General features: G+C 40.4%; 2 protein-coding genes and 2 pseudogenes across 2 annotated transcripts; 1 reads left to right on the forward strand and 3 right to left on the reverse strand.

The window, feature by feature from the left end:
• Positions 1-1,037: 1,037 nt before the first annotated feature.
• Txlnb (taxilin beta) lies at positions 1,038-40,497 on the reverse strand. The gene is made up of 10 exons (XM_021656122.2): positions 40,405-40,497; positions 37,425-37,866; positions 30,492-30,583; positions 24,774-24,944; positions 17,224-17,418; positions 14,859-14,978; positions 13,501-13,575; positions 7,985-8,077; positions 5,843-5,938; positions 1,038-4,638 (listed from the first exon to the last, which is right to left on the reverse strand). Exons 2-10 carry the CDS (start codon positions 37,855-37,857, stop codon positions 3,859-3,861), a joined length of 2,055 nt encoding a protein of 684 aa, XP_021511797.1. The 5' UTR covers positions 37,858-37,866; positions 40,405-40,497; the 3' UTR covers positions 1,038-3,858.
• A 24,478-nt stretch (positions 40,498-64,975) lies between these two features.
• Positions 64,976-65,089, reverse strand: LOC132653366 (small nucleolar RNA SNORA17; annotated as a pseudogene).
• Positions 65,090-70,001: 4,912 nt separating this feature from the next.
• On the forward strand, positions 70,002-71,700 carry LOC110560294 (transformer-2 protein homolog alpha-like; annotated as a pseudogene).
• A 44,638-nt stretch (positions 71,701-116,338) lies between these two features.
• Cited2 (Cbp/p300 interacting transactivator with Glu/Asp rich carboxy-terminal domain 2) lies at positions 116,339-118,751 on the reverse strand. The gene is made up of 2 exons (XM_021656121.2): positions 118,489-118,751; positions 116,339-118,023 (listed from the first exon to the last, which is right to left on the reverse strand). The coding sequence occupies exon 2, from the start codon at positions 118,013-118,015 to the stop codon at positions 117,209-117,211; it is 807 nt and encodes a 268-aa protein (XP_021511796.1). The 5' UTR covers positions 118,016-118,023; positions 118,489-118,751; the 3' UTR covers positions 116,339-117,208.
• Between the last annotated feature and the right edge of the window lie 25,428 nt (positions 118,752-144,179).

Below are 144,179 nucleotides of genomic sequence, written 5' to 3' on the forward strand. Positions count from 1 at the left end.
TTGGGGTTTTGTTGTTATTGTTTCTTTGTTTGTTTGGTTTTGTTTTTCATTAAATAAGTCATTTTAAGCCTGTAACAAAATATCTGAGATGAAGTAATTTATGGAGTATAGGTTTATTCGATTTACAGTTCTTAAGGCTTAAGAAGATGGTGCCCCTACTAAAATCTTACAGCTAAAGAAACTAATCAAGAGGGAGGACTCTTGCTAAAGTGCTCAATCCCTTTCCAGAAGACTTATGGCCAACCTTTGGGCAGAGTTTCTTGGAATCTTATGAAAGAAGTGGGAAACAGTAAGATCTGGAGAGGACAGGAGCTCCATAAGAGAGCAACAGAACCAAAATATATGAGCACAGGGGTCTTTGCTGAGACTGATATTCCAACCAAGGACCATGCATGGAGATAACCTAGGACCCCTACAGAGATGTAGCCCATGGCAGTTCAGTGTACAAGTGGGTTTCATAGTAATAGGAACAGGGACTGTCTCTGACATGAACTGATTGGCCTGCTCTTTAATCACCTCTCTCTGAGGGAGGAGCAGCCTTACCAGGCCACAGAAGAAGACAATGCAGCCACTCCTGATGAGACCTAATTGACTAGGATCAGAAGGAAGGAAAAGAAGGCCTCTCCTATCAGTGGACTTGAGCAGGGACATGCGTGCAGAGCGGGGAGGAAGGGCTGTATTGGGATGGGAGGAGGAAGGGAACCACAGGGGGGATACAAAGTGAATAAAGTGTAATTAATAAAGAATTTAAAAAAAGAATTTAAATCCAAATTTACCTTTCTGGAATAAAGTCTAACTCAAACATATTTCAGAATATCTCCAATAGATTTTTTTCAAGAGTTAAAAAAAATAATAGAAAGAAGAAGAAGAAGAAGAAGAAGAAGAAGAAGAAGAAGAAGAAGAAGAAGAAGAAGATGGTGCCATTCTATGGCATGTACCTGACCCCGACATAAATAAATAAATGCAATGTAATGAAGAACAGGGTGCCATATCTGCTCAGCAATGAAGAGGTCTACTTGCTGTATGGTGGTATGACAGCATATATCAAATGATGAGAAAGCAGGGCTAGCTCATGTTTCTCTTTCCCTACAGAAGCCACTAATGTCCTAGTCACGATTTCTAATCTTCATTGTTTTCCAAAGGTCTTATCTCCAAACCCATGTGAGTTTGGAGATTAAGCTTTTAGCCCTTGTGTTTGCAGGGAATGAGGTCAAGCTATTCGTGTGGACATCCTGTTTGCAGCTCTTCTTTCACAGATCTCAGTGTTTTTCACTATAGCCTTATTTATTGCTGTGATTTCTCCCTCTCCCTCTATTCCTTAGCTCCTCTCTCCTTTATGTTCCCAAAAGATTTACTACATATGCATTTTACTTAGAAAGCCCAAACTCAACTAAAAATAGAATAAAGCCATATTTTAGCTAGGTATTATTGAATTATGCAAGAATAAAACACACAAAAAATTAAAAATTAAAAGAAACCTACTAGAGAACTTGGAAGAAATGCCTTTTTAATTGGTATAAACATTATGTTATTACATTTGGAAAGCAATAATTCCAGTTTTTCTAGAAGGACTTGGCATCTCTAAAAATAGTTACATGAACTTGATAAAGAAGATACATATTTTCTCCTTTCAGATCTTATGAGTTGTTATGATTAGTAAGGCCAAGTTTGAACAGAAATAACTATAATAAAACGTTCTTTGGCTATTAAAATAATTCTCCCAAAGCCTTCATTAAAGCTTTACAGATTTCAGGGAGGTTATAGCCTCTGAAACTGTGCCAAAGACACACATAGTTGTGACTGTTGTGTTCCTGTGAAACACTTTTAGATGAAAATAATAAACTTTGGGTGTTAGAATCCTTAATCCATTGGATGTCAGTGTCTTCTGCCTGTTTGTCTTCCTAAGCTTTTGGTTTGAGACCTAACTGTGATGATCCTACTCCATTCTTTGAAGCTCAACTCCTGTAAACAGAAAGAAGGAATTATTACAGAGAATATCTGGCTTTGAATTAATTGAATGTCTAATTTCCAGTAGCGCTGAACTTGGCTGGATACCCATGTGGTTATAATATGCAAAGCCTCTGAAAACACATGGGCTCTCAAACAATGGCATGCTTTTCCCCCTGATTCTTTTTTCAAATGGTATTATTGTTCTTTCCCTTACTGTCTACTTCAAACAAATTTTCTACAGTTTCATAATTCTTTTAACATATGGCTACTGCCTACCAGCTCCTTGTGTGCCTTGGCAAACAGCCACATGCACAACTGAAGAATGATTTCCTGGATGAGTTTTCAAGAATCTTCCTGTATCCATTTTACTACCTGAGTTCAACTTCTTAACATAGAGTTAGATTAGACAGTCCTCTCTAGTACCTCCTTCTGTCTCCCTCCTTCCCACCTTTTCCTGCTTTGTTAGTATAGTCTTTTTTTTTTTTTTTAACCCAAGAAGAGCAATTTATGCTGTCAATGTTATTAGAGGCTGTTGTCAACATTGAGAATGTAAAACTTCTGTAACAATCCCAAGCTCTTCTAACATTTGACATCTATGGAGTCCTTATGTGTTATTTTTGAAATATGAGTAGGGACCCTGCCTTTAAAATTTTGTACTTCTGCTTGTACAAAAATCCTTAGAGCAGAAAATGTGTTGGCTTTGTAAGCCTTATCCCTCCTATTGAGAGCTTGTGTGGATTTCGGCTTTGGAAAAATACATTGTACTTAACATTGAGATGTGGGCCAGGCATAGTTACTTGATACAGAGAAGAAAATTTGGAAGGAACAGATGCTTTGAAACAAAGACAAGGTTAGAGACAGCAAGAAGTATTTTCTTAAGATATCAGCAGCCAAAGAGGCAGGTACCAGGGCCAGCCTCCTCTAGGCTGAGGACCCTAACCTTTCACATCCTAGATTCTTTCCCTATTTCCAATCATTTGCTCACAGATAGCCAGGAAGAGGTTGCTTCATCTCAGGGAAGTGATGCTGGGAAGTCGGGAGGAAGCTGGCTCAGAATATCAAGAGAAGCATTAAAAGAATAGAACCACCTCCTTGTGATTGATTATTCCTTTTGCTGCTCAGAGGTCTTTTGTGGTTCTCTTTGTGTACTTGGCATCTGCACAGGGATTTTTAACACACCTGCTGTTTCTGTCATTTGATCAGTTGGTTGAGTTTATTTATCTCAGGTTGGGATTCTTTTTTATTGCCACTCTAGTGATGGTCTACTTATTTGTGTTCTGAACCTATTTCCAATCCATAGAGCATTAGTCTACTGTAGTCCAGAGTGCAGGAAAGAGAGAACTTTTGATTAGCATATAAATATCTTGCAATAGAAAAAATTTGTAAGGAATCAAATATACTTTTAATGTATGATGATTTTACATACATGTATGAAAATAGATGTGTATATGTAGGCATAAATGTATTTGCCCACAAGTGTCCACACATATGTGTAGCGTATACACACATAAGCACAATGTATATTGTGTTATTTAAATGGAACCTGGATGTCCGTTACAGATCTTATTATTTGTGGAAATAAATGTAACATCTCGGTGTATTTGTGTTGTAGTGGGAGTCTTCAAATACCAAATCTTACTGCTAAGTAACTGGAGTAAAGCGCCAGCTTAATGGAAAAAGAAATATATATTTGCTATTTGTGTGTTGGGCTGTCAATGGGAAAAGTATGCAACTACAGAGAACTTCCACACTAGTTATAAATTGTGAACAGCAGCAAAGGCTCAGTGTTCTTTCTGTACAATGTTAAAAATGTCTTGACCCAAACTCTCTTCCTAGGCCTGGAAATTTCTTTCACAGACATTCAGCTCTGAGGAAGATGCAGTGAACAGCCAGAGGACTCAATGAGGCTTAATCTACTCCATGCAGACAGGCTTCAGCCTCTATGGGGAGCTCGGTGGGACTTAGGGGGATGGCTTTGACTGCTGGTGCAGGCTGGTCCCTAGGCTCACAGCCAGGCTCCACAGCGGGATTTCCCTCACTCTCTGGTGATGGTGGAGGAGCATATTTTGCCTCCGCTATGGCTAGGGAGCCCTGGGCTGGGCACAGTGGAGCCACACCAGAAGCTTTTGACTCTGGCTCCTGGGGCTTCAAGTCAGGGGGGTTCCCATCAGAGAGGCCCTGGCTCTGGAGCTCTGCCCCTGCAGGGGTACCGCCGCCTGTGGGGGCAGGGGCGGCCTCACAGACCCCTTCGGCCCCAGCCTGAGAACCCAGAGGAGGCTGAGGACTCCCTGAAGCAGTAGGAGGGTTCAGATGGGTCACATGGGCTAGTTCGGACTGCTGGGCGGTGATGTTTCTTATGCTCTGAGGACAATTCACTGCCTTTAGTCTTTCCTCTGATTGGTCTGGGGTGGACTCTGGGTGATGACGAATGGTAAAAGCTGTGGCCAGGTTTTCCACAGCGTTTTGAACACTATTAACTTCCTCTGTATCCATTTCTTTATCTTCAGAGACATTTGACTCTGGCTCTTCATCAGAGGTGTGCCGATCCTGCTCTTCCTTTTCGGACATTTTTGCTTCTCTGATTTTTTTGTAGAGTTCCTTTCTCTCTTCTTGTAAAGCGCGACACAGGTTCTCCAGCCTTTGAATTTTCATCACAAAACACTCGTATTCCTTAGCTCTCAGGGCTTTCTGTGACATAAAAACACACACAAACAACATGAGCAGTGACTTTTCCAGTATGCTGTCCAAAGAAAAAAAATCATCCCAGAATTTGTCTCCTACTTTTGAACAAACATTGGGGGACATCACTTTTTCCATTGTTTTGGGTTTTTTGAATTTTGTTTTGTTTTGTTTTTGCGCTGATTGTTAGGCTGACAGAATTTTAATCACTATTGCCTGTTCTTTGGGAAAGAAACCCGAGAAGCCTTCTTTCCACTTCAGTGAAGAGCCTCTCAAATCCTAACCTACATGAATCCTCTGTTTCTAAGAAATGGAGAGGATAAACAAGAGCTTCGGTGAAGACGGACGGAGACTTCACCCTCGGCGGTCCTTCATGTATTCTAGGAAATATATCTTCTTGATAAAACTGCTATATGCTAAGCTCAGAGCCGTTTGGTTCGTGTTGATGAGTCTTGAACACGTCTTGGAAATTGGTTGCAACTTGGGATGAATAGTTAAAGTGGTAATTATAACCAAAGAACTCACCACATGCTAATTCACGAAGCTGGCTACTTAAACTGTTCAATTCTTCTTTTCTCTGGTAATAGTGGTGCGAGTCTGAGTATGGACCTGCTCCTAATTGTCTCTCTTCTTCCTTCTACCCTAGCTACTTCGTACCTATAAGATCCTTTTTACTTGTTAACATGAAGGGCCATGACCTGCCACTCAAGTCAGAGCTTATGTGCCTCTGCTTTTAGAGTTGCAAAACTTGCAGTCCTGGCCTATCATCAGCAATGCAGTACCCGCTGGGAACGTTTAAGATTTCTTCATATCTGTCTAGAAAATAGTCTATATGTGGGCTGCCGGGGCTGGTGTCTCCTGTCACCACGGTCACACCCATGTATTAATTGTACTTGCTGGGTGCTAAGCAGTAGAAATTCCAGGTCAAGTGAGACCTTTATCAAAACCTTTACAGTGGGCATAGCGCCACTCTGGGGACAGCGTTCTACTCAATAATCCTACCACTAAGCTTTACAAGGATCTGTGACTTTTCCTTAGATTTTTATATGACTTTTGATCTTATTACTTTTACTAGATTTTGATATGTCACATCTCCCTTGAAATTCAGCCTGTTTTCAAACATAATCATATTGATTAATTTCAAACATAAAATTTGATTATTTTGACAGGATTGGGAAAAAGGAGATAAAAGCTAAGCAAAGAACTTCCTCACCTCTTCTATCATGTCCAACAGAGCTTTGTTGCAATTCTCAAATCGTGCTTTCCATGTGGCTGTATCCTTCTCCAGCTTCTTCATTTTCTTAGTCGTCTACAGAAATTAGAATGTTTTAGTGTTAATCCTGAAGCATTAATGTATCAAGGAAGCAATTAGTTCAACATGTGACACCAAGGGCAATCCTTTTGCTACCAGCTGTTGAAGCAAACAAATGCTCAATGTCAGCAATGAAGACTGCAGAAGAGGAATGATTTATTTCTGAGTCCTGTAGATCAGTAATGAACAAACTTATTTGCATCAGAGCCGATTCAGGAGGGAGGAAACTACTTAGGAGTGGATTGTGTTGTTGTTGACTTTTCTTTTATTTAAAATAAAAAATTTTTTTTACTGAGACCCACAAAAAAGCTTGCAATTTAGATCATTTCCTTTATTGAGTAGAAGGCTATCACGGTGAGAAATCTAGCATTGCTTTTAGGCATTAAACTGTAGATAATAATTTTTGTACATACAAAAGCTACTTGTTACTTTCTTTTTATGTATGTTTATATGGTGAAGGTAAGTTCAGAGAATTTCTTTGTGAGTTTTAGCCTGGCTTGGAACGCACAGAGGCCTGCCTACCTCGGCCTCCCGAGTGCTGGGATTAAAGGTACGTACTTTTCTGCTTGGCTATGTGCTTTCTTCTCCAGCAGAGCCCAGCCTATCAGCTCTTGCTCAGAAAGAAGCTAGATGGGCCTTGAATGGATGTTTTTGGGCGGGATTGCATGTTAGCCAAATTAGACATTTGTAGAGTTTAAGAGGTTAACTTTAAAGACTTGATATATTCAAATCAGTAACTCTGGGTATATTCAAAGTTAATAGAAACATGCATGCCAGGTTTTTGTTGTTGTTTATTATCAGGAAATTCTTGAGTTAGCTAATATCCATGAATGAATTTCACATTAAGAATACTTGATTTAATATCCCAGTCTCAAAATATGCAATTTTGAAATAAAATTTAAATCTTTTAACTCTATAGCCATTCACTTATGCCTCTTCAGAACCAAGAAAACTAACTTAACAAATACTGTGTAAAAGTTACATTATCTCACCAAAACATATTTTGAAAAATGCTTCCTACACTTATAACTAATACCAGTGCCTGTTCAGAAACATGATTTGTGTGTGTGTGTGTGCATGTGTGTGTCTGTGCGTGAATGTCCATACGTGAACACGCCCATGCTGTGCTGTACTCGTGAAAGTCAGAGGACAACCTTTAGGGATCAGTTATCTTTAGCCATCTTGTTTTGAGGCAGCATCTCTCTTAGCCTGTCACTGTCCTTCCTGTGCTAGGCCAGCTGGCCCATGAGCTTCCAGACTATTGTGCTTTCCATGTTGCCAGAACAGTACTAAAATCTCAGACATTCCCCACCTCATCCAGCTTTTCACATGGTTCCAGGGATCTAAACTTGGGTCCTCAGGCTTGCATGGCGAATGCGTTCACACTCTACCCACAGAGACAGAATGTTGGTACTGAGTTTCTATTAGGAAGATACTGGATAAAATATTAATGCTATGTCCATTGGTAATATTTTACCTTTTATTTGTAAAAGTCTCACAAAACCTTTAATGCATTAATTTATTTGAGCTTTACAGTTTTGTAAGTTATGCAAATAAATCAGTTTATAGATTAAAAAAACTCAAGAGAGGTAAATAAATGGTCCAGCAGTACTTGGAGGATAGTTGCAAATGGAGAATTTGAACTTACTCTTTCATCTTTTTACTCAGGGCTCCATCAATTATATTACAATTATGAGAAGGAGTCTATCAACTTTAATGTTGTATTTTTAGGTATTTAAACTTTTTAACCATTAGAAGGCCAGAGTTTTAAAATTAATGCTAGCTTCTTTTAAAGGTAGCTATCAAGAAGGAAAATATCATTTGTCCTAGTGAAAATGTATCCTAGTATTTTATGACTATTGATCAGATTCATTTATTAAATTTTTTAAAAAAACATAAAGACCCTACTGAAAGTCTCATTCCTGCCTATAAAAATTGCGTTGCATCATTAAATACACTGAAGTTTCTTAGCCAGAGAAAAATGAATTCAAAGAATGACTTGCCAAAACAAAAAGTCAATATTCATGGGTATGTGATACTCACTTTATCCATTTCCTGCTTGAAAGTGGCAAACACTTCATTGCTTTTTGTCAGTGTACTCTGGAACTCCTCAAACCTTCCCGAGTAGAGAGTGAGCTGTAAACAGAGGAAAAAGTCCATCTAGTTTAGGGCTGCTTTCAGAGTGCCTCCAGAAAAAAAGCCAGCATGTCATTGTTCATTATTTGAGGAGAAAAATTATTTAGAGATATTTTGAGTCCAGGGCTAGTCATATGTTTTGTCAGTTTATGTACTGCAAGGTCAACCTAGGTTGGTGAACATGATTAAAATTCTTCATGTACAAATTGTGTCTGTCTGTCTGTCTGTCTGTCATCTGTGTGTCTTTAGACTTCTTCTATAGCTCTCCACCTTACCATTCGAAAGAAGGTCTCTCCTCAGTGAACGTAGAGCTTGACTTTTCAGCCGCACTGGCTGGCAAGTAAGGCCCAGGGACCTTCTTGTCTCCTCTAGCCCAGGGATCTTCCTGTCCCCTTCTAGCCCTTAGTGCTGTAGCTACCGGCACCATACTTGTCTTTTACAATGGATGCTAGGGATTCAAATTCAGGTCGTTATACTTTTATGGCATGTTTGCAGCCCTGATGTGTCTCTTTTCTTTCTTTCTTTCTTTCTTTCTTTCTTTCTTTCTTTCTTTCTTTCTTTTTCTTTGAGAATTTTATACACGTATATAATGTATTCTGATCAAATCCGCTGCCATCCCCTCCACACCAGTTTCTCCCTTATCCCCCTCCACAACTTTTTTCTTTCAACTTCTTGTTCTCTATCATCCTTTAAAAACCTACTGAGTTCCAGGCATGGTGACACACACCTATAGTCCTAGCTACGAGGAGGCTGAAACAGTCTGATCACTTGAGTCCAGGAGTTCTGGGCTGTAGTACGCTCTGCAGATTGGATGTCTGCACCAAAAATCTATTGAGTTCACTTAGTGTTTCCTAAAATGTTTTTAAAGAAAAATAAAATGATAAAATATATTACAGCTTTATTGTATCGTAAGTTTTACAAATGTTTATTGGTCTCTGAACATATGCATGCACCACATATGTAAATATATTTATTTAACACATGGGTCCTACTTTTGAGGGACTTGCACTCCTAATGGAAAGACAGATGCAATGACAACCTGACTACGGGATGACCAACACAAATTAACAAGTCAGCACCCTGTTTGCCTTGGCATTACCCTGTACTCAACTTAAGCTAATAGCTGTAATCTTAAGTTCTGTTGATCACCACATATTAAATATTTGTTTTACTATTGTGTCTAAGTGCTTTGGTTTGAATACAATACTAATAAACTGAGTCATTAGTGTCCCAGGAAGTAAAGAAATCAAAGTACTTCCCCTGCTATTGTTTAACCAAGAGTGATCACGGGTTTTAAGTCTCTGCTTCACTTTCCCTGTGTCTTCTGTCATGGTCTGTCTGTTGATGAGCCTGAACCTGTTGCCTGCCTGAAGACTGTCTTATGGCTCTACCCTGTGCCTGTTTCTGCCCCTAATGAAGGACTTTTCTCTGTCTTTATTGAACAGCACAGAAAGCATCACATGGGGAAGAGTCTTACAAGTCACTGTCTCCAGATGACCCCAATTTACCCCTGACATACAAACAAACACTATCAAGCAAGATACAAATGCCCCTTTCAACATTTATGGGAGATATTCATTTATAAGGTTAGTTTTGATCTCTATTTGCTGCTTTCAACAAATGGATATCATAACATGTACAAACACACGTGCATTACTCTTGGGTCAGAGCCATGGAAGTGCATGTGCTTGTGCCACGGCCTGCTTGAGCCATAGAGCACATGTGGTGGGCACAACAACCCTCTCAGGAGCTGGTTCTCTCCTGCCACCTTGTGGAAGAGTGTTCTGGATCAAACTGGTTGTCACACGTGTGCCAAGAATTGGGTTTTGCTTCATCATCTCTTATTTTTACTAGGTTATTACAATTGACCATTTTGATTTGCTATGTTCAAAATTAAATTGTGTTAAAATACCCATAAAACTAAGCCCCCTAACCATTTGAAGTATACAGATCAGTACTGCTGTGCTCAGAGTATTGTACAGCCAATCTCCAGAATATTTTCATGTTGTCAGATGGAAACATCATACACAGAAAACAACCCCACAGACAGGAAAACAACCCCTCAGGCCCTCCTTCAAGTGCTCAGGCTTTGGTATTCTCCTTTTTTTCCTATTGGTCATAGGTGGTACAATTTGAGTGGCTTATCCCTCATGTTGTTGCACCAACATCATCCATTCTAGCTAAAATTTTATGGTCTTATTTTATTAGTGGATATTTGTGCTGCAGCATTGGCCTCTGGTTGGCATTTTGATATAATGAGTGTTTGATTTGACAGGAGCTGTTTCCACTTTCACTTTGGGATTTCAGAGAAGCATGGAAAGGCCATCCAGAAGTCAAGGACAGAGACAAAAATTGAAACAAACTATCCTATGGTTAAAAGTAACAAAAATTGCTACAATACATCCCCTTAAAGTGGGCCTAAAGGCTCCCTTTTCTTAGTTTTACATTTAATAATGTGTGTTTGGGGTTACATGCATGCCAGATGGATGTGTGGAGGACAGAGCATAGCTTCCCAGAGTTATGCTGGTCAGTTCTACCTTCCATACGGGACCTGGGAGGCATTAGGCCTGGCAACAAGTGCCTGGACTCATAAAGCCATATCAAGCCGGTGCTCAAGTATTTCTTTAACCGAACACAGAGTCCTAATTAGAGTAGGAAATGGAAGGAACTGTGTCTAGATATGGTCTGTGAGTTGATGTGGAAGCAAGCCCTGTTTCCAGAGTCCCTGGAGAGGGCCCTCCCCTAGACTATGGATAAGGAGAGGATATCTGAGTCTAAAGACTGTGATTATCCTTTTTCAACAATTTACTCCGTGATCTTTCCCCTTAAGTGGTATTTTGTGTCTGTGCTGTCAGATATTGCTGACATTCCACGTTTGCTACTGTCTTCATTCTTACTGATCTGATGGCACTTCATTAGTCATGACAGTTGAATCCCACTGATCATCATGACAGCTGTTCTATTGCCTTGGTTTAGGTAACTGAAAGCCAGACACTGCTTTCCTAAGCGAGAAACACGTTCCCAACTCACCAGGGTTGACTTATGACTGAAATTGACTTCAGTCTAGGATAGTGGTTCTTAACCTACGGTTGTGACTTTTGAGGGCTGCATATCAGATATTTACATTATGATTCATAACAGGAGCAAAAGTACAGTTATGAAGTAGTAGTGAAATAATTTTATGGGGAGGTCCAACCATAGCACCACAGGTCCACGGCGTGAGAAACTGCAGTAAAGGAAGATTAAGAACCGCTGCTCTTGAAAAACATGCAAACGGCCCTTGGTATTTTTCTTGCTCAGATCTTAGAAATGACCATCAAGTAAGTCCTTGACTTCATGCTATTCCTATTTCTTTAAGGATGATTAGAAACAAGGGAACTCTCTGAGTAGAATTCAGTTTTCAAGTTTATGTAAAGTGGAGAGGGTCACACAGCATCTCTGTGTAAGGAGCCAGAACTCTGATCTTAATGTCTGGACTCATTCCAGAAGAGTGGGTGAGTGGGGAATCAGGGCCACCTGGTAGATACTTCTCCAGTTTTAATGGGTATAACTGAGAAATTGGATCACATCTTTATATTTCCCATACCACAAAGCTCCTAGAATCTTGGTTCCATGAGGTGGTTCAGTCAGTAAAGTGCTTGCTATGCCAGCATGAGGATCTGATTTAGATCCACAGCACTCAAATTAACAGAGCCAGGCATAGTCGTGTGCTTCTGTGGTCTAAGCACTAAAGGAGTGGACACAGGAGGATCACGATTGGGGCTTGCTGGCCAGCTAGTCTGGCCAGATTGAAGATCTCCAATTTTGTTTGGAGATGTGTCTCAAAAAGAAGGTGGATGAGGAGCGAGGAATAGACTTCATGTTGACTGTTGACCTCCACGTGCACATGAGCAACTATGCACACTTGAACAGAGGTGGACAGGAGCGTACCACGTAGACACCCTGGACTCTGATGGAAGCTGACTAAGTCTTTCTCTAGGCTAGCATCTAATATTAACCTACTCTTTTCAGTGTCACTCCCCTCTTTTAGCTAAGTCATTTCCTGTAGTAGACACCAAGAACAAGGCCTAGGGTCAAGCAGTGTCCCCTGTGTCTGTTAAGCTCTATGCTGTTAGCAAACAGAGAAGGACCAGAGCTCTGGCTTGATTCCCGGGACTTTCTCTATCCTAGACAGTGGCGTCACAGCTCTTTCCCACTGTCCGCAGGTTAGAGACCCACCACCACATGCTGCCTCTGATACTACAATACAATAGGTGCTACAGCTGACTCAAAGCGTGCTCCTGAGTTTGTAGCTCTGAACCCTGTGATTTTGTGAAAATCTAGAGACATTATATTTCAAACCTCTATATAATTAATTTGAAAACTTTTCTTGAATGTTATCAAATCGATTATACTGGGAAAAACAATTTTCCACTGCATTGTGTGTATACATTGCATAAATATGCTTTAGGAAGGCTGTCTGTGACAATGTCACCTGTATGTGTGTTTGCTGTAATTGATATTTTAATTTAGTCTTGATGAATTCTATAGTGAAAAGAGTACTTATTGGAATGCTCTTTCACACAGTAAGAATGTACCCTTTAAAAATAATAAATAGGATTTTTTTTTAGTCAGCACATAAGCATTTCCAGTCTTAATTCTGCCCCATGTGGAAGGCTTCTGATGTCCTCACCTTCTATCAATCACCTCTGTGAACTCATAATCCCTTTAGAGTTTAGAGTAGGCCCAGAGTTCCTCTCTGGCCTGTGACAAGGCATGTTTCCCAAGAAGGCCATAGCCTAATAGCTATAGAGAAGATAGATAGGCCTGGCTTTTGCAAGAAGCCAGCTGTGGCAGGAGGCTACTTTTTTGAGCCTGAAGTGGGACCTCTAGTAGTCTGATTTAAAAAACAAAAAATGCCAATGACACATGAAGCCAAATCAGAAAGACTCCTGATTTTCCCAGCACTCCTAACCATTCATTATTGACCAGGTAACTCTTGGTCAATATTTTGGTCTCCATTTTTTCTCACTATCTTTATATTGTAGACAGTATCAAAATGTAAAGACTGTTTAGGATTGACAGTTATACATGGTGCTTCTGAGCAGTTTTACATTCCTTCTCACCTTAGTTGGGCAATGGATCAGGTGACACAGAAGAAACATGATAGAGAAGTGGGAAGCCAGAAATCAGCTTGCTGTGGCCGACCACTTTAATGGCATCGTTTGTCTGCAGACCTCTTGGCTACATAATGTTGCTACACATCATTTATTTTGCATAGACATAATACTCTCTACATTCTTAAATATAACAAACATGCTGTTCACTTCTCGTTCTCCATCCCCTAACACCTGTTAAGCTTTGTGCAGAGAATTTGGGGTCCCAGACCTTGGTACCGGAAGGAGGCTACCCCAACCCTCCATGTGTGGGTCTTCTCCCTTCACCTGAGCCTGCAGCACTGTCTCCTGTTCCTTCAGCACTTTGGCCTGAAGTTTCCATTCTGCTGCCTGGTTCAGCAACTAAGAGAAAAGAGAATGCATTTTTTAAATTGCCATTTGTATACCATATATATAGCACTAACTTTCTTTTTATACCCCTCTCCCTTAAATATATTTTTGAGAGGAGGGATTTTGCAAAACATAAGTTGATGAAGTTAAAGTAAGAAAAAATTAGTTTAATACATTTACTTTCAAGGAAACTAGTAGATTTAATTTAAAAATTAAGTGTCTGAATCTAGTATAAATCACACTAAATCTAACCTCTCACCAGTCCTGTTGTTTAGAAGATTCCCAAGCAATCCTCTCCCACCACTGTCATCGACCCTACTTGAACATGTCCAGACTTTTCCAACCTGAGTGTGACTGCCCACAACTATATTAGCATGTAGTTATCCTCTACCACAGACACATGATGCCTTAAGAATACATTCCTTCTTTCTTTCCAGTTCTTGACACAGCACTTCTAAACCACATCATCATCACATTTCATGTGGATTGTTTTGGAATCCTCCTGTCTTCTCTCTTTCTGTCATCCAGGAGCCATACTAATTTCTTTTACATATGGGAAGCCAATCATGTCACCTCTTTTTCTAAACCTACTCAGTTATTTCCCATTGTATTTGGAATAAAATCCAACCACCTCTCCTATAAGGCCTATAAGATGCACATTTGGCTCATGTTTTCCCCATATCTTGAACATTTCTCCACCTGCTCCACCTTGACTTCCTTGCCTGGCCTTTCCCAGAGTGCAGAGCATGCCATGCGAGGTTTACCACTGAGCCTTGTTTCTGACAAGACACCATCTGCTAGAGAAGACTCCCACAGCACAGTTCCTTAAGAGGCGAGTATGGTTCTTCCGTCCTCCCGCCTGTCTTGATGACTCAGTCTAAGTAAGTAGCCTCCTTCACTCCCATCTCAGTTCTTCCTTGTTTGCCTAATAACCTGCTATTATCTAGACGCCCTCCCTTCTTGCTTGCAAATGCTCATCTCTTGAGACTCAGCCTTTAATCTGTCTGGTAGGAGATGGTCCGTCTGCCTTATTCACAGCTATAATCTAGCACATAAAATGCTCTCAGCAGATAATAGACACTTGAAAAACACTTGTTGAGTATGTTGAATGACTGTTTTGTGTGAATAATGGTACAAGCCCAGTGTTTCCTACTGGGCTAGCTCGTTTACTTCTCCAGAGATGCACGGGCTTTTATGTGAGTAAAACGATCATTTGCCATTGTCAGACAGCTTTCCTAGAGAGCCTTTGACAAAGAGATGAATTTCACATGAACACCGACTAAAAGGATAAATACATATTCCTTTTCCCGTCTGTGCCGCTCCTCTGCTTCCTGCATCATTTCTTGAGCCTGTTCAAGTTTCGCATCCACCAGCTTCTGCTGCAGTTCTCTGTGTTTAAATATTTTGTCCAGATGCTAAGGAAAAAGAAGGCATAAAATCCAGGCCTGTGATCAGTGACTAGAAATGTAAAATTGAAAAACAATTCACACAGATACAAATTTCCTAGTCTTCAAAATTCTAAGGAATAAACACCATGGTCTCTGAAGGCTTTATATTAAAGCCATAAATTGGTGAAAGCCCCCAACTTTGTACTATTTAGAGATAGATTAAAAAAGTAGAGGTTCCACAGGTCAGCAATATTATTGCCTAAAAGTACCAACATGATTTTTCTCAATTTGGAAGCCAGTTGATAATAATGCTATTCATCGTGTTAGACCTCCCAGACACTGTACTCTGGCTTGGTATTATGGCCCTTTGAATGACTGTAGAACTTCTTTTAACCATAAAATGAATATAACCTATCACAGTGAATCCTCAGCCCTGGAGTGCCAGCATGTCGATGTGTGGAACTGTGCCCAGACCCATGAATGCTTACTCGGTTGTTCTGATGCGCTGCTGTAGTTTGGGTCTGACTGTTTCCCTCGAAGGCCCAGTTGTTAATTGTTTGATATCTGCTTGATGCTATCGGAATGTGGGAGAAACTCCAATGGGTGGAGTTTGCCAGGAGACCGTCTCGCCTTTGGCAGTTAGTACCCTCCCTTCCCAATCGCCATCAAGTGAGCATCTCAGCTCCACCACACCTTTCTCACCATGATGCCTTGCCAAAGGCCCGAAAGTAATGAGGTCCCTTGCTTCCGGACAGAAACCTTCAAGTCTGTGAGCCAGAACAAACCTTTTCTCTCAATAAGCTGAGTGTCCTTCTAAGTATTTCTTATAGTAAAGGAAAGCTGACTAACACAGAGAGATAGCATGACCCAACCTCATCCACGAACTAAGAAGCAGTTGTCTGTCGTCCACATCTTGACCTCTGGTCTACCTCTGTTTGAAGGATGTCTTGACTGTTAGGATGACCCATCAGAACGGGAATGTATGAAATGTAATATTGGGCTTTCCACAGGACGAGTGCTGGGGATATGCAACTAGCATTCAAGGCCATTCCTGTCTGGGCTCTCTCTGAGGAGAGCAGACACTTTCCCTTTCGTTCTTTCTCTCTTTACTCTTCTATCCTGGATGGGATTGAACTTTGTGACAAGAGAAGATGGTAGCTAGGTGTTATGGCTTGTGGGGAGTTTCCTGATTTACCTAACTCACATGACCATGTGCTACTGACTCAAATATTCTCTTGATAAAAATCTTAGCGTGTTACCAACCCAGCTGCTTGCTGTCTCATTAGTGTGAAATGCTGAAAATGAAGATCTCTGTGACTGTAAGTGGTATTATCTGTAGGCTGCGGCTTCCATACATAAAACATGGAAAAGATAGCGCACTGGCTAATTATTTGATGCGATCCCGAATCCCTAGGGAGAAGTCTCGGGCATGGCGATGAGGGGCTGTCTACATTAAGTTAAACTCTGGGCTTGCTGGTGAGGGATTATCTGGCTAGACTAGGTTAACTGAAGTGGGGAGAGCACCTTAATTGTGGGTGATGCCATTTCATGGCCTGGGACCCTGAACTGAATAAAAATAAGAAAGTGAGCCGAGCATGGGATTCCTCCGTTCTGTTTTCTGTCTGTGAGTCACCAACTGGCTGCCTGTTCTTGTCACCACTGCTTCCCCTCCTGCTCCCATGCTTTCCATACCACAATGGAATAATCCTCCAAAACTATAAGCCAGAATTGACCCTTCCTTCCTTATATTGCTTCTTGTGCTGTCACAGAAACACATAAAATAACTTACATAGATTGCTTTTTTGTTTGACAATAAGGTTGAGACAAATGACATATTGTGTGCAAAGTATATTACCTAATACACTGCTTGACATGAACTAAGCACTAAATAAGTGATATTATAATTACTACATTATTAATGCTAGTATCATTATTAATGCTTGTTAACTGAGATGACACGGTAAACCTAATAAAGAGAGCGGAGTTATCTCTTGTCTACATAGAAAGGATTTCTAAAGGACCAAGATACTGTGTAGACAAACCGTTCCCACAGCCTGCCACTTTCTGTTTACTGCTTTTATTTTGAAGTGGGTTCAGCCACGTGTTTTGTAGGACCGTCTGTTTTTATTTTGGTTAGTAAAAGAAATCCAATCTTAGCTATCCATCGGTTGAAAGGTCTGGTCATGAATTTCTTCTTACCCAAGCCCCTCACTTTCGCAGCCCAGATCTGGGCCTGAGGACAGTTCTGCAAGCTCTTTGATGTGGCTCTCACCTCCTCTCTGAGCTCATACTGGTCGATGATGCTTTTCAGTTTTTCTGCAAGCTCTGTGTTTTCCTGGCAGAGCTTCATATTTCTCTCACTCTGTTGCTCTATCTGAGTCTGGATATCTGTCAGGGTAGTCTGAAAATGACTTGTGATCTCTTTTCTCTTCTCCTCTTCCTCACGTGCCCGTTGGAGGGTTTCCTCCTGTGGATGAACAGCAAGACATTTTGTGATGCTGTAGATGTGCCCGTGGTTTAGGGAACTCAGGATAAGGTCACTGAAAGGAGCAGTGTGCCGAGTATGTGAGGTGTTTCAGTTCTCTAGAGATAACATTGCCAAATCCCCCCACTCATCCCTTATTGCAGTCACTAGGGGCAGGGGCTGTGTTCCCTGAGGAGCAGGGTTTCTTTAAAGATGACAAGCCTCCCGCTGAGTGAATGACCTGTAATCAGTTCCGGCAGTCACACAGTTACACAACTTTGATCTCTAAGTTGTGGCCTGGAAAAAAGGCCACTGGGATTCACTGAGGAATGGGACACAGGACAGAAGTTGTTGTGTGTTTGGAGGAGGGGTCTTGGGTTTGGTATGTGGTGGAGACCAATAGGTATAATATTACTCTGTAAAACCATGGAGTATTATCACATAATTGTAATACCCAGATTTCATAAGTGATCACAATATAAGCCTTCTTTCTTTCTTTAAAGTTTTATTTTTGTTTGTGTTTATGTTTTATGTGTGTCACATTTTTAGGCACCCAGAGAAGACAGAGGCCAGATTCAGATCGTCTGGAACTGAAGTTACAGTTGATTGTGAGTACCTCATGTGGGTGCTGAGAACTGAGCTTGGGCAGTCTGCAAGAGCAGCAAGTGGCCTTAGTAAGAAAATATCTGATCAGGAAGCTTTAAGACAAGCTATTCAAAAATATAAAAGGAAATGTTTCCAAATACACTGGTTATTTTATTTTTGGGCAGAGCAATCATTTTATGTGTCACCTGTGATAACTAAAATATTTGCAATGTAAATTTTGAATTAGAAGTTAAGTTTGAAATCTCTTTAACTATAAAATAAAACAATGAAACATTTATCACCACCCCCTTATAATTTCTTACCATCGAGGAATTGAAAGCTTGCTTTTATATTATTTTTGTTCTCTTTCTCTTTTACATCAAAACTCCACATTCATCACCAACCACTAATAATGTACCCAGATTCCTCTATCTATACCAAGAATTATCTGTGTGGTAATTGTTCCTTTCATTCTTTTAGAATAAAGAGCTTGCTCTCCCTATATTATCCCAAAGATAGATACGTTTACACTGCTGACAGATGATACACACATTTTCGGATTCCTTTCAGTCCTAGTTAATTATTAATAGGAACACTTGCTTCAATGTTGGCAAGTAAAATTACACTGCATTTAGTTGTTACCAATTTCAAATTATGTAACAGGATTTCAAAGGAGAGAATTATTTTAGCAGAAGTAATTGCACAAGTCTTTATTAGGATAGAACAATGTGATCAAAACAAAAACTGATCTGAAAAATATATGATCTGGAAGTATTTTAATTTATTACTCATTTTTATTTTTCTTATACAATTATTAACACATTATCTAACTTATTGGCCATCAAAATTACAATTTCATCATCCTGTAGCTTCTCAGAGACGTTATAAGAAACTTTCTCATTAAAGACTATTTGAGATTATAGTTATCTTTGTATACCGACACTTACTACATGTATCACTAAAAAGGATTCCAACTATCAGCTAAAGAATAACTAGACATCTGTGTGATAGTGATTATCACCTCATTGCTCCTGATATACTTAGAAGTTCCCAAATTATGAGTTATATCTTTATAGAGAATGATCTTCATTTCATTTTAATTTCTAAAGATTCTATGTGTGAGTAAAAAACTATGCCATGCTTCTGAGAAAGTCTGAGCTTTTCTAGATTTTAGCAACTTATTAAATATATTTTGAGCCACTCAATTCTGGCTTATTAAATGGCAGCTTGAGTTCTGTATTGTATTACCCCTGTTTTAGTAAGAGAAAGAATACAGGTCTTGTGAAGTACCCCAGACCGTCTTTGAACTTGTCATCCTCCTCCTTCATCCTGCCAAATACTAACATTAGTATGTTGCTTTTCAACTCGACAAAAATAAGTCTTGCCAAATGTTATTACATTGAATTCATCGATAAAGAATTTTCTATGTCTTGGACAATGTCTGAGGCAACTTTTTAAACTAATCAAGTATATTATGCAAAGTGGAAATTACTAATGCAAAGAAGACTGAGAAACAAACGCTGAAAACAACTTTGCAAGCATCATCATATACCTTGGAACTGATGCCCTGCCTGGCACATAATCCATAGGTATTCAGGAAATGTTTATTTAATGATTAATACATTATTAACTTGTGTACAGACACATGAGAAGCTTTGGCTGGATGATTTCTATAGTCTTTTCCACATTAAAATTCTGTGATATTTTGATAACAAGTACTACTTATTTCCTTACCAAAACCATGTTCCTTAAGTCAGCTGCCCACATTGTACTAGAGAGTTGTTTGTCAATATAGTTTCAGGCTCAAATTTACTCCTTTAAGTATCTGCAGAAGTTGCTGGGACAAGCACATGCCTCAAACCTTCACTGGCCTTTATCTAAATTATCCCAGATTGTCAGGGTTGGTATTTGTGTTTAACTCACTGAAGAAAAAACTTTATAAGGAATGTGAAAGTTAAAATGCATGGTGTTGGAGACACCTGATTATGTACTTTCTGTATCTGCTCAAGTTATCCAGTAAGGATAAGTTATCATGGACAAAGAAGGTCATGCCAAGTTTAATTTTCTACAGCTAACATCTGTAAACTCTGAAGGCCAATTGGCACTTGATATAATGTAATGTAAGTTTCTCACCCTTTCCCCTTTTAAACATATTTTAGTTTGTAGGAAGACTTTGAAATAAAATGAGATGTGTTAAATTTCTCTAGGAAATCTTCCATTTTTCAGATAAAAAGAAGAGTGAAAATTTGGGAAACTGTAACCACTGAAAGATGAGAGGAAGTTTCAAAAAAAGAGTCAGAGAGAAAGAAAATCTGAACTCTGAAGAAAATACTTCAAAATCTGAGTGACACTGATCTACACTATCAGTCCAGCTAAGGAAAAATAAATTGAATGGACATTTGGACTGCTGTCCAAGAGACAAAAGGTTATTGTTTGAAGCTAACCATAGTAATTGAATTAAAAAGAGTCAGTGTTTTAGAAGGGTATAGTTATGGTTTAGATAGGTAGTGCATACTCCAGAAAGCTTGTTTGCATCTGAGGTTGTGTTTTTGAAAGGAGAGTTTACCATGATGGTGCTAATTGCATCAATAGACTGATCTGCTGATGGCTCATAGCTGAATCAGTTGTTCAGAAGCGGAGCTTATTTGGAGGAAGTAGACTCCCAGCGTATGGTCTGAATGCTCTATCTTGTCTCTGGAACCATTTTTTAGTCTTTCTGTGCCTCCTTAAGGTGGCAACTTTCTTTATTGTATGCTCCTGACAATGATATTCTTCTTCATGATGGCCCAGAAACAAGAGTCAAGTTACTGTGGACTGAAGTCCCTGAAACTGTGAGCCAAAATAACCTTTTCTTCCTTTAAGGTGATTTCTGTAAGATATTTTATTACAACATTGGAAGGTCAACTACAATAATAATAGAATTTAGAGCTCTACACTGCCATAACATCTATGATATAATTGGCAATGAAAACCCAACAAAAACAACACATTATAAAAACGAACAAACAAACAAAATACAGTTAATAAATAAACAACTTATTCTACAATGACCCAAATGTGACAAAAGCAGGAAAGAATTACAAAACATGTATTATAATTCTATTCAATGATGTAAAGGAAAATATTATCTTAATGAACTAAAACCAGGAAGTCTCAGAAAAGAAAAACAACTTGTTAAACAAGTCAAATCCTGGAATTTAAAACTGTGTAACTATAAATTAAAAAAAAAATCACTTGGATTTTTTAAGAGCATAGCAGAGATAGGACTATGAAATGACTTGATCAGAAAATTGAGGAAGATTGAGCTATGGGACATTGTCACAGGTTAATATGCATGCAACTAGAATTTCAGGAGAGGGAAAGAAGAAGAACATGAATTAATAAATATATTTGAAAAAATAACACTTGAAAAATTCTGTTTGGTGAATACCTAGAGATATATAAGCTTAGCAAATACCAAGTGGAATATATAGAAAGAAAATGTTTAGGAATTGGAAAGATGGCTTAGTGGTTAAGAGCACAGGCTGTTCTCTCATAGATAGTTTCTGAGTTTGGTTCCCAGTACCTACATGGCAGTTCACAACCATCTGTAATTGCAGCTTCAGGGATCCATGACCCTTTTCTGGCCTCCATGGGTACTGCACACATGTGATGCACTTAAATAGGTGCAGGAAAAACACTCACACACATGATACTTTTTAAAAGTAAAAAATAAAGGAAATCACTAGTAATTAAAAAGGTTCTAAAAGTAAAAACTAAAAAATCACTAGAAATACCTTGAAAATCACCATCAAAGAATCAAATGTCAGATGAGGAGGAGTAATAGTCCAAGTTATTGCCACTATTGTCATCAGAATTATGGAGGTCAAAATAAATGGAAGATTCATGAAGTTCCATCAGTGAACAATTTCAACATCCAATAATTACAGTTCTCAATAGGATGAGCAAGTGAATCAGCACATAAAAAACACTTTACCGATAGAGGACAACTAAGAGGACTGAAGGCCAGCACAACTAGAGTTCAGCAGATCCTCGTGGGGACCTCTAGGCTGAGAGGAAGTGGTGCCAGACAGGTCACTGAAGCCGTAGACCATATTAAAGAAGTACGGGGAAGCTGGGCATGGTGGCACACACCTGTAATCCCAGCACTCGGGGAGGCAGAAGCACATGGATCCTTGTGAGTTCGAGGCCAGCTTAGCCTACAAAGTGACAGGACAGCCAAAGCTACACAGAGAAACCTTGTCTCAGGAAGGGAAAAAAAAAAAGCATCAGGAAATTCAAGTATCTGTGAAATGAGAAAAATGCAGTTTCTCTTTACATTTTTCAAGAAATGCAGATGATAGTAAAAACAAAAAGATAACATTGTCATCTCATGGGCTTTATAAATGTATATAACTTTATACATGGAAAATTCTAGCTTAAAGATAGAAATAAAGATAGGAGAACTTACTTAGCTTCAGTGTTTCTACATATGAAGTGTGGATAACATTAACTCTACATAGACTAGGAACAGTTAAAAATGATGACTGTAACCATAGATTAACCACTGTAAATAATACAAAGAGGCATCACTTAAAAATCCAATTTAAAATATGATTTAAAGACTCTTCAACTTGAGAGGCAGGAAAAAGAATAGAGGAACAGAAGAGAGAGAGGTGAAAAGCATGTTGTCAACCAGCAAACATGGTGTCTACTGTTTAATACTGTCCTACCAGTCATTACTTTACGTGTTGATGGACTGGCTCCCCAGTTAAAGGCAGATACTATGCATATAAAACGAATCAATGTGTAGCTTTATCCTGTCCTTGTGGGTTGTATTCTGTAGACCCAGGTAGAAAATGAACAGAGGAAAAGAGATATACTGAGCAGACTCACAAACAAAAGGTAAGAAAACTTAAGGGGCTGTGTTGGCGTCAGATAATGCAAATATCAAGATAAGCATTGCCAGGAGATGTTCACGATGATGAAAATCATCACGTATTCCAAAAGACAGAAGGTGAATATGAATAAAACTAACATCCGCGCTTTCAAGAGCAAAAATTGATGTTTTTGAAATAAAGCAGATTGTTCTACAGGTAATACTGGGATTGTACGAAGGTCAATCCCAAAGCTGTTGCTTATGGAATGTTGTGTGATCATCTGAGCAGCACGCCCGCCACGCACACACTGGGTGTGCATCAAGAGAGAACACACATGATGGGCTAGACAGAGTAAACATGCCCTAGCCCATGGGTGAATAATCAAAGATAAATTAGTATTTTGGATTTGAATCCTTATCTTGACATGTCAAATATTTGTGGCTTTAAAATGCCTGATTAATACTGATGAGTTTCCTCTTTGGTAGATGTATGATCTTGAAGGTCATTTGTGCAGAGCACATGACCTAGCATGCAAAGTCCTAAAGGGTCAAGCCACACTCTCCTCTGTTTGGGTCTTTTCAGTGATACATTTCCCACCTGTCTGATTTAATTTTCATTTATTTACCATTTGATGTTGTAGAAAGACAAGAATCTTTTGTAAACGCAGAACATTACCCCTTGAGTTGAAGGTGCTACACCCTTCTCCAGGTCTCCTTCTAACCTGGACAACTGAGGTTCCTAGAACAGTCACTGAGAAAAAGCCCCAGATTCTGAGCCTCTCCAGTTTGCGATGTGACGGTCACAGTTCAGCATACTGGCTTCCCATTTTCCAAGCAGGACAGGATAATTTAGTTAATGATGTTAGCGTCTGTTTTGTTTTGTTTTGTTTTGTTTTTTTAAGTATCTTCTTGCAAACACATATAGTAATAACTTCCTTATAGGAGTATTGTCTGATTCGTTGCTGTGTCTGAAGCTTCAGGATCTACCACTGGAAAAGTGACCATGGATTCCGACTGACTTAAAAGAACCCTACATCTTACTTTTGAATGGAGTTGGTAATCAAAGTAGATACTCTGCAAGGGACCCAAGCTGGGATTATTGGAACCCATAGACATAATGAAGTGATCAGTCTATTATCTTCAGACTAAATAATTAAGTCTTAAAGAGCTCTTCAGTGTTTTTAAAGTTGCTCTTTTCTCAGAAAACTACTGATATTTTGACTCTCTACCTCACTTTATCATATTAATTAGCTTAACTTGTATGTCATGTCACATAAAATTCATTTTAAATATAAAATGTTAAATTTTAACAAAAAGTTTAAGAGAAAACTAAGGTATGGGGTGATGGCTCAAGGGTTACGAGCATTGGCTGCTCTTCCAGATGGCGTGCGTTCAATTCCCAGCATCCACATAGCAGGCCATCTGTAATGCTACTTCCTGTGCCTTCTTCTGGCTTCCTTGGGTACCAAGAATGCATGAAATGCACAGATGTGTATGCTGGCAAAACACCCAAACACATAAAGTAAAAAAAAAAAAAAAAAAAAATTACATGGTAACTAAGGACTATGAAAAACAATCAACCCACCAAACCAAACCGAAAACGAAACAAAAAAATAAAACTCAATTTAGCAAGAAAGGAAGGGACATACTTTTATTTTTACTCTGGGCCTGCACTGTTGTCACTGTGTATGAACTTCCACGTGGAATCTCGTTTAGTTTTCTCCCTTATGACCACATAGTCAGATGATGGGGGAGTCATTCAGGGAGACAAAAATAACTTGCAGATCACAAATGAACACATGGCAGAACCAGTATTTGACTTCACTGCTCTCTGGTTGTAGCTGGTGTTTCCTCCAGACAGCGGAGGCGCATGTCTATGAGGCCTGCTAAGATTCTAAGCAAGGGTGCCACATACCTTCAGTGTCTTGTTATGCCTCTGCAGCTCACGACACAGACTCTCAAGTTTGCTCCGGGCAAGGATGGCTCTGTTGTGCTCACTCTGCAATTGGTCCTTCTCTCTCTGGGTTTGTGCCTGCTGCTTCAGTAGGAGCTTTAGTTTCTTTTGCTCAGTGCGATGTTCATCCAGCTAGACACAGGGGGTGCAAGCAGCAAAGAAATTGTCAGAAATGTCTTTGCAGTTCACAGAAAAGAAGCAAAGCCTAAGGACTCTCTGCGTGGTTGTTTGGAGCTATTATTCATCATTAGCTGCCTCTCTGGCAGCTCATGAACTTCATAAATGCCACCCCATAATGCAAAGTTTATAGATCATAATATATATATATATGGTTTTTACTTAACTATTGTGTCTATAGTCTCCTCTTTTTTTGATTTTTTTTTGGATGTCTAGAAACATTTTTCTTGTTTTTGTTTAATGATATCATCTAGTGCTATCCAAAAAAAAGAGAGATGAGCCTGAGAATCTGGAAACTGCTGGAATCCATGGCAATATCTTGTGTTCAGATCATGGCCAACAATTTGTTTGCTTGGCTTACATCACTCTCATAATTCTTTCTGAAAATAAGTGACATTTTTAAAAATAGGAAAGAGAAAAAACAGCTTCCTGGTAAAAAATAAAATGAAGTTATCTTCTTTATAATTTGAGTTTTAGATATGGATTCTTTGGGTAAAGGAAAGTAAGAGAAAGTATCCCTCCAAACACCCAAGCCTTAATGATTTTTTTCCTAAATTATTAAAAACAGCCATAGTACAATAGAGTGGCATGACAGGCAAATATTTTTAACGTTCCCTGCTGCTCATCAATTCTATCCCTAACCTCGCTGTGCCCACAGCAAAGACATCATGGTCCTTGTTTCTGGCAATCTAGATGCATGAAACTACTTTACTCCCATACTCTGCATGTTGGGATGCTAAAATTTGAGTGTAAGATTGCCAGATATCATACAGAACACCTAGATAAACATAAATTTCAGATTTTAAAGAATAATTTTAGTTTGTGTATAGTCCAAATATTTGAATGTGCCATATTCTTTTTACCAAAACTTTTTCATTATTTAAAATGTAAAGTTGACCTGATCTCTTGTGTTTTTATTTGCTAAATCTGGTAATGTTATCATGAGATCTTAGTTCTAATGGAGGAATCATGAGAAACAGCCTCCAGAAGCCACCAGAGAGAGACCGGTAAATTCTAGCAGTGCCAATGTCAGTCTGAACACTTGAGGGGCCACATGCACAGAGCAGAGTCTGGGTCTATTGTTCACCCCACTGGACTTGGTCTCTTTAGTGCCTGGGTGTTGTTAAGCCAGGAAGGGATTGGTTCTATTAATAGCCATCTTAACTAAGAGCAAAGAAATTCTCTGGGGAGCCACTGGGTGCCTCTAGAGGCCAAGTGTTCCAGTGCCTCACAGGAAATGGATGTACATTCCTCATGAATCTTGACCACATCTTAGTTTCCCTGTTTTAAAAGCCCATTGGGTTTTTTTTTTTTTCTGAACTATTTAAAGACTGTCATACTTTCTTCAATTAATATCTTGCTTTATTATTTTTCTTCTACCATGTTGAATAACCATTATAAGTCCTTTTCAGATTAAGCCAAGATTATGCACATTTGATATTCTAAGTTTATACCCATGTGCAGTTTCTACTTTTTAGCAGTTAAGATTGGAAAAAGAGGGCCATCTTACTAGAAATATGGGTTGGCATTAACAACCTTCTTGAAAGGCCAGTCACCCTCCATTATTTCTCATGCTAAACTCGTGCTCAGAAGATAGTTGTGCTCTTTTCATTTTGTACCATCGTGATTAGACAAGGTAAAATTTCCCATGATTATAGCAGGATTTTTCTTCCTGGAAATTATTATATTGTTGTTGCCTTTATAGATTCAGTTTTACTTTTGAGAATTAAGCCATATGTCAAAACTTATCAGGTTCATCACAGTTGATACAATGGGACATATTTTTGAATTGTGCAAAATCCTCTGTATTATGGCCTATTTGACACCAACCCGGACCCGTCTATCTCTTGTATAGCGGTAACATCATCTAATTGTGACATGCAGAAATAGATCCAGGCAAGGACAACTATTGCTCCTTGGTGAACCAGACCGCCTCTGTCTGTGCAGCTGTCTTTGTGTGTCAGAAAGAAAATATACTTTATGAGCTTTATATGTTGGAAGACAGATGATTTATGCGTTTCCATATTTAATGTTTGGCTGTGTTATAAGATCATGCACATTTATATTTTAGCCAGATCTAACTTCCTTAGCTTTACAATACAAGACTCTGAACTTTCAAAGTTTTTAGTGTCTGGATGATTTTTCTCAAACAGTTCAGACTTTTGTGCTTTTGTATGAATGTATGGGTTTCTTTAATGAATGAAGGTGAACACATTGCAACTGAGTCATCCTCAGCCTAGTGTTGGCCTTTGAGGTTTAACAATTCACATAGGCATAGTTCTGGAAATTTGCAATAAGTATGTAGAATTGTATTTGAAATTTCTTATTATTTCTTCTTCATTAAGTTAAAAAAACAAAAGCACAATTTGTGTCAATGGCTAAATGAGAATTGTATTTGTGATTCTTTTTAAGTATTTAGTCATTGAGGAAATTTCTGGAAAATATTTTTCTAAGGCCATTTCTCAATGTAGTCATGAAGTATCTTTACTTATTAATGAACATAGCCTTATTTATTGATGAACACAAAGGCAGATAATATTACATGCTTCAGGCTCTGTAAGCATGACTGGAACTATAGTGGCAGTTTGACTTACAGTATTGGAGTTGACAAAACACTCCATATTTTCCGTTATATTTCAGACATTTCCATACTGATATTCTAATCACTGAGCAAGGAAATAGATTTTTATCTCCATGTGACTTATTAAATTTCTTAATAATTTTTCTTCCCTGATAAAGAAATGTAATTGGTCTTTTGTGTCACTCTTAGAGTTTGTTAGAGGGGAGAAGACAAATGGTGAGTGTAGGAAAGCTTGTACTGGCTCATCTCCGATGGGGTGGAATGGTAAGAAGGCACAGGGAACTTCCTGGCACCAGAGGAAGTAGCCCTGGCTCTTACTGGAGAAGAAATTCTTCCTCAGTGTACTGCTGTAGCAATCGTGTCGGGTGCCAGTCAAGAATACTTCCTAGTCCTGCCAAGTGTAGCAGATGTTTCTAGAAAATGAACAAGAATGGCCTTGGTAAGTAGGAGCTAAACTGAAGGAATGATGGACAGAAAGTACAGAAAATGCTGAGGAAAGAACAAAGGTGAGTGAGTGAGAGTGATGTGACGTACATGAGAGAAAGAGGCTCAGATTTGAGAAAAATATCTTTGACTTACAACTTAACGTTATGCTAATTTAAATTGCTAATAGTCAATGTTAAATTGCTTTGTAAATTTCTACCCTTATTTTGGCCATAAAACTCAAAAACAAAGAAGCATTCATTTTGTTTGATCCAGTAATCCTATTTATAGATTTTTTTTCTTAAAATCATAATGGAAAAGGACCAAATCTAAGAAATAATGGTTTTAACAACAGCATTATTTTCTGCAATGGAAGGACATGGTCTCCAGAATTAGTGAATCAGTAAAAATAGAGCCACTTAACGGAATATGGCACAACTTTAACAAAATATGCGTACATAGACTGAAGTACATGAGAAAATGCCACATGAGCCAAGAGAAGAAAATATCAACTCATATGCCGTATGGTAGCAGCTTCTCTGCTTCTGGCTTCAGAGAGCTGGAAAGGAACATGCATAAAACAGAGTTTGTGTTTTAGATGATGGATTAGAAATACCATTTTGTGTATTTGGAACTCTTATGTCATCATGATGTGGTCTGTGTGATTAAAAATTACTGAAAGTTAAGCAATCAGCCTGGCACTCAGGGTTTCAGAATTGTATTGTGTGCATGGCCTCACAGTTCAGCATAACAAAGTGTGTCAAGGCAGAAGGAAGAAAAGAACACATAGGGATTACAGGACTATAGTCGGTGAAAAACAAGCTGTCAGCAGGAATTGAGGTGTTTTTGTTTGTTTGTTTGTTTTGTTTTTTTGGCATTGAGTTTTGTAGGGCTGAAGCTCTGCTAAATATATAATTAAGAAAATGAAGTTAGACTTTATAGCCAGTCCTGAACATACCTGATAAACCAGGGTCAGATGAAAGGGAAGGAGATCCTCCCCTATCAGTGGACTTGGAAAGGGGCAGGGAGCAGATGAGGGAGGGAGGGTGGGATTGGGAGGGAATGAGGGAGCAGGATACAGCTGGGATACAAAGTTAATAAACTATAATTAATATTAAAAAAGAAAGAAAGAAAACGAAGTTAGGCCCAGGGCCTCCTGGTGGATTCTGTGTAGGACTGGGGGAGGGGAGAGCTGCTAGTGGGAGGCTCCCAACTGGAGTGTCCTCAGTTGTAAATGCATCCACCTCTGGAGGGGAGGTGGCTCAACTCCTGCCTGGAGGAAGTTCTGTGCTCCTCACCTTTCATTTGCCTGTTGCTGCTTCTCCTGGAGAAATAAGTCAGTGGCTTTCTTAAAGTAAAGAGCACACACACACACACACACACACACGCACACAGTAAAACACAGCTCATTATATCTCATTTCTGGGGGTGAAAGAGGGGAGTGCTATATAGACTTCAGATATTTCCCACTTATCGAAGCAGGTTTTCTTGAGGCTTGATACCTCGTACTGGCCTCTCACCAAGCCCTTCCCTTTTCTCCACTGGCCAGTTTGGAAGACAATGGCCTCCTGGAATTTAGATGGTTTGCAGTGGCTTCCCTAGTTCCCAGGATATGAGAATGGGGGTGAGGCTGTCTGTGGAGGACTTAGAGTCAGGGACCAAATAAGCCATAAGGACTTTATCATATCAAAGAAGAAATCTGAAGAAATGAGGCAGGCATGACAAGAATGTGCCATCACCTGTGGGGTGGCAATAAGTCCACGCTGAATTTTCCCTCATAGCCCTTGAGAAAAGTGAGTTAGAAGCTGAATGAAAATCTAATATTTGTTCAACTTTATAGAGAGGATAGTTTTGTTTTTAAAGTTAACAGGGACTTTATAAAGTTCCCACAAATTTCAGTTATCTGTACTCTCTCTTGCCCCCAAAATTTATACACATAATTGAACACAGAACCCATTACTTATTTGCCCTGTCTATTGTTACACATCAGCTTTCCTGTTACCTTGAAAATACTTTATGGCAGTTCAGTATACAAGTGGGTTCCTAGTAATGGGAACAGAGACTGCCTCTGACATGAACTGATTGGCCTGCTCTCTGATCATCTCCCCCTGAGGGGGAGCAGCCTGAGGGCCACAGAAGAAGACAATGCAGCCATTCCTGATGAGACCTGATAGACCAGGATCAGAAGGAAGGAGAGGAAGACCTCCCCTATCAGTGGACTTGGGGAGGGGCATGCGTGGAGAAAGAGAAGGAAGGGTGGGATTGGGAGGGGAGGAGGGTGGGGGTCCCAGGGGGATACAAAGTGAATAAAGTGTAATTAATAAAAATTAAAATAAAAATGGAAAAATACTTCTAGCATTCTGTGAATCTAGCATTGGCTTGTTTGTAGTGACTAGCTATGTTCTATAATGATATCCACAAGAATCCACATTCTCCTCTTCTCAGCACTGACTAGAGCTGTGCGCTTTCTGACAGAAAGAGCTGATCAAAGAGCTTACCAATTCAGCATACTTCTTGAGTAAAAAATCAAGCTTTTCTTCCGGTGTTTGCAGCTTGTTCAGATTTTGCATTAGCAAGTTAGCTTCTTTCCCTTAAAAAAAAATCATTTAAAAATGAGTGTTGAGTGTGTAGTCAGGTGGTAGGGGCTGGTAGTTCAGATTGATCGCTTGCAAATTAGAATCAAAGCCTTGCAAATTAGAACAAACTTCAGCCAAACCACTAACGTCCCTGAGCCTCAGATACAATTTTCTCTTTCTATACGAAAAGATGGCCTCTGCCTTTTACAGTGAGGATTCGCCAATGTGGTGCAGGGTCAAATTCACAGTAAAATGTCAGTAAGTGCTTGCTAAAACAAAAGTCCCCAAATTTTCTTCTCTATTCTCATTATTTCCCTTTGTGTATCCTTAATATTTGAAAGGTAAGTATGTCACAACACTGACTTTATGAAATGATAAATTCTCTTATTTCCTATGTTAACTTGTAAACAAAAAAAAAAAAAAAAGGAAGGAAAGAAGGAAGACAGAAGGGAACAGATAATCAGAATTACTGGTGGGCAAGAAACAGCCATTTAGTACATGATCCTGCCTGAACTTCAGCCCAAGGCAGAGCCTTGACAGCCTGGCGGCCTGTTTTCCCCATAGTTTTGGTACCTCCTTTTGAACCAGTCTTCTTATCTTTGTTTAAGCCTATTCTTCAGGTTTGGATGGGAATAACTCTAATCATATTGCCTACCAGAAAATTAAAGGGAAAAGATTCAAACCTGGGAGATGTTTCAAAGGTGCGCGTGTGCGCGCGAGTGTGTTTCATGAACTTGGAATCAGCTTTCTCAGGTAGTTGTTTTTTCTACCCAAGCCTTAATCTCCACTGGCAGAAGAGAGTTTTTTTCCCTTCCCATCTAGATATCAAGCTATATTTTAAAACTCATATGTCCCTTCATCAGAACAAAATGATCCACAGACTGGAAAAGGATCTTCCCCAATCTTATATCTGACAGAGGGCTAATATCTAGAATCTATAAAGAACTTAAGAAGTTAAACACCAACATATCAGTAATCCAATTTAAAAAATGGTGTACAGAGCTAAACAGGGAATTCTCAATAGAGGAATATTGAAAGGCAGAGAAACACTTAAAGAAATGCTCAGCGTCCTTAGTCATCCGGAAAATGACAATCAAAAGGACACTGAGATTTTACCTTACACCCATCAGAATGGCTAAGATGAATAATTCAAGAGAAAACACATGCTGGAGAGGATGTGGAGAAAGGGGAACCCTCCTCCATTGCTGGTGGGAATGTAAACTTGGACAACTACTTTGGAAATCAATCTGGTACTTTCTCAGACAATTAGGAATAGTGCTACGTCAAGATCCAGCTATATCATCCTAGGCATATATCCAAAATATGCTCAAGTATATAACAAGCATATTTGCTCAACCATGCTCATAGCAATTTTGTTCTTAATAACCAGAATCTGGAAACAACCCAGAAATCCCTCAACTGAGGAATGGAGACAGAAATTGTGGTACATTTACACAATGGAATACTACTCAGCAATTAAAAACCAGAAAATCATGAAAGGATTTAAGCAATTAAAAATCAGGAAATCATCCTGAGTTATCATTCTGGGCTATCCCAGAAGTAGAAAGACACACATAGTATATACTCACTTAAAAGTAGATATTAGACATATAATATAGGATAAACATACTAAAATCCGTACATCTAAAGAAGTTAAGCAAGAAGGAGGACCCTGGGTAAGATGCTCAATCCTCATTCAGAAAGGCAAATGGGATAGATATCGGAAGAGGGAGAAAACAGGGAACAAGATAGGAGCCTACCACAGAGCGCTCTGAAAGATTCTACCCAGCAATATATCAAAGCAGATGCTGAGACTCATAGCCAAACTTTGAGCAGAATGCAGGGAATCTTATGAAAGAAAGGGGAGATAAGAAGACCTTGAGGGGACTGGAGCTCCACAAGGAGAGCAACAGAACCAAAAAACCTGGGCCCAGGGGTCTTTTCTAAAACTGATACTCCAAACAAGGACCATTCATGGAGATAACCTAGAACCCTTTCACAGATGTAGCCCATGGCAGCTCAGTCTCCAAGTGGGTTCCCTAGTGATGGGAACAGGGACTGTCTCTGACATGAACTCAGTGTCTGGCTCTATGATCACCTCCCCCTGAGGGCGGAGGCAGCCTTATCAGGCCACAGAGGAAGACAATGCAGCCAGTCCTGATGAGACCAGGGTCTCATGAGGCTAGGGTCAGATAGAAAGGGAGGAGGACCTCCCCTATAAGTGGACTGGGGAAGGGCATGGGAGGAGAAGAGGGAGGAAGGGAGGACTTGGGAGGGCATGAGGGAGGGGGCTACAGCTGGAGTACAAAGTGAATAAGTTGTAATAAATAAATAAAAGGGAAAAAAAGAAAGATAGAGATAACTTGAACACAGAGAAATTACAAAATAATAAACCAAGACTATCTATCTATCTATCTATCTATCTATCTATCTATATTAATATTTTGAGGATTTATCAGACAACCTTGGTGTTATTTATCTCTCATTCCTATATCAATATTTATTGCTTCTTTATTAAGATTGCAATCAGGTTCATTTCTTTTCATGTTGTCTTGTTTTATTATTTTTTCAATTTAATTGTTTTGTCACGTTAACCCTCCATTTTAGCTCTTATGGAGTATATCCTAAATAATTAAACTATTCTTGTCAATAAATAAACAAGTTCCATTTATAGAAAAACAACCCTCATAGGTTCCTGAGTATTTAACAGAGAGATTTAGGTTCTCCCCTGCCTTCTTCCGTCTGTGTCTTTACCTTTGCTTCTCTGTGGTGCTACTTCACCATCTGGTCAGTGTCTGGGGGAATATCTGGGATGCTTAGGCCCATACTTACTGATGACATCCTTGCAAGCCATCCTGCCGAGGTGGAGGATTTTTCCCATTCTCACCTATCTGTGGCAACCACTCTGTCTACTCACAATAAGTTCAAACCACTGAGAAGAGCCCGTGTTTTCTGACATGTATAAACTTGCTGGAAAATGTGAGAAACTTTGCAACATTTTTACTAAGAACCAATATTTCCCCTGGGCTAGAATACTTGCTTTCATCCTGAAGAGGCAGTTCTGTCAGGAATTACGGTCGCTTTTGAAAGACAGCATGGAGCATACTTGTATACAGTTATATTCATTGTTTGCTTGAGATTCAAAGTGGACATCTGTTATTCTTATTTATTTAATATAGCAAGCTTACATGGGATTACAAAATTTTAGATATAGCAGGATCGTCAAAGACATCCAGGTTAGCCAATTTAATTTTCCAGATGAAATACCCAAAGCCCAGAAAAAAACAGCATTACATAATTACTGCTGGCATTGCAAAGACTTTAATCCAAGGTGACTTGCTCTAAGCTCTCTTGTGGAATTTTGGTAGCAGAACGATCTAGCAAAACAAAGGAGGATGTCTTTAGATGAAAATGACCTCATTCCTGACGTCTGGTCTGTCTTGGCTCAGTGAGTCAGTTCAGATCTGAGGCTGGCCCAAGATAGAGAGAAGGTAGCCATGAGTGAGCTCCACCCAGTCCTTAGCTCTCCTCCAAAGCCCTTGCTCTTTGTACTGCCCTTTGTGGCTGATATATTACATTTATGTAAGCAATAGAGCATCTAGGAGAAGCAAACATGACTGCTAATTGCTCAAGAAAAAGCTTGGTTCACATTTCTACAGCTATTTCAATTGTATACAATTTAAAGTCCCACCAATTCTTCTTTTCCTTGAGTTCCTTTGGTCTCTAATTCTTCTTCAGGAACATTCAGAGTTTACATCAGACCTGCTTGTTGTTGCCCTCTCTGAATATGTACACCTCATCCAGAAATGGATCAGACCATCTGCTGTGTGTGTGTGTGTGTGTGTCTGTGTCTGTGTCTGTGTGTGTAACTGTTCTAGGGAAGATGAGGAGTGGTAGAGGATGTCTGAAGATGTTACACAATTCACAGTCCTGGTCATGCATTTCTCGGTGTATATATTGAAACTTACCTGTAGTCTGTGAAGGTTATAAAATATCCCACAACAAACCTACATTTCTGGCATATTTAGAATTATTATTCAGAAAATGACAGAGCCGCACCAGTGACAGGGATGCCTCTGACAAGCTTTCTTTTGTAAAAACACAATTACAAGTACCTGCTTTAGCAAACAGCAGATGCAGGCCGAGCCTTATCTCTTCTGGTAACCTCTTTCTCCCAAGAAAGTTCTTCCCCAGGAAGAAGCCCACAGACTGAACTTTATTATTCTAAGGTTGGAAGAAACGGTTTCTGAAGCCACAGCACCCTTTTCTTCCACAGCTAGCTCTCTGCCAAGTTCCCAGAGTGGCTTGGCCTGACATGTGCACACCAGTTCTGAATTCTGTGCATTTCAGAGTTGGACAAGTTCCGGATTTGATTTAAACACGCAGCTAAGTTTGTAGACAATATTGCAGCACCATTTAGTTAACAAGTGACCAAGCAGGTTCCTAAAGCCACTGTGGGCAACAGCGTTGGAGTGGGGTCTTACGTGTAGACTTGCCTGAAAATGTTAAAACAGAGTGTAGCTGAATGTACTGTGTGTAGAAGAATGTGTTAGAGATAGAGTGGGACAGCACAGAAAGGCTACCAGTCCACACATGCTGACAGCCGGCCTCTGGTGCACAATCCGAAATTCTAGCCAAACACATACAGCTGGAGCTTGGTAATTTGTAGGGAATGGCAGACAAAAAAAGTATCATTTTTTCTCATTCTGAAAAACTGCCCTAATTATTTGGTAATTATAAGCATTATACAAATTCATAAAACAACTCGTAGGAGAGAATGTAGAAGTTCCAACTGGTTGTCTTTAATTTTCTTTTTTTTCTTTTTCATGACTTGTCCCTCACTAGAGCAGATACACAGAGATTCCTACATGACTGGTTTAGGATGATGTACTCAAGGATTCGAAGCATTCTGGAGCTTTACTCTGACAGTGCTGAGGAACACATCCATAATATTTGGTTGGAAAAGAAATGCTCTTTAACCCCAAGGAACATTGTTATGACTCCCAGTGTTCCTGCATGACTCAGACTTGAGGTTTTGGAATGTGAAAGTATAGTAGATGTTATCTTTATGTTGTGGGGCCAGGCGTATGGCTAGCCTGTGTCATTTAACCCTGCCGGGAAGCCTTTCACAGCGAGTTTTACGCACACGGTGGTACCCTACTCTAGTGTAGATTACTTGGGTTTACAGACAGAAATCTGTTACTGGAATGCAGTTCTGATTCAATGTCCTTAGTATTTCATTCTGTCAAACTGCACAAATGAACAAGATGTGGTTACTGCCCTTGAGAACTTAGCCATCTAGCTTGTCCATTAAGAAAACTTAATGGAGGCGTGAGAAAGGCAAGGCTAACAAAGTCTCACATGGGAGACTCTTTGAAGTGAGGGCTCTAGTGTTAGTCACTAGTGGGGACCAACAGAGAGGCTTTCCTGTGGGCAGTAATATGGTTTCAGCCACTGATACAAAATTATCATTCTTTCCCTCATCCACAGTTATTGTTGGTACTACCAGTCCCTGTGCTCTTTCACAACGTTTCCTCCTCTGCCTGTTTCTGCTGAAAAGCGGTTCATGTTTGCCTTTCTCTGCACCAAGAACCCCTTAACCAAAGGGTCATCTCTTTGTGTGTGTGTGTGTGTGTGTGTGTGTGTGTGGTGCCCAGGAGCTTCATGACCAGTCATAACAAATAGTCATGAAACTAATGAATAGATGAGCACAGTTCTTCTGCAGTTCTTGACAGATGTAACCACATTTTTTTGTGATCTGAGATTAATAAAAAATATTTTATGAGTGATCTAATGACAATTATTTTATCAGCAAATGTATTCCTATTTTTTATATTTTGCTCATTTACTGAGTTTGCTTTAAATTTGTCATTCCTTTGTTGATTCTTACAGCAAATATCAATTGAACTTTTATTGTATCATCTCCTATTTTATACCACAGGCATCCAATGATGTCACACACACACACACACACACACACACACACGCACACACACACACCGTTCTAAAGATTGAAAAGCAAATCCATTTTTGAATTAGATACATTAACCAAATACTGTCCCCAAAATATCTAATTCAAAAATGCTGGTTAGTACTACAACACATGTGACAACACAGATCAAGGAAGTTACATTAGGATTGGGCTAAGAAAATGCCATTTGGTTATGAGCTAAATGGTAAGTAGGAGTTTTATGCTCAAAGGCTGAAAGGGCGGCAGTAGGAAATGGGCAGAGGTTTCTAGGTGGAATGTTCACAGGCCATTGGAGAATGGAACAATGAAATTCAAAGAACGAAAATAAAAGATGAGAATGGCGGCGGTAATGGTGGCGTCAGGGATCGAACGGAAAAGAAAGGTGCTGGGAGACGGAGTGAAATGAGATCAACTGGTTAGAGTTAGACCACAGGGACTAAAAAATGCCTTAAGAATTTTGGTTTTCTGGGTTTGGAGAGATGGCTCAGAGGCTGTTCTTCCAGAGGTCCCTAGTTCAATTCCCGACAACCACATGGTGGCTTGTAACCATCTATGAGATCTGGTGCCCTCGTCTGGCCTGCAGGCACACATGCAGGCAGTGTACTATATAAATAATAAATGAAATCTTTAATAATAATAATAATTTTGGTTTTCTTTCTAAGAGCAATGGGTAGCTATGTGGGTAGAGTAGATGGGCATCGTGTTAAAACTTTCATTTTCATTCTATTAAAAGCAATGGGCTGGAGTAAAATATATCAATAGAAAATTTAGGGAAGCCCAAGAGGAAGCTACGATGCTAATCCAATTATATTAGATACGGCTTTTAGTAATGTTAAAGCAAATGGAATAAAGAGAAAAGTCACATATTAGAGCATAATACTTGCCTAATCCTTTCAGGATTTTCTTTTCCAGCTTTTGCTCTTTATTGCTGACAGGCTCTTTGGCTGCGGCTGGCTCTTCAGCAGCAGTGAGTTCTCTGTCTGTCTCTTCGGTGGTTTCTTCACAGTCCGCATCCTCGTTGTCCGCTGCCTCCGTGTTTGGGAGCTGCTCCCTAGTTTCAGGGGCGCCTGCTTTCCCTGGGGGACTAGCTGCAGACCCGTACATGCTAATGATGTCTTCCAGTTGCCGGCTCAGCTCTTCAGAGACATCCTGGGCTCCCTTCTCAGGATGCACACTTGTCTCTGGCTCTGGTGCTTGGACTGAGGTGGAGGACTGCTGGCCGTCTTGCTTTCCCGGGCCATTTTGATTGAGGGACACACTGTCGTCTAGGGGGTTTGACTGCTCTGCCGAGAGCTGTTCAGGGCAATTTGTGTCCATAGGGAGTGTCTGGGGGGTGGGGGGAAGCACAGTTACTTTTGTGTAAAGGATTCGCTTACATATTAATGATAAGGATAGCTCTCAAACAGGTACCAGCACATACCACTGACACTAAAATTCACATCATATTACTATTTTATTTTGAGTGTAATCTTCACATTTTAGTATCCTTTTTTTTCCTGAAGTTGAGTTAATTCATAGCATTGTTTTTTATGAATATATTTGTAAATTCGTTTTAAGATTTTCATATGGAGACTTCATTGTCCTTAGAAGTATATGCACAAAGATGTTTTCTTTCAAAGTTAAAATATTATATTTAATATAAGAACCACTGTGCTAACTAAAACTTATTCATAATAGTTACATCTCTAAACTATTTTTAAATCTTTAAGTAAAATTTTAATTTGTGTAATTTAATATAAACACATTATCAGGTAAAATCCCTTTTCTAGTATTTTCTCCCTTATAATGAACAACATGCAATTATCATTCAGCAAAAACACTTTTTTGAGCTTCATTTTTTAAATTAAAACAGGTAATGAGGGAACATATAAATAATCCAATAAAGGATGAATGATGCTCTTCGTAACGGTGTTTTCGTGTGTGTGTGTATGAGTGTAGCGTGTTCATACATGTGTGGGTGCACGAGTGGAGGCCGGAAGAGGACGTCTGCTCTATCACAGCCGCCTTACTCCTCTGGGACAGAGTCTGTCACTGAGCCTGCCCTAGCCTGGCAGCCAGGAAGCCCCGGCTGTCCTCCTGTCTCTTTCCCTGGGAGTACTGCGATTACAGGCTCATTCAGCTACCCCTGAGGTTTTACATGGTTGTTAGGATCGGAACTCAAAGCCTTGTGCTTGTACACAAAGCACGCTTACCCACCGAGCCATCTCTCTAACCTGCTCATAATGCTAATTCTTTAAATGTTTATACTATTCTTCTACTCTAAGAACTGACTTTATCTCAGAAGAAAAGAGATTACAATTCTCTAAGTCATAAAGTTCTAGGAAAGCATAAGAATTTTAAGAAGTAGCAACGTATAATAAATAGGGATATCAACTAGAGAAATAATTCAAATACAATATGGACTCAAACGAGGCGTGGCGGGACATACTCTTCATAGAGGCAGGAGGGTCAGAAGTTCAGGCTTGTCCTCAGCGACGCAGTGAGTCCCAGGTCTGTCTCCCCTAGTCAGTCCTGTTCCTCAGCGGCAAAGGCAACAACACAGGGGAACCATACAACAAACTGCATTAAAGACTTTGCTCTTCCTTTGAGGGGCAGATAGATTTTGCTTAGGTTTTTAAGTTCTGGTACATTTTGTTTGCAAACAGAACTTAATAATTACGCTGCTAATTAACAGCATAAAAATCTGGCTAAATGCTGAAGCTTCACAGGTTCTGCTGTTGTGTTGGCATGAAAGCGAAAACAAAAACATACTGTTCTCCAAACTGCACAGCTTCCTTGTCCCATTTTTAGGGCACGTGTCGAGCACGTGAATGTCCTGGATGTTGAACGCTTGAATGCCAGCACGAGAGTGGGAAAATGTAGCCACCTGTGGTGCTCACCCAGCCTTCGCTGACTTAGAAGGAAGTCCACCAAGTAGTTCATCAACTTGGAGATCACGTAATGTGGCAATGTCTCCATCACTGCAGTCTCTAGCCTGACCCCCACTTACTATGTTCTCATCTAAATATAACTCTTCCTCTCCCAAGCAGAGAAGGACATGTGTCACCTGCTGTCCAGCCAGAAGTTATTTTAAGTTCTTCTAAAATGAGTTCTGACATTTAGCTTTCCATCCCTGAAGTCAAGAGAATAGATTCTAAGTCAGACTGACAATAGTGAGCATTTGCTGGTCTGAATCCACATGTGAACTTTTAAGTGTAGATTATCGTTGGGCGAAATCTAGAGTCAATCAAGCTTCAAAGCAGTTATTTCAAACAGTCTACAGGCATTTCACTGTGGTTAGACTGCATGAAAGGGCTCTTATGATCTATGCAGCCATTGGACGCTACAGTTGTTGCTTTTTTATACTTAGGTCTATGGATATTCTTTAAATTTCTGTTTCACATTAATTGACGTGTGTGTGTGGCACTGGGGATCAATCCCAGGGCTTATAACGTTCCACTATTGTACTATATCCCCAAACCCTAACTTTCTTTAAAACAGAGAATTCTGTTTTTGTTCACAGGACAATTTACTTCAAAAAAAAAAAAAAAAGCCTCAGAACAAATTAACAAGAAGGAAAAACAAACAAATATAAACAAAGCCAAAGAACTTTAAATTATCCCTTTTATAGAAATTTATTTTCTAGCAAGGAAACTAAAATCTGTCTTCTACAAACTTTGCTGGCTCTGTGCCCTCCAGTGAGGAGGAATGCTTCCCTGCTCCCCGCAGCTGCTCAGGCACACGGCCCTTCCTGACAGACGCGTCCTTAGAAGTTGAACAATGGAAAGAAAGCCCTTCTACCATTCACTGGTATCTGCAAATTTTGAACACTACAGACTACAGGCTGCACCCCACCGGGCTTGGGGGCCAGTTTGTCACACTTACCAGAAGAAAAGGAGGTTAGCAGGAAGAGAAAAGAGAGGAAAGAGGTGGCAGAGAGTCAGAGCAGCAGCAGCAGGAACAGGCGGCAGGGCTGTGTTCTTACAGAGAGCAAGAAACTGCACACACACACACACACACACACACACACACATGCCCACAAAAGGAGGAGGTGGGGCAGGGAACATCACAAGAGAGAAGTCCGCCCATGCTTCAGTAGGTGTCGCCAGGGGAGTATCCTTTGAAAGAAAAGCATCTGGTAGGTTGTGAGGCTCTCTATATTTACTCCTTTTCAAAATTCAAACCCAGGTGAACAGCCTCCTGGTGCAGTTTTCCACCACTGTTGTATTTTGGACACATTAGGTTTTTGCTTTTGTTTTTGTATTTGTTTTAATTTATTGGTTGTGACTCTGTCCCTGTGCCTTGGACTGGGACTAGCGTCAGGTTTCTTTTAAGGATCACTGAAGATGAAATGCTGCAAAGAGGCAGAGACCTTGCATCAGAGGCCACCGCTTTCTTCTTGGTGTTACTACTGGAAAGTTTGAAATGCACATTTAGGTGGCTGTTTTAGAAATGTGGTTTACGTTGTCTTCGCAAGTGTGGTGACAAGTGTGGTGTGTCCACAGCTGACACCTCCACGAGCCCACTCATCCTAAAAATGCTTTTGTCTGGCCTGGAGCCAGAGGCAGGTAGCTCTTTGTGAGTTCGAGGCCAGCCTGGTCAACGTGGGGAGTTTCAGAACAGCCAGAGGAAAGTGGTAATATCCTGTCTAACAGAAGCTCACAGCCAGCTCCAGGTTTCTTGATTCTTCTGGAGGATGTACTCCCATGCTTTACCAAAGCAGATTTTTTTTCTGTCAATGTTTCTGCCCTGGGTATAGTCTGGGCACAGCATCTCTAAGAATAAGTCACCCCAAAGATGCCCATGTTCTCATGGGGGCTGCTCTTCAATCTGTTACTTCACACGAGCAAGGGACGTACAGATGCGATTAAGAACTGTAAGATGGAGAGTCATCTACAATGGTCTGAGTGGGCTCACTAAGCAGAGTCCTTACAAAAGAGCCAGGCATGCTGAGGATCAGAACAGCAGATCTGTTTATCTGAGCGGAACGTGTGATGGGGTATGGTCCTGCACCAGGCAACAGATGAAGCCAGGGAAGGCAGCCCCACTAGTCCCTGGAGCCTCCTGGGAGACGCAGTCCTGCTGACAGCTTCATGTCAGACCCCATGCAACTCTGGACTTTCAAGCTCCGGCACTGCAAAGTAGTAAGTTCATGCTGTTTTAAAGCTCTATCTTGGTGGCAGATTGATAAAGAGAACAGGAAGAAGCTAATGTATCCTACCCCAAGTGCTTCCCTGCTTGCCTCCGAGCTCAGGGTGAGGTAAATCACAAATAAAGGGCGAAGGAAGGACGCAAAGAGAAGAGCCAACCTAACAAAAAGAAGTGACGAAGACGTTGCAGTAATGAACACAACAAAGCTCATGAAGGAAAACAATATTCTCCCCTAAATTAATGGATACTTGGTAAACACCAGAAGTCATAAGACAGCACATCTTGGATTGGCACAACCAACCCAATCAGATCTCCAAGTAAACACAAATGACAAATCAGTAGTAATCAAATTTAAATGAGGCACAGATTTGTTTAACAAAATAAATTGACACTAATTGAAATAGGAAATGTAATGATTGAACTGTATTTTGTTGTTGTGTGTATCAGTAGGTTCTAATACAATAGGCATAGCTTTCTTATATGTTTTTTTTTTTTTTGGACAAGGTTTTTTTGTGTAGCCTTGGATGTCCTGGAAACTCACTTTGCAGACCATGGTAGCCTCGAACTCACAGAGATCTACTGGCTCCTTTGCCTCCAGAGTGCCAGATAATGTTTGCTAAATCCAAATTGCAATGAAGAGCATGAATAATAGTGTCAACTGCTAGTCATTTTGAGCTCCTCATATTTTTCTCCAGGGCACTGTGGGAAATGGTTCAATTTCCTCAACACTTGATCCATTCAAATTATTGCATAAGTTTTCTTCACATAACTTGTCGTCATTTCTTTGGACAGATATGTGTCTCTGCTCACTGTCCTTCCAGTGTTTCTATTTCCTCCAGGGTGGCAGTGGAAGATTAGGCCTCTGGGAAGTCATTAGGCAATTTGGATGGAGATCATACAGTTTCGGTTAGAAACGCCCTTCTATAGGGGATTGAGAAAAACACCTCCTCTCATGAGATTCTATTAGCAAGATGGCCATCTTTGAGTCCTTATCACAGATGGAATCTGCCTACACTTGGAAGTCTTGGACTTCCAAGACTACTAAATTGTAGAACGTGCGGTATCTTAATGGTGTTAGGTAAGTAGATGAGGGGAAACAAAAACAGCCATAGCTATCCACAACATTCAGGATGTGTTCATATCCATAAAGGTGTGACACTAAGAACCCACCTGTGGCCCAGAGTGTTGGCTCGGTTAACAGATGAAGGAAGTAACTTAGTATGACCCCGTTTACTATGAAATCAACCTCAAGAGTACTCAAATTATAAGTCTAGCCTTTGAAAGATTGTAGAAGTAAATTTAAGTTTCAGAAAGAGCATTTTAATTTTATGCAAATATTTTAGGTAAATAGGTTATATGGTCAAATAAAGTTACAAAGTTTGTCATAAGAAACAATGTTTTTATGTTCTCATACCGTTCCTCCAGCCTGACCATTACACTCCAGAGGCACAGATTCTAAACTGTGGTAGATATTTCCTGTGGGACACACTTTTTCATTTGTAAGTGAAATGCTCACACGCTCACCTGTTAATGTCCTTTTGTGCGTGATTTCTGAACACTTCCTCCCATGCCAACCTCTGCAGATGTTTCAAGACCCTCATATGAAATGGTGCAGTGTTTACATATTTTATAGATACAGTCTCGTATGTGTTTTAATGCATTTCTGGATTATTATCATGCCTAGTAGAATATACATGGCACACAAATGGCTGTTACAGCATATTGTTTAGGAGTAAAGACAAGGGGGAAAATCAAGCTGTACATATTCAGTACAGGTAGTTTCTTCTTCTTCTTCTTCTTCTTCTTCTTCTTCTTCTTCTTCTTCTTCTTCTTCTTCTTCTTCTTCTTTCTCTGAGGTGTTAGGGATCAAACCCGCCTTGTGTAAGTACACTGCCGTAATTTATACTTTCAGCCTTCTGCATATTTAAATGTCTTTGATCTGTAATAGATTGACTGACTCTGTGGATCTGGAATGGGAAGGCAGAACCCTAACGTTATTGTGGCCAGCTGTCTATTTTGGACTTTATCTTTTGTGTTTCCATAACAATAAAGGTGTTTGTTATTTGCACTCCCTTCTTGTTCATTTTCCCAATAAAATTGAATCTCAGTTCTTGATTTACAGTTTATTTTTCCAGTGCTGAGAGGAGGAAGCAGACACAGGCTTCTGACTCTAAGCAAGAAGCTATCTGTAATTGGCACTGCTTGCAAAGAAAAAATTAGTTTTCTCCAATCGAGTCCCGCTGGGCATGCAAACCACACGTAAGGGTAGGTCCATGCTCACTAGTAGGTGACCACACAAAATGAACTCAATGGTATTTTTGTAGACATTTTTCTCTTATTGCTTTGTTTGGTCTTTGTTGCTGTTGTTGTTTGTTTTATCTTACTGTCCTTTTGCTTATATTATTACATATTATATTCCAGTTTTGTGTTTTTATGAATTTGTATGCATGTCTGTGTATTTGATGGTTTGTTTGGGATTCTTTTAATTGCCTGCTCCTTTTCTTTTTTTTTTATCTTGCAAACTCATTTATTTTCTTAATGTTTATTTTTTTAATATTAATCACAGGTTATTTACTTTGTATCCCAGCCTTAGCCCCTTCCCTCTTTCCCTCCCAATCCCATCCTCCCTCCCTCATCTCCACCCTGTCCCTTTCCAAGTCCACTACTAGTGGAGGTCATCCTCCCTTTCCATCTGACCCTAGCTTATCTTCAGGACTGACTGCAATGTCCTCTTCTGTGGCCTAGCAAGGCTGTTCCTCCCTTGGGGGGAGGAAGGGAAGGTAAAGGAGCCAGTCATTGAGTTCATGTCAGAAATAGTTCCTGTTCCCCTTACTAGGGAACCCACTTGGATACTGAACTACCATGGGCTATATCTGAGCAGGGGTTCTAGGTTATATCCATACATGGTCCTTGGTTGGAGGAACAGTCTCATAGAGGACCCCTATGCTCTGATATATTTTGTCCTTGTGGAGCTCCTATCCTCTCCCAGTCATACTAACTCCCTATCATGTGATTCCCTGCATTCTACAGAAGGTTTGGTTATGAGTCTCAGCATATGCTTTGATAAGCTGCTAGGTAGAGTCCTTCAGAGGCCCTCTGCGGTATGCTCCTGTCCTGTTTCTTGTCTTCTCCTACTTCCTATGTTCATCCCACTTGTCTTTCTAAGTGAGGATTGATCATCTTACCCCAGGTCCTCTTTCTTGTTTATCTTCTTTAGCTGTACAGATTTTAGTATGTTTATCCTATCTTATAGGTCTATATAAGTGAGTATATACTGTGTGTGTCTTTCTGCTCCTGGGATACCTCAGTCAGGATGATCTTTTCTAGATCCCACCATTTGCCTGCAAATGTCATGATTTCCCTTGTTTTTAATTGCTGAGTAGTATTCCATTGTATATATATATATATATATATATATATATATATATATATACCACAATTTCTGTATCCATTCCTCCGTTGAGGGACATCTGGGTTGTTTCCAGCTTCTGGCTATTACAAATAAAGCTGCTACAAACATGGTTGAGCAAATGTCCTTGTTGTGTACTTGAGCCTCTTTTGGATATATGCCTAGGAGCGGTATAGCTGGATCCCGAGGAAGTGCTATTCCTAATTGTCTGAGAAAGCAACAGATTGATTTCCAAACTGGTTGTACAAGTTTACATTCCCACCAGCAATGGAGGAGGGTTCCCCTTTCTCCACAACCTCTCCAGCATGTGTTGTCCCTTGAGTTTTTAACCTTTGTCATTCTGACAGGTGTAAGGTGAAATCTCAGGGTCGTTTTGATTTGCATCTCTCTGGTGGCTAAGGACGTTGAGCATCTCTTTAGGTGTTTCTCTGCCATTCTATATTCCTCTACAGAGAATTCTCTGTTTAGCTCTGTACCCCATTTTTTAATTGGATTGCTTGGTTTATTGCTTTTAAATTTCTTTAGTTCTTTATATATACTGGATATTAGCCCCCTGTCATATGTAGGATTTGTGAAGACCCTTTCCCAGTCTGTAGGCTGTCATTTTGTTCTGATGACAATGTCTTTTGCTTTACAGAAGCTTTTCAGTTTCATGAGGTCCCATTTATCAATTGTTGTTTTAGAGCCTGTGCTGTTGGTTCAGGAAGTTGTCTCCTGTGCCAATGAATTCCAAGGTCTTGCCCACTTTTTCTTCTAACCGATTTAGTGTATCTGATTTTATGTTGAGGTCTTTGATCCACTTGGACTTTAGTTTTGTGCAGGGTGATATGTATGGATCTGTTTTCATTTTTCTGCATGTAGACAACCAGTTGGATCAGCACCATTTGTTGAAGATGCTGTCTTTTTTTCCATTGAATAGTTTTGGCTTCTTTGTCGAAAATCAAGTATTCATAGGTGTTTGGATTTATTTCTGGGTCTTCTATTTGCTTCCATTGATCTACTTTTCTGCTTCTATGCCAATACCATGCCGTTTTTATCACTATTGCTCTGTAGTACAGCTTGAGATCAGAGATGGAGATACCTCCAGATGATCTGTCGTTGTACAGGATCGTTTTGAAAATTCTGGGTTTTTTGTTTCTCCATATGAAGTTGAGAATTTTTCTTTCAAGGTCTGTAAAGAATTGTATTGGTATTTTGATGGGAATTGCATTGAACCTGTAGATTGCTTTTGGCAGGATGGCCATTTTCACTATGTTAATCCTAGCAATCCATGAGCACGGGAAATCTTTCCATCTTCTGATGTCTTCTTCAATTTCTTTCTTCAGAGACTTGAAGTTTTTTTCAAACAGGTCTTTTACATGCTTGGTTAGAAAGGTCACCCCAAGGTACTTTATGTTATTAGTGGCTATTGTGAAGGGTGTTGTTTCCCTGATTTCTTTCTTGGCCCTTTTGTCTTGGGTATACAGGAGAGCTTCTCGGTTTTTTTGAATTAATTTTGTATTCAGCCACTTTGCTGAAGGTGTTTATCAGCTGAAGAAAATAATTTCTCAAATTATTCTATGGTTGAATTTTTGGGGTCACTCATGTATACTATCATGTCATCTGCGAATAGAGAAACTTTGACCTCTTCTTTTCCGATTTGTATCCCCTTGATCTCTTTTACTTGTCTTATTGCTCTAGCTAGGACTTCCAGTACTATGTTGAATTGATATGGAGAGAGTGGGCAGCCTTGCCTTGTCCCTGATTTCAGTGGTATTCATTTAAGTTTCTCTCCATTGAGTTTGATGTTAGGGATAGGCTTGCTGTATATTGCCTTTACTATATTTAGGTATGTGTCTTATATCCCTGATTTCTCTAAGACTTTAAACATGAATGTATGTTGGACTTTGTCAAATGCTTTTTGGCATCTAAGGAGATGATCATGTGGTTTTTCTCCTTCAGTTTGTTTATATGGTGGATTACATTGATGGATTTCTGTGTATTGGCCTGCTTCTTTTTTAAAGAGAGAGAAAAAGTGTGGATCATACTTTAATCCCAGCACTCAGGATGCAGAAGCAGGCAGATCAGCTCTCCGAGTTTAAGGCCAGCCTGGTCTACAGAGTGAGTTCCAGGACAATCAGAGCTATACAGAGTGATCCTGACTCAAAAAAAACAACAACAAAAACAAAACAAAACAAACAAACAAAAAAACAAATCCAAAAGAGAGAGGGGAGGAGTGAGGGTATGAGTTGGGTGGGTGGGATCTGGGCGGAGTTGGGGGAGGGGAAACTGTGGTCAAAATACAGTGTATGAAAATTCTTTTCAATAAAAAGAAAGAAATGAAAAAAGGAAATAAATGTCACTTTCTACTTACTGGGGTAGAGCGTTGTGCACCACCACGCCTGACTGTGTTCATTGATAACTTCGGGACTTCTCTATCTTCCCAAACTTCCTGAGAGCCCTGTGAATTACACCTCCATACAATGTCCCCTGAGATCAAAAGTGTTAGATAATTTACACATCCTGGTATTTCTGCGGCAAGTCCATCTCCACACCCGGCTAGCCTCTGAGCTTTGATCTTTGCCTGCTGGTCAGGTAGCTCTCGGTCCTGCTCACAGCTGGGCTGGCTTTCCCCTGCTGCCATTCTTGGAATTTTCTTTGCATCTCTCGTTTATGGGTCTCCCCTTCTTCCTCTTTCTCGGCTTTGCTTCCTCATTTGGTGGAGCACAGCTTCTAGAGCAGACTTTCTCAGCAGATCTAAAATGACCCTTTCGGCGGAGTTGCCTAAGACCATGATTGGAAAGCACGGATCTTTACATCATGATTTGTAACAGCAGAAAAATTACAGTGATGAAGTAATACCGAAAGGAATTTTATGGTTGAGGATCACCATGTCATGAGGAACCATTAAAGGGTTAGGAAGGCTGAGAACCACTGCTCAACTTGCTTTTTGAGATGGCATTTATGCAAGACTGAAAGGCCACTTTCTAGCCTTACACTTGATTGATTTCTTGGCTAAATAATAACTTTTAGATTGAAAATAATTTCTCAAATTTTTAAAAAAGTGAAAACGCCAGTTTCTTAGTTTTCTTTCTTTCTTCTTTTTTTCTCTTGGAAGTATGAGGACATTTTTATCCTTGTTTCTTTGCATGTGGTCTATTTCTTTCCCCCTTTCTGAACCTTTTAGTACCTTTTTTTCTGTCTGAGTTTCTGGAGTTAAACAATAATAGGATTTGATGTGAACTTTCTTTGATTCATTTGTTTTAGATGCAGTTTTGTTTTGTTTGTGTGTGTGTGTGTTTTCTATCTAGATTCTCATCTTTTAATTTTCCCCCTTTGTCATTGTTGTTTATGTGTGTCATCTTCTGGGCCCCTCTGCCTACATTTCTATAGAGAACTATCCTTACGTTCCCTGAAAGATACTTCTTTTTGTGATATGAGATTGTGGGCCTTTGACTCCTAATTTCTAATATTTCTTTTTTTAATTAAAAATATTTTATACAATATATTTTTATAATTTTTCTTTCTCCCAACTTCTCCCAGACTCCATCTGCCTCTTTTCCCACCCAATTTTACTCTCTCAAAAGAATTAAAAGCTAAAAAGATAAACACAGAAACATAAAACAAAAGAACAATACAACAACAACAACAAAAAAAGGCCAAACAAAAAGTACACACAAAAAACAATTGAGTTCATTTATGTTGGCCAACTTCTTCACATAAATCTTACTGTCTTCCTCAAGAAGTTTCTCTGATGATGGGTGAGCAGGGCCCTGAATTATGAATATAAAAGAGTATCATTAGGGGTCATTTTATTGCTGTGTTCCTTTAACAGGATAATTGTATTAGGTTTCTCATAGGCCCATGACCTATCCAGTTTCAGTTTCTTGGCTACTTTAGCAGTATAACATTCTTCTTTTTATTAAAGTAGATAAAAAACAAACTGACAGACATCAAACAGTACTCTTACATCTTATCATTTTCTGTATCTTTTTGTGTTAATTTCAGTCATTAACCTTTCAGTTTATCACCATGTCCAATGTCCTTTCATATGTAGCCTCTCTGCTGCGGCCAGTTCATTACTGTGAGCTTGCCCTTTTCTTTTCTTTTCTTTTCTTTTCTTTTCTTTTCTTTTCTTTTCTTTTCTTTTCTTTTCTTTTCTTTTCTTTTCTTTTCTTTTCTTTTCTTTTCTTCTCTTTTTCCTGTTGAATCATTTACCACTCAGTCTTCTAGTTCTTGCCCACTGTGGCTTGGGGTTTCCAGATTCAAATTCAAATTTCTCTCTTTTTCCTGATGTTATAGTTTTTTTTTTTTTTTTCTGCTTCTTGCTGGTTTGTGGTAAATTTTAGTGGAGAAAGAGGTTGCAAACATCATTACCTTGCCATTTTGGGGTCAGAATGTTCTGTTTAACCATTTTAGTAGCTCAGTAATAAAATGAACTGTCCTACAAAATAGTAAACTTCAGCGGTGAATGCTCCAGGGCTACAGAGGGCAAGGTTTCTACATGGAGCCTGCTGGAAAGAGGGGCAGGTAGATAAATGATCCATTTAAAGATGGCTATAAACTATGTATTTTTTATGACTATATTATATTGATAGGATTGACAATTAAGATTATAAGCCTGGGCGGGCTGAGATGACTTGGTGTATAAAGTGAGTCCCACCCACGGGACCTAAGCGGTGGAAGAAGAGAACTGATCTCCGAAAGCCATCCATTGACTTCGACATGCACACCCTTCCATCTCCCCCCCACACACACAAATAATAAACAAATAAATGTAATAAAAAATAATGAAAAAGACAAAAGATAAATGCTGGCAAGGATTTAGAAGAAGAAACACTTTTATACAATGTTTGCGGGAACATAAATTAGTAAAACCAAATACAGTGACTTTAAAAGAATAAAACCTGGAGCTGATATGGTGGCCCCACAGCTGAGAACATGTACTGTTCTTGCAAGAGGCCCTGAATTCAGCGCCTAACGTCCATGTTGGATGGCTCACAACTCCCTGTCACTCCAACTCCAGGGCATCCACCGCCTCTGGCCTCCATGGGCACATACCATACATACCCATGATTACAGAATAAAATTAAACGTAACACTCTTAACATAACCAGCACTTAACCTTGAAATTCACTACTAGGTCTATATTGGAAGGAGACTAGATCCTTATGTTAAAAAGACATTTGTGGGTGATAGGACACAGGAATACAGTCTGTGCTCAATGTGATATCATTTGCTCATAGAAATGAACAAAATTCTGTCATTCGCAGCAGTGTGGAGTGGAACTGGAGTTTGTTATGCTAAGTGAAATAAACCAGACATTTGTATGGTTCATTTATTTATTCACTCATTTGTGGAAACTAATGGAATCTCATGGAGGAGTAGAATGGAATCATCATCAGTAAAGACTGGAAGGTCAAGATAGGAAGGAACTCAGCAAGGGTCACCAAAACCCAGTGAAGGAGTTTCTTTCGGCTGCTTAATTAAAAATAAATAAATTAGGGGCCTGAGAGATGGTTCAGTGGTTAAAAGCACTGGCTGCTCTTCCAGAGGACCAGAGTTCAATTCCCAGCAACCACATGGCAACTCACAAATGTCTGTAACTCTAGTTCCTCACACAGAAACATGCAGACAAAACACCAATACATATAAAATAAATATAAATAATTTTACACAGGCATGCACGAGCACACATGTGCCATAGTATCTGTGTGTAGAGGTCATAAGACAACTTGTGGAAATCGGTAGATTCTCTTTCCACCGTGTGGGGCTTGGAGCTCAGACTCTGACTGTCTGGCCTGTGAGCAAGTACCTCTAACAGGCTGTGTCGTCTTGTTGGCCCAGGAGTGCAAATCTTTGAATACTTTATACCTGCTTGGCAAACAGCATCTCTGCTTTTTCTGAAATGAGGCTAACAGTGCTCTTGTGACCAAGCATAGATTTTTTTTATTAGTTTAAATACAAACCATGCTCTGAATTACAATATTTATTTCCTATGATTATAACTGTTTAATTGGTACTAGTTGTGTGCAACCAATCTCCAGATGTGAAAACAATTTGGTTTTATTACTTTTAAGCTGCAATTTTGCAAGCAAAGATTATTTCCAATAAAGAGTAAAGTGGACTAGCTTTCATGAGTGAAATAAACTGTTTGAAATTTGCATCAATTTGCTGTGTAATTGCATGTACCTGGACAGATCTCCACTTCTTAAGCAGCCTTATTAAATTACATTTAAACTTTTTCATGGTAACAAATTGATCATAGGCATCTGATAAATAATGCAGGTAAGCTTTGGCTTAAGCTTTTTCATTGATTCTTTGTTTAATCAGAGTTAAGAAGATTTTGCTGCTAACAGCCTCCACAGGAGGGTAGGCACATGTTCATATTTTCTTGCAAGAGCAGAATGAAAGCATACACAGTGCAGCAATGCTGGGTTTCCAGTTTGGAGCACCCTCACTGCTGCGGGATGCTATGGAGATTCAGGAGCACTGCACTGTGGTCAGCGGTGTCTATAAGCCACGGCCTTTGACAGGTGCTGTGCGCTGCAGTGTTCGGCGTCCCCTATTCAACCCCTGTATACAGAGGGCTCCAAGGTCACATCATGGAAGGACGAAGCAATTTCTTCTCTTAGTCTCTTTAGAAACATGTCAGTGGCTTGTTCAGGAATTCTCTGGCTACTTCACTGGGCGTGGATCTACTTGTTTATACAGATGGTAGGAAAGACCTACTGGCATTTGTACATTCTTAACATAATCTAGGGTTCTGTCCACAGACACCTGATGCATTCTGGGCAGATGATACTTGGTGGGAAGAACCCACCCCTACCCAGTGAAACAGTACTCTTTGGGTAGTAAGGTAACAAAGTAAAGTCCCCCAAACTGAATGAGCCACAGTGTGTGCCATAGGAGATCTGGGGCTCTTTTCCAAGGATTCAAACAGGAATTCTGAGGATGTCCAACTGCATGACAGATTTATCTATGTGGTATCATAGTTCTTTTGGTTTTCTTCCACAATGATCCCAAATCCTTCCATCCCCTCCTTGAGTATCTCGTGAGTCCCTTTCTCTCCTAGTAATCACAAGGCAATTCTCCAAAGGAGTCTGTTGAACTTATTGTTTAAAGGAAGGCCTATCACTGAGGTGTCTTGAAAATCAGGAGTGTGGTGGCTACCTACTTGTGAGCTGATGAGATTCTTTTCCTTATTGCAATGAGTTATACTAAAAAGCATTCATCTATTTTAAAAATCCCAGGGTATTGTTTTTACTATTCAATAATTTTGGTATAGTTTTGATAGGCTCAAACAAGATAGGCCCTGACAATATAACAGGTGGTCACCAGAATGTGGACTATGTAAGCAAATATTTATGCCCTCGTGTCTTAGTTCATTATACCTTTTATTTGCCTTTCCTCTGTCATGAGGGCATGCTGAGGCCAATGCTGTCCGTTAGTAGTTTCTGTTGTCTTGGAAGCAGATCATTAGCATTCTATCTGCCTGTCTATTTTAAAACCTTTTCTGTCCCTACTATTTCTTCTGTGATGGGTTCATCATTAAATTAGATTAACTTATCATGTTGCTCCTTGTTCCAGTTCACAGCCTCAGAAGGAAATATCATCAAACCATTCTATGGTCGTGTATGTGTGTGTGTGTGTGTGTGTGTGTGTGTGTGTGTGTGTGTAATTGCTCCAATTACAGTTTGTGGTTTCAAACTGTAGGTGAAGTATGGCTGAGTTAGTTATTGCCTAATGCCATGGGTTACTATTTAAGAAGAATAGATGTGGCTCATCCTGAATTTGGGTAACATGGCAGTTCTAGACTCAACCTGAAACCTTATTCTATGAACAGTAGCCAGACAGAAACACAAACTCCTAATTGCTTTCCTTATTGAGACCCCAATCACATCACAAACAATAAAACCATGAAGAAAAACAAAGCTATTATTTAAAGTAATGATACCTATTACTGGAAATGCGAGTATTTGAGTGCTCACTCTTACGCTCACTGTTAAATAGAACTCACCACTCCACATCCAGCTTTTGGCAGGGTTAATCTAATTTTCCATATTTATTGGTGTGTAATAAGACACTGAGTTTTATAAAGTATGGTGTGTGTGTGTGTGTGTGTGTGTGTGTGTGTAAGTCATTAAGGATTGGACACAAGTCTTTATGTATGCTGTACAAACACTTTACCAACTAAGCTATTGCCACAGTCACAATCTTAAAAAAACAAAACAAAACTAAGTATGCTATAAAAGAATGGGGTAACAACAAACAACAGGGTAGAGAAAGCCCCGGCTAGACATTTTATGCCACCAAATGAAACCTCCAGTTCCAGAAATGTGTTACATCTGATTGAGTTGTTGACCAAAGGGTCACCATGGATACCCTAAAACATCTCAGGCTGTTCCTAAGAGTATTGGTTGTCTTCGACAAATTGATGGTAAGGCCCTATTGCTAAAGACAATATTTACATATCTCATGAAACATAAAGAAGTGGAGCTGATGCCTAAATAGTCTTTCCCCCTACCAACTAAAGAGTTCTTGGTATTAGAAGGAAATCTGCATATACCAGAGGGAAAAGAATCATCAACCCAGCTACAAATCCTGTGACCTACAATGATGACCTGCTGCGAGATACAATGGTGCAATAGTAGCACAAACATTGCGGGAGCCACCAATCACTTTCTAATTAACTTTAAGATCCACTCTGTGACAGGAACTCAATGACCTCCCCACCCCCAAGGGAGGAGCAGTCCTGCTAGGCCACAGAGGAGGACTTTGCAGCCAGTCCTGAAGATACCTGATAAAACAGGGCCAGACGAAAGGGGAAGAGGTCCTCCCCAATCAGTGGACTTGGAAAGGGGCAGAGAGGAGCTGAGGGAGGAAGAGTGGGATTCGGAGCGAATGAGGGAGCAGGATACAGAGCTAATAAAATGTAAATAATAATAATAATAATAATAATAATAATAATAGTAAAGATCCACTCTGTGAGATGGAATAAGGCCTGACAAGATCCACTCTGTGAGATGGAATAAGGCCTGACAAGATCCACTCTGTGAGATGGAATAAGGCCTGACATTGCAAGAACAGCCAAGAACCTGAGAATGGATGGGCCACGGGTCTATGGGAAAACCAAATATTGCTGTTCTGTTGATGGAACAGAGCAACAAAAATACCCTAGTGACATACTGCTGTCCCCATAGATCACTGCCTCCCTCAGCCAGCTTCAAAGAAGCTTCTTCTTGTAGTAGATGGTAACTAACACAGAAACCCACAGTTGGACAATGTGCAGAAGATTAGAGACATAGGCATACTAAGCTCTAAATGGGATGTCTTTATCAAAACTCTCCCCTTAGGACTCAGGAAACTAAGCAGAAGAAGAGGTAGAAAGATTGTAAAAGCCAAAGGTGATAGAAGACTCCAAGCAATATTCTGCAGACAGACTAATACTGGTGCACATATGAACTCACACAGACTGTAGAAGCATCTACCAGGTCTTCCCAGATTGAAGCCATGCAGGGTCCCAGAACTGAGAGGAGGAAGTGACCATGGGGTCCACCCCTAACTGAGAAGCTATGTGCAATTGGTATCCACTTGCAGTGGAGAAATTAAATCTTCTCCAGTGAAATCTTACTGGTATATTAACCACATGTCAGCGCAGGCCCCATGTTCAAGCAGGAGATGTCCAACATAAAGCAAGGTCCCTGGTATTTTTGTAGACCTTTTGTCTCATATTACTTTATTTGGGATTTTTTTTGTCTTACTGGTCTTTTGCTTGTATATTTTGATTTTAGATTTTGTGTTTTTTTGAAGCTGAGTTTTTTTGTTTGTTTGTTTGTTTTCTAAAGAAAGAAAGGATATGGAGTTGGGTAGGTAGGGAGGTGTTGAGGACCTGAGGAGTGTTGAGAGAAAAAAAAGATGTGATTAGAATATATTATATGTAAAATTTTTCAGTAAAAATTTAATATGTGATATATATCTGTATTGTATAATAAATTGGAGAGATATTATGAATAATATTAATATTTTAAATATTTATATTTACAGAACATGGTTAATGACAATTTTCTGACAAATAGTAAGGGAAAGTCAGTAGAAATTTTACAGTGGATTGTATATATGTGTATTCATTATTACTACATACATTTAAATTTTTAAGGTATTCTATTAGGAATGTTTATAGGTTGAGTAACATGGACTGAACATTGGAAAATCTCAAGTATAAAAAATAACAGTTAAGTTGAAAGTCATCTGTATATTTCATTATGTCATTAATGCTTAGAGTGGAAAACATTTCATATATGTAAATCTCAGTCACACTGAATGGTTAATCCTGGGAAGGAGGTATGGATTTCTCTAAGAAGTTGGAATAATTAAGTGTTGTGTATAATGCAAACTTATGGAAGTGGGTTGTGGGGTAATTTCTACCAGAGTTGTAGATTGTTAACATAGTAACTGTAAGTAGAGCTTTGCATGTGTCATCAGTGCTGGGAAAGAATCCAGATCCTCCATCTGCCTCTAATAGTAAATAATCCCAATTAATTAGGAAGGCATTCGTCTTCTTAATAAGTATGCATCTTTTAAACCCCAGAAGATTTGGAATTAAGTATAGATAAAGGTTCAAGAATCAAAAACAATCTATTGATGTTGTGTCGAGTAGGGGAGGATACAATGTGCTTAAGCAAATACCCCAACTAGCATTCCACCAAGTTTCGGTTACATGATCTATTGCTTCTATCTCCCTTTGAGACTAAGTGCTTTGAAAACAATAATGATATTTTTCAACTCAGCTTTCTTATTACAGTCCCTGGCCCCAAGTCAGTGTTCTGTAAATAATAACAAATGATTGGGAGAGGTTCTTAAAGTTGTAGTGAGATTTGGTTCTCATCAGTTGCTCCTTCTGGGGAGATCAGAGAAAATTTGTCTCTTCCCCGTACCACTGAGTGGCTCTCTGAACTTTCTTTCTGTAGCCATCTCAGCACATCTTAGAGCATCCCTCTGATTTTTTTTTTTTTAATGTGTGGTCTAGGTCATGCTTACAGATGGAAAGGGCCAAATTTTTGGAATGCTCCAGAGACACAGCCCTCAACATTTTCTGTGAAAGAATGTGCTGTACAAAATGTGCCTGACAGCAACAGCGCTTGAGCTGAAGACAATTTTCCTTTAAGACTCTGGCTAACTCCCAATGAGATCTGATAGACTAAGATCAGAAGGAAGGAGAGGGGGACCTCCCCTATCAGTGGACTTGGGGAGGGGCATGCGTGAAGAAGGGGGAAAGAAGGTGAGATTAGGAGGGGAGGAAGGAGGAGTTTATGGGGGATACAAAGTGAATAAAGTGTAACTAATAAAAGTTAAAAAAAAAAAGACTCTGGCTAACCATTACTTAGTAGCAGCCACAGATAAGAAGCCCTCAGCTGTTTCTTTGTACTGGGCTTTCTGGTGTTTGAAAGCCATGTGGGCTTCTGTCCAATCATTCATTCAATTCATTTGTTCCTGTGTGATGTGATGGGTTCATCTCCAATGTCAACTTGACTAGATTCAGAATCATCTAGAAGATCAAGACATACTTCTGGGCATACACAAGAGGGACTAGGTAGCTGGCCTTCTCTCTTTATTTCCAGGTCCTCTTTGATGTAAATAGTCTGTGCCACACCCTCTTGCTGCTCTGATGAACTGCAACTGTAAGACAAAATAAGTCACTCCTTGTTTAAATGGTTTTTTTGTGAGGGCTTTGATCACAATGGACAAAGGCAGTTCAGAAATATCCTACCGTCTCCACACCTTGTTCCAATCTGTCTTTCTTCCTCTAGGTTGTATTTGTTTGTCTACAATAATATTGTTGTAGATACAAGATGTGAGTACAGAATGTGTCTGTAACCTGAACAAAGCAGAGAACATTGCTGTAGATCCTCAGGGAAAGGCATTTCCACTGCAGCTGAGGTGGCATCATTGGGCCGGCACCTCCATCACACTCTTGTCTCTCTACTTGCAGCTACCTCAGGTTTTTGTGCTTTGTTTTACGCTGTCTTTGTGTAGAGCTTTTTCATTTATTTTTAAATTTTTATGTAGTGGGTATTTGTGTCTCGGCTTTCTAGATTTTTCCGACACAATGTTACTCCATTCTTAAAATACTCTATTTATTTTTTAGTTAGTTTGTTTTGTAGACCCACTATGTAGCCTTGGTTGACCTAGAGCTTGCTATGGCTAGCCTCAAACTCATAGAGATCTGTCTGTCTCAGCCTCCCAGTGTTTTTTTTTTTTTTTAACCCAGTACTAATACCACACAATGTCTTTATAAAACATCTGATGTTTTGTAACCCCCAAAAACACATGTGCATGTACCTGGGGCCAGAATTGTCTATCTTTATTGTTCTTTACCTCATTTGTGGATACAGAACCATGCACTGAACCTGGAGGCCACTGATTGGCCATACTTGCTAGCCACAAGCCCTAGGGAGCTTTCTGTTTCTTATTTACTCTAACACTAGAATTACAGGCATGAACTGCCATGCCTAGTTTTTTTGTTTGTTTGTTTTTTTGTTTTTTAGTGTTGGGGTTGCGTATACAAACTCATTTTCTCTTGGTTACATGGCAAGCACATTATCAACCGAGCCATTTCCCTGGCACAAAACTTAGGAGTCTTACAACACTGACAACTTATTTGTGACAGTTAAGTCAGTAGTCCTCTTGGAATTGCCTGGGCTCACTCATGTGGCTGTACTTGAGAGGGTTCATTTAAGTGTTTGGCTCACTTAAGACAAGTAAAATGGCTGAGTTTCTTCCTCTACTCAGTTTCATCTTTCAGATGGCTATTCAGACTTCAGCACATGTCAACAGAAGCAAGAAAGCCTCTTTCATGCAAAGTCTATGTATTAGGCTTCTTACATCACTTAGTGATGTTCCATTTCTGAAAACCTGGTCACATAGTCAGAGAGAGCAATTCAAAAGTGGATACAAGTAAATGAGATTTATTTGGCAACATCAACAATAACAAACACAAGTTCAGGATTTAAGGTTGACACACCTTGTAATCTGTAGAGAAAATCTCTATTGTTCTAAAAATTTCACTCAGTATAAAATTGGAGGATTTTTATTTTGTAATTTTAATGTTTTATATTAATTACAGTTTATTCACTTTATATCCTAGCTGTAGCCCCCTCTCTCATTCCCTCCCCACCCCACCCCACCCTCCCTCTCTCCTCTCCTCCCTGCCCCTCTCCAAGTCTACTGATAGGGGAGGTCCTCCTCCCTTTCCATCTGACCCTAGCCTATCAGGTCTCATCAGGACTGCTTGCATTGTCTTCCTCTGTGGCCTGGTAAGGATGCTCCCTCCTCAGGGGGAGGTGCTCAAAGAGCCAGCCACTGAGTTCATGTCAGAGACAGCCCCTGTTCCTATTACCAGGGAACCCACTTGGACACTGAGCTCCATGGGCTACATCTGTGCAGGGATTCTAGGTTGTCTCCATGCATGGTCCTTGGTTGGAGTATCAGTCTCAAGAAGACTCCTGGGCCCAGATTTCTTGGTTCTGTTGTTCTCCTTGTGGAGCTCCTGTCCCCTCCAGGTCTTTCTATCTCCTCCTTCTTTCATAAAATACCCCTGCACTCTGCCCAAAGTTTGGTTATGAGCCTCAGCAACTGCTTTGATACAGTGCTGGGTAGAGTCTTTCAGAGGCCCTCTGTGATAGGCTCCTGTCCTGTTTCCTGTTTTCTGAGGATTTTTATAAAAGAAGTGAATATTTGATACATATAAAAACTGAAATTATAAATTTACAGCCTAAATAGGACTTTTTACAGTTTGTTGTCCCTTGCATCCCCTAACTAGGAGGACCTCCAGGGTCAAACTGACTGGCTTTGGAAATCTTGAAGCCATCTGGGATGGTGCCATCTGCAGAGTGGTCAGGCAGAAGAAAGGCAGATGCATCCTTGGCATTTCTGTTCTCGGCTCCAGGCCTTCTACTTTCCCTGACCTGAGTAGTCCTAGAGAATTGACAACTCCCTTAGAATAAGAACATCCTTCATCAGAGATGTACTACTTTTCACAGAGCAATCTTTAACATTACACAACTTGCTTAGGGCTCTCAGGCTGAAGCATTTGAATTCAGTTGCTTCTGTCATGCCCAGGGCTGTCTGGAGGGAAATAATTAGATTTTTGACTTTGTTACCTATTAAGACAGACACTATCTGCCCCAATTTCAAATTCCTTCTCCCATGATTCATTTCATCTGGAGTAAGTTCTGGCCTTGCGAGCATAGACAGTCCACTCTAGGCATAAGGTTATTGTGTAATCAAATGATGGTTTCTGTGTCCCTCATATCTGGTTGCTCTCCTTGTTCTGAGAATCTACTGTCTCAATGTTGTGTGAACACTGCTCCCCCCATTGTCCCCTGATAGGTCAATACAGCATCTAACAGCCAGTTGCTGCACAGGGTGGAGAATAGGGCTAGACTTCCAGCCAGCCAGGGAAGGAGGAGTTAGGGGAAGAAGTAAAGCATTCAGCCACAGGCAGATGTCCAGGAGAGACCAGGAAAGAGCTCAGCAACGAAAGCTATAAAGTGCAAGTATTTTTGTGATGTGCACTGAGAGAAAACCAAATTAGCCTAGATGGTTAAGAACAGACTAATAACTGCTCAGTTATTGCACTGTGAACCTTATTCAAAAATAATATAATAGAGTCTCACTTATTTGTTGATAGATTAAGAGAGAAACTGAGACACAAACACAGTTTTATAAAAATAACCTTAACATTCTGATGTACCAAATGGGGCCAGACTTAACATAGCAAGTAAAACTACAGAGCAGTTCCCTAGTTCTGCTCATTAGGAGCGCAGTTGTAGTTTCTAGGGCAAGGGTCACAGCTTCTTGATGAGACAGACCCTCCCCAGAGGAAAAACAAAAACTGACACAAACACCAGAGAGGCAGTGCCTTCGGCAAGCTAAGAAAGAAAAAGGCTCTTTAACTAAAAAAAAAAGCAAGCTTGTAAAAGCCAGACTTTCCTAACTAAAGCAAGGAGTTAAAATCCCTTGGAGAAGGGGCCCTTGCTAGCCTGGCTCATGCAGACCAGAGGAACAAATACTTGTGGACCCAGTAACTTCCCAGAGTGGGGGAGAAGTCAGGATCCAGTGAGGGAGGCAGGGAAAAAAAAGCCTCTCCCTGGAAGCAGGAGCCAGAGACAGATTGAGAAGCCCTGAGTGTCTGAACTGGTAAGGTCTAGAGGAGAAGCTGGGTCTAAGCAAGTAAAGTTCTTAGGGATGAAAGGGTTAGGCTAACTTTGTAACCTATATGTCTTCTAAAGCCTATAGTTTTGAGTTTTAGGTCCAGGTTAAGCTAAAGCCTCTTAGTACCTTTCCAGAGAATGGAGGAATGTGACCCTATCTGTGAGGACAGATAAAAAAAAAAAGGCAAGCAAGCAATGACCTTCACTCAGCAAAAGAAGGACCAGACCCTTGCCTTTGAGATAGCATTTCTTAGCAATGAACCTAGACTTCTTCTGAGTAGCTTTCGACCTCCAGCCAAAAGTCTGTAGCCCCTAATCTTCAAGGATGAGCTAACCACCCCCACATTAAATTGCAGCTGCATCCACACTTGGCAGGACTGGCCAAGCTTGAGCACCTAAGACTAACCAATTATCTTACTTTATAGCTTCCTCATCCAATCCTAAATTGCCAAGACTGCAACTTCAAATCTCCCGCAATTTTTCTTTTAAAAACCTAAAGGCCTTTGTCTCCCGGTGCCACTCTTTGCTGACCGGCAAGGGTGACCCCATTGTGCAATGGTTAATAAACCTCTTGCTTTGCAACAAGTCTTGGTCTGGGGGAGTTTCTGGGAAGGGCGCGATCTTGAACTCCTGAGCTGTGAGACCCCAGGTCTTACAGGGAGAGGTTTTAAGACTAAAATGGAAGATTATTTTCTATGTTGAAATGGTGGAAGACACAGTGACGCAGTGCTTTTGGATTCCACTTGAGTTTGTTTCCCTTAGCAAACCAATTTTTTTCAATGATGATTACAGTTTTGTATATTCTCTTTGGGAGAGATCAGGATAAGACAAACTTGGGGGAAAAAGATGCTAAATTAAAGAGCATAGAACAGAGGCCAGAAGAATCTTTTGTATCAAAATAAGGAATCTTCAAAGAAATCTAATCTGGAATTTACAGTAACACAAAAAGAGGTAGTTCCAGACGAGTAAAAGTCCACAAAGGCTTGAAGAAAGTATAGAATGGCAGCCCATTGAGATGCTGGAGGGAAAGTCTTCAGTTATAGGCCAACATTGTCAGACTGGACATTGTTTGTGTATTAGCAAGGTTCAATTACTAGATGAAGGTCTATATACTAATGTAGAAATGCAGATCCTGTTTTGTGTTGCTTTGGAACAAGATCATACAGTGGTTTATGTGCTTCATTTTACGAAGATTAGAGAGCTGAAATATATTCACCATGCCATAGTTCATAGTTAACATTTCAATGGGCCTTTGCCTTAAATTTTGGAGAGCATGATTTCAAGGTTAAACATTTGTTAGAGACGGTGACTGTCTTGGAGATGTCTTTGTACACTGGAGCTGATAGTACTTCAGTATGTATATCCTTTGGAATACAAGTTTTTAGATTTGTGACATGAAACCTGTGACAGATATAACTTATAATCCTGTAAGTCATACAATTTTGAAATGATCTAACAATTTTTAAAAGGTAGTCATAAAACAGAAGGGAAATATATCTCCCCAAAATAGATTAAATAATGATTTGTTGATTTTAAAATTATTAAATGAGACAAGTAGCACACCTGCTAAGAGACAGTGGGATTTAGAAAGGACTGCTATCTTAGATCAGCATATCAAGTCATAATTCCAAAATGAAAAACAGGAAGCATATAACATTGGGGAGGAGAATGTGCTTTGTCTCCACAGAAAGCAAAAAGCTCTGTGTTCCATCCAAACTTTGGAAAATAAGACTTGATAGGGGAGACCTCCCAAAGATCTTGGCTGCAGACAGAAAGAAAGAAATCAAGAAGAACCAACAGGACAGGTAACAGGATTTGCTGATCCTTCCACATGGGAACAGCTCTGAGACTTGCTGATCCTTCCACACGGGAACAGCTCTGAGACTTGCTGAAACATGAAGATGTCTCCAACCAGAACCTCAGCTATGCATGGCCAAGAAATCTTTGCCTACAGATTTCTTAGGTACTTATCATGACATTCTGTTGAAAAGCACAGATAAAATCTATTTTCAAGTTTGGTTGGGCGGTCCAAACCAACTTATATAGAAAAACAAATCCTTTACCTGCTCGGACAGAGAGAAGAGCATCATCTTTAACTGAACTGTGCTTAGTGCACAGTGCATGCACACATTAATACAAAAATGTATAATACATTTGGAAGTTTATATATTTTAATAACAAGAGAACCAAAAGAGACAAGACAAGTGGCCAAGGTGGTCCTACGTTACAGACAGCTTCAATAACTGTGGTGTGAGTGTGTGTGTGAGTGTGTGTGTGTGTGTGTGTGTGCATGTGTGTGTGTGTTTTACAGGCGTGTCACTGTGCAGGTGGTGTGCCTGTATGTAAAGAATAAAGCAAGCCATTGCTTAACTCCCTCCATTGCTACCTGACCTTGAACCATGGTCTCTCACTCATCTGGAAGCTTGAATTTTATCAGCCTGGTTGAATTGTCATTGAGCTCCAAGATCCCCCTGCTTTAGTTATTGAAAGTGGCATGTATATGTCTTTATTGCTAGTTTTCAATATTGTTGTTATTAACAATAGCATGTTATTCAACTTTAGTAGCATACAGCTGTTAAATCCAGTTATATTTGTGGTTAAGCACCCACACATCAGGACTGTAGAAGTAACGATGGATTGCTCTGGAGCTGGAGTAAAGTACTTGGTTTCTAGCTTGCGGAGGAGCTGGCCAGCCTGCTCTTCTTTTGTCTGTGCTGCACTTTATGTCACAAGGTGAGTCAAAAAAAGAAATAAAAAGGACATAACTGCTCTAGGTATAGCAGAGGAGAAGGTTTGTTGTAGATGAAATGAAGAGCACTATCAGAGTCAGGGACACTTGGGAGAGTTCAGAGTAAATAGATGATGGTGAGATGGGCCATGTGAGAGGGAGGAGGCAGAGAGGAAAATCAGAAGACCAGCAGACCAAGAGGGGAAAATGTTAAAAAACATTTTTTTTTCTTTTAAAAAGGACCATGTAATCAAAATGGATGGATTATTTAGGGAAGAATGATTGTGGGGAGGCCATCCTAGACCCTGGGCTGAAGGAGTTTAAGGTAGGGAGTAGGGGATGCTGGGAGAACCTGGTGGCCAGATCCTTTTTGATATGTTAAAAAGTCACCTCAGTTTGTCCTAGTTTTGGGACCTAACACTGGGAATGCTGACCATGGGTTTTGATATTTTTTTTTGTAACTTTTTATTGGTTCTTTGTGAATTTCACATCATTCACCATAATCCCACTCATGTCTCCTCCCCTCATACCTGCTCTCTACTCTAGCAGCTTCCCCTCCCCATACAGAGAAAATAATCTCTTGGAAGCTGTAGAGTGTCACAGCGTGTCCCCCAGTATACCTTTCGTCCATACTTCTTTGCTTGCGCACATCCGTTGCAATGACTCCTTAGTCTGGTACTAGGCCTCTGTCTTCTGTTGCTCTATCAATACTGGAACCTCTCTGGGGCTCCTCACGGATATCCTGCTCTTGCCCTGTGTCATCTTGTAGTTTAGGATCTGTAGGACTGGTGCCTTTATGTGCTCTAGAATTTCGTGGATTGGGTAGATGTTTGGGGGGTCAATTCAAAGCCCTGGAACTGGGCCTGACAAGTATCTGAGCTCATCAGTCCTCCAGCTCTTCTGCCTGCCATAAGTGGCAAAGGGCAAAGGTGGGGGGTGTCTCACACTCACCCATTGTGCTGCTCAGCAGAGAAGTTGCTGGGCCAGATCTGCCATCCTCATGCCCTTGAGGCTGGCTAACCCATTCCCCCACCCCTAGAGTCAGCTCTACTGTGCTGCCCAGTTGAGGTGCTTCAGCCTACTCTCCTGAGTCCTGCAGCTGGTGAGGAGCAAGGCCAGTTCTTATGCTCTCGTGACCCCAGGGTCAGGTTTCTTACCTGCTGCAGATGATGAGGAGCAAAGGGAGAGGAAGGTATCTCTTCCTTGTCCACACCACCACATGGGAGATGAGTGGTAGGACCAGCTGTCCTGCACTCACCCACAGCTCCCACAATGTGTGGGGTCGCTCTCCTGCAGCTGGCTAGGGGAGAGGTCAATTCTCCTGCTCTCAGGCCTCCAGGGCCAGCTTTCTAACAATGCCCAGGTCACACATCAATATGTCCCTGGGTAGCGGTCCAGACCAGGGACATCGCCTGGCCTTTGGTAGTTACAGACCCCTGCTCCTGAAGGGCCATGAACTCAGATGTAGCCCCCAGTGGCAGCACAGGCCAGGTCACCACCATGTTCCTAGGTAACATCACCGTCTACTCCCATCCGGCTGTTCCTCGCTACCCTCCAGTCTCCAGTTCTGCCTCTCTTCATTTGGCCACCCCCTTCTGTTTCTCTTTCTCTCCCATTTTCCCACCACTTACTTGCTCCTCTTAGTGGCACCTGGGATCTCTCAGTGTCTGAGGCCTTCTCTGGAATGGCCTCAGGAATGCTATGCCCTGCTCATACAGGGGTCATCTCTGGCATGCTCTGCCCCTCCAGGCCTGCTCTGTTCGATTGGTGGCCCTTACAGGCTAGCTTCTTGTCTGGGCCCATGGCACTGGTGTGGGGGTTTTCTCAGGCTTGCTCTTGGCCCCATGTGAAGGTTGCCTTTGTCAGGCTCACTCCTGCCCAGGGTCCACAGTCCCAGGCAGGGATTCTCTAATCTCCAGCTTGTTGCCCATCCTGGGCCAGACTGGTTGTCACCTCAGGCTCCATTTTTCAGGGAATGTTAGGCTACTAATCATTCAGATGTTCATAGGTCAGATCACCGAGCATAGACATAGCCTCTGTCCTCTGCCACTTACTGACAGACACACGTGCAAAGCCTCTAGGGGCAGGGGATTTTGATTTTTGATAAGTAAAAAATCTTAGTGATTTTGAAATCTTAGTCGCTGGAAGAGAAAGGAATGTCAAAAAGTGGTGAACAGCTCTGCTTGCCAAAATAGATTCTACTTATCATTTTATATTATGCATAAACCTCTAGAATGGACGATTTAGTTATACATTTGTAAATCAAGAGTTTGTGGTAGGATCTACTTGCAGGAAAAATGTAGAATATTGTATCTGGTGACATGAGTTGGAATACTGCCTTAAGCCCAGGCCATGTTACCTAGGTTTTGCTTTGTGATTCTCTGTCTCTGTCTCTCTCTTTCTGTGTGTGCAGGAATTATGAATTTTTAGTCTGTTTCTCAAAAACCTTTTCCAGATTTTTGCACAGCTGCCTATATTAGGCAATAGACTTTACTGTTGCTAGTTTTGCTTTTACATGAGGTGCACTGAACTGGAGAAGGCAGAAGGAAAGACATTCAGAAAGAAGCTTTTATTTGTATGAAGAAGAAAACACTCATGAGAGCAAGACAAGGTGTGGTGCAGACTCCCCCTGGGGGAGGAGGGGGCTGTTGTTGGGATGTCTTACTATAGCGTTAGCAGCAAAGTTCTTCTAACATTGATTTAAGCAACACACATTTATTTGTCAGACTTCTTGGGTTAGGGGTCTAAGATGATGAGGCTGTTGTCAGACTCTTGGCAAAAGCCTTCTGTGCTTTACAGATGACACTTCTATTTGGGTTCTCAATGGCAGAGGAAGGCAACTCTAGGCCTCATTGTCTTCTTATAAAGGCACAATGTTCGTCTTGTCAGATCCACCCTTGCCATCCAATTCAAGCTCAGGTTTTGGCACATGGATTTCTGAAGTATGCAACCATATAGTTCATCAGCCATGTTGTAAGTTAAGGGAGGAATGTAAGCTGGTTGAGATGGTAGGGCCAATATGCCCAATTATTCAAGAAGCTAAAGCGGCAGGAGGGTTGCTTGAAACCAGGATTTAAGGCCAGCCTACGTTACATAGTAACACCTCTTCTAAAAATATGTCTGTCTGTGTGTCTATCTACTTATCCATCTATTCTGAATAATTCAAGATGATTGGCACTACCCTATTGTGTTTGGGTGTCACTATTCTAATGGGGTCATGGTACAAAATCAAGACACACTTCTATGAGAAAAGGCATACTTACGTAGGAAAAAGACATTTCTCTATAAAGGAGCTACCACAAGAACCATTAGACCAACAAAATTCCCAGTACCAGACACGAGAAATCTCTATTTCAGTGATTGGTCAGAGTAATCCAAGTGACTTTTCTTGGTTCCTTCTGAGGGGTTGGTGGTGGGTCCCCATTACTGAAGACACCATACATGTAGGACACCTAACTCAGATGACTTGATCTGACCTGAGAGCCTCTTTTCTGTGGTCTAACATCTATTGTTCCAGAAAATGCTGTGCAAACTGCCAAGGGAAGGAAGCAATTAAACACTTCTACCAGCTTCAACACCTATGAAACATGGCAATTAACACGATGGCAAGATATGCATATAGGTGCAAAAAAAGTCACTCAACAGGAGGAAAATCATGCTTGATATTGGAAACCTTCCCAAGGCTAGTTAGGTCATGGCTCTTAGAGAAGAATCTACTATAGCCTCTTTGCTAGACCAGCACAATTCCTTACTATATTCTTAATTTTACCCTTAGGCCTACAGATGAGTGAAACTACAACCCCTCGTCAAAGAAGCTTCTCCAGGGCAAATGAAGGCCACGTCAGAAATCCAGAACAGGACGTAATGCTGAGATCAATGGCGTGTGGGAAGCCTAGCCCCAATGAGCATGTCTACATCTCAGCTCCTGTATCTATAGCACAGGGAATATTACGAAGGAGGAGTCAGGAGATTGTAGGAGGCAGAACGCTAGGAAGTCTGCTGTGAAACCATCTCTCATAGAAATGGCTGCATGAACAAGACTGGAACAGCAGCAATATGAATAGAGATGCTAATGTGGAAGGAGAGAAAAGTCACAGGACCCCATCCCTGGACAAGCAATCACAGGAAACTACTGACTGCTAGAAAATTAAGTTCCCTCTTCCAGGAATGAGCCCTCTGATTGGTTGGCCAAAGCAAGGTGGTCAGCCTTGAAGCCATCTGGATACACACAAACAACAAAATATACTCAGCAGGTTGTGCTTTTATTTACTCAGCAGGTGTGTGTATTTATACAATATATATGTGTGGATATATTGTATAGATTATTTATATAAATAAAATAATAGAACAATGGATATCTACTTGAGAGAAGGAGACATGGAGTTAGAGAGGGTAGCTGGAAGATGCTGGAGGGAGGCAAGGGAGTGGAAAGATGTGGTGCAATTCTATTTCATTTTAAAATAAAGAATTAAAATTAAAGAAAATTTAAAAGTAAAGGGAAGACCTTAGGCTAGAGAATAAGAAACAGTCCTTTCTCTTCCTTCCTTCAGGTTGGCTGAACTCTTAAGTAGTTACATTCAGTGAGTTCCTCTTGGCGAAAATTATCAAACTCTTTCATGAGGAGAGTAAATTTTGGATCCCAGCAGAGCAGCGGGATTATATTTAAGTCACCTGTGTGATGCACAGCACCACTGCTCTGTTATAAGATTTCCTTTGAAGAAATGAGATTTAGGCTTCAGAGCAGCTTCTGCATCAATGATAAATAATTTCCCCCATACTTTTTTACTGACATAAAAGATCTTCAAGTTTGAGAAAAATTCATGAACTTAGTAATTTTTTTTAAAAGATCTATACCCATGTAATTATTTGTCACAAGTCTCACTGCGAAGACTACTCATATGAGAGATGTAATAAATAACTGAATATTAATCTCATACAAATAGAATATTTATAGCAACCTAGGGGACTGTGAGATTCAGATTATCTGTAAAACTGGAATATATTATGAAATTGTGAAAGGTAAGAAGAGATATTCAGGGCTTAAATTTCTCTGAGACAATAAAATTGGTAATAGAAAAAATAACATAAATTGAATAAAATGTATGTGAGATTCTCAATGAAAAATCACAATTATTTTAGAAATAAGCCACTTAATCAAGAAAATTACAGAGGGAATTATTTTGGACATAGGATTTACAAAGGGAGTCTGGATTCTGAGCTTTGTTATAAGCTAAAAAAGAAACAGAATTAATATTATAAACTTCAGAATGATGCAATGTATGAATTAAATTATACAATCTAATAAATGTAAGATTAAATTAAGTTTAAGTAATAAGTGAAATGGTTTAAAATATTTAAAAAGACAAAAACATTTCTTATAGCTATTTCACCATAAGTTACATTAAACTAATTAAGATTCTTTGCTTGGCTTCAGAATTCTGAGCCTACTTAGATATATGTGTGTGTTTTCTTGTAAAATATAATTTTATCAAAGAACTCTGCTAAAACAGTTGGCTGATGCCCTCTACCCTTAATATCCACTATCTGGCCACCAGGATATGTGGTAGCTCCTCACCTCCCATCCCCCACCAGGTGACATCACATGACCCCAGGCTGTGTTTAGAGAGAATCCCGCTCAGTTGGTTTAACCAGAATTTTCTTAATTCTTGCTGTTTCCTCTTGGCAGTTTTCTAGTCACTGGTTCCTGCCTGGCTCCTTGACCATAAATTTCTATTTACCCATGCTAGATTTGGAGTTAAGCCCAGAGTCAGATTACAAGGCTCTCTATAGTAACGCCTGCACCTGTTGTGATAGTCCTCATCAGACACTGCTTAATAGTGCTGAAAGTAGCACTGCATACATTTTTCTTCGGAACAAAAGCAACACTAAGGAAAGCCTGATAATATACACGTAGCTCAACATTGTTTCCTGTTTATTTACTGTGTGTGTGTTTGTGTGTGGGCAAGTGGGTTCCTGAGTGCTGTGGCACACACATGGACGTTAGTAGACAGCTGGAGGGAGTTGGTTCTCTCCTTCTACCGTGTGGGTTCCAGGAATAAAACTCAGTTCATCATACTTGGAAGCTGGTGTTTTCACCCCCTGAGCCATCTTGCTGGCCCCGAGTCAGCATATTTATTAAAGAACAGCCTTGGGGGGCTTCAGAGAACAACTAAGTTTGCTACAGTCAGCGAGACAAATCCTGGAAGCAGAAGTGCACTGGTGTAAGCCAGTGTTCTTTCCTGGTAGGTCTGTCACCAGGTCCCTAACGTCACTCTGTTACTTCACAGGGTGAGAAGAAAGCAGCAGAAAAGGATTAGACCTTCCCGATGTCCCTTAACTCACAGTTGGGTAGGCAGATCTGACTTTCAATATGACTTTAACGCAGGGTTTTAGGAACAAGGATTTAATACAGAGAAGCAAGATTGGTGGTCTTCAGTGTTGTCCCTTCGGGTGATTTTTCAACTAACAGTGTAGAAATATAAACAATAAAGCAGAAAGTGGAAGCTAAGAGGTAAGAAAACAAAACCAACTTCCAATAGTTCCACAGTGTTCGAAAGATTTAAAAACTAGTTTCCACATTGTGAGACCCTCGTGGACTGCAATTATCAGGGGTTCACCCCGATTGGATCAAGATGGTGTGGAACTCTTACTTTTCAATGGCAAAAGTTGCTTTCTAAGGGTGATATCACCCAAAGCCCTTATAATTCATCATACACCATGAATGGTGTTGAATGAAAAATTACTGGGCTCCCAGGAAACAGGAAAATATAATAGAAATATAATAATCTGCATATTCACATTACCAGACAGAGCTTTAAAGTGACTGTGACTAACAGATTAAAGACATTTGAATCTTGAAATCCAAAACATATAAAACAATCCTTTGGATATATATCATTGAACATACAAAGCAAAATTCAGATTCTATCAGGTGAGTTTAACAGCAGAAAACAGTAGCTTTGCTTGTTGAACTGCTGCCCGACCGGTGTGAGCTAAAAAGATGGAAAACACAGTGAACAAGAGCTGCATGAGAAGAGATGCAAAGTTCTTGTATACATGGCAACCAGAGCCGCAAAAGAAGTGGAGCCAAGAACAGATGTAAGCAGTACTCGAAAAAGGACAGGCTGCGAAGCTTTCAAACGTGATAGAGACTGCTAAGACAAAGGTTCATCATTTCTATAAAACCCTAACACACCCACACACTGTAGCAAAACTGCTTAAAACAAAGACTAAAACACAAAAAGACACCAATTATTATCATACATTATTTCCAATTGGTGGAAAGAACAGTTTTAATATGATGTAAGAAAATGCTTGCCAACTCAGAGTTCTGTAAGCAGTCAAAAAATAGCCTTCAAAAGTCAAGAAAAATCACAGTTTTTTGCAGGTAAAGAAAATGAGTTTTTTGCAGGTATTTGTTGTTATTGAAACCACATTATACCAAATGGATGTTGATATACACAAATATTAATTTATATAAATTAATACCTAAAACAATGAATTCACTAATAGTAGTTGCCTTTTTTGAGCTTAAAAAAGTAAAACAGTTTGGGATTTATTAGGATGTCTTCCTCCCTTTTGAAAGGTCCGGCATGCAGACGAAACTTTACGAATGAGTACTTTACATTAACTGATGAGTTTGAAGCTCCTTAAGGCACTGGGCTAGCAGTGGTCCTAGGAAATGGTGGGGCAGATTTTATTGGCGAAACAAGGTTTTTGCCTGACCCTGCAAGCTAGTGGGTGTGGAGCGCACTGGCCCTTTGTAGCCGACACCTTCTTCCTCCCCACAGTCCAGGCAGCAGGGTGACAAGGCCTTGGCCCTCGAGCCTAGACTTCCCTCTTAGTTCTCGGGAGCACCTGGCCAGCAGGAGAACTGTCAAGGAGAGCAACTTCGAAGGCCGAGAGTCTCGCTCTCAGTCAAAATCTCCAACGGAAACTACTGCTCGTGGAAAATCAGAGAGCAAATGAGGATCGCGTAGGCTGTCAAGGGTTTCCAAACATTCTGAATGCCCATCTTGATCAAGATCAAAATCCAGGTCAAGGTCAAGGAGGCATTCTCATAGCTGCTACATTAGATCAGGTCCCTGCCCTCAGCAGACGATCTGTGAGTAGGTCCTACCCGCGGCAAAGGAGCCAGAGCCTCAGTCCCTGTCCGGTGTCCAACCGCAGAAGACATAGTGGCAGCAGGCCAAATCCAGATCCCAGCACTTGCCTGGGAGTATCTGGCCCCAGTTTGTACACAACAAAATTCTTCGTGAAGAATTTTCTCAATATGGACCATTGAGTCGTGTCAGTGCGGTTTATGATCGGCGAACTGGGAGGTCACGTGGATTTGCTTTTGTGTATTTTGAGAGGATGGATTACTCTAAGGAGGCCATGGAAAGAGCAAATGGTATGGAGCTGGATTGTAGAAGAATTTGTGTGGATTATTCTGTCACAAGAGAGCGCACACACCTACACCGGGCATTTACATGGGCAGTCCAACTCATAGTGGTGGTGGCAGCGGTGGAGAAGGAGGTGGCGGTCACGGTGGCCGTGGCGATGGACCACGGGATTCTTACTATGACAGAGGATGTGACTGAGGCTATGATTGATATGAAGATTATGATTACCAGCACAGAAGAAGGTCCCCTTCTCCTCACTGCAATCGCTGGAGGTCATAGTCCAGATCTCGTTCCTACAGCCCAAGACGCTATTGATAATGGAATGACTGTGCCCAAGGACTTTACTCTTTTCTGTTTTTCGTTTCTGGATATCCAATGCTTCCTAGGGGGGAAAAATCCCTGGTTTGTTTAATCCATGTATGGCCTGTTGTGTTGCTGTTTTCCGCCCTTTGTTATACTCTTAGGGTGTCGTTGTCTTTTGGGTAGTTAACACAGAAGTAAAAAGGAACACAGTGTTATACCTTGCCTTCTTCTTTGCCTTACAAAAGATTAACTCCTTACTATGAGAAAAGATGGTCGTTTAAAAGCTGTTGTGACAGAAGCACACGTTAGAAATCTACGGTATGGCAAACTGATTTTAAACCTTTGAGGGAAGATAAATAACACTTTAAGCAGACCAGTCACGTCAGATGTGTTTGGAGCGCCATGGAATGTCACTTTGAGCCTAAAAATTGTCACCTTTTAGAAATTAAAAGCTTGTAATTTCTATAAGACATGTTGTATCTGAAGTTACATGTTAAATCTTAAAAAATTAAAGTGTGGTTTTTATGTTAACTTTAAGGAAAGTTAAGTGTTCCCTTAATTGCTGAAGGACAACATTTATTTATTACCTAGAAAAATTGTATAACTTGCTGTTAGAAATTTTGGTATTGGGAAATTGGTTTTGTGGCTTATTATATAGCAAAGAATCCTAACATCACCTAGGGAAGAGTAATTTCAAATAAAAGTTGATTTGAAAATGCAAAATAAAAATAAAAAGGCTAAACAATATACAACATACTAAAATGGTTAACAAGTCAAAATTTTATCATTTAAAAATATTTTTATACTTATTTTTCCTTATGTTTACATACTTAAAGTACCTTATAATTTGTAGTAGTTGTTGAATATAGTGTTTTGTGTGTTTGGTTTTCAATTAAAATGCTATTAAATTGTTAACTCTTTACACAGTAGTGCGGAATACTAACTTCCTTTTTCTTTAAGATAAAAAATTGCCTGTACAAGTCAGACACAGTGGCTCATGCCTTTAATCACAGCAGATCTCCCTGAGTTCAAGGCCAGCTTGGTCTATGTAGTGAGTTCCAGGACAGCCAGGACTAAGTAGAAAGACTGTGTCTCAGAAACAAAACAACAGCAACAGCAGAAGTTGCCTAAGCAACACCTTGTGGCTGGTGAGTAAGTCCCTGTGTCCTCTAAAATGCTTTATTACACACGTCTTCATTTGTAAACTTTAGCATTTAAAAGTAGATCAAAGTTTTTTTAATTATCATTGGTTTTCAGCACTAACTCAGTCTTCATTTAGGTTTTTGCTTTCAATACTTTTTGGAACTACAAAGAATATTTGTATAATGAATGAAACTATTTCTTTCAAGGTAATGCAAATTTCAATTGAGTGCAACTGTAGCCCATGAACTCAGCTTTCTGAAATGTCACTGTCCTAAGATTGTATTGTTCTTATTTTCAAAAGACAAATCTGTAACAGACATTCATCAACTGGCTCACAGCCACAGGACCAGGAGTTGGGAGAGGCAGGATCCTCTGTGTTCTATACAGAATGTTACTTGCATTTTCCATGTCTTATGGGTTGAATCTTTTCTTTTTCTTTCTGTTTTTTTTTTTTTTAATTTCTTTTTGTTTTGTTATTGATACAGGTTATCACCAAGTATTCTTGACTGACCTGTAACTCTATATAAACCAGGCTGTCCTTCAAGTCACAGAGATCTGCCTGGCTCTGCCTTGTTCGTTAGTGCTGTGGTTAAAGGTAACTTTAACTAAGACCCTTTCCCAGCCTGGATTGGGTCTTAATTAAAACACAATTCTAAGTGTAGGAGTTGTTGACCCTCCTATGATTCTCTTCCCTGCCTACAAGCGCATGCCAAAGGGGGTGGCACTGGAAGTTGGCTTTTCTGTAGGCGATCAGTGACGGGAGTGGTGCCCTCTGGGAGATCAGTGCCCACATAAGAAGTCCAGAAAGCTGTCTGCTAACATTTGAGAACACTGAGAAGGTCTGGCCTAAGGGTCAGGAAGCAGGCTCTTTCCCGGTGCTGACTTAACTCTCTAGGCCAGTGAGAAGTAGAATCCATAGTTTAGAAGTCTCCTGGGCTATTGTCACACTATAGCAGAATTCAACCACTTGCCATGTGCATGAGTGTTATTCTGGTCTAATCACCATTATCTCTCCTGGAATTATTAAGATCTCTTAATGCATCAGCTCTTACTCCACCATCCACTTTCACCATATCATTCAGCACGGTCTTCTTAAAGTGTGGGTTTGATCCTGTCACTCTTTTTTTTAATTAATTTTTTTTACATTAATTACATTTTATTCGCTTTGTGTCCCAGCCGTAGCACCCTCCCCCATTCCCTCCTAATCCCACCCTCCCTCCCTCATTTCCTCCCTGCCCCTCTCTAAGTCCACGGATAGGGAAGGTTCCTCCTCCTCTTCCATCTGACCCTAACTTATCAGGTCTCATCAGGACTGGCTGCAATGTCCTCCTCTGTGGCCTGGCAAGACTGCTCCTTCCTGGGGGGGGGAGGGGTCAAAGAGCCAACCACTGAGTTCCTGTCAGAAACAGTCCCTGTTCCCCTTACTAGGGAGCCCACTTGGATATCTGAGCAGGGGTTCTAGGTTATCTCCATGAATGGTCCTTGGTCCTGTCACTCTTAATTTAAAATGTGAGTGGCTTCTTGTGGACTCAGTGTAAAGGCCAAAGACTGTAAAATGACTTATAACCTAACTTGTAGCTTGGCTCAGCTCTGTTCTCTGTGTCCCACTGCAACCTTTCAAGCATTTCCTTTCAAGCATTGTATCCTTTCAAGCATTTCCTTTCAAGCATTGTATCCTTTCAAGCATTTCTGCTAACATCACTAGTGGGTTATTCACTTTCTGTTTGCTCTGTTTTGAGAAAGTTCTTCCTCTCAAATTCCTGTAGGGACAGTGTCCTTCTCTTGGTTGCTCATGTTGAAGTTGTCTTAGCAACTGCTTCTCTGTCTAACGCCTTAACAACTCCCATGTCACTGCCTCCAGCCCAGCTGTGTATTCCAATTGTTAGATTTTGCTCTTTAGGAGAAAAACAGTACTGCACATTTTACTTAATTGTTTTGTTCATTCTGTTTTCTCTAGACGGTATATTCTGTTGAGACAGTCAGTTTTGTTAGGCTTACCTTTTATTTTTCCCTCTGTTTAATCTTCCAGAAATGTTTGTTGGTTAAGTCCCAAAATAGTGTTCCCTGATAATTACCTCTTAATGTCCATTTTCCTTTTATTCCATTCATCTATTTCTTCTGGACATTTCTGCATTTTCAGCTGCTGAATTAAGACTTCTCTGAGACACCTCAGTAAGAGTTTTGACTGTATTCTCAATCTCTAGGAGTGAGCTGTCCTCAACACACAGGAAGTCATTCTTGTGGTGTTGATGATTCGGCACAAGCTGCAAACCAGTGTGTGGTTAAGGCTAGCCTCTTTACAGGGAGTACCAAAAGATTTACTGCAGTGAACCCAAGACAAGTGTTCATCTCTTCATTTACCTAGATAGTAATAGGGACCCATGTGGATAGGAGCTGGGATGAAGAGGAAAGCCACACAGCACCAAAAGGCACAACTTGTCTCAGCATCTTTGCACATCTGCTTGTTTTCCTCTGGGAGCTCACTTACCAACTTCTGCTGCTGACTCATAATTTCTGTTTCCTGTTCAGTTTGCAAGGGCTATCGTCTGTCTCAGGGCTTCCTTTTGAGTCAGTTCCCATCCCCTAAACTTCTGAATGGTTCAGCCTCTCTCAAAAACTTGGCCAACATTGATTTCCCATGGGAAAAGAGTCCACAAAGTGATCTAGCTAGTGTATGCCATATTTATCTGGTGTGGTCAAAGTTTGTAGAATGTCTTGCAAACTGAAACATGCCCCAAAAGCTGTGAGCAGGACAGATAGATAGGGCTCATCCTTTAATTGTCATCTTCAGGTAAACTAGTTCCAGATCATTTATATTATGGCCTATTTAACCCACAGAACTCCTTTTTGACATTACAAAGAACTCCGGCACATCTTTACTAATTTAAAATTAACATCTTTGTAGTTGCACACACCTTTAATCCTAGCACTCAAGTGGCAAAGGCAAAAGGATTTCTGTGAGTTTGAGGCCAGCCTAGGTTTACAAAGCAAGCTCTGGGACAGCCAAGACTACATAGGGAGACCCTGTCTCAACAAACAAACAAACAAACAGAAATGTTAGTTAAAATGAAATAGTTTCCATCCTTGATTGCCTTATCCTAATGTCAACTGCTAAACAAGCAGCCTTAGTACTTAAGTACAACTTTGCTTTCAGAAACCAATGAGCAAAGCTTGTAGCAGGTTCCTTCAGCTTCCCTATGGTGAACAGAAGCCAATGCCCTGAGCTGTGTGTCAGTTCTTATTGTGTTGTTGTTCCAGTTTGTGACAACATTTTATAAAATACATTGCGCTGTGCGTTATCATTTCAGGAAAGAAGACTTCTATTAAATTGTTTTATTTTGAATGTGGAGTTGATTTGTTTGGTTGGTTTTTAATATTGGGCCTTACTTTCAGAAAATCCTAGGGCTGGAGAGATAGCTCAACAGGTGAGACAGTGGCTGCTCTTCCAGGAGATCTGGGTTCATTCCCAGATCTCACATGGCAACTTATAGTCATCTACAATTCCAGTTCCAGGAAACCCAATGCCCTCTTCTATCCTGTGTGATTTGCACGCAGGCAAATCACACAAACACATGAAATAAAAAAATAATAAAACTCCAAATTTAACTCAAATATATGCCAGCATTTTCTAAATTCAGGTGATATTACCTCAATCAGATGCCATAGAGAAAATTCTGGAATATCCATGACACAGATGAACCATTGCTCATATCTGGGCTCAGGAAACAATGTGTCATGATATGGGCTCTGAGCTCTAATATGCTGAGAATTGAGCTGAAGGACTTTGAAAGGCTGTAGAGGCACTTCAGATATGCTTCACTGACCTCCTGCCTTCCCATCTGTCACTCTTACTCTCTGAAGCAAATTATAGTGACAGGAATTCCAGTCCCCAAGCCAGGTGATTGAAACTGGAACCCCTTCCCCACCTCAAACACCTCCTAAAGTCTAAAATCATTACCTTAGCCTTTTTCTATTTTTGGGCATAACAGCTTATCATGAATTCTCACACCGTCTGATAAGAGATCCTTCCAAAGTGGGCAGGTGCCATCCAGAGACACCCAGGAGAATCTGAGCAGAAGGATGCTGGGATTCCCCACTGGCATCTCTCACATTAACACAGCCAATTTACCCTTTTGCCTAGTCAGTTTCTAGAGGGCTGTCTATTCATCATCAAATCTGACTATAAAAGTGATGGTTTTTACCGGGTCTTTGGAGTCCTCAGTATCAAGGCTCCTGTGCCACATAAATGTTGGTTTGGACTGGAGAGGTGGCTCAGTGGTTAAGAGCACTTGCTGTTCTTTCAGAGATTTGATTCTCAGTACCCACATGGCAGCTAACAGTTATTCTTAACTCCAGTTCCAGGGGACCCAGTGCCCTCTTCTGGGCTCTTTGGGCATCAGGCATGGACAGTGCATATCCAAGCAGGGAAGACACTCATTCATGTAAATAAAATAATAAACCTTTAAAAGATGATTCAATAACTGTTAAACTTATATTATCACTTCACCTTGAGTCATTGGCTGTGCCTCTGCTGAACAGAGTCCCATCTTCTATTGTCACATAGAAACAAACATGGAAAAAAACAAAAACAGAAACATGCTGAAAACAGGAGAGCTGTCCATACCCTTGACATCCATCAGACACATGCCATTTTGATTCTGAACAGTTTTTGAAATTTGAAGATAAATTTAATTCACTTCTATGTGCTTTTAAGACTCTGCTTGAGTCCCAATGCTCTTAAGAACACTGAATTTTTCACAATGAGAACTAAAATGTATTTCTTTACAAAAACAAAAAACAAAAAGCTGAGCCCAACTGCAAAAATAATATTTACTTTGCAAATCAAATCTGTTGTCTGTATCTGCTTCTGTGGTTAGAGAAGAAATAGTTCGCTAAGTGCAGGACTCACTTCCTCATTCTTCAAGGGATGTTTGTTTCATGCATGCTCACAACCTCGAACATCAGCATCAAAAAATTGGACTTTCCCTTGTCAAATATTCTGTCTCACACTTATAAAACATAATTGTGTTCTTAAAACATAAATTGCTTTCTTCAAACAAAGTGAAACAAAAAAAAGACTTTCCCAAACTCTAAACTGCATGATTCTTGAAATCAGTAATACTTCCATTTCGTGAGAGGAAGAAAACCAAATACTTTTGGAGGCTGAGCACGAGGATAGAACTTTCTCTGCCCAGTGCTACTGTGGTGCTCCCACAGTGGTCCCCTACTCCAGCTGATCGAGTAGGTTTACGTCTTGCGGGGGGGGGGGGGAGTATTCCTCTGCTACTAGAACCTTGTTATGTGTATGCCACATTCTCTGTTGCGTTGCCTAGCCCTTGATGGTCCTGTTGCCACTGTTTCTGCTCTGTGGAATGGCCTCTGGTGTGGAAAGGCTACCTACCTGCCCCGATTCTGATCTATCATGTTTGTATATTTTCCTTCTTTTTTCCCAGACACGTAAATTGCATGAGGGATAGAGCAGTATATATCCTGTTTGTGCTTGCTTACAAAGTCCTAACATAATGTAGTGCTCAAAAACTATTGCCAAACAATGAGAAAATAACAGCATGGGTTAGAATCAAGCAGCCATTTAAAAAAATCAGTCCTGAATACCCATATGCTAATCTTTAATTCAATAATTAACAATGAAAGCCAAAGAGCAACTTTATTCAAAACATCTACTGTTCTTTCTTCTACTCTTGGCTGTGTTTGAATTCTCTGGCAGTTTAAATGGGTGTTCATTTCTGCATCAGGCTTTAGCTGCCTTCCCCTTACTTCAAGCTGCAGCATAGCAGATTTTTCAGTTCCTCGGAGCAACAGGCTTTCTTGCCTCTAGCTCACACATTTCTCCCAGCTTGAAATGTTCTGTCCTAGCCTCCTTGATGTGGCTCACTTGCTGTTCTTTTGGAGGCCAAGATATATGTTATCTCCTCAGAACTGAACTCTCTGATACCCTTTTGTAAATGATCTCCCGTGCGTCCCACTCCCACTCTTTGTTTGAATTCCACATGGTTCTCATCCCTTTAATGATCTATTTATCTAATGTTTTTGTTCCCTCTGTTTGATACCTTGCTCTTGAATAGCAGGCAGGTACTCGGTGTGCGGCTCTTAAAAGAATGAATAAACCATTGGATGGAATATTCCGTCCCTCCCTCCCAGTTCTGAGTATGTTAAAATGTCAAACTATAAAGAAAAAACATTGTTTTCTATGGCAGTATGAATAAAATGCTAATCAAGCAATGAATGAATTACAACAAATTTTAAATGTCAGTGTAAGGAAGGGTTTGGAAATTCATTTCAGGTTACTTCCTACTTAGTTGGAAGGTTTGATTTTTTTGTCTGTTCTTAGAAAAAAGTTTCAAAACTTGTTTCATGGTTTGTGGGCCTCCTTTTTATAATTTATTTAATTTTATTTTATGTGCGTTACTGTGAAGGTGTCAGATCCCTTGGAATTGGGGTTACAGACAGTTGTGAGCTGCCATTGTGGGTGCTGGGAATTGAACCTGGGTCCTTTGGAATGGCAGACAGTGCTCTCAACCACTTAGCCATCTCTTCAGTCCCATGTGGGCTTCCTTAATACTCTCCATTTCCATAAATCTTTTGGCTTTAGTATAAAAAAAAAGATTTAACATAGTATTATTTCAATTTCAATTTAACCATATGGAGTTTGGGAAGTTAACCTTAAAATGTATTATTCTACCTTAATTTCCAAATAAAATTTGAAACCACTTTTTTCTCCTAATACATTTTTTTCAGAGAACATACAACTTAGTGGATATAAAACTTACAGGGATGGTTAGAATTAGAAAGCCAGGAAAAACTAGCACGGTATCAATAATAATTAATATATAAATATTTCTGACACACAAAGATAAATAAGCATATGTTGGGTTGGGGAATGCCATTGCTCTCTAGCCAAGAATATTGCTGTAATATGAATTATTTGTATAGGATTAAACATAAGAACAAATGATAACACAGGGAGTGATACCTTAAATACTATTTTGTAGAAAATACAAAAAAAAGTCTGTAGATGGCCACTCCTATGGTAGATTTTAAGAGAGGAATATTAAGTTATCATAAAGGCATTTCAGCAAGGAGCTAAGGAGTGTTGCTTTCTGCTGAAGCAAACCAAGAGGAACAGGGCTCTTCAAGAAAAGAGGAAAGTAGAGGCCAACATGTTCTTTTCAAGATCATCCATATGCTGGCCTCTAAAATCAGGCATATAGATTCCCTCTGTCCTCTGCAATATTTCTTATCATGTATTCCTGGTAAGTAGAATATTATTATAAATCTGAATCTTACTGTATTAGATTCTGAAAGTCATGTACAAAATTTTTTTTCATGTCAGTAAAAAATTTTATTTGCATCACCAAATAAATTATTTCCCAAAAATCAAAAGAAGGAGTACCTTAATTTAGACAGTTTTTGCATTCTTATCGATAACTCTAAGGAAGCTTCTCAGACTTGCAGAACAGATAAACTAAAATGTTAAAACGGTTTTTGCATCTTGTCCACTTTGATGTGAAACATTTTTCAGCATCCAACATATTTTGTATATATGATTGATCCTGAGCTGATTATTCTGATCCTAATTAAGCTGTAAATTCAGCTATTTCCTAGCTATACTCAGATGTTTATGCAAGGATTTAAAAACTGAAGATGACCTTTATTACCTAGAATAGAGTTTTATAGCAAGGCTCAGCTTTCTGTCATTCACTCAGTCTGTAATAAACACTTACGCACGCTCCATTCTCTAACTGCTTCGCTGATTTTCAACCAAGCTGAGTCAAGAAAGAATGGTGGCGTGTGCTGGTTTCTAGAGAAAAATGTTAACGTCCCGGTTCCTCTCGAAACCCGACGGAATGGAAGGCCCAAATTTATATCTTTTCTTGATGCCAAAAAGGTACAAAGACAATATGTTGTAAAATATAAAATTAAAGACATACTGGCCTGGAGACAATGTTTTAACTTTGAATCAGACATGTGAAAGCGATCTTTTGGTTAGCTCAATTTGAGTTTATTTTTTTTATAACCAAAAACATTTAACTAAGATATCTTCCTCCTCAGAAGGGTCAAATATGAATATAAACTTAGCCCTGAAGGCTGTCTTACACTTTCAGAGCCCCCAAACCTTACTATAGTATGTTTCCTTGCCCATGGCTTCAGGTACCCATGTCATCAGCAATCTGAAATTGCTTTTTGTCTGCAAACTGGCTCAAATCTGGAAATTGGTTCACAGGCCAAGATTGGAGGAGGGGAAGAACATTATTATAGTTGTTCTATTTTATTTTCAGTTGTTTCTGTTCACCTCTTACTGTGCCTAATTTGTAAATTAAATCTATCATTGGTCCCTGTATAGGGAAGAAACAGTGATGAAGGGGTTAGTATTATTGGCAGTTTCAAGTATCCATTGGAAGATTCAGATGTCTTTCCTGATGATGAGGTAGGATTTCTGTGTTTGCTTTACACAGTTATGTTGAAAGAGCTAATGTGTGTCCAACTTCTAAAATATATTACAAAGAAAATTGTGGAGAGCCAAGCTCTGCCGCGTCCTAAAGATGGCGCTGGCTTCTGCCTCTGGTAGGTAAAAGCTCTCGATAATCAACTCCTTAATTGTTTGTGTATGTGCATCGGGCTCGCTTCCGCAGTTGTGGACTAATCTGCAGGCGCCATGTAGCTTGTCAGGATTGGCTGGCCATAGGCTATTTAATTGGCGGGCTGGGCGTCCCGAGAGTCAGAAGATTGTTCAAGGTTCCTGAGTAAACTGTATTGAGAAGGGTCCAGTGTTGTGTCTTCCTTGCTGGTCGAGGCGGTCGCGACAGAAAATTCTGTCCAAATGCCATTCTTATCCATTTTAATTCTGTCTGAATGTTGTATACTGGCTGGAATAGAATTTAAAGGCTGGCTTCTACATCAAGGTACTAGATGGGGAAAGGAAGCCAGTAAAATCTGTTGAATGAACACCTACATGATTGACAGGTTCAGTAGTCAGGTGATTGTGTTTGGATTTTCCTTCCCTTCTGTCAAATTGAGGAACCAAATCCTTTATCTGAACTCTGTCCTATACTCTTAAAGGAGACGTGTAACCTGATATACACTAGTGTTTGCTGCTCAGGAAAAGAATTGGCTGAACACTAACCTTATCTAAAGAAACTGTTACTAAGATACCAAGGAGAGGGAATAGTTGACCACAACTGAAGCTTACCATTTGGGTTGTTCCTAAATATGCTTTTCCTCCCCCCCCCCTGCCCCTGCCCAAGACAGGGTTTCTGCGTGTAGCCTTGGCTGTCCTGAACTCACCTTATAGACCAGACTGGCCTCGAACTCTCAGAGATCCATCTGCCTCTCCCTCCCTGAGTGCTGAAATAAGGCTTGCGCCACCAAGCCCAGTTTCTAAATGCTCTTATAAACAAAGTTTATAAGTATGCTAAAGGGGAAACATTGTCTTTTGAGTCCTTGTCCCTCTGGAAGTGACTAATGGACACCATCATTAACTCTAAATATTTACCCATTTGCTGAGTTATTGAACAATAAGACTGCATGGTGATTTAGAATGGAAAAATATCTCTGTAAAGTTTAGAACAGGCTAAGCAGGCCAGATTTGGATTGTGTAATCTCACAATGTTATTTCTTTGGCAACCATGATCCAAATCTGCACACACTGATCCTGATAGCTATAGTCAAGTTCTTTCATCTTCCTTTAGAATATTTTTAATTTAATTTAATTTTTTTATTATTAGTTACATTTTATTAACTCTGTATCCCAGCTGTATCCCGCTCTCTTATTTTCTCCCAATCCCACCCTCCATCCCTCATCTCCTCCCTGCCCCTTTCCAAGTCCACTGCTTGGGGAGGACCTCCTCCCCTTTCATCTGACTCTGTTTTATCAGGTATCTCCAGGACTGGCTGCAAAGTCCTCCTCTGTGGCCTAGCAGGACTGCTCCTCCCTTGGGGGGTGGGAAGGTCAAAGAGCCTGCCATTCAGTTCTTGTCCCTGTTCCCCTTACTATGGGAAACCAATTGGTTACTGAGCTACCACGGACTACATCTGAGCAGAGGTTCCAGGTTATATCCATACATGGTCCTTGGTGGAGTGTCAGTCTCAGAAAAGACCCCTGTGCCCAGATATAGGAGATAAACAAGAAAGACACAGGATAAGATGATCAGTCCTCACTTAGAAAGACAAATGGGATGTGCATTGGACGTATGACAGGAGTCTACCGCAGAAGGCATCTGAAAGACTCTACCTAGCAGTGTATCAAAGCAGATACTAAGACTCATAACCAAACCTTCGGCAGAGTGCAGGGAATCATATAAAAGAAGGTGAGTTAGTATGACGTGGAAAAGATAGGAGCTCCACAAGGACCTTTAGAATATTAAATAGTTAAATTTAATACATTTCAGTTTAACTACAAAATTGGTAGGCACATATATACTTTATAAATTACAAATATAGTCATCAATATTTTAAGTTGTATTCTTTATTTTTCATTAGTATCTTTTGAAAACGTAGTTCAAAGAATATCAAATTGGATGAATATGTTGCATAATGAAAAAAAGGAGATGATCAATATATCATCTAGGATTTTCTTTTTTTACTGCTAACCACTCTTTGAAAATAAAACTTTGCCTTCGTATTGGATGTTCCTTTTGATTTATTGATGCCATATAGTAATAGACATAGTTGTAAGAAGGTTAATTCTGTGTTCAAACAATGTCACAAGGTCTATTCCTAGGCTTCAAACTATGGTCATATTGCTATCAGAGGTATTTCAAGCTCCGCAGAGGAAGAATCACTTTCTGTAGCTTCCTGAAATTGTTGCATTTTACATGCACTCTCTCCAGATTGGGCCAATGCGTTCATCCCAGTCCTCTAGCCAGTCACTGCAGAGTGTGAAAGATGCTGCTGAAAGAAACTTATTAGCTTAGGGCTTACTACTCAGTAAAGTGGATTCAGATTTCAGAGTATAAGAAATGGAACTGAGTTGTTTTCCAGTGTAAAATTTGGATTCTGCCGAGACATTGGCTAAAGGTATCCCATGGAATCCTTCAAACATCACAGACTACTGCCAAGACTATTGGTTGTGCTCCACAACCTGATGGCATTGCTGAAGACAACACTTGCTCACCTCACTGAACGCAGAGAAGTCAAGCTGGAGTCTGTCACTCACTAACTAGCATTCCTTGTATTGGATGATACTCTGTATACTGTCAGAGGAGAATAGTAGTCATCAGTACTGCCCAGCTGCAAATCCTGTGACCTACAACAGAGACTTGCCAGTAAGGTACATTGGAGCACTAGTGGCACAGTGGCCATAGGAGTAACCAAGGGCATTGTAAAATTGGATTGAAGTTCCACCGTGAGCTCATGCCTAGGCTAAGGAGAACAAGAACCTGAGAACTGATAGGTCATGAGCCTAGAGAAACCTAATATTATTAATAAGCTAAAGAAAGATAGCAACAAAATTATTCCTAATGACATTCTGCTATATCATAAATTAGTCCCTTGCTCAATCCTTGTCAGAAAAGCTTTTTGCAGTACACGAGAATTACCAGGGAGACCCATAATGTTTAATATGGAGAGTTGGAGACTTTGCAGCACTCAGTCTGAAATGAGATTTTTTTTTTCCCTCCGAGACAAGGTGTCTCTCTGTACCCTTGGCTGACCTAGAACTCACTCTGTAAACCAGGCTGGTCTCAAACTCACAGAGATCTGCTTGCCTTTGCCTCCCCAACTGCTGGGGTTACAGATGTGTACCACCACGCCCAGCTCTAAATGAGATTCTTATCAAGACCCTCTCCTTGGAGCTCAGGGATCTATGTAGAAGAGGAGGTGAAAATAGTGTAAGAGCCTGAGGTGGTGGATGTCACCAAGACAACAGGACTGATGTGTGTATGAAGTCATAGAGCCTTTGGCAGTATTCACAAGACTTGCACTGGTTCACGTCAGATAGGGGTGCCAGAACTAACAGGGGGAAGTAGACATGGGGTCCCAGCATTAACGGAGAATCTATCTGCAACTGATACCCACTAGTGAAGGTAAATTCAGTTTTCTCCAATGAAGTATCACTGGGTATATCAACCACTCTCCAGAGAAGGCCCTATGCTGGTGTTTTTGTAGACTTTTTGTTTTGTTTTGCCTTTGTGCGTGTTTGTGTGTGGTGTGTGTTACATATAGTCTTTTGCATGCTTGCTTTAATTTTTATTTTTGTGAGATGCTGTGTTTCTTTTATTGTTGCTGTTTTTGTTTCTAGTATTTTTTGAGAGAAAGAGAGAGCATAAAGTTGGGTAGGTAGGGAGGTTGAAAGGATCTGAGAGAAATTAGGGAGGGGAAACATGATCAAAACATAATATATAAAAACTTATTTAAAAATAATAAGAAAACATTAAAAAATTAGGTCTTATTAACATCAGAAAGCTGAGTGAAGAAGGTTCTTGGGTGGAGTCCATTAGCTGTGGTGTTTATAAAAGGATGTGGGTGCTCTGGGGAGAAAGAACATGCATTCACTCACAGGTAGAGCATAAATGTTCTCCTGGTAGAATTTGAAGCCAGTGACTTTATAGGCTTCTTTATAAAATTCTTCTTAATCTTGAACTTCAGGAAAGAAGGACATAAATATGGATTGGGATATCCGATACGGTGTCATTGGCATGGATTAAACTTTCTTTTTTAATTCCTATGTGAAATCAGAATTCCCAAAATGATAGAATTTGGAGAGGAGATTTTTAATAGGGTTAGAATTGGCCATGAGAGTAATGCTGTCACGATGAGATATGAGGGGTGGGGTGTGCCGGGAGGAGGAGGTTGACTATAAGTTAACGTGATCATAAGTAGGTCCTGATGCGCTAACTTTGTTCTTGGGCTTTTTCTAGGTTCTAGAACACTAAGAAACAAGCATCTCTAGGTTAAGCCACCCTCTTGGTGCAATATGCTGATTAAAATTATTAAGTCTTATAAAGAAATGAATGATTCAAAGAACTAATCTTAAAAGCTGAACTATTTTGAGGGAGTATAAACAAAGGTCACCTAGTGCTTCTGTGAGAAGAGCTTTCAAATATAAAGTGCCTTCAGCTTTTAGCATCCATCTGCCTAACTGTGCTTCTGGACCTGGTCTGTGTCTTTTGAGCATACGTTGACTTTGAAAATATATGCACCACATGTATGTCTTGAAAACACTGAATCATCACATTGTGCACAAGTCAGAAGTCCCACATTTCAGTCATTGTTGTCAACTTGAAAGACTTTATCTTAGGTCACTGATGAAGACAAAATTGAGAAACTTTTTTTTTTTTTTTTTTTTTTTTTTTTTTTTAGCAAGCTTGTAGCATGATGCATTTGTTTCATAGCCTGGATTTCTCTGTGTTTTTACCCCCATTTTTAGTTTCAAGACCCCAGGTAACAATGAATGAATCATGCAGTCCAATTACCAGATCCTGCATGAGCTCAAAAAGGAAAGTTCTATTTTAGAAAAATAGTTTAATTCTAAATCTTGTATGAAGAAATGCCTCATGTAGTCTTAGCTGGGAACTTGCTTTCAGGGTGCGGAGGCATTCCCCATGCTTCTTAGTGTGCTTGTCCTGAGAGTTTCAATTTAATCGTGGAAAGGTTTAACTTCTTTGAAAACAGCAAGAAAATCAATTATCAGGGTTTCAATTTTCTCTGGGCAATTTCACCACTTCAGCATGCCCAGGAGAGAAATGGTCTATAATTTTGTTATGCTGAAAAATCTGGCAAGCTAGCTAATGGTCTTACTAAGAGTAAAGAAATCCCTTCGGTGGCATCAGCAGGAAGTTATGTGGGAATCATTTGGAACCTTTGTCCCTGAGGAAGTCTATGGGGACTTTCTGGGGACGCCAAGATGTCAGAATATTCTTAAACCTTGGACAGATTCGTCAGACTCTGTTTCATTTAAACCTTTGCCAAATGTGACTCATGTTTCATCCAACAGGCCTCTCCCAAGGTATCCCCATCTTCACAGAACCAACACTAAAACCACCTTCTGTTTCTTTCCTTGCTGTGATGATGAAATCTGTCTCAAATGAAAAATATTAGTATTGATTTTATAATCTCAGACTGTAGCACATAGGGTAAGTTTGGCACTTAGAAAAATATTCTCAAAATGCCTTCCTTGGAGATGTTTTATTGTTGTTGTCACTTTGTTTTGTTAGGACAGAAGTAGAATGGTCTATGGAAATGGCTTGGAAGAACTGGTCAAGGTAAAAAAAAAATAATGTAAAATTATTGAATATTGGCAAGTATAAAAAGAAATTGAATCTGATTACGGGGAAAATGAGTAAATAATAATATCCAGAAACAGTCCATTTTGTTTATGGCTGGGATAGAACCCAAGGCCTCCTGAATAGCTCTAGCACTGTCATACAACCTCTGTCAACAAAACACACTGACAAGAAGTTTTAGGAGCTCATCTCCCAACAGAAGCAGATGAAGTAATAGTCTCTTGAAGGCGGGGCCATACCTCTACAACTTTAGAACTGGTCTGAACAGAGCCCTTCAGGCTTTCTGTAGGGAAGAACACCAAACAGAGTTGCTGAGAATGCAAGTTGAAACACCCTTTTGGCTCCCTCTGATTTCCACCTCATCGTGTCTAGGCAGTTCAAAATTCCTAGTGCTTGTCTCCTGCCAATTCAAATTCAAATTCTCTCCAGCCAGAAAACTGTTCGTTTGATATATAGATAGCTTTCTTGGTTGAACAGATTAAATGTAAGCTTCTTTGCTTGAATTTCAGTTTTTCCCAAATGTCATCTAACTTCAAGAAGGCATTGTGAACTGTGTAGGCCAAAGTTGTATGCATTTCTTCGCTTTTGGAGAATAGAAATAGTAAGTTATAAGGTGTTAGAACAATGGCTAAGGATTTGCAAAGAATTAAGTAAGACTACCACACAAGATTGGGGCAGCTTGCAAGAAATGTTGAATACTCTTTGTTAAGTGCCCAAATTACATAGTATTAGCTCCAAAAAGACCATGAAACTGAGCAGGTAGAAGAGCCATAAAGTTGGCAGTGGCTACTATGGCCTGGAGGCAAGGTAGGTCATTGCCACTGGATCAAAAGAGAGACTTTAATAAGCTATGGAAGGTTCTAGAGATTTCTTTGTAATTAAAGCTATTATAGAACTGGAAATTTGTTTAGAATCTTCTTTATACTAGCCAAAAGGCCAACAAGCACTTTGAACACTGTTATTCAGTGTTTGCTTCAAGAATACTGGAGGGTGGACAGTTTTGGAAATATCTGGTGCTAGAATTCTGAATTATCATTGATGGCACTGTAACGTTCTGTGAGAAGAGTCCACCAAAGGAGCAGATGGCTGGCCTGCCAGGACTGTACACACAGACTGAGAGAGCCCTTGGAGAAAAGATCCTGATCAGGTAAGTGGATGTGTTGATTGTCTGTTTCTTGTGCCTAAGCAATGGGTGGCCATACTTTACAACAGTTGATGATGTGGAGAAAGATTTATCACTACCAAAGAAATGCCAACGGAACAGCAGGGACTTTACTCAGGAAGCTTGTACCTATTTGTGTGGGAAGGGACTTTCAGGGCCTACGTTTCCTGACAGTGCTCGTTTCAAGTGTGCATCACTGAGCATTCACAGTTTAGTTTAAGAAGGAAAGGCAGCTACAAGGAATGCTGCTGGGCATGCTTGTCTTGTGTCACAGGGGTAGTGGGTAGCAATGCCCCTGGGGCAGGAACATTTGGTTTTCTTGACCAAAACTGTTTTAAAGAGAAGGACTCTTTTAAGGTATGTTAATAAAATAGGAAGTCTGCCTTGCTGAAATGCTAATGATTCTATCTGCATGTTATCCTTTGGTGGTATACAAACACAAAGCACACACAAAAAAGGACTTTGTGAGGTTTAGGTTGGTGGTTCAAAGGAAACTGTCTACTAGTGAACATCAGATTGGTAAACATTATAAACTTTTTTTTTTTAATTGAGGGATGACAGTTAGCTGTTAGAGACTGTAGAGACAGGCTGACCTTGAGCCTGGGCTTCATAGCAAGAACAAAAGATAACAAACAAGCAAACCAGTAAAAATGAGAGCCTGGGCTGCTTGAGGGTTAGCATGATTCCTTACTTGAGGGAGTGGCTGTTAGACTTTAAAGGAAGGAAGCCACTGCCTGGCCTAAGGTCATCAAACATTTTCCCTGTATTTTTTCTTGGAAGCTGCATAATTGTAAGGCTTACATTTAGCACTATGACCCATTTGAATTGAAAATTTTTAATATGGTGAGAAGTATAGGTTGAAGTTTATATTTTTGCCTCTGGGTGTTCATTTTATGGAAACACATTCTTTTTCTTTTGTATCTATATATCTTTGTTAAAATCAGTGTTATGTACATAGACAGTATATTCCTGGACTCTATATTATGGCCCATTAAAAATTTTGTTTATCTTTACCTATAATATACTTTTCTATCTTTATGCTAGACAGATGATCTCAGTTACTGTAAAATTATAATAAATCTAATATATGATCATAACAACCCTGCAACTTTGCAATTTTTCATATTTATTTGAGTCTTCTGGTTTCTTTGTACTTCATATGGATTTTTATATCAATTTTTCAATTTCTACAAATATGTCTACTGGGATTTTGATTGGAATGGCCTTGACAATATTGAGCCTTCCAACTCAATAACATAGTATCATCTCTATATCTTTTGTGTGTTTATAACTTCTTTAATATCCCTTAGCAGCGTTTTGTAGCACATCTTTCACGTGTTTGTTTTATTTATTTTACTATTTTAAATTTATTCTTTGACAGTTTCATATATTTATATAATGTATTTTGATTATATTCATCTTCCATTTCTCTTTTTATCCCTCTCCGACTTCCTCTGGAAGTCTTAATCTGCATGTCTTCCTCCTACTTTTATTTCTTGTTTTTTAAATTATGTGCATGCACGCATGTGTGTGTGAGTATATGATGTATGATGTGTATGTGTGGGCACAAATGTCACAGTGCATGTGTAAAAGTCAGAGGACAATAGCACAGACTTGATGCTCCGTTTCTACCGTTAGGTAGGTTCTGGAGATTGAACTGAGGTACCAGGCTTTCAAGGCAAGCATTCTTATCTGCTGAGCCACTTCACTAGCCCATTTTGTCTTTTTTTTTAATCTTTTTTATTTTTTATTTTTTATTAATTACAATTTATTCACTTTGTCTCCCCCACTAAGCCCCACCGTCCTCCCCTCCCAGCCCCACCCTCCCTTCTACTTCTTCTCGATTGCCCCTCCCAAGTCCACTGATAGGGGAGGTCCTCCCGTCCTTGTTTAAAGTACATACATAAATATGTATATGTAGCATGTAGACATGCTAATTAGGGTTAGTGTCATGTGCATGAGTGTGAAGTTACATACTAAATCATGAACAACTTTACAATGGCTGCATCCCTGACGAAAAATGACCATCAACTACCAAGAGCTCCTCAGCTAGGAGGAGGGCCTCATGCACTCTTCCCCCGTCCACACTGGGATCAGGGCAGACTGTCTCGCACAGGTCTTACATACGTAACTATGGCTGCTGTGAGCTTGAGTGCAGCAGCCATGCCATGTTTAGTAAACTCTGTTTCACAGCACTCATTCCCACCCTCTGTCTCTGACATTTTTCCTGACCCTTCTTCCATGACAGGCCCTGAGCCTTGAGAGGAAAGGATGATACAGAGAGCCCATTTAAGCCCCAGAACTTAGCAGTCAGCTACTCTCAGCACTTTGACGAGTTATAAGTTGCCATTAACCCCTAACCACTACTAAAATAAGCTTCTCTGGCCAAGATTGAAAACAGCCTATGTGTATAAACATAATTATTTAGAAGGAAGTCTGACAATGTGTCCATTTAGCAAAATGACAGTTGGCTATCCCCCTCTAAAGCCATGGACTTTTTGGCAAGGGTTTTTGTTTGTTTAGTTGGTTGGTTTTGTTGTTTGGTTGGTGTTTTTGTTTGTTTTTTATTGTACTAGAAATGAATCCCCCAGGTGGTGTGGGCCTGAAATCCAATTGGAAAGTTGTTGGTTACCCAGTAACGTTTATGTCCCTGCTGCACAGTGGGCGCTTCTTGCTTGGCATGTCAGCACTGTGCCAGGCAAGGTTAAACCATTGCTGATTTTTCTCCCTCAGTGATCTGCATAGCTTCTTCTCATACCGTGAAAGCTGGTGAGCAGAACGAAGTTTTCAGATCAGTTCCAATTTGACTTCCATATATTCTGTAACCAAAGTGTGTGGTATCATTAGCAATAATATTTTACCATCTAATTCTAGCATACAACCAGGAGCTTTGCCAATAGCCTTATGTCTTTGAAGCCCTCCAGGGCCTTCCTGATCAACATTTCATAGAGAGGTATCCATGCCTGGCATTTGGATTTTTATTTAATGATCTATAATCACTGAAAGTGTCATTATCCATAATACAGCATACTTTGCATCAAACATTTTAAGAAGTTATGTTGCTTAATTAGCCTACGAAGTAGTGGATTTCCATAAACTTTCCATACAGCATTAGTTTTGGTTAACCTTTGCTACCACCTTCTTCTCTCCTTACATCTTTGCCTCCATCTCTTTGCCTCCATCAGCATTTAGACTTTTCTCACATATTTTGCTAGCTTTATCCTTACCTCATATTGCTGATGTCCTGGAAAATCATATTATTTTGCAAAATTTCTGATTGTTTCTAGTATTTATAACATCAATTGATTTTTATGGATTGATTTTGCCTCCAGAATTTTGCCAAGTCGCTTGTCAGTGCTAGCAGAATTATTTCTTTTTCAATTTTCTCTAATCTATCGTATAAATTTTGTATTATTTCTTTCTTAGATGTTTGACAAATTTTTCTCAGTGAAAACATGGACATGGCAAAGGTACTTAACTTCAGATTTAAATTTTTATAGGTATGAAGCTATTTCAGTTATTGATTTCTCTCTTTCTCTCACCCATGGGTCTAGCTTGCCATGTTCACTGATCTAGGCAAAGAAGCAAATTTAAATTTTTATTGATTTAACTATGGGTTTTGTTTCTATTTCATTACTTCTTGATCTGATCTTCCCATTTTATCACTTATATTTTTCCTTTCTTTCTTATGTAGTTCTGAAGATTGAGTCTAGTGTTGTAGGATATTTGATCCTCTTGTGAACCTCAAAAATGTGAAATGTAAAACCTTGTTTCTTGGTTGGTGTGGTCAAGCCCTATCACACACCTTTAATCTAAAGACTTTGTTTATTCTAAACAGGTGATTATGGTGTGGTTCATCCAGCCCTAACACACCTTTAATCCAAGAGCTTTCTGTACACTGGATTTAATAAAACCTACATCAAGAGGTGGAGCAAGGAACCAGCTGACAGGGATTAGAGAGTAAGAGGGACTTTGAGTTGAGGGGTATTTAAAACCATGTGGAGAAGTAGAAAGGACTAAAGCTTTGGCTTTAGCTTCACCTTAGCTCCTTCGCTTCCTGGTTTAGGGGGCTTTGAGCTAACAAATCTTTGGCCTTGGGATTTTTGGCCTTTTCCTTCTGGGCTGTTAGTTGAGCTAGTGAGCCTTTTGGGTTTTTGTTGTTGTTGTTGTTTGTTTGTTTTTTGTTTGTTTGTTTTGCATCTCAACCAAAGCTGAGAAGGAAGGTCAGCTGGGTGTTTTCTCTGCCTCTCTGAGCTAGCAGGTTTTCATCTCAGCATCTGGATGCTGAGTCTTTATTGGTAAAATAGAATGGTTGGGATTTTCAATTTTGTTTACAACAACAGTCCAGGGCCTCACTAATGCTAGATAGAGCTCTACCAGTAAGCTATGCTGCCTGTGCATAGGTTAGCAGTTTGTAATGCTCTAAATTTCTCTAAGTGTTGATTCAGGCTATCTCACACACTTAAAATTATTCAATTTTCATTTTCTTTCCATTTCAGTGGTTTTCAGTTTCTCTTCTACTTCAGTTTTTTTTTTCCTTCATTCTTTCATTCAATCTTAATTCATTTGTTCCTTTATTTTTGAGAAAGAGTCTTTTTGTGTACTTTAGAATGACCTTAAACCCACAGTTCTCTTGCCTTGGCCTCCTAAGTGCTGGGGTTACAGGCTTGCCCCCTTTGCCATACACATGTGATTCATAGTTTTGTTTTATAAACATATTATTTGGTTTCCAAATATGTGAAGATGCTGTAGAAATATTCTGGACATTAAAATTTAATTCCAGGGTCAAAGATCATCTTGCATCTTGAATTATTTAAAATAAATTAAGTTTTACAGCCTGTCCTGCCTGGTAAGCGCTCTGTGTACACTGGGAAAACATCTTCATTGTGCTCTTGCTAGGTGCAACACTGTGTAGTTGGTTATACTGTGTTTCTGTCTTAACAAACTTCATGTGTTCTGTGTCTATCTGTTCAGTAAAGTATTGAATATTTAAATCTTTAAATATAATTTTGATTTGTCTACATTTCTTATAGTTTTATCCATTTTTGCTTCCAATATTTTCTTATTAGGGAAATAAATATTTTGATTTGCTTAAGATCCTATCAATCAATCATGTGAAATAAGGAAATATTTCCTCAAAGATATTTTTTGCTTTGAAATCTGTTGTATTTGATGTTAATACAATCATTCTTTCTTTTAACTGGGGTTATTGAAATGTGCCTTTAACCTTTTGTATACACATATTCACAAATCAACATCCATGTATAGGCTTATACAAAGAAAACATTTCTTTCACACAACATATAGTTGGATCTTGTGTTGTAGTAAATAAAAATATAAGTGAACTGTTGGGCTACATATAGTTTATTATTAGCCCGAAGATTATCACCGCAGTGTTATTTAACCCACTCTCACAAATAAGACACAGACACCTGTTAGATTTTAAAATTGCCTTATTTACCTTGTGCTGGGCAGGTATTTCACTTACACTGTCTCAATATCCTCACCATTTATCTCCCAGGCCCCATTCAATGCCATCCACCTTAATCCTCCTCATCTGGACTATCTTTCATCCATAATCCCATGGTACTTGCTTTATTCTTTTTAAATAATGTATTCTAATTTTATTTTATGTGCATTAGTGTGAAGGTGTCAGATTACTTGGAATTGTGTTTGTAATGCCAACCAGTGAGCTGCCAGGTGGGAATTTCTGGGAATTGAACCTGGGTCCTTTGGAAGAGCAGACAGTGCTCCCAACCACTGAGCCATCTCTCCAGCCCCTTGCTTTTATTCTTTATCTGAGCCTTTTCATGCCATCACTGGAGTCCTTTCTCCAGTCCTATGTGGTTCCTTCTCCATGCTCATTGTGGCCTCCTCCTTCCCTCTCTCTTCCCATCCATCTTCCTCCTGTGATTTCTAAATCCTTAAAAGCCCATAGCCATGCCTACCCCATTCTGGCCTGCCCAGGTATAGGCTATTTAATGAACTAATCAGTTATAATGCTTTAAGCAGGTTTACAAGGATGGGTGTATCCAGCAGTAACCAAATCTTGAGTGTCAGTAATTAGCATTAGACAAACCTCCAACAATCTTGTCATTCTTTATACTTGATGATTTCTATTTTTCGAGTAGTTTTGACAATTTCCATTTGAATTATCAAAATTTACACTTAATCTATTATAATACAGTTGGATATTAGTCTGCCATCTTTTCATTCATCTCCTATTTTTCCCATTGTCCTCTCTCTTTTCCTTATGCTCTTGTAAACTTCTTGTAAACGAAATCTGTAAGTAATTTTTTGTTCCACACTTTTTGTGAAAAGTCTTTATGTTATCCCAATTTGTGAATTCCGACTTTGATATAAAACTGTACATTAATTGTTCTTGCTCTTTTCTTTCTGTATATTAAAGATAATACTTTACTATCTTCTCACTTGTATCATTTTTTTCTTACAAGAAACCTACTATACTAATTATATAATGTGATATTTATCTCTGCTTTTACATTTTTTTTTGTCGTTGGCTTAGAAAAATCTGACTTGGTATATTTTTCTCATATTTCTATGCCTTGGGTTTTTGGATCTTGGATGTGTGGACTTATACTCTCATTGAATTTGGAAAACATTTGGCTATTACTTCCCCCAAAATAAATTCTGTCACCCTCTCTTTTAATTTCTCTCAGACTAGAAATTTTTAAGTTTCTGGCTGACACAATCTCTATTTTTGTTTTATTTTATTTTTATTTTTTCTATTCTTAGTTTGGATGGTTTCTATTGCTGTGGTGTCAAGTACAATGTTATATTTTTTGGCTGTAAATTTCTGATGTATTATTTAATTCCCATCATGGTAAAAACAAAACTGTATAGCATAAAATTTCCCAACTTCACCATTTTACACTGTATAGCTAAGTGTTAAGAATATTTGACAGTGTTGTGACACATCTGATTTTCTCTTAGTTCTATTCGATGTATTTTTTGTGTTATCACTAAAGTTGTTATCATTTGAAGTTTGAGTTGTCTTTTCTATGACATTCACATTTTTACTTTTGATCAGACAGAAAAAATAACAGAAAATACCTAGAAACTCCCTATTTTCAGTATTCAGTATTTTCAGCTGACTGACTTCTTCACTAAGACTCTGTTTGGGTTTTTTGTTTGTTTGTTTGTTTGTTTTGTTTTGCCTTTTTGCACACCTTGTATGCTAAGCATTGTAGGTTTTTTTTTTTTTTAATTTGGTGTGGAATATTTTAATGGTCGTAAAAATATTATTGGGAATCAAGTGTGGTGGTACACTTCTTTAATCCCAGCACATGGGAGGCAGAGGTAGACAGATAGATCTCTTACGTTCAAGGCCAGTATGGTCTGCATAGGGAGTTTCTAGGTATTATCTGGATTCAGTTAAGTTATTTGGAAACTTATCCTTCCTTTGTGTCTTTTAGGCTCAGCAGTTAAGAACATTTGCTGCTCTTGGAGAGGTCCCTGGTTCAGTTACCACACCACGTGGTGGCTCACAAGCATTTGAAACTCCAGTTCCAAGGAACCTGATGCCCTCTTTCAGCCTCTGCAAGCACCAAGCATTGACATGGTATATAGACATACATACTGTTAAGATACTGACACACAGAAAAAACAACTAAATAAATCTTAAAAATGAAAAAAATTTGCATTGGTATAATGTTCTTTTGGAATGTACACACTTTACCCTTGTTCATTCAAATGCTGATTTCTCTCTCCCACTCTCTGGTTTCAATCCGAACATTGCATTGTGATACTCATTCTAATCATCACCTGTCTCAACTTTGTGTAAACATGCCAAAATAAAACAACCAGCCACAATGTTGAACAATGGAGAGGAAGGAGTAGGAGGGAGAGGGGAGGAGCCAGAGGAGAGGAAGGAGTGGGCAGCAGAGGAGGAGGAGAGGCGGCAGGAGAGAAGCTGGGAGAGAGAAGCTGGAGGAGAGGTCTTGGAATGACGTGGAGAATGAACCGGACCTAGATATCACTAAAAGCAAGTATAATGGGCAAAATCTGAATAGTAGGAACTATGCAGGCTTAGAGGTTTAGGATGGAGTAACTATTACACAGCATTATGATCTAGGTTAACTAAATAAATCCTAGTCTCTGTGTGGTGATTTGGTTATAAAGCTGTTTAGGATTAACCACAGCTTTACTAAAAGATATATCAATAGCAAATATTAAATGCCAATACAACAGATTTGTTAAGCAATCCTAGGGCAATTGTCTAGAGTTAATGACTTCCCTCTATTGAGGCAAGACATTTTATCAAATGCTTGGTGAATTACAAGATTTTACAGTATGGTAATTGGAAACAGGCACTGTTCCTGGCCTTGTTCGTCCCTGACATGGTTAGCACCAGTCATTTGGACAGCACTTTCCAAATAGTAATCTCCAGTAGTTTGACCTATGAATCCTAGCCACAGCTGCCCACCCGTGCCTTCTCATCAGCTGTTAGTTCCATATCACCAGCCTAAGGAGTTTGCAGTAGCTTCCCGGGCTCCCTTCCTTGTGCTTTGGCCTTGAAATTCTCAAAGGTATAAGCTTTATGCCTTCATACCAAATAGAAGTTTATTTGATTCCCCTATCTTTTGATAGAATTCCTTATTGTTAGACACCAAGTAATTAAGAATCCATTATTTACTGTTTTTTTATCCACTAGTTTTGACTATCTCTCTTCCTCCATCTTGGCCATAGTTGGAAGTTCTTCAGTCTTCTAGATAGACTTACTGGCCTTTCATTGGTTGATCATTCTACATTCTCTTCCCCTTTATTGGTTGAGTTAACATAAAATCACCAAGAACTTTAGTAATATAAGTCTCATTAGAAAGTCTAAAATATGGAAAAATGGCTCAGTCATTAAAGACTAGGCTTAAAAACAAAAATATAAGAAATTCTAAGATATCAGTGACTAAAATATGATTTTTCTTAGAAAAATATCAATTTTAATGCTTAGAGATGTCATTGAAAACAATCTTAACCCGAGCATATGAGTTAAGTCTCCACCACTGGCCAGGAGTGTTGATCAGAAAAGAAAAACAAAGCTTTGAACAGCTAGTCAGGAATTGTCTGTCTCAAAGGTCCTCTACATAGTAGATGAGTAAGGGCTGAATCTTGATGTGTTTTCCAAAGTGGAAACCCTCTTCAATAAATATAACCTGTATATAAGTGGACTTTATAATCTCACAGAAACAAAAGAGACATTGCAGGTAAATGACTGTCTAGTTTTTATTGGCTGGGCTTGGGAGATGGGAAGTCAGTAGAGGCTTTGGGTTGGTCGGTTTCTTAAAGACTGATTCAGTACCGTGGCATTCCATATGAAGAAGAAAATGTCTTGTATATCCTGATATAGTCTAATTGATGTCACAAATAGTGCTGGTTCTTGGGGCTGTGTGGTTGTTGGAGGAGGTCTGTTCTGGTTCTAAGCTACGAGCATAGGGTAAGCCCTCTGTGATGCTATTATGGATGCAGACAGTGAGGAGCAGTTGAGCAGACTGTGATCTGTGCATGTGTAGTTGTGCACATTCTTGTGGAATACCCACATGTTCTCCTCTGCACTGTTCTGAATATGACTGACTGTGCTGTAACATGGTAGATTTGTTTGTTTGTTTGTTTGTTTAGTGGCTTCTTTTGATAGTGTTTATGCTTGGAAACCAGACTGATGACAGGGTTCAAGAAAAGTAAAGCAAGGAAACCTCATGCTGGACATTAAAAATGCAATTTTTACATGAATTGAGGGGGCCTTCGAAGTCGGAGATGTAGAAATAGGCAGCCAGGAACAGGTCGCAGTCTGATAGGTAGTGAAGGCCACTTATATTAGCAACCTGAGAGGAATGGCCATAAGTTAAACAAATGAGATTGAGAAAAAAACGCATGCATAAGCGTGTCATGTGGCCATTTGAGAACAGGATGGCACAAGGCAACGTATAGTGCTAAGGAGTGCATCTCTCCAGGGCCTGTGCCTTGGTGATATCAGCCATGACTGAGGTGGTTAACACTCATATATAATAAAAACCCCAAATCCTCTGTGGATGAACACAGCAGCGATTTATTCATTGCCAATGCAGTGTTTGCTGTAGGCCTAGGAAAACTGTCCAGTGCAACTGCTATCCATATGGTGACCCAGTGACCTAGCTGTGATACTCAAATCTCCCCCAGTTAGAGATTAGAGGAAGCAGCACTTTCTCAAATTGGAACTGTGTGTGCTGATCTTGCTAGCATTTTAGTGGACAGAAATAGTCATGTGTCTTTGCCCAAGTGAAAGGAGGCTGAGACTAGAGGCGTCCGTGAGTCAGCAGCAGAAGGAAAATGGCTATTGTGACACTAGATTCTGAGCTGTCTCCAGAGCCGTGGCCTGTATTGTCCTCTGCCTAACTTACCTGTTAGTTTAGTTGGCCTGATATGCACTGATCTGCTTTCAGGTTAAATAATTATTGGCTCCCTATTTAGCTCTTCCTTTTAGACTATAAACTCCATCACCAAGTCTGGGTTATTTTCCAGTCTCTAACATATAAAGTAGCCAGTATTTAATTAGAGACATATTTATTTGTAAATGATACCTACTTTACATAAGAACAAGCAGCATCTGGATTTTTTTTATTATGTTAGTTTTTGTTTGAATAAGCATGGAAAAATTCAAAGTTATAAACAGATTTCATAAATTAAAAAATAAACAGATTTCACAGGTAGCAACCACTTGGTGAAAGACATTAATTACATAGCTGAAGGGCACAGTATTGTAGACCGCCAACATCTATTTTTTGAAATTGAGTTATTAATTAATTTATTTGGAGCATATTCTTCTGCCAGAAATATTGTTAGAAAGACAGAGTCTTGCAATTAATAGGATATTTAAATTTTTCTTTAATTTTTTTTACTCTTTGAGAACTTCATAAATATAGAATGCATGTATTATTTTAATGGAAAGTATATTAACTATAACATATCCTAATGCAAGTGTTCAAAACCCATTGTTTAAAAACTCATTAATTCAATGCTCAAAATAATTGTGGAATATTTATTTTTAAGCTTCTGCCAGTACATATATCATTATATAGCTGATCTCAAGCAGTATAGCATATTTTAATTTTGAATGTTTTTTAATGTTTGTTACAGTATTTTTATTAAAGTTTTTTTTTAATATCATTTAGGGGACTGGAGAGAGGGTTCTAGAAGAAGATTCCTTGCCACACGAACGTAATGAAGTGGGTTCAGAGTCTCAGCAGCCACAGGCATGGCACTACAAACTCAGCCCCACGGAGGTGGAGACAGCAAGCACCCTGGAATCACTGTGAGCTACTGATTCATTTAGAGGCCCTGCCTCTGCTAACTGACCTTTGTCCTTCTTGCATGTGCACATGCAGGAACATGTATGTACACATCATTCTAAATGGCTGTGTAATTTTTCCTGTTATATCTAAAATCAATTTACTTAGCAACTCTTAGTTAAAAAGGAGACAAGATTTTTTTGACTGCCTAAAAATTACTGCAGTTAAATATAATGCAGAAATAATTTTTTCTATATTTTAGGCTATGTTCTTAGGATGCACTCATAGATGAAAAAAATTAAAGCTTGTAGATATTCATGCATCCATAATACCACTAGTCAGCAGATATGTTAAATCCTTAGAAATCATCCAATCTGCTTATTATTTTTCCAGTCAAAAGTATGAAGTCTGAACTCCAAAGTGTTAAAATTACTTAGTCTTTTATGTAGCAATAAAAAAATTAAAGACTAACTCTTATATGCTCAACACAACCTCAGTGGATGGGACAATAATAACATGATTAGCATTTCCACACTGCCTCATATAGCAGGTGCTTAGCATTCGAGAGAGAAGCATCTGAACCCATCTGGAACCCTGAAAGTTGCAAACTGCTTTTGTTCATGGTTTTTCCCTGCATATTTCCATATTTGTTTTGGTTAAAAAACTTGCTGAAATGATTGCTTCAATCACCTTTTTTCCCTTTCCATATTGAGTAAATATGGCAGAAGCCTGTACATAATAGAGTCTAGACACTACTCAATCCAACGTTCTACTCTTTATTCATAACTAAAATTTTCTAAGTAATAATGATCATCTTTCGCTGTTTTATTTTTGTCTTTTCCAATATTGCAAACAGCTGGCTTGCTTCGGAAATCCTAGTGAAGTAACAAAGTACTTGTCCCTTAGCATGAGTCTTCACCAGTAAGAAACTTGACCAAGGTACAAGTTGACTGGACACTACAAGAGATGAAGCTCTGACCAAGTGACTATCTCAGGTTCCACTGTCAAACATCCACCAATTCAAGGGCCTCTCGCCAGGAATGGCACATCTACACATCGTAAGGATCCACAGTGATTTTTCAAAGCACATTAAGTAGCAGAGCAATTAATTATAATTATCCCCTTTGTGCAGAGGTGGAAGATAGAGCCAGTGAGCAGATAATTGCCTTGGCCAAGGTCATACTGTCCATAAGTGAGGCTGCCGAGATGAATCTCAGATTCAGTAATAGAATACATCAGAGACAGAATCTTCATTATATACCTGAGCAGATGGAATGGAGCTGAGTAAGATGTTATTCCTGAGGATCAATAAGATGTAAATAGGTAGAAACAAGAGTAGGCAAGAGAATAGGAAATCAAATTATCCGACAGGACAATCCTGACAAATAATGACCGCGTAGCGTAGGGATAGCCCCAGTTCATTCGTGACGGGGAGAGAAAACAGACTGATATGTTTGCCATATGCTGGCAGAAGACATGTGGAGGAAAGAGCAAGCTGATCTGAGCTGAAGGCATAGTGCAGGAACTGACAGCCCAATTTCTTTTCCCATCAATTTCCACCCCACTCCCACCACCATCATACAAAGGACCTGCTGATAGAGATATCCAAAATAGCTCATCTCAGTAAAGAATAGAATGCCACACGGGACAGCAGAGCAGAAGAGGAAAGGGGTTTCCGACAGAATCTAGTTTTTAATCTGGAGAAGCGTACGATTGCACACAATACTCGAAAGGAAGGCGTTGGAGACATTTGCTATTTAGAATGCAAAGAGCATGCTTGCTCAAAAATGAGTGTAGTTGTACATCTAAGACTCGTGTAGCTTGGTCTTCACTCTGAGCAGAGTGAGTGGGGGCTGTCTCTGACTCTTTTGCCTGTTTTGGGGAAACATTTTCTCCTACTGGGTTGCCTTAATATGAGGGTAAGTGCCTAGTCTTACCGCAACTTGATACGTCCTGTTTGGTTGATATCCCTGGGAGGCCTGCCCTTTTCTGAAGGGAAATGGAGGGGGAGTGGTTTGGAGGGAGAGAGGGGAGGTATGGAGAGGAGGAAAGGGTTAACAGGAGAAGAAGGGGAAACTTTGGTCAGGATATAATAGACAAGAGAATAAATCAATAAAATTTTTAAAATGAGTGCAGTTAATTGTAGACTTCCCTGCTTTCTAAATCGATTTATAACCAAATGCACCATTTTTGAGTCATCTAGGCAAGAGGACACATTCTTTTTTTTTTCTTCTGCTTAAATTTGGCCACTATTCAATTCAAAATTAATGTGCTACTATAACTAAAAATGTAGATTCCTTTATTATTGACATAAACCATGACTTCTAATTGTCAGTATGAAAATGGATTCCACTAATCATGTATTTAGAAAATAACAGGGTTACAATGGGGGTAAGATTTTAATTTTGCTCTTATTCCCAACATACAAGACTTGGAAATATGATTCTTTCAATCTGGAAATTCAGGGTTTAGTGATATCTATTTTTTTTCCTACCACCCAGAATGACCTGAAGAGAAAGTAAGATTTATGGACAATGTATTGCTATATCAAGATAGACTTAGTGAAGGACGTGTCGGTTACATAGTTTCTGCTGCCTGTACATTAGCCTACTTCTTTGACAAGTTACCTGCAATGTGGGAGAGTGTCTGGTCCATGTCAGCCATTCTGTGAGTGCGGCACATGGAAAAAGAGCTGTTCCTGTAGAATAGCCCCAACTCTGTTTGTTTATGCTGAGCATCCTATATTTTGTTCTGTAGAGTAGGCTATGGCTAAGTGGGCATGGGGCATGTTCCCGGGTTGCCTGTGACCACTTCAGCTCATTGCATCTTGAGCTGTGTTATTATAATGGTGAGACAGATTAAGTGCATACATGAAGTGAGTTTATGATTTATACATAGGCAAAGGCTTTGGCCTCAGGATGAGGTTCCCCAGGGCTCAGGAAAATACCTGAGTAGATAGACACTTAACTGTACAGGTGCACATATGCCATGCCTGGTGATTTTTGAGAGCAGCCACATTGGGCTTCATACCCCAGGGGGATGCTGACCAGAGGTCCAAACACAGAAGAACATCCTAGGGCACAATGAGAATAGAAGTAGTTTTTTCAGTCTGTTTCCTCTTCCTTGGGATGACCCTTTAACTGCACTCTACAGCCAGTCTTGAGAGCTACTTGTGACAGTTTGGGACAAGTGGTTGGGTCCAGGGCTCCTGGAGAAATATTGGATAAAAGAAAGATGGCCATAGTAAATGTGGCTTAGCCTCAAGTAGATTTTTATTGTCTACTTCAACTCACCTATATCCACCACTAATATTTAATTGGTGTGTGCATTCATTTATTTAATGTTTATGAGCCACTGAGTACCTAACAATTTCTCTTCCTTCTGATGTTCCTTATCTGACTTATCACTGATCATTATGAAGACATGCTTAAGTTGTTTGTCTCCAGTGAATCTAAGAGCTGCTCAAGGACAGGGACCTTCTACTAATGTTGTGCCCAGATCTTAAGGTCTCCAAAGACCACCACGATCCAGACCACATATGCAAGAGCAGAGAGTTTTATTCAGGCTTAAGCTTGGTCTCTCCACTGTCACCAATACAGTGGACTGGAGAGGAGAGCCTCGAGCAGCTACATGGCAGGGTTTTTATTTGTGGTTTGAACAAGAACCCAGAATTCCCAGCTGAGCAGTTACATGATTGGATGATATTCATCAAGGGCAAGCTTGTGACAGTGATTGGCTAACTAACATAACTAACATTGAGTGAGCTATCTATAGACCTCAGGAAGTTAGGTCTGTGGGCTGCCCAGCACAGATGCCCCACTCTGAGATAAGGTACCTTCCCATTTTTGTAGTTATCCTCAGGTTGTTCTTTGGTAAGGAATTCTGGCCTGGATTCTGGTACTGATGACCTTTGGGGAGGGGCATCAGGCCTGGTCCTTTCACTAAGTCCTCTACAATGCCTGACAGAAAATAGTAAGGCTAGGAAATTTTCAAGTGTTAAATACTAGTGGATTTGTCTTGTAAGGCCATGTAATATTATCCCAGTTTGCATATTCTGGGGTTGTTTGTGGAGAAGCTTTGCTTTTGGAACAATGTCTATAAACTCCAGTGTGACCTCCATGAAGTCCTCAGCCCTCACAAAGAGAGGCCTTGGAGCCAGGTGCTCTTGCAGAGTTTTTTGTGTCCCAGTGAATGGCAGTCTTTTTTATACACTGGACAGTCACTGGGACTGCCATGGGAAAGGGTGTGGCCCTGAGCAAAACAATGGGAAAAATTCTGAGGCAAGCTTTCATTGGAAAGCCTCCTGCCACAGTGATCACAGAAACTGGGAGAATAAATGCTTCAATCCTGAAGGGAGACCAGGGCTACCCATCACAACAGCCATTTCCATCCTGCAATCCACCACAAGAGGATGCCAAGCACCTTACCTGAGGAGGGAAAGGTGGATTGCAATGTTGAGGCCCCATGTGCCTCATTTAATTTATTGAAAGGATGAGGCTTAGCTCACTTAAACTACGTAGAAAAAAGAAAAATCTCCAAGTACATATTTCAGTGAAAACTTAGAAACAGACAAGCAGAGTAATAGCAGAGATGAAGTTTGTGTTCTTACTATCTGTTCACCCCATAGGGCAACAACGGGCTAAACCGTTTAAGTGAAGTGCAGCCTTGTGAGAGGATGAGATTCAGGGCTTACTTACCTCCTCTGTGGAGAATGACTGACAGGTCACTTAGAGGAGCAAAAATGACTCAAAGTCGGCTGTATCACAAAATGCTCACTCGAGCATGAATGGCTCAGGAAAGCAGCTTCCGTGGAGCTTCTTGCAGGAATTGCAGGCTTCCCAGCTACTCTGAATCCCTTTTCCCTAGCAAGTGATTCTGCTCACGTAGCCAGGTCCATGCTGTGTTGAGGCTGTCAGTTTTAGGAGCTTTCTCACACTTGAGTTTGGTTTACTTCCTAAGCCTTGGTTAGTTTCCCGAGTCTTAGTGAACCTCTTCCCTCCGGGAAGGAATATTTCAATTTTGAGAAAATAAGTGCATACCAAATCGTTTTGATTCTAAGAAGATGAAATAAACTCCATTTTAGGACCAGGCCTGACTTTAAAAGAAAAGTCATCAGTCTCAGGGTCTAGGCCATATGTCCCAATTCCAGGAAAAAGACCATCAAACTCCCCTTCCCAAGGAAGAGCCTAGAAATAACCACAAGAATGGGAAAATATCTTATCCCAGAATGGGGCATCTGTGCTGGACAGCCTTATCTCATTCTGTAGTTAAACATTCATGGCACAGGAATGCAGCCCAACCACCACCTGGACGCAAGCCAATGAGGAATTGACCCTTGTAACTTCCCTGGCACCGGCCAATAATGTCTAAAATTACCTAACCATTGCTAGAATTCCCCTAGTTCTCCATAAAAAGGCCTGTGCACCTTTGTCTAGGATCGCCATTTTGTAAAATGGTTTGATCCTTGCATGCAGGTTTTCTGGAAATAAAACACTCTTACCAATTGCATATGTTCATGCAGTGATTTTGGACTTAACAGAGTCATCTTTCAATTTCTGAATTAGTTCAGAAACAGGAAATGTTATTATCTCTGGCAACCTCTTCAAGGAGGGTGAGGTTGCAACTAGACGTCAAGGAGTCAGAAGTCTTCCCACAATCTTTAGTTTCAGATTAGCTTCTTGTACAATATTTAACTCACAGCAGGTTCCAGGCTCACAACAAGATGTCTCTACTCTCAAGTTAAATACTTAGAGAGATAGGAACTTCTAGCATGATACAGTATCCAAGGACCAACCGTAGTGAGCGGAGGAAGTTGTGTTCATCACCTTTATTGGGCACATTGCCATAGCTGAGAAGGACCAGATATGCTTATGAAGAGACGAGTCAGGTATAGTGACTTCGGCAGCTTTATACAGCAAGGATGAGTTTATCCAGCTCTTGAGGGCCAGCGTCAGAACAAAGCCAACATATCCACTAAGCATCTACCATGTCTTAGCGTTTTTCTAGGCTGAACTGCAGTGAACAAAACGACAAAGATGCCTGTTTTCATAGAGCTTGTATTTTAAACTAAGGACGATAACCAAGAACCCATTCTAATAAGAAAATACATTTTAAGAGAAATGGTGATGAGCATGATTCAGTCGCTCCTCTTATTTACCAAACGATTCCACAAGCTATCGTTTTATCACACTCACTGATTCTGTGGAGCACAATGTCGGGGAAGCAGAGACTCGCGCTTTTCTCTGAACTGGGAAGACTCAGAGTTGGAGGGTAGCTCAGTAGCTGGGGCTGGAAGCTCCCGTTGGCATCTTTACTCACATGTGGAGGTTGGCACTGGTCACCAGCTGGGAACCTCTGTGGGTGCTGATGTCAGGAGCAACTCCATGTGGCCTTTCCGTGAGACCTGGCTTCCTTACAGCATGACAGCCTCAAGGTGGCAGGACTTCTCTCAGGACTCCAAAGATGTGTGTCCTGAGAGAAGCAAGACCTGTGTGGTCTTTTCCGAACGACCCTTAGAAGTCACATGGCAGAAAGCTCAATAAGTGAAGCCGTCAATGCCTCTGTCTGGTGAGTTGAATGCCAGATGACTTGCCAATTCTTAAAAAACAAAATACATGTGCCACTGGCAAACCGGAACAAGCTTTAAGCTCTGTGGGGGGAAAAGGTAGTATCCAGTATCCATTCACCCAGGAGGCAAAGTGTGACCAAGCTCTAGTGAGTCTCAGGGAGAGCACACAATTTAGGCAGAAGGCAACAGATGAAGATCATTTACCTGACAGAAATCTATTTGTTAGCTTGGTGAAGGCTGGGAATGAAGAAGAGAGCGCAGTCTCAGATTCTGCTAAAAAGTTTATCACAAATGTTGTGTGTAACTCAGCAGTAGGCAGGCGTGGGGTGAGGATGTGTGGTGGGTTGGATCTGTGCTGGCTGCGGATCCAGGCTGTGAAGCTCTGTGTCTTGATGCTACCGGAATCTTGAGTAAAGAAGGCATTGGCTGGTGATAAAGCAGGAATGACTACCCATATTTAAGGCTGAGTAAAGGAGGAAAGCTGACCACAGAGCTGACTGGCTTGAGGGATGAGAGAAGAAATAGGAGGAAGGATGATTTTAGGATCAGACAAAGGAAGAGAGAGGCACAAAAGCCTCCCAGTACTTATTTTTGGACTAATACAGAGTCCTGCCATTCATTTGTTCTTTGTTCCTTCAGGCTCTCTTTTAAGACACAGATGTTCCTAGTGAGGCGTCAGCTTGAGCCGCTGGCGTTTGAGTGAAAGGAAGATAGGAGAGTACTTCAAGAAGGAAGCCCATCTGAGGAAAGGAACACCTTTCGTAAATTCTAATTTTGGTAAAATAGAGCCAGAAATGATGCTGAGGAAGAGTGTGCTTAGGCATGCCTGACTTGGTTCTGCTTTGAAGTTTACGGTAGGTCATACAGAATCTATCATGGTTTAATAAAAACAAATGGGGTGGAGGGTAGTTCTTGAGGCAAGTGTCAATCTAGCAACCCAGAGGAAAGTGCAAATAAAATTTATAGGACCTTGGTGCCACCTGGTGGCCAGTTAAGAAAATGCTTTATTGTACAAGAAACATCATTTCTGCATGCAAAATCGAGTCATTTCCTGGGTAGTTACACACACAATGCACAGTTCCTCTTGTATAACTAGTTTCAACATATCAATCTGTCATCTATCCAAGTAATTGATTACCCAACTGGAGGACTATGGTGGTGAGAAGTTGGATAAGGGAAACTAGATGAACAGACATAGACTTTCCTGCTTAAAACTCTCAGTGGCCAGCTTTGTCTCTTCTACAATAGCATCAATTAAAGGATTTTCTCTCTGAGAAATTAAATTACGATAAAAATGATGGTTGTGATAATTGTGGGTGAGGAGGAATTGTTTGAAGAAATCAGAGCCCCAATACTGATTGAATACTTTTTATTTATAAGGTCTAACTGACCAAATTAATATGTAAGAAAATGGGACAGAACTTGAAATGAAGAGTTAGTTAAAATTTTCAGTACATTGGCATAGAAACAGAATGGTAGATCAATGGAATTGAAAAGAAGACCCAGAAATAAACCCACACACCTATGGATACTTGATTTTTGACAAAGAAGCCAAAACAATACAATGGAAAAAAGACAGCATCTTCAACAAATGGTGCTGGTCTAACAGGCTTTCCACATGTATAAAAATGCAAATAGATCCATATTTACCATCCTGCACAAAACTAAAGTCCAAGTGGATCAAAGACCTCAATATAAAACCAGACACACTAAATCAGTTAGAAAAAGTGGGGAAGAACCTTAAACTCATTGACACAGGAGACAACTTCCTGAACAAAACACCAACAGCACAGGCTCTAAGATTAACAATCTTATGAAACTGAAAAGCTTCTGTAAAGCAAAGGACATTGTTGTCAAAACAAAACGACCGCCTACAGACTGGAAAAGGATCTTTACCAACCCTATATCTGACAGAGGGCTGATATCCAGAATATATAAAGAGCTTAAGAAGTTAAATACCAACAAACCAAGTAATCCAATTAAAAAATGGGGTATAGAACTAAACAGAGAATATCCAATAGAGGAATATCGAATGACAGAGAAACACTTAAAGAAATGCTCAACCTCGTTAATCATCAGGGAGATGCAAATCAAAACTACCCTGAGATTTCACCTTACACACATCAGAATGGCTCAGATCAAAAACTCAAGTGACAACACATGCTGGAGAGATGTGGAGAAAGGGGAACCCTCCTCCATTACTGGTGGGAATGTAAACTTGTACAACCACTTTGGAAATCAATCTGGTGCTTTCTCAGACAATTAGGAATAGTGCTGCCTCAAGATTCAGCTATATCACTTCTAGGCATATATCCAAAATATGCTCAAGTACACAATAAGGACATTTGCTCACCCATGTTTGTAGCAGCTTTATTCGTAATAGCCAGAAGCTGGAAACAACCCAAATGTCCCTCAACTGAGGAATGGATACAGAAATTGTGTTACATTTACACAATGGAATATTACTCAGCAATTAAAAACAAGGAAATCATGAAAGTTGCAGGCAAATGAATGGAACTGGAAATGATCAACCTGAGTGAGGTAACCCAGAAGCAGAAAGACACACAAGGTATAGACTCACTTGTAAGTGGATATTAGACATATAATATAGGATAAACATAATAAAACCTGTACACCTAAAGAAGCTAAGCAAGAAGGAGGACCCTGGGTAAGATGCTCGATCCTCATTCAGAAAGGCAGACAGGATAGATATTGGAAGAGGGAGAAAACAGGGAACAGAACAGGAGCCTACTACAAAGGGTCTCTGATAGACGCTACCCAGCAGGGTATCAAAGCAGATGCTGAGACTCATAACCAAACTTTGGGCAGAGTACAGGAAATCTCGTAAAAGAAGGGGGAGATAGAAAGACCTGGAGGGGAAAGGAGCTCCAAAAGGAGATGAACAGAGCTAAAACAACAACAAAAAAACAAAAACAAAAAAACTGAGCCCTGGGGGCCCTAAAGAGAATGATACCCCAACCATGGACAACACATGGAAAGGACCTAAAACCCCAGCTCAGATGTAGCCCATAGACTCAGTCTCCAAGTGGGTTCCCTAGTAAGGGGAGCATGGGCTTTCTCTGGCATGAACTCAGTGGCAGGGTCTCTGATCACCTCCCACTGAGGGGGGGGGGGTGCAGCCTTGCCAGGCCACAGAGGAAGACAATGCAGCCACTCCTGATGAGACCTGATAGGCTAGGGTCAGATGGAAGGGGAGGAGGTCCTCTTCTATCAGTGGACTATGGGAGGGCCAGAAGAGGGAGGAAGGTGATGAAGGAGGGGGCTACAAATTGAATAAATTGTAATAAATGATAATAATAAAAAATTCAGTACACATAATTGGAAACACTGTACCAGCGACAGATGTCATGCAGTCACCTAAAGCTTTAAAAGTGCCCTGTACAAGAAGTATTTCATGGCTGGTAAATTTTCAATATTTGAAGGTCAGTAAATCTCAGCAGATAACACTAGTATAATGTCATTGTAACAATGTAGTGAATGTTTACAGAGATGACTCCAACTCTCAGAGTATCAGTCCAGCTAGAACAAGTCTGTGGCATGTCACCAGGCTTCCATTTACCTTGGGAAAACAGTAGTAAGAAACGATGTAGCAGGGTTTGAAGCAACTCACCATAGTCTGTCTTTCCACAGGAAAAAAAAAGAAAAAAAAAAAAACAAAACAAAACGACAGGAATGAGCCAATGTTTCTTTCATGAGAATTTGAATACAAGGCATATTAATTAAACATCTTCATTTCACTGATGGAGAAACTTAAGCCAGCAGTGATTAAATTACACAGCTATTTAGTTGCAGAGTAAGACCCATGTTTTTTAACCCTGGTCTACTATTCATTTCACTACAACCAATAATAGAAGAGCCCTTCATGTCCATGGCAGGCCAGAGCAGGTGAGCAGGCAGGCCTCTGGACATGTACATGAAGATCATTTAAGTATAAACAGACTGAATTCTGCATTTTCTGTATTTTTTTTTTCCAAGACAGGGTTTCTCTCTGTAGCCTTGGTGCTGTCCTGGAACTACCTCTGCAGACCAGGCTGGCCCCAAACTCGTGGAGATATGCCTGCCTCTACCACTGAATGCTGAGATTAAAGGCGTGTACCTCCATTGCCTGGCCATTTCCTGTATCTTAAGATGCTCATGTTCTTACATTATTGACATTCAAACATCAGCCTGAAACTCATGATCAACACTGAAGTATAATTGCTGCCAGCCACTGGGACAAGTTAGAAAGTGGTCATTGTTTATGTGGGAAAACTTAACCACAAAATTGTTTTTATTTATTAGCTTATAGGATTGGCAAATCCATGGTATTGGCATAATTTGGAGAAGCCATTATTCAGCAATATGGAATTCTATACATGACTTGAGGTTCTAATAAGGTCGAAATGCTAAGCATGATTTCAACTGTACAATCTGTGTCCTTTCAGGAGCCACATTTACTTTGGCAGAATATTTTGACTGGGTCTGCAAATCCTTATCTGAGACTCCTAAAAGGCCAGATGTGTAATCGAATGGGCAGACACACCTCTACGTGTGTTATAGTGTGTGCTTTGAACATGTAGTGCAGTGGTTCTCACCTTTCCTAATACTGTGACCCCTTAACACAGTGCCTCATGTTGTGGTGACCCCAAACTGTAAAACCATTTTCAATGCTACTCTATAACTGTTATTTTGCTAATGTTATGAATCATAATACAAATAACTATGCTTCTCCTCCTGTGCTGTTTTTAAATTTACCATTTTGCGGTCAGTGCCATCTGAGAATAGACATCTCTTGGCTTACCTCGAGAGCGCGGTAGTAAGAACTATGTCTAAGCCCCGTGTCAGCCTCAGCTCCTTTCTAAATGTCACCTTCTTAATTCCATTGGAATAATACAAATTGTGCAGGACTGTTGTATTAGAGAAGTGTGTATATGTGAAATATTGTCTCCAATTTCTGACGTGCAGTAGGTGCTCAACCAAGCCAGCCACAAGAAACTCAGTGTCAAGGAAGAACTTGGTTATGGTTGCTTTCTCTGATTCAGTCCCATGCAGCCTAAAGAGTGTCTCTCTTGACATCTTAAAATCCGTGCTCCATCACACGAGAAAAATTCATCTCTTTATTTTGTTTTACTAAAGTAGTATTTATTTAAGTATTTTTCATAAATCGTATGGAATTCCCTTTCATGATACTGCTTCCCCCTCTTCATAATTTCCCTCTTAGAGGGGTGGCTCTAACTCAGGTGGAATCCCTGTTTGACAGGGATCTCAGAATCTCAGGGATGCTTATTTTAGGAACTTGAGAGGCAGTGCAGTCATGTACCCATGTATCAATTCATCACATCATATGAAGAGAGAAGTGTGAAAGGGGCACCTTGCTCAGCCTTCTTCGAAGAGCTTTGCAAAATAAATATAACAGGGCAGTTCTTGACAGCCGAAGGATTTGGCTTCACAAGTTAACACTGTTGTGTTTGACAGTACGGAGATAGTCCTTATTATGAATTGTGAGTATGGGGAGGGGGTGGCAAACAAAGTCCCAAACAATAGGTTTTGAGAAATAATGACGTTAACGAATGAGGCTAATGGTAATCTTTGTGGCCAACTAACTTTTGTTTGGATTTTTCCCGACAGTTTCTCTGTGTCGTCTTGGTTGTCCTGGAACTAGTTTCGTAGTCCAGGCTGGCTTCAATCTCAGAGATCCTCCTGCCTCTGCCTCTTCAATGTTGGGATGAAAAGCTTGTGCTCCCACACCCGGACTGTGTCCAAATAACCTAAGGAAAGCTCAAGGCAGAATAGGGAGGAGCAATGGGAGGGGCCTCGGCAGCCAGGAGCCACTCTGCTGTCACTCCTTCACGCGGTTCTCTACCACTTGTAGTTAGCTTTTAAAATTATTATTATTTTATGCTAGTTTGATTTCTCCCTCAGCCTAAATTTTGTTTTCTAGGAAGCTTTCAGCAATGTGTGTGGTGGTGGTGGTGGTGGTGGGGGTCTTTCAACCCCATTAACTCTCCCTCTGTGTCCTTATCTGCAGCGGGCTCCGTAGGACACAGACTCCCTCCCAGCTTCATTCTGCTACCCCCAGTGTAATCAAGTAACTACTCTACAATACCGGGAAGAAGGGGAAGGAATTTAGGGATGAGCACCGCAGGCTGGCCCTGGGAAAATTCCTGTGAACCCAAGGGTTCAACCCTCACGCCATGTTGGGCAGCAGCCTTGATAATCCTTCAGGCTAGTTCAGCCTAAACCAACCGTACACAATGGGAAGAGCAGGACTCACCCAGCTCTGGTCTGCTGTACACTGCTCACAGCTCCTGAGTTATCCAAGCAGAGTTCTCAGGAAGCCCCAGCTTCTGACATGTCATGGTTGCTTTTAACATTTGTGCTTATCTTGGGGGCGGGGGGAGGGGATTGATAAGGATCCATGCACTAAAATGGTGTTGTTTATTTAGAGGCATGGAAGGAAGATGGCCTGTTAGCATCTCCTTCCTAAGGTCCATGCAGTTCCTCAATACAGCAGCCCCTAGTTTTCTTAGCTTTTACCATGCCTATAAATAGCTAAACATGATAGAAATTCAAACCTATGGTATTTAAATGACTTAAAGTTCATTATTTAGCATTACTTAGCATTCCCATCCTATGAAGATAAATTTCTTTTTGGTATCCTAATATTTTTCAAAATTATAGGTGGATCTTATGTGTTATAAAGCAAACTAAATTATTTACCAGACACTCACTGTTTGGTAGAAAATACCCTTATACTTCCTTTCCAAATAAGTGGCCATTAGTTAAAAAAAAAAAAAGAATTGTTTCTCTCCTTTCTGCATAAAAATAGTTCAAGTAAGTTAAACCAGTCGATTGCAATTAAAATTCAGACACTGCCATTGTTCCCTCTATTTTGGGGGAAAAGATAAACAGAACACATGCTAATAGGGTTTCACTGGCGAGGCCCTTTGATGTTCCGGTTGGTGTCCCTCAGACTGGGAGCCCAGATTTTGATGGTAGTGGTTCAATACTGAAGTGGTTAAGTATCATCTCTGAAGCTACAGGAAATGGTCTCTTTATGCAAGCAAAAAAAAAAACAAAACAAAACAAAACAAAACAGAAAAAAAAAAATGCCGGTGGCTTAGAGCCTACATTTTTCAAGTTCTAAATTTATTTTTTTGGAGACAATGTTATCTGCCAGGTTTATGTTAAAGTAAATTTTCCTGACTCAATTAGACAGCAACATTTATTCTCATTAGAGATCCTGTGGCCCTTTTCACTAGATTAGAGTCAGTGGCTAGGTCACATTCCAACATGGATAATTGCATTCTGCATTCCTGAATATTTCCCACCGCTTCTCCAACCTCACCCCATGCAATGCAGTCTTCTTCACACTCACATATAAATCAGCAGCCTATTCAAATGTTTGCCTCCCACACGTGTTTGCCAGGCTAAAACACTGGGCCAAACCTTCATTTCTTGCTCTTTCAAAAGGAAAATCCCCCAGCCAGTGTGTATTTCCAAGTAAGAAGCCAATCTGAAACTATGCACCTTTAATCATAGATTAAAGTCTTTGGTAGGTAAGATACTCTTATTTTTATAGAGAGTGCTTAATCTCCAATCCTGTTGATTAAAAACAAAAACAAAAACAAACAAACAAGTTGGTCGAACAAACATAAGGTATTTTTGCTCAAGGAAAAAAGCAAGGTCTTCAGCAACGGCAAAAAAAAAAAAAAAAAAAACAAAAAAAAAAAAAAAAAAAAAAACCAACCTCCTGAGAGGCGTTTTCCTTTAACCTTCTGAATAAATTCCACAAGGGGGCGAAAACACCTAATGGTCCAGAGCTGCAAAGTTTGTATTTGAAAGCCAGCCACCCATAATAGATTAGTGGATTAATATTTTGCTCTAAAGGATCTGGCCTTTAATGTTGACATCAATTTATAGCCATCCCAGGCGTTTACAGTAGTAAAAGTCACAGAGACCGTAAACTTCACAATAGATGTCAGCCTTCTGGAACGAGTGCTCTAGCCTAGCACCCCATAAACAGTGGTGATTAGGTAACTGTTCTTCAAAGACCTATCCATAGTTCTAACGTCTTTATCAGCTGCAAAGATGCTGCCACCGGGATTTTATCAAGCACTTGGCAGGCCCGAATGATTATATTCATGCAGACATATTTTTCTGTTGTGTATCAGTGGGGCTGTGCTTATCACTGATCTCATCTTGAAAACCAAGCATGGAGTGTCTATTTGTGAGCAAAACCTAAAGAACAGAGGCCCTCTTGTACCACATTAGAATTTTTTGACAAACAGCCAAGGTACAGAGGTCAAATTTCCCCATATGCTCTAAGCAACTTAGTAGGAAGCAAGACCACAGAAGGTTTTGCAAATGTCTGCCAGGAGCCGGGTGATCTAGGTCACTGTACAGGTTTCATTAATCAGGTTGTTTAAACAAGGGCTTATTTTTCTCTGCTTAAAGCAACCTGCAGATATCACGTAGGATCTGCTCAATTGTTGATCAAGAGAGCTTTAATGAAATAGAGATGGAGGGAGGGTAGGCATTTATATTTGTACTGAGGACAAATTGTACTTTTAGCCAACTCCTCTGTTTGAGTCCTCTGTTCTGGCAGGGATGGGTCCAAGTTCTAATAATAGTTCCTTGAGCTCTACATCTCTACATACGTGTCCAGCGTTGGAGCAGCGGGAGGAATTTAATGACAGCAGGTGCTGTGGCTTATTCCCTGGCAGAATAAATGGTGAAGGGTGGTTGCATGACAATTCTTTGCTTTCTTATTTATGCAAAAAGAAAAAAAAGAACCAGAATTTGCTGTATAATATCTATGCAAGCACTTTTTTTTTCTTTTCACTTGAGCCTGGAGGAGGGGTTAGGAAAGGAAAAGAAAAAGGGAAAGAAAAACTTACTGTGAAAATGCTTAGCTGGGAAGATTTATTGCCTGATTGCCGACACAATATTGCCATGTCGTAACTGAAGAAAAACTTCAGCTTTCTATTGGAGAAATGGTACTGTTTGAAAATTAGGGTGGAAGAGCTTTGGGTGATTTCATAGAACATGATTTTTTAATAGGACTGTGTCAGTTATAGAGATACAAACAGCCCAGAGCACTATGCATCTTCATTTCACCTGTGCTGCTTGGAAACAGAACTTGAAAGAGTAGGGACAATCTGGGTCCTATTCAATCAGCTTGTGCACCAGACTTCAGGGCAGCACTTGGGCAAAACTACCTGCCCATTCTGATTGACTGTGAGGCATGGGATCTAAGATGAATCAAAGCACACCCTATTTTTTGAAGTATGGGTTGCAAGGTTTTATCACTCTGCATTTACTTATTCTCTCCATAGGTATTTTTTTTTTTGGGGGGGAGCTAGTTTTGGCTGTGGATATGCTGCTCTTAAAGGCATGAAAATATGACAGGAAACAAAATCTAACTCCTTCTTCCACCTGGGATAATTTGACATTTTAACAGTATTTCTCCCCTGCTTGATTATGTAAGGTGATCCTTGACACTCAGTGAATACAGGTATGGTCTGCTTAAAGACTCAGCTCATCTCGGTTGTTAAAATCATTTTATACTGAGGTGCTTTGCACCTAATGCGTGGGACAGCAGCAGCTCAGAATTCTGGAAAAGGGGACGTGCTTGAGAGGGAACATGCGATGAAGGTTGTCATCTGACCTTTGAATCAACCTGAGTAAGATTTAAATATTACTGAAAGCCTTAAGGTAGGTTTCCTCTCCCTCTTCTGCTCGGAACTGTAAACCAGTCAGAAGCTATTTGAGATTAAGCTAGAAAATATGCCTATCCTTAGCACCTTTGTTCAGAAGTAAAATTCATCACTAGAAATAAAGGTAATTTATATTTAATGCCACCCCCATCAATCACTCAATATATTATTCTAATCTACCTCCTTTTTAAGGAGTTGAATAAGAAACACTTGGCCTCCCCCTTCCCAACTAGTGAGGAATATTTGATATTACGAGCCTTCCTAGCCAAGGTTCACTGGAACTGGATGCAGTTAGGAAACAAAAAAGCACTTTGACAACTTTTCAGCCTTTGGTTAAACCACACCAAGAGGCATGCTACAAACGTAACAATGCAGCATTATGCCAATTATCTTAAATCCTGCTCTCCCTTAAGCTGCTGGTGACCTGTTTCAGTGTCCTGTAACTTATCCTCTGGAAAGCTTACTCTCAACAGCAAGTCCTACTTCAAGACAACCCCTAGCCGGCCCCCTCCCCCAATGACTGACTTCTAGAAAACAGGTTATTTCTTAACTTTTTATTGACATTGGCAAATTAAAATAGAATAAATTAACAAGTATTTTCTCAAAAAAATGTTTTGTACAAAAATACTGTCAAAATTTCCTAAAAAGCTTTCAACACAGTAGTATCTTTTCATGTACTGAATATAACTATTAGCACAGTGTCAAAAATGTTGAAGACAGAAACAAAATAAAAATCTGTGAAATGTTTGCCACTGATGACATTCCACGCCCTATTACTGTCTGTACATGGGGGAGGGGAGACAGCCAACTTGAAAGTGAACGGTTTGACTTTTCCTGATCCAGAACGGTTTGGCCCACATCTGTTTAATCTTCCAGTTTAGCATATTTGGAAACTTAAGTCAGTACTCAAATGCATAGTTTAAAAAATGAAGCGAGATGGCAGTTTGTGCAGTAACGTCTGCCCTTCAAAGTTCATGCAGCCAACAAATGCAATTTTTCCTTTCACTCATAAATCTGAAAGCAGCGCAGTCATTTGAAACCATCTACAAAATCCACAAGATTAAGCAGTTTGCCAAGCTTAATATCTAACAGTTGAGCACTGGAGAAAGTGAGGAAATAAGGAGCAAAAACAAACAACAAAAAAGACCAAGTTAACTAGATATTTCAACTACATAAGGAAGGTGAATGTCAAGGCTACAAAAACGAAACAAGAACAGGAAAAAAGTGGCAGCAATCTTTTTTTTTTTAACCAATTTGTACAAGTTTATAGTTTACTTTGTTTCCAGGTTCTCAAACCTTTCAGGATCTGAAAAGCGAGATACTGCGTCTAGGGGAATGTTTAATTCACACCGAAGAAGGTGGGGTGGGGGTGGGGAGGGTGATTTCTTTCGCCCGAGAGGTTAACCGAGTCAACAGCTGACTCTGCTGGGCTGCTGTTTGCACACGAAGTCCGTCATAAAATCAAACTCGTTCTGGCCCAGCCAGAGTTCAGGCAGCTCCTTGATGCGGTCCAAACCCATTTCTATCACTAAGGACATAAGCACCTCCTCGTCGATGAAATCAGTGTCTATGACATTGGGCGGCAGCATTGCCGCGGGGACATGAGCCACCGAGGCGGGCATGGTGCTGCCGCCGCCGCTGCCGCCCGCGCCGCTGCCGGCAGCGCCGCCCGAGGTGCCGCCGGAGCCGCCGGGGGTGCCGCTGCCGCCCGCGCCGCCAGGGGTGCTGCTGCCGCCGCTGTGCTTGGGGTTGCAATCTCGGAAGTGCTGGTTTGTCCCGTTCATCTGGTGGCCTGCAGCGGAGTGCAAATCCGGCATGTAGTGGTTGTGGGGGTAGGGGTGATGGTTGAAATACTGGTTGTTGAGCTTCTGCAGCTGCATGCTGGCCGGCAGGGAGCCTCCCTGGCTGGCCACCGGGGGCCCCATGAACTGGGAGTTGTTAAACCTGGCGGCGGGGGCCAGAGCGCTCGGGGGGTGTCCCCCGTTCACAGTCCCCGGCCCCATGGCGTGCCTGATGCCGCTCGTGGCATTCATGTTGCCCGCGCCGTAGTGTATATGCTCGCCCATGAGGGCATTGAAGGCGTGCTGGGGCTGCTGCTGGTGGTGGTGCGGGCTCGGGAACTGCCCCATGCCCATGCGGTGGGCAGGGTGGTGGTGCAGCCCGTTGGTGCCGTCGGGGAAGCGCCCGTGGTTCATGGCCATCATATGGTCTGCCATTTCCAGTCCTGAAAGCGAAACGAGCAGACGGTGAGACCCGCGCCACACGTGTCGCCCACCAGAGCGCACCCCACTTCTGTAGTCTAGGTACCCGCGCGCACGTCTAGCTGCAGACCACCACCCCCGGAAGGGAGCCCACCGGCAGCCCGTGCACCCGAGCTCGCCACCTCGGAGGACCTGCTGCCCACCGGACCCGCACAGCCTGCTGCTGAGCGATCGGCCCCTTCCCCTACGATCCGGGAGGGGGGGGCAAGAGCCCACACCTCCCCCTGGGTTCCCCGAAGTGGCCTAATAAAGGAAGTGCCCCGGAGCCCGGCCGCGAACTTCAGGCATTCAACCAGCCCTCCTCAGCCTGTGGTTGCACATCCTGTTGTTATTCCCCAGCTCCGCCTCACGCTCATCCCCCGGGCCAGCCCTGCCCTCGGAGGACGAGGCTGGCAGCAGCCCTGGCCAGCGTCGCCCGCCGCGCTCACCTTCCGTCTTTGCGATTTCTGCTTGGAACGCCGAAGGCGGGCTCGTCGGGTCCAGGACCGGCTCAGCAGCACATAGAGGGTGAGCCGAGGGGCTGTGGGGCGCTCGCTTGTGCGAGGTTGGCGCCGAGATCTTGCAGCAGCCGCTGGAGCAGATTCGGAGCCGTTCCCTTTTCTTTTCCCTCCGCTGCCCTCACCGCTCCGCAGGACCGCCCGGCAGCTGCCAACAATGAGCTGTGTTTCTTAGGGCTTTGGCCACAGTTAATATAAAGATCTCAGGAAGGGCGGAGCGAGAGCTCCCCGGCGGCAAGCTGGAAGACGCGGACTGCGGAAATTCAGCGCCCTGGATTGGGTTCCCCGAGCCCTCCGCGAGTCGGCGCTGCACGTGCGCAGAGAATGCGCGCCCCGGCGCCGCCCTGTAGTTCCCGGGTCTGTAGTGTCTTTCTGGCCTCCAAATATGAGGTTTGTGCCCACCACCTCCGGGGAAGGAGGTAATACTCCCGGCCACCCAGTGGAAAGAAGTACCTACAGGCGAGGAGCAAGGACCACTCCCCGCCTACCTCTGGCCAGACCTCCCCACCCCCAGCTCGCTCACCGGCTCACCTAGTGATTTGTTCTGCCCTCTGCAGGAAAAGAGGATTCGCCCAGCATTTCCCCCCACCCCCACAGCAGAGTTTTTTGGGTGCAAAAGCCTCCCCACCCTGCAAGAATGGCTGTTTTCCCAAGTTAGGGTTTTTAAAGCCCTGGACCGATCCTGCCCTGTGCTCAGAGCGCGCTTTCCTGAGCCGCGCCTTTGTGTTTTTACACAGGCAACATGTAACCTAACCGAGGTCTTTTCTGCGTGTGGATGCGTCCTCACACCCCCCCCACACACCCTGCCCAGCACCTCCACTCTTTTCAAGGACGGGGGCTGGGGGCGGGGAGCGGCAGCGGCTGCAGGTGGACCGAGCGCGCTCGCAGGCCGGATCGGCTCCACTCCCGGGTTCGGGGATCCGCTCCGCGCTTTCCGGCCTGCTCGACGCTCCGGGAGTACGTGTGCTTCTGCTAAGTTTGCGTTTGCAGCTCTTGGTAGCTTTGGCATCCGAGCTGAGGCGTCCCTGCTCTGTAAACAAACTCAGCGATCCTCGTCCCCAGATCCACCTTTTTGCACATACACAGTTACTTGCTTCTGCTGTTGCCCTTGATCCAGGAGGTGGGGGTGTGTGCAAACTTGCACAGCCTCCCTCCGGGCTCTGCCTGACGGTTTGGGGTTGATTTAGAAGCAAACGGGTTTGTAATTAAGAAATTCGAGGGCTGAGTAAGGCTGCTGCTGCAAAAGGAAAACAGATAGATAGCTTGGTAATCGCTCTGTAAATAAAGTCGTTTTGGAGGTGGGCACGTAGCAGCACGTCCTGTTCGGCACAGTGCGCGCATACACGGCTAGGACTCTTCCTTTTCAGTAAAATTGTTCAGTGGAGCAATAGGCGGTGATAATAATAACAACCTTGCTTGCAGAACGAAGCACAAGGAGCCGGGTCGCCCATTTGGCTCATTGACTTGCAAATAAAACCCCTAACACTGGTCTGGGCCAGTATCCAGTCCGAGCTCTCTTGTTTTGCGAGTTCTTTCCCCTTCACCAGGATGAGGCTGCTTGGAGCGTGTATCTCTCTCTTTAAGTGGTGAATTCGAGTTTAGCGCTCCGAATAAGGACTTCTGTGTACGGTGTTTTTTTTTTTTTTTCATAACGTGATGTCCATGGAAGACTTCCTGCTGTAACTAGCCAGCACCCCTCCCCCTCCCACTTCTTTTTCTTCCTTCTAGCTCACAGACTTTTTTTTTTAAAGGCTGTATTTCTTGAGAACTGGAAATTCTGTTACATTGCCTGCCCCATTCAGTACAATTTTTTTTTTTTTTTTTTTTTGCTTTACTCCTATGTCTTCCTCAAGTTAGTCTTACTCAAACGCCCCAAACAACAAAACCTTCTGTCTTCTTCTCCACCCCTTTTCCAGGCTGTCCAACATTTATAACCCTGTATGCAAAGATTTTGAAACCTCAAACATGTTTACTTTTTGGAGAAGTGAGCAAGAGATACATGGCTTTGAGTTAAAACAATTCTCTATTTTGTCCACCTCCTAATTTCGCCTGTAGGTCATGAACATGAAGTTGAAAAACCAAGAGGTTTGGAAGAGACCCAGAGGGACACTTTCTTTTTAAAAATTCATTTATTTATTTACTTACTTATTTACTTACTTACTTACTTATTTTTACTTAATAAAATTTATTCACTTTGTGTCTGGGCTCCCCTTCCCTCATCTCCTCCCAGTCCCACCCGCCCTCTTCCTATGCCCCTTCCCTAGTCCACTGATAGGGGAGGAAGCTTCCTCCCTTCTATCTGACCCTAGCCTGTCAGGCTTCATCAGGTCTGGCTGCACCATCTTCCTCTGTAGTCTGGCAAGTGGCAAGGCTGCCCACCCTCCCACCCCCACCTCAAGGAGGTGGTGATCAAAGAACCAGCCACTGAGTTCATGTCAGAGACAGCCCCTGATCCCCTTAGTAGGGAACTCATTTGGAAACTGAGCAGCCATGGGCTACATCTGAGCAGGGGGTCTAGGTCCTCTCCATGCATGGTCCTTGGTTGGAGTATCAGTCTCTTGCAGAGGGCCCTGGGCCCAGGTTTGTTGGCTCTGTTGCTCTTCTTGTGAAGTTCCTGTCCCCTCCAGGTCTTTCTATCTCCCCCTTCTTCCATAAGATTTCCTGTGCTCTGCCCAAAGTTTGGCTATGAGTCTCAGCATCTGCTTTGATACTCTGAGAGGCAGAGCCTTTCAGAAGCCCCCTGTGGTAGGCTCCTGTCCTGTTCCTTGTCTTCTATTTCTGGTGTCTATCCTGTTTGCCCCAGAAGGGACACTTTCTATCAAAAACAAACAAACAAAAAACAAAACAAAACTGCATTCAAAAATATTGGCCAAGCCAAGATAATTTTTTGAATAGATTATTTACTCCCTTCCTTATTGTGCAGTGTCTTGCAACACAAGGAACAGCTTTTGAATGTCTAATCTACATTCCTCTTGCAGTCATTAAGGGAAGGTACCCCACTGTGGAGCTCTAGTGTTTCTACAGACGGTTGGGCAATACCTGAAAAGGTCACTTGCCCGTCCCCCACCACTAAAAGGAAAGATAAATACTTCTGGGTCCAGCTGGATGAGATGCAGGATGTATTGCTCATTTATTCTCCCAATGCACGGTCTTCAGGTGCCAGGTACTTCTGCCCTAAGATATAAACAAGACAGGAATTTATGGTTAGAAGGAGACCTCAGATAATCAGGTTTTGGATACATCCACCCTCATCATCCCAGAGCATACAGGAGGGATACCGTAGGCTGTCTCACAAGCATTGGGAGGTTTCCGGTGGACATGGTAGACTAGTTAAGGCCAGAAGATGAGTAGATTTGGCCACACAGCCCAATGAGTTCCAGCAGTCATGAGAGAAGCACACTGGAGAGATATATTGGATCCTAAGGGCCTGTGTCTCCAGGTTGAGAATTCAAGCTGAGTCCCAGAGACACAGAGGAGTGGGTTAAAGGTTGTGGCCCTATGAGGTAGTATTGTGGATCATGTTTGAGAAAGGAAGACTGGAAACAGGGAGTCCAGGTTGTGGGCAGTTATAGTTATCCAGGAATACAGGAAGTTCCCTGAGGTACTTCTGACAACCTAGGGATTTATGGCCTGCCTCTGATTCTGTCAGCACGAGACGGTTGTATGTTTTTTTTTTTTTTTTCTAGAGCTGACATAATAGAACACCATCTTAAGCAAAAACAAGTTATTGTCTGATATATATTAGGGAACTAGAAGTCCAAAATCAGAGTTGGCAGGATTGGTGCTGTCTGTCTTGTATCTTCTGGCAGGTTGCTGGCAGCACTGGGTATATAGATCGCTGTAGTTTCCAACCTCGCCTTCACGTAGTAGTTCTCTGCATAGGTGTGTCTCTGTGCCCCTCACCCTTTATAAGGCCATCAGTTGCACTGGATTAAAGCCTATCCTAACAACCTCATTGGGGCTGGATGACCTCAGTATGTCCTGTATTCAAATCAGATTGCATTCTGCGGTACAGGAGGTGAACACTATACCATAGCTTTTTAGAAAGGTGAGACCCAACCCATAATAGCAATGAAGAACTAAGAGATCTAAGATTCCTGCTGATGAGGAAAAAATTCGCTAGAATTCTTTTTCCAGACACTCTGATGGCCCTTGTCCTCATTTCTGTGTCTCTGCTTAAATACCACCCAGAGGTATTGCTCAGAATCCCACCCAAAGAACAGTATTCCTTTTTGTTACCTTTAACCCACTTTACTTTTTTCCTTTCTGTTTGTTCCCACCTCATCTGTTACAGTAAATAAACTGTCAACTGCCTTCCCCCACTAGGAAGGGAGCCCCAAGAGAGCAGAGATCAGTATGTTTGTTCATTGTAGATCTAGTCTAATTAGATGCTTGCTAACAATGAATGAATGAGTGAATCAATGAATTAGTGAATAAAGATTGATACATCTTAGAACAGCTATCAAGGGAACCAAAGTGAAAGGTGAGGAAAGATTCTTCTAGAAGTTTCTGTTAAGTTAGGGGTAGAAAAATCCAACAGAGGACTGGGGGTGTAGTATAATTGGTAGAGTATTTGCCTAGCACAGAACCAGGGGTGTATACTGTAATTATTACACTTGGGGGGTGTCAAGGGTTCAGGTCGTCCTTGGCTATATAGAAAGTTTGAGGCCAGCCGAGCTATGTGAGACCCTATCTTAAAACAACCAAACAACAACAAACAACAACAACAGTGACACTCCAATGGAAAAGAACAGCTGCTCTCTGCAGTGTGAACCTTGACCTGTCTTTCACTTAAGCAAGAATGTCTTCTGTTGAGGGAGGAGGCTCATGGGGGCTCATTGGCTGCTTAGTAACAAGCAGAATCAGATCCCCACTGGGCTAAGTTTTGACTCACACAGAGCTTTTAAGTGTGAGCCTCCAGCTTTAGCTAAAAAATAAGCTTAAGAAAGAAAGAAACAAACAAACAAACAAGCAAAAATCCCTAAAGAACTTATTTTTGCCTGTGTGGTGGGTGTGATGTGGGATCTTACACAGTATTTTATACTTTACCTAAATTACCTCATGTAATCCTTAAAAATGGGGGTATACTTTTTTATAAAAGGAGGGTTTGAGTTTCAAAGAGGTTTAAGAAAATGAAAACAAAATAGCAACAACAAAACAGTACCTTGTATCATTACCATTAAAGAAGGTTGCTTGAACTCTAAAGCGCTATCCAATGATGTGGCTAAAATAAGACCAATATTATATTAGATGGCTAGCACTGCCATAAAAAAACCAGACTGGGAAGGTTATCAAAGGAAATGTGTTTTCTCAGTTTTGGAGGCTGGAAGTCCAAGGTCAGGCTGATAGTAGATCCTGTTCTGAGGCTTCTGTTCTGGGTGTGTGGTTGGTCTGTTGCTGTGCCCTCGTGCAGCCTGCCTGCCTTGCGTCCCTCTTACATATGCACATGACCTTTTTTTTTATTTAATGAAGACTTTGGCCAGATTAGATAGGACTTGCTCAGATGGCTTCCTTTCAATGTCACCACCTCTTTAAAGGCCTTATCTACAAACAGTGACATCCTGAAGAACTGAAAAACAGGGTTGGCACTTCATCATTGAATTCAGAGGGGGAAGGCAGCTCGGCCTGTGTGCTACTTCATGTGTAAATTCATTTTAGCTGACTGATGTTTTAATCAGTATGCAACTTCAATAGCAAACTAGGAGAACTCACATTGGTTTTGAAGTTGGGTGAGGTCTGTTGAGAGCCTGAAGGGGAAAAAAATCAGTAGCTGCATAACGTAGAAAGTTCTCTATCAAAGCAAGATTTTATTCAGTAAGAAGAACTAGTGCGGCCCCACAAGCAGTAACAGAGTATGTGGGTACTAGAGGGGAGATTACTGAGTGGATGGAACAAATGCAGCCAAAAGAAAACACCGTGGATCACCCAAAGCTTTTGGCTGGTTGAATCAGATGCACAAAGAAGATGTTATTTAAAAAGGGAAACAAACTTGGAGTATGTGAAGTGTAGGGCTATCATGTGACAGAGCTAGAAATAATCTTTTTGCTGAATTTGGCTCTCCTTTGGTTTGAAATGTTTCACTTTAATAAAGAGTTACAGAAACCAAAGAAGAATTGTTTATTTTTCTTTCTTAAAAAGAAATATATTTTAGAGAGATGAGAAATGGGACCAAGAATGGCTATTTAATCTGAAGGAAAAAAAAGCTGTCAGGTGACCTGATTCATATGTTTCTGGTGTGCACGTAGGCAGAACAACATGGTGGATCCTTTCCAGATGTCTTCTTTTTCCGCTGAGATGAAGAAAAGAGAGAAGCACATTAGAGAAGAGGGCGTCCAGCCAGGGGTTCCTATCCTGTGTCCTTTAGATGCAGAGTATCCACAGCTTCGCTTTCATGTACCTGACGTTCTAAGAGCTTCTGTTTTGTTTCCTTTCAAAACATTGTTCTGATGTCAAATAGCTACAAAGAGAATGCTTTGGATAACACCCAGAAAACAAATTATGGAATTGTACTTGTAGGTGGAACTTTAAAAAGAAGAATTTATCCCAATTCTCTTTTTTTAGATGAGAAATTCAAGGTCTTGAAAGGTTAACTGACTTCCTCATGCTGCCCTAAACACCAGGATTTCCAAACACACTGCACTGTCTTCACCTGGTGAAGTGAACAGACTGTGCTGAAGAGCTGGAGCAGCCTGTCTTAGGCCAGCATTCTTATAATTAACTGAGCTGTAGGACTCAGCTCAGCCACAATATCTGTGAAACAGTATCAGTAACAGTATCTGTGCGGATTTCTACGTTTATACAAAAGATTGAAGTCAACTCCCTTAAAATTATTTTCCAGTTCAAACAGGAAGTGGGAGAGTCTCTGCCTGGCTGTCCTGAGAGGCAGCTGCACAGGTCTCAGTGGACAGCTTGCCTGCTGTTCACAGGTACAGACTTTTGCTGGAGGGGTGGTTTCACAGTTGACAGCTGGTGCTCCTGTTTGGTTCCTTTGAGTTTTTTGAAACAGAATGTTACTACGTAGCTCACACTGGTCTCAAAAATCTTCCTGTGTCACTCACCTGAGCACTAGACTGACTTAGATGACTATGCTTCCACACCTGGCCTTAAATGCTTTCATTTCTGTGTCATATCATGTGTGTGTGTTATATTTCAACATATATATATGTATATATATATATTTTTTTTAAGAAAATATTAATTGGTTTTTGAGGAAACATTTTATTTTTCCTTGCTAATTTTGAAGTCTTTTACTGAGGAATCAAAACTCCCAGGAAATATTTCATCAGTTTCTAATCTTGTAATATGTAGTTATGTCTAAACTATTTATATATGTATTTAATCCAAAATCCAAAAAGACATATTCTCAATTTTGAGTTTGTCAACAAATTATGCAAAAATGGGTTAAAGTAAGCTTCCCAAACAAATTTCAGTTACACATGAGTACAAAATATATTTGATATGAACTTTCATATTTTTAGGTATCATGAAAAAAGTTTTTAAATGACCTAAAAATGTTTACATGATTCAGACACTGATGACGATGGTTCACATGGCAGAGATGTTAAAAAAAAAAAAGTTAGTTCAAGTCAGTGCTTCTTAAGAGTAATACAGAAAGCCCAAAAGAAAGAATCCCTCCAGAGTCTCACACATTTAGTTAACTGATTTTTATTATTTTTATGCAGATGAAAATAGAAAATGACAGTGACATCCTTACATTTATTGCTCTTGTGTAACTACATTACCAGAACACATTTTATATGCTCACTAAAAATGAAATTGAAGAACCAATAACAGTTGAAATGAACATCATTCCCACAGCAAATTTTGCAGTGATTCTAGTGGCAACTGCTGCTGCATGTACTTTTTTCTGTTGAGTTCAGTGCTATGGAATGCAATTATTTTTATTTGGGCTTCCCTAAAAACTTCCTTTTTTCTTTTTTTTCTCCAACCTCTGATGTAGGGTTTTACTGTTTATTCCTAGCTATCCTGGAACTCACTCTATTGACCAGGCTGGCCTTGGACACACCAGAGATCCACCAGCCTCTGCCTCTGTATGGGGATTAAAGGTATGTGCCACTATACCTGGTTTAAATTAAAGATTTCTTGAAGCAGAAAAGAGAACTTCTAAAAAAATAAGGACTGTGAAGGTGACAAGAAAGTCAATGAAATAAAATAGTAGTTTGGGTGATATTCACTATAAATACTGTGGATCTTATAATTATTATTATAAATAGTTTGAATTAATGGATAGAAAGGCTAATTCACTAGGAAGTTTAATATCACAAAATTTCCTTTAAAAATGCAGGGATCTTCTCCCTATATTAAATAAACAGGTGATTCCTTAAAGTTATCTGTGAATTCTTTCTTTCAGAGACACATTCACATTCTTTTCTCTCACTCTTTTTTAAATTCATTCAAATATTAGTCAAATATTCATTCTAATATTATATGAGCTTCAAAATAATTACATAATAAAATGTATATTAGTATATAAATAACAGCTGGGTGTGTTGGCACACACCCTTAAGCCCCGTGCTTGGGAGGCAAGGCAGAGTCAGGAGGATCTCTGTGAGTTCAAGGCCGGCCTGGTCTACAAAGAGAGTCCAAGACAGCCAGAGCTATGCAGAAAAAACAACAAAACAAAAACAAACCAAACCACACCACCAACATATTAAAATAATAATAATAATAATAATAATAATAGTATATAAATTACTTTGAATTTAGAGCATATTATCTAGAACGCTTATAGGTATAATTCCTCTTTGCAGTTTAAACAATCTTGTTTACACTCTTAATTTGTAGTGAGCAAGGGACTTCTAGGCTAATTTGATCTTCAGCGAGCTCTGAAATCAGTGTGTGGAGGCACTGGGAAAGGCCCACAGAACGTGAAATAATATTATCATCTGTGATGGAGAGAAAGGGCCATAAACATTTGCAAGAGAAGATCAGAGTATTTAGCAGGAAAATTCCAACTTCCTGGCCCCTCCTGAACCTTGGGAGTTACAGCCTAGAAATCAAAGATACTAGAAGAACAAAAGCCCCGTTGTAAATCAATCAAGTTCTCTTCATCCACCTTGTGTTTGACTACTCTGAAAGCCTGTAGGACTCAGGCTAGATGGACCAGCTGAGCTGAAGACCAGCATGGGTTTGTTATGGCCTGCTAATGGACAGACATAGGGACAGTGAGTGTTGGTTTGGCCTCCTTCCATCCCTCTGTATTACAACTATTGGTGTGCTCTGAAACTCTGAATTACTGCAATCCTATTCACATATCCCTCCTATGCTTTTTCATCCTGTAAAGCTTCGCAGCAATTTTCCTGTAGTAAATCAGGTCAGCTCCCCATTATTGCCCCTGCCATGTATGTAGTCATGGGTCATTTAACCTTGGGAACATGCTTTGAGAAAGTCATCATTAAGAGACTTCATCATTGTGCAAACATGTAGAGAGCAGGTAAACGAAGAGCTGAGGTTTACTACATGGTATAACCTCTGGGGACCACTGTCTTACGCTTGGTCCACTGTTGGTGGAAGTGTCACTGTAGAGTGTAGCGGGAACACCTTTGCTCTCCTTCCAGAGCCCCTCTTATAGTGTATGCTTAATATTTATTGTTGCTCCTTGGTCACTGTCCCCACGGTGGCAGGGACAAGGTTTCTATTTTATCCTGGGCTCTATGTCATCCCATCTCCCAATATGAAGTACCTGACTGAGCCCAGTGATCATGAAGCTGAAAACTCAATCTCTCAATTACTTTCTGTTGAAGAAATTGAGATAGTTTTATGCTTCCTTTACAAAAGTGGTATTTTCCCCAATCTTTTTTTTTTTTCTTTGGCTTCCTATTCTGTGGATCCTCCAGGTCTTTTCCATAAGAGATAATCCATACTGACTAGTTTAGGGAGAACATTTTAGAAGCTGATCATATTTCCAATTTTTTTCAGTCTTTCTTTCTTTACAATTATATCAGGATTCCATAATCTTCTATCAGCTAAACTTGACTCTGAGGCACTGTTCTCTCTTTCTCTGTATATATTTCATTTATTAATTTGGTCGTGGCTTTGTGGCTCCTTCAAAATGTATCAAGAGGAAGAAAATAATATGAATCAGTTCTTTGAGCAGAGGTCATTAGCATTGTTATCTCCATTCCTCTCACAATTAAAGGCACATTGCAGACACACACCGACCCAGCAGACACATCACATGTCCTTCCTCTAATCCCGTTGTAGTCACATGTTCCCCAATTCCCGTGTTACGGTGGATTGTAATCATGCTTTCTGTGAATTGTGAATCGATTCCAAAGAATCATGGCACCAATGAGCAGTCTTCTCTTCTTGGCCTTTGTTGCTTGCAAGGTGGAACACGAAAAGGAGGTAAAGTAAACTAATGCAGACTTAAGGGGCAGAGTTCAGGAGGCTCCCGCCTCTGCTATCTGAGATCTTAGGTGAGTAGATAAAGGGTTAGCATCAGAGCCCACACACTCTCCCTCACTCAGCTTTCCTGTGAGCTACCCACTCCCCACCCCAGACTGCCACCAGACGTCTTGGAGGTCTGGGGGTTGTCACTTATTTTTCTGTCCTAGCACATGAATTCAGAGGGACTGTGTGAGTCCCAAACCTAACACAAGGACATCAATTCAGGAAAACTACCTTCCGTTTTTATTCAAGTCAAGTTACAGTGCCATAAAAATTCTGTGGGGTCTTTATCTAGTAGCAGTCATACAAAATGAAGCCACACTAAAGCAATGGAAAAGATTTACAAGCACATGCAAAATATGCCCCATTGAGGCTATCTGAACAATGACGATGATGCAGGTCAGTGGATATGTATGTATTTATTTATTTAGGTTTTTTCTTTTGAGACAATATCATTTTATAGTTCTAGCTGATCTGGAAATCAATATGTAGTCCTGGCTGGTCTCAATCTTGGAGTAATCCTTTTGTCTCGGCCTCCTGAATTCTGACGTTATAGACACCAACCCTAGCCACTATTTTTTGTTTTTTTTGAAATAGGGTTTTGCTCAGGTAGATCTTGAACTTTCTCTATAGTCCAGCCTGCCTGTAAACTCATGACTCCCTGCTTCAGCTTCCCAGATGTTGGGGTTACATGTATGTACTACCTGTAGTTTATGGTGGACTCTGTGTACTGGGATTGTATAATCATGGGAAATTACTGATGGAAAGTCTTGTGAACATCATCCAGTCCAATCTATTTCATTTAGGAGTCATCGAAATTCACTCTAGGGGAGGCAAAGTGGCTGGCCCAAGGTCACAGAGGGAAGGGATTATAGAGCAAAGCCTGAGGGAATTGCAGATGATTATATGAACTGTGTACAGAGTTCATGCCCCTGTTGTCCCTCTGATGAGCCTGAAGGATCAACTGTGCACCAGCTGCCACCAGACAGACCTACATGGAGCCAAAACCTTTGCTCATAAGGCTTGTTAGGGAAAAGGCCAGCATTGTTTTCACCCATATGGACCCTCTTGAAAGCCGGCTCTGTATCAGAATTTGAATAGGGCCTATTTATAGGCTGATTGGTGACTGTCAGTGTGTTTAGAGAGATGAAGAATCAAGAGTTCTTCGTTACCGAAGGCACAGACAATGTTCATGATCAAGTTCTTAATGTGTTGCTTTCACATTTTTTCATACAACCACTTACGATAGGCAGGACTTCTGGGAGGTAGAAATCTATGACTGGGAGTTATACAGGTATCACTGACCAACTAACCAGGCATCTTCCTACTCTAATTGTGTCCCTGTATCCATGGTTTAAGTAACCACTTGACCACTTTTCTTTCCAAAATCCCCTGGCTATAACAAGGTTCTTTAAATTTCCAGAATGTGGCTGTAATGTATGGAATCAATGGAATGTTAGTGTCAATAGACACAGGAGCCACCCTCTGAAGGCCAGTTCGGTAAGATGACCACATACTTGTAAGACTAGCTGTCTAGAGAAATAATGCAGACTATGAATGCAGCAGGGGCTGGGAGAATCAGGAATGCCCTATCTAATCAGTGCAACCAGCTTTATCTAGGCTAGAGGTGAGCTGGGGAGGGGTTGGAGAGCTGAGGGGCTAGCTGATGACACAAGCAGTGAAATCGCTTTCCGAAGGCCACAGATAACACTGCGTGACTAGAATCTTAACCTTTGAAAGTGGGAGTACAGTAAGTTGCCTGAAGAGGTGTCAGATTAAAGTAAATGGTCAACACAGGGGCTTGACTACATGGAATCTGAAGAGCAAGAATTTGGTGAAATTCTTCTGTGCTAGCCAAAAAAAGACAAAAGTTTGAATTGCTAGAGAAACGTCTTCATAAAGGGGAGGAAGGTCATTGCTTTGTGGCTTAAAATGACCTTTGGTCAACTGTCCCCCATTGTTTTAGCTTTATTTCTGTTACTGAGATAACAATATCATGATTAAAAAAAAAACAACAAAAAAAAAACATGGACACAAAGGCTTTATTTTATTTTACAGTCTCAGATTATAATGATACAGTCATTGAAGAGAAGTAAAAACAGTAGGAATTTGAAGTAGTTGGTTTATATTCACAGGTAAGAGCAAAGAAATAAATGCATGCATCCTTATTTGTTTGCTTGCTTGTGCTCTGTTCAGTTTCTCTACTCTGACATAGTTTTAGCCCCAACTCTGCTTAGGGCATTCTGTGGTCTTCTTATGTCAATTAACTTAATTAAGACCCCCCCCCCCCCACACACACACAGTAATGCCTTTAGGCCAACCCATTGTAGATAATTCCTCACTGAGATTGTTTTTCTAGGTGTTTCTGGGTTGAGTCAAGTTAACAATTAAAGCTACTGGTCACACCCATGATAACTCTGATTCCTTCTCGAAACAGGGCATTTCTGATAAGTAATTTTAACGTCTAGAAGTTGGGAAAGAGTGACAAATGCAAGAGGACATTCTACTTGGTGGCCACAAGTATTTCAGTCAAAAAATAAAAACAAAAACAAACCATGTCCCTTTCTCATTAAAAATGAAACTACATCTTGAGATGAATAAATATTTTACATTTGTTTTTGCTAGGACATGTCTATGTAAACTCGGCTATGCATTGGAACATCACCAGCAAAGTGGAAAACATATTCTACAACATGGCAACCGCACTAAAGTTTATCGGATGATCTGTGGGCCTCTGTGCAGGACAAACTATTGATTATGAAGACCATACCATCTGTTTTGGATACTATTACTATTAGTTTACTGCAGGCCAGGTAGACTTCCTCAGAAATTGCTGACACATTCTCCATTGTGCCATTGAGTTGTCACAGGTAAGTCTGACAAGGTAGAAGAGTGTCCCTGCTTGTGGCTTTCAAAACTGGGAAGAAAGCCCACAGGCTGTGCCAAGCATGTTAAATAGTTCTGTTTTTTAGTTCATTTGTTTTAACTGATTTGTTAAGAATAGGAACCCTCAGCTGATTGGAAATTTGAATCAGAAATTAGACATTAGTTTATAAGTTTAAGACATTTAATTTTTAATTTAGTAAATTCAGTTGAATAAGGATACTATACACACACAAACACACCTATGATCTATAGAAAAGTCACAGTAGGTCTTTAGTGGTGGCTGTGGCTGCCATTGGCTTCCACATTGAGTTGTCCTCTGTGTACAAGTTTTGCTTAATATGCAGGGAACTTCTGCCTTTGAGGGAAGGAGAAGAACGAAGACACCACGCCCGTCACACACACTGTCCTGTGGAATCCACCCCACCTGAGGCTAGGAGAGGTAGCCAGTCAGCAACCAAACAGACCAGCCAAGCTTTCCGATAAATTTGCCTGACGGGGAAGTTGGAAGGCTTCCTGTGACTACTTACTGCTTTTAAAAGACAGCCAGGTGGACTGTGACACCAGATCCTTTTAAATTTTTTAGTGCAAGGTTTTCTTTTTTTTTTTTTTTAACTGTTTTCCTAAACCCAGGGAAATTGTTCCCAATTTCTTTTTTTTAATTTTAATTTTTTATATTAGTTACAGGTTGTTTACTTTGTACCCCAGCTATAACCCACTCCCTCATTCCTTACAAATCCCACCCTCCCTCCCTCATCTCCTCCCTGCTCCTTTCCAAGTCCACTGCTAGGGGAGGTCCTCCTCCCCTGCCATCTGACCCTAGCTTATCAGGTATCTCCAGGACTGGCTGCCATGTCTTCCTCTGTGGCCTAACAAGACTGTCCCTCCCTCAGAGGGTAAAGGAGCCAGTCTTGAGTTCATGTCAGAAATAGTCCCTGTTCCCCTTACTAGGGTACCCACTTGGTTACTGAGCTACCTTGGACTACATCTGAGCAGGGGTTCTAGTTATATCCATACATGGTCCTTGGCTGGAGAAACAGTTTCATAGAGGGCCCCCCGTGCCCTGATATATTTTGTCCTTGTGCAGCTCCTGTCCTTTCTACGTCATACTAACTCCCCCTTCTTTCATATGATTCTCTGCACTCTGCCCACGGTTTTGTTATTTTCCCAATTTCTCTAGCTTTCCACCTCTTTTATCTCTCCAAGGAAAGGCCACAGTAATCAACATCACTTTAGACAGAAAAGAGGGATATGTTCATCCCCTTCCTCTTCTTTTCCAACTTTGAATAGAATAAGCTTTCAGAAGGTATAGTAAGACATAAGATAGCACTAGACAAACCACAATGGACAACACTTTTAGTAAATACTGGGACAATGCAAATTCCTGCCCAGCTTCCTGGTAGCCAAAGAGAGAGGAATAAATTATGGTAGAGAAGAGTTCAGCATTTGAAAATTCTAAGATTATTTTTTTGGATAGCTCTCATTACCCTTAGCAGAGAGGTGATTTTTCGTTGTTTGCTCAACTTAGCACAATAGATTTTGACATAAATTTTCCAAAGAAAATCTTTCCTTGTATGTCTCTAATTACTTCTATAGTATTGCTCAATTAATCTTTTCTCTGTGCATTGTAAAATTCTTTTAATGTTCTTCTTTGTCTGATAATAAAAAAGTTTTCTATAAAAAAATTATTGTGAAGTATTTCCACACTGGCTTCTTATGCTTTGAACAACAATGTAGCTTCTGGTGCACATATGTAGTATGTGCAGGTTTTTACCATAAGAGGAGGACTTCCTTTGCTAAATGTAACTCAGGCCTGTAATCCAAAAGCTTGAGGAGGTGGAGTAAGGAGGATTGTGTCCCACAGAGAATTCCAGGCCAGCCTGGGTTATTGTGTGAGACACTTTATCAGGAAAGCACCCACACTCTCTTGTGCACAAACACACAGGCATGCATGCACACATATTGTTGCTGTGTTTGGGAAGCTGCAATCACAGAAGTCATTAGAGAGTTATCAATTGAATCTATCACTCACACTTACCCACAGCTAGACCATTCTCCTCGACAAAACTCACATTTATATTTGTAGATAAAGGCACTTAAGAATGGTTTTCTCTCTTTTTTTTTTTCCTTGTGGCAGTGTCAGATGTCAAAACTTCCAACAGCTTTGGGTCTGGGTAACCCATGTTTTCCCAGCTTCCTGAGAGGGGAAGAACAACCATTTGTCTACTTTCTATTACAGAAAGTCACCATTTAGTTGGGCTTCTAGGTACAATTTCTCTGAGGACCATAGATGTAATACATCTCCAGTGTTGTTCTCAAGATATACACCTTTCTTTTTGGCATGTAAACTTTAATAAACCTTCCAAGAAGTTAGAAGGAATGTTCCTGTGTTGTCATGGCACAAATATATTTTCCAGTGATTCCTAAGACATTTTGTATGATTGTGATAATGGTGATTGATACAGAGTTTTGTTTCATTGGAGAAAAATTTGTACAAAGAGGTATTAAAGAAGGGAGACAAAAATTGTCTCTAAATCGTTCATAAATTTGACATTTTTAAACATTTCTTCTAGGGTTTTTTAAAAAAAGAACTTAGCAGGAACTCCAAGAACTCCAAAGGGAGTTGTAGGTTGTGGGGGGTAGGGTCTCTCTCTCTCTCTTTCTCTCTAGCAGCCTTACTCACAAGGCCACATACATTCCTTGAACTTGCCTTTAACTGCAATTTCTTTGTCAGTAGCTTCTAACTTCTTGGGTTGAAGGTAGCTGCCTTTTTAAGAGCCAGAAAGATGAGTCCAACATCAAGTTAACACATCTGGGTGGTCTTCACTATGGGAAAACCTCTCAGCTGTTAGCAAGCTTCAGAGAAACCATTTGGGCACAACATTGTACTTTAAAACACTCACCCTTAGCTTACAGTTCTCACCTTTGCTAAGTCTGTTGGGCTTTCTCTTTTTAGAGAAATCGTTTTATCCTTTGGAGAAAGGAGTGAGTGGTGAGAGTTACATTTCTGACAGAATTAATTTCTTTTTGCTCCCCACCCCTGAGATGCCCTAGTTTTGGTGGTTTCCCCACCCTCCAACCCCTCTCCCCCTTTCTCCTCTGCATCTCTCAAGGCCCCCACGACGCTTGCCAGCTTTGTGTTAGTTCGTTCAAACCCCAACAGAGAATTGCGTTTCCAATAGGTACCTTTCAACACACCCAGCTGTTGGGGGGTGGGGAACAGAACTGTGAGGATTCATTCTGAAAGTGTTTTTGCATGGCTGGAAGACTTGTCTTCCCCTAGTCAGTCTCTAATGGGAGCCTGGGGGAAGGAAAGTATTTTCCTGGCTTCTTGTGCACATCAAAGAGGACTTCCTGGAGGTTGCTTCTGAGCCGCTTCTGCATCTCAAAGAGCCTTTATTTATCCCATTAGTTAAGTAACTACAGTGAAGCAAAGGCGGCTTCTCACAGGTGTGGAACTCTCTTAAAAGGACTTTAAAAAGGACTTTCTCTACATACCGTAGTTCCCACTTTGGTTGCTATGCTGATTTCAAAGATGCTTTGTTGCTCTAAGGAGAAAAACAAACACTCCAGGGAGAGAAATTTTTGCAGATTATTGTAGACCTGGTAGGAGGAGTTGAAACTAATATTTTTCTTCCCTTGGTAGAGCCATCTAGGAAATTATAGTTTACAACCATTATCATGGTATGTCACTAAATGCTATTTGATATCATTGTTCTTTTGTTTTTAGGGTTATTGTGGTGGCGTTTTTGTTTTGTTGGGAGAACATGTTCTCCCTAGACTACACTGACCTTGAATGTATAGCCATCCTCCTGTTTTAGCTTCCTGAGTACTAGAATTACATTCCTAGTCAGCCTCCTATCTCTGGCTTCCTAGTTCCCAATTCATACTTTATACTAAGTCACCATGATCATTCTAGCCTGAAATCACACTGTATTATTTCCTGCTCTGTGGCTTAAAGTTCTTCAAAGGTGCACAGAAGACAACACTGGCCTCACAGAGAAACCCATGCTGTGCTGGCCCCAAGCTTCCTGTCTGTTGTCTCTGCCCGAGCTTGGTGAAAACAGTAAGTGACCAAAGTGTGCAGGTATCAACCAGTCACGGGACAACTTGAAGGTGGAATGCTTTAGAGTGTGCTTTTTTTTTTTTCTCATGATAATTCCAAGGTGTTGGAATACTCTTGTCAAGATTACTTTTTAGATGATAGGAAATGCTTAGAAAGATTATGTAACCTGTTTCCAAGTTTGACATCATAGACATCATAGATGCCATACCCCCAAAGGCTTCTCCAGCTGAGTGCTGGTTGTTTGTGAACACCGCATGGTTCTCTCTCACAACTTGCACCTTTTAATGTGTTACCTCCATAGTCTTGTCTCATTTCTTCAACTCACTGGCTACTTTACTGTCCTAAAATCTCAAGTGCTTATTTCTCTGCTGTCTTCTGCAGGTTTGCTAAGGCAGAGTTCAGAAGGTCCCCATAGCCACCCACAGCAATTAGTGTGTGACCAAACCTGTACTAGAGCACACTGGGCTCTTTTACACTTCTATCTCCCCAGCTAAACTGTGAGGTTCTCTGGACAAAGTAAGATATCATTGTGCCTCTATGTGTATTTTACTGTCTAGTACATAACTAGTTGGTGCTCAACCAATAATTGCCAAGTAGAATAAATGCATAGAAATTAGGGACATTTCATGTGCACAAGGCTTGCTTTTCCTAATTTATTCTTGCCTATTCTCTAGTGGGAAATTCCCGTATAAAAATTCTACCTCCCTTAGGGTCCTTGAAGATGGCAACGGACTCATTGAGCTATTTTCAATATTTCAAGAAGTCCAGCAGAAACTGGTGCTTTTTCTTGATTTAAGCATCTATGGCCTAAATAAAAAGTCTAGTTTCTTTGCTTCTGTCTCAAATGATATCAGCTTGGTAGCAGAGACCCTTTCCTGATGGCCAGAGACTCTGAGTGGCAGGAGGGCTGTGGGTGATGCACAGAACAGTAGGGAAAGAAATGACCTGGTACTAAAGTGCTCGAGGAAGTTTCTCAAGGCCCAAATCAAAGGAAACGTCTTTTAATAAAGGCATAAATATGAGTTTCTGCCTTAATCACCTAACAGATTTCCCATATGTATCTGCATATATATGATTTCCCATATATATGTGATTTCCCACATATGTGCATATATGTATATGAAGAATGAAGGGTCACTTTTATTAGCCTAAGCCTCACAATTGCCTTTTCATAAAGCAGAGATTACCTTATGATGGAGCAAATATGGCCTTTCTCCTGAATATTGAAAAAGCATTCCCATTGAAAGTTGGATATCAGTGACTGGTTCTCTGTCCTCTGTTGGCCATCAGATTTAGTATAGTGGACTGAGCCAAATTTATATTCTTTTCACTGTTATTTTTCTCTAAAAAGAAAAAAAAAATACAAGAGAGCAAAAGAGACAAATGAGTTTTTCTCTACCCTTTGCATGGCTTCTGGCCAGTGTATTTTGATTATGAAAACTGTCAGCAGGCTAGTTTATTCAAATCAATTCCAAACCCCCAATTTGTCGGGTTTCTTACAGACTGGCTTTGGAACACACCATTATTATAAATGATGTCATGCTCATCAGTAAAGGCAAAAGTTCTTTCATTAGTGGTCCTGGCTGTGTCACAAACTTCTGTGGCTTCATTTGGTTTCCTAATTTATTATAAAATTTATAGTCTATAAACACTGACGTAGCCTTTTGGGTAGTAAACTATCAAAAGCGGTGGTATTCCTCATCATTTTATACTCAACTGATATATCTTCACCAGGATTGTAAATATTCTTCCATTTCTTGCCTGCTATCTGGCAGGACTATACTTTTCTTCAGTTTTGGACTGAGACATGTCATAGTCATAAAGCCTCAGAGAAGACAGTGTTTAGGCTTTCAGAGCCATAGTGCTGAATCCCATCCTGTCTGGAACAAAACCACCATTTATCTCCTTATGATGTCCATCCTCCATTCACAGGTTGAAGGTATCAGATAAAAAAAATAATATATTTTTTGTTGAGTTCCAAGAATTAATTAATGATTAGAAATGTTGCCTAGAGAAGTAGACAGTAAAGTGTTTGCTGTGTAAACACGGGGCCGTTTGTACCCTCAGTATCATGTAAAAAGCAGGATGTGCCACTGTGTGCCTGCAATCCCAGCATTAGGGAGGCAGACACAGGGCCTCTGGGTTCCACAGACAGTCTAGCTGGATCAGAGAGATTCAGGGTCAGTATGAGACCCTGTCTTAAAAGCTACGGTGGAAAGAGATTAGAAAGACACCCATTTCTCTCTCTCTCTCTCTCTCTCTCTCTCTCTCTCTCTCTCTCTCTCTCATACACACACATATCAAAAAAGAAAAAAAATCTTTCTTTTGATGACTTCTCACTAATGATGTTATCAACTCCACATTCCTTGATATGACACTGAATCCTTTATGCTGAGTCTTCAAGGGCAACTTTTCACTTTCAACTGCCTCCAAAGCCACAGACATTTGGTCTTCTATGACTATTCACATCCACTATGGCCACCACTTTCAAAAAACTTTATCACCCTGGTATCATCTCATCTTTTTGTTTCTTCTTTTTAATTTTTTTGAGATGGTGTCTGACTAGGCAGTCCAGGCTGGCTTTGAACTTGCCATGTAGCCTAGACAGCCCTTAAGCTCATGGCAATCCTCTTGCTTCAGCTTCCCAGAGTGCTGGGATTACAAAGATAATCTACCACACCTGATTCAATTTCTTTTTTATTTCTATTGTATCTAGTCTTTTCTATATTTTTCTCATTCATTCCTATGAGTTCTTCTGGACCAGAGGATAAGTTAATTATTTTTGGATGCTCAGGCCCTTTGGCTTCTGTACCAGAAGACTGTAAAATTTACTCATGTGAGCTACCTATGAGAGTACAAAGGGCAAGTGGAATAACTGTGTGAGAGTTAAAAATATAACCTGGGATATATTGCTACTCCAATAGTCACCAAATGATAAAGCTCAAACTCCCATTCAGGGCACCTGAGACTTTTTGGGTTGTTCTCCATCTACTTCCCTGTTGTATCTTTACCTAAAAAACACTTTCTCCTGTACCATATCAAAAAGTGCTTTTTTGTCTAGCCCCACGGATCTCTGATATTCTCAGATGGTTCCTGCCACATCTGCTTGGCTGCTTCTCTTCAATTTTTTAGGATGCTCTTGTGCAAAGCTTTTCAGAGGAGCTTGTCTTTCTTCTCTTAGATTAGATTAGAAGCTCCATGAGGGTAGCTGACGGCTTTCCACAAGCAGGGACTGTTCTCTGTTACACCAATACACTTCCTTCCCAGCTGTGCACAGCTGGGCTAGGTTGGAGGTCCCCAAGGGGAACGCTGTATCACATTCATCTCGATCACCCTGTGTGAGTTAGTAAATGTCAAGCTTCATTGTGAAATTGTCATAGCTTCTAGGTGGCAATGAATTCAGATGTTTTATAATCTCACCCTTTGCTCTTTATCAACATGTATTCCTGGATTGGAAGTGTGTTTACATTTTAATAAATGTTGTTTCTGATTATTTAAGCAAATATATCTGATACCAAATATCAGATTACAATTTTATTTGATATGGAATGTAGCATTTTTTCCACTTCTAGGACCTGTTGCTCTGTCCCTATCATTCTAGTTTTGAAACAATTTTGATGGGATAGTCTCTAAGATTAACATTTTTAAGGAGTGTCAGTTCCCACAAAATATCTTGAGAATTTGAGAAAAAATGTGAGTTCATGATTTTCAAGAAAACAAAGTGAAATTTCTCCTTACTTCTTGCCTTCATTTCCTTCAGCCTTCCAAATACCCAACACTTAAGGAGTAATCAAAGTAGGATGAAGTGAAGAGTGGCTTGTTTCTCGTCTACAGGGCATGGGATGTTTCACGTTCTGGAAGTTAAATAAGAACTGATGCATTACAGCCATACATGCTCCTTGTGGCCCTGTGCCCGGCTGAGACCTTAAGCCCTTCTGTTACCCATCGCTTTGTGAGTTCAGTAATGGAGAAGACAATCTGTTCACGACACTGCGCTCATCACTTAAGACCTCAGTAGTTTCAGTCTTTTGCACTGAAAAGATTATTTTTAAATGACTTTTCTTCTTATGATAGGGTATCATTATGAAGCCCAGGCTATCCTCAAAATTTTGGCAATCCTCATGCCTTAGCCTCCCAACTGCTGGAATTAGAATATAAATCACAATACTTGGCTATGTTACGTATATTAAGAGCATTTTTAACATTAGTGAATATTCATTGCCCAAAACAATGGCGTTCCTTTTTTGGTGGTGTTGTTTTGTTGTTTTGTTTTTGTTTTTTGAGACAAGGTTTCTCTGTGTAACCGAGGCTGTCCTGGACTCACTTTGTGAACCAGGATGGTTTGAACTAACAGAAAGCCACCTGCCTCTGCCTTCCGAGTGCTAGATTAAAGGCCTCCACCACCACTGCCTGGCTACATTGGCTTTCAATATAATGTTTTATGTGTGTGTATAGCATACTCTGATTGTATTCACTTCAAAGTAAATTTGAAGGTTGCAGTATTTTCAACTTCTGGTGTTTTTATTGGGCTGTAATACCAACATAAATCAAACCACTCATAGACCTTGTTGCCCCTAAACTTTGAACCTGTCCCTTACCAAAAGTCACAAAAAGAAGAAGAAGAAGAAGAAGAAGAAGAAGAAGAAGAAGAAGGAAGAAGAAGAAGAAGAAGAAGAAGAAGAAGAAGAAGAAGAAGAAGAAGAAGGAGAAGAATTATTCAAGAGAGTGAAGTTGAGACCCCAAACAAAAGGCTTTGGGTGTCACTGTACCTCAGGCAGTAGATGACTGAGTACTCAGGTTTAGTATTCCACACTGCTGTCCTGTTTCCCTTTGGCCTCACTCAGATATTCATCGAGCTCAGCTAACTATTCTGCTCACAGGTCTGAGCCAAGTTTTAAAAAAAATGGCTCCCCAGACTTCCAAATGAAGAAACATATGTGCCTGAGTTGTGGAAGTCCCATGAAATTTAGTACAGAATAGGTTTCTGTCAGATAGACTTAAGTATCCAAGATAGAAACAGGTAATGTTGATTTTGAAAATAAATTTTTGATGGCTTCTCAAACACAAGTTCATGCCTAAAACTATTTCTCTACTCAAGGAACTTTGGACATCCTGAATTGTTTTGGAAATAAGGGTTATTCTGTTACTAAAATGGCTAAGACTGCCTGAGGAAGTGTTCAAGAGAAACATTTTGTTGGAGTGTGAACCAACATCTTCACTATAGTATGCCAATCAGTTACCTCAGCCAGTGAAGTGTCCATCGGGTGCCTCAGCCACTGTGTACCATAATGCCTTAGTATTTTTGAAAAACCCTGATATCTAAGTACAGTGTTTAGAGAAGAATCAGCAAGAAAATTTCACATTGAAGATAGTTTTGAAAGGTGCTATGGATATGGTACTTTTAAACCTAGATAAGTTACTGTCATTCAATAAGGATCTTTGCAAAATGAGCCAGTGTTTTAACTCAAAAATCCTAACTATAGCATCATAAATATGGCTTCCACCTTTGACGCTTTGTTGGCAGACATAGCAGAAAGATCACTCATAGTGAGCTGGGACAAAATGAACATAAAATATTAATCTCAGCGTAATAAAAGCACTCAGATTTTATTGGATTGAATCATCTTAAATCACACTTGTGCATAGAATGATTTCAATTTTGCTTTATAATCCCCTGTGCTTATAATAAATGCTCTACTCAGATGAAATTATTAACAATTTTGTAATTTTATAATCTGTTATTTTCAGAAATCTATAATTATATATGTACATATATAAACCATTGTGGATTTTTAATTGAGTTGCATAATATTGACATCTAGTTTTCCTACTAAGAATTTATTTATAGAATGTTGTAGGATGTGCATGATGGAGCATCTCATGGGAGGTATGGGCACCAGGATTGTGAGTTCAGGATCACTCTGGAGAGTTCAAGGTCATCCTTGGCTACATGTGATGCCTGCTGCCTTGAAAAATCAAATGAATAGAGAAAGAATGAATTAGTAATGTGTTCATGGTTTTTTACTGGTTTTCGCTTTCTCGTGAAGATCTCTCTTCAGAACAGTTTTAAAAAAATCAACAACAAAAAAACTACACCAGCAAACAATAATTCCCTGGGCCCAATGGCACCAGCCTTTAATCCCAGCACTTGGGAAGCAGAGGCAGGAGAATCTTTGTGAGTTTGAGGACAACCTGGTCTCTCTACATAGGGAATTCTAGGATAGCGAGAGCAACATAGTGATACACTGTCTCAAAAAGAAAAAGAAAAAGAAAAAGAAAAAGAAAAAGAAAAAGAAAAGAAGAAGCAAGATTTCTAAAAGATCGATTGTTTTTCCAACATTTTCCTTTACCCATCTACTCATTCATTCATTCATTCATTCATTCATTCATTCATTCACTTATCCATCATATATTCATGCACACATGCATATATTCAGCAGGATTAGCTTATTCCCGGTCATGAGCATGGTGCTTGTTGCATTAGGTGCTGTAGGAGGATACAAAACAGTTGAGCGCATGATCCTCATCTTCAGAGAGCGCAGGACCTGGTGGGAATGTAATAGAGAAGAGAAGCCAAGTGGTGACTCAACAGTGCCTGAGATGTCACAATGCTCTGTGTGACTATGTGTCAAGGGAATGCCACTGATAGTAAACAAATGCTTTGCGTTCCTAAGGAGAAAAGCTGTGACAAAGAGAGGTTAGACAAGCCCTTGGGAGGTGGCCTGCTTCTGCATCCGGCCTTGAAGGTGGAAAGTCGTGGGGAGTTGGAAGGACACATTATGCATTCCAAGCATGGTCCCCAGAAGGCTTTCCCCAAAGCCCAGGGGTGGGAACTAGCTGCGTCCCACCTCTCAGAGGCAAAGGGTTTGAGCTTTGAATTTTTTTCACAACTCCTCATCACCTGCCACCACCATCTTAAAACAGGAAAATATCGACAGAGCAGTGCTGTGGCCTGGGGAAGCAGGTGTGGGCCAAGGGGTTCAAGCTTGCACTGGCTTCGCTGTGGGAAGCAAGGGTTCCCAGCACTGGTACTCATTCCTTCCCTGAACTTTCTCTCTGCTACCTTCCTTTATAAATAAAAAGGGGGTAAACCAGACAAACAAGAAACACAAAGATTCTGTAGTTTGACTCTCACATGTTTGTTCTAGTTTTCTGTCTGTACTGTGTCCCCAATCTGGATGTTATTGAAGGGCATCTGATTGCTTTCTATAGCTTTGTCTGCTGTGCAGCTACTCTGTGCCTTAAGACTCATTCCCTCCCACCAACCTTCCTTTGGCCAGACTTGCCCATGTTTAACTCCCTTCCTCAAGCAGTTCACAAACCAAATCACTTGGTGATTTTAGCTACTTCTCAAACATATAATCAATAAACAAATTGATTTTTTAAACTGCTCCCCACATTCTCAATTGTTCTATTTTAAAATGTGAGCTTAAAGATAGTATAGAGTTTTATTATAGTACAGACATAAGCTACACTGGGCACCCAGAAAAGACAACCTGCTTTTCTTCTATTGAATTGAACTTGCCTTTAAAGATAAAAACTGAACATTAGTAGCCTGTGCTGGCTATGACCTCCAGACCTTTTTCTTCATGACATCACAGAATGAATCCTGCAATTGTGTGGTTTGTTTTTCTTCCCATGTGAATTACACTGCAGAACCTTGGTCTGTTTATGTCCACCCACCTCTCTGACTTATCAAGATCATTTGCACTTCTATCCAGTTTTCCAAAGTGGGATGTACCACACCCAGTTTGATGTCATTACTGAACTTAATAACCATATTCTCTCCCATCGTCTAAGTCACTACTAAAAATAGCAACACGGGAAGATCAACCTCTTTGGAATCCAATGAGGTATGCATCTCTGGGTTCACACTAGACCATTAGTAATTACTACTGGGAAAGGACTTCTAATGGTTCATGAGTCCAGGAGATGAGGGTGATTTCAGGATGCAGTTCCTTAATTGGCTGACCACAAGGAAGACAAAGCCTGGACGTCACAATAGTCACAACCATTTACGATCTTTTTCTTCTGTTTGGTCTTTGTAAGTTTTATGCATCTGGGGGATAACATTTGACTAATTTGTATATGTAAGTTTTTTTTTTTTTGGAAATTGTTCTTTTTTTTTTACCATCTGTGATGTGGTGTGTGTCTTTATAAGATTATTTCTGAACTTTAGTGCTAAGATATTGACTTTTGATTTTTAGAATTTTCCTATTTTTCTTTCTTAAAACACAAGAGCAATTTTTTTTCTCACTTCACA

This window comes from Meriones unguiculatus, chromosome 3 (genome assembly GCF_030254825.1).
Source record: "Meriones unguiculatus strain TT.TT164.6M chromosome 3, Bangor_MerUng_6.1, whole genome shotgun sequence".
Lineage (NCBI taxonomy): Eukaryota > Metazoa > Chordata > Mammalia > Rodentia > Muridae > Meriones > Meriones unguiculatus.

Coding starts and splice junctions, on each gene's coding strand:
- Cited2 (XM_021656121.2), bottom strand. CDS start 118,015: ATGGCAGACCATATGATGGCCATGAACCACGGGCGCTTCCCCGACGGC.
- Txlnb (XM_021656122.2), bottom strand. CDS start 37,857: ATGGACACAAATTGCCCTGAACAGCTCTCGGCAGAGCAGTCAAACCCC. Junction 30,584..37,424: donor GAAAATCCTGAAAGGATTAG/GCAAGTATTATG, acceptor TTTTTTTTTAAG/GGAAAGAAGCTAACTTGCTA. Junction 4,639..5,842: donor TGTTGGACATGATAGAAGAG/GTGAGGAAGTTC, acceptor TTTATGTCACAG/AAAGCCCTGAGAGCTAAGGA.